Source organism: Adiantum capillus-veneris, chromosome 23 (genome assembly GCF_014529385.1).
Source record: "Adiantum capillus-veneris isolate H3 chromosome 23, ASM1452938v2, whole genome shotgun sequence".
In the NCBI taxonomy this organism is placed as follows: Eukaryota; Viridiplantae; Streptophyta; class Polypodiopsida; order Polypodiales; family Pteridaceae; genus Adiantum; species Adiantum capillus-veneris.
In genome coordinates, this window is record NC_140953.1 from 13090148 (window position 1) to 13234326 (window position 144179).

General features: G+C 45.1%; 1 protein-coding gene across 2 annotated transcripts; it reads right to left on the reverse strand.

Moving 5' to 3' along the window:
- Nucleotides 1-37938: 37938 nt before the first annotated feature.
- On the reverse strand, nucleotides 37939-116665 carry LOC147427435 (uncharacterized). 2 transcript variants are annotated; one of them, XM_086496971.1, is made up of 3 exons: nucleotides 116322-116665; nucleotides 115698-115834; nucleotides 37939-38993 (listed from the first exon to the last, which is right to left on the reverse strand). In XM_086496971.1, exons 1-3 carry the CDS (start codon nucleotides 116457-116459, stop codon nucleotides 38207-38209), a joined length of 1062 nt encoding a protein of 353 aa, XP_086353097.1. In that variant the 5' UTR covers nucleotides 116460-116665; the 3' UTR covers nucleotides 37939-38206. The 2 variants fall into 2 exon arrangements, with proteins under 2 accessions (XP_086353097.1, XP_086353098.1); XM_086496972.1 differs by having other exon boundaries at nucleotides 115698-115827; nucleotides 116322-116461.
- Nucleotides 116666-144179: the final 27514 nt, after the last annotated feature.

Below are 144179 nucleotides of genomic sequence, written 5' to 3' on the forward strand. Positions count from 1 at the left end.
TAATGGCTCCCAACCCAAGCCGCCAAAATTGGAAAAAAGCATCTGGAACTTTACTTTGAGTCAGTGCCCCGAAATTCGACCTGCCATAACTCGCCGTTTAGAGCCCCAAATGGCGATTTGAGAAGACCGGCATGCTTCACAACTTGAGCTACACATGTCTATACGCTGACATGAACTCTGACCATCTGTCCCCATCTACCCTGCCCGTCGGGGATCTTTGAGGCTTCTAAATTAAAACTTTAATATCTTTCACATGGGGGCTCCGTTTGACGAGCCGTCAGGACGGGCTCCTAGAGAATCTTGGAGACCACATTCTAGAGCATCCACGCGGCATCTTGGGAACTTTGACTACCATCCTAATGAGCCCACTTTTGGGGACTTGATGGCTTAAAAAACCACTTTAAGAGTACATTTCTGCCGCCACTTGTCTGCCCAGGGCCTTCATATCCCAACTTGCACTTGCCTGCAACTTTAGCACTATATAGCACACTTCCCAGCATGGACCAAATTTGGTTGCACCATCATTGCCCACCCCTCAGTTGAGCATTCATGTTCAACCAGAAGCATATTTACAAAACTTGAAATTTGCAACACTTTGCTAGCACTTGAGCATATTGAGAAAGGCACGACTATATGTACAGTATGTGCAATATGTACAACACTGCATATCCATCATTCCCAAGTCTCCCTAGGTGGGTTGCCCAACCCCGTGGTTACAATCTACTTTACATCATGCACCAAACCTCTGTCGAAGTACATCTTAAGCCGCACCTCGTTCATAGTGTCTTAAAGCATCTTTCCATTTTCCCTTATTAATTGATAGGCCGTTTGGAAAAGCTTTTTGTACCTTGTACGAAACCATCCACTTCTTGTTGAACTTCTTCCGGAAAGTAAAATCCAAATAGCTCTCGTACTTCATCCCAAATCACCTTCTTCAATCCTTTTATCTGGCAAACTCTTATTAAACTTAGCAATTCGCTTCTCGCGCTGCTTTACATAATAATCTATGGTTGCCTCCCTGTTCATTTGCAAAGTTTGGAGACTAACAATTTGATTCTGTAGCATCCCCTGTTGTGTGGTATTGACTCGTCACATTCCCTTCAAAGCACTCAATTGCATATGCACCGGCAACACCGCCTCTTTACCGTAGACCAATTTAAATGGGGTAAAATTGGTCGCCACTTTGTAAGATGTCTTGTATGGCCACAAACATTTTTCGAGATTCTCTTCCCACTCCGCCTCTTGCTTGTAAACATACTTTGTGAGCATCTTAATGATTCGGCCATTTGCACCTTCTACCAAACCATTACATTGAGGATGATAAGGTGAATAAAACCGGTGTTGAATAGCAAGATTCTCTACCAAATCTTTCATAAGTTTACTTCTAAATCCCTATCCTCTATCTGACACGAGCACCCATGGCACTCCAAAATGACAACAGATGTTGTTAAAAACAAACTGAGCTACCACATGAGTATTTACCTCCTTCACAGCTTTGGCTTCGACCCACTTGGTAAGGTAGTCAATCACCACTACAATGTATTTTTTCCCGCTTGCCGACTTCGGGAGTGGACCAATGGCGTCCAAGCCCCACTTCTCAAAATCATCTTGGACAATGATAGTTCCTTGCGATTTGGCTATCAGCCTCCTCTCACCCATAGTCTGACATTCATGGAAGGTTTTGCACCAATAGTGTACATAACGTACTATCGAACGGCCACCACAAATCTGCTCTCAAGATTTGAAACAAAACATGGTCTTTACCTTGATTCCCACTCTCCTCATGACATTGCTACAACACCACACCAATTTCTTCCTTGTATTCTGCGCGGCACTTCATCATGTTGGTGCAAGCAAAGTTGCTCTCTGTTGTGAACTGTGTTATGCAATGCAAAGGGTGCTAGCAAGCGCATGGCAAAGGGCTAAAGCAGGTATAAAGGCCCTGGGCAGGCAAGTGGCAATCAAAATGTATGCTTAAGATGGTTTTTTAGGCCGGGGGGGGCTACAAAGTGAGATAATTGGGATGGAAGGTCAAGGTGTCCAAAATGCGGCAAATGTGCCTAGGAATGTGGTATTCAAGATGCACTAGAAGCCCATCCAGACGGCTCATCAAACGGAGCCACGATGTGCGAGATATGTCAGTTTAATAGAAGGTTTTGTAGGTCCCCGACAGACAGGGCAGGTGATGGCAGGTGGTCAGAGCTGGGGTAAGCAAAAAGATGTGTGGAGCTTGAGTTGTGGAGCATGCCGATCTTCTTGGATTGTTAATCAAAGCTCTAGAAAGAAAGATATGGGCAGTTGAATGTTTGCGAGGGGTCCGTTATGAGCCGACTCGCCCGCATTGGTAAGCGTGCCTGTCAGGAGATTTTGGGGCCTCGACTGGGTTCTAAAATTTGGATGCAGTGCATGGGGTTAGCTGAAATTTTTGGCTCGTCGATCGGAATCACGTGTCCACTTCAAGTTGACAGACAATCGTGACATGGGGGTGAACTCGTTTTTTTTTTTCCACTTTTGTGACTTGCCGTTGAGAGGTGTGGAGGAGTCAAAATGCGACAAAGCTCTCCAAGTTTGAAGTTGGCAAGAGGTAGCTTGGTGAGATAAGTGTTTTGCGAACCCGAGTGCACAGAGCATCAATCACATGGGAAACAGGCACTAAAAGCCTCCTTACTTGTAAATGCAAAAGTAAATGGTGGCTGGACTCAAGGGAAAAAGGGCAAAACGAAGTTCAAAGCTAAGTTGAAAGAGGAGAAGTTTAAGTAGGAACATAGAATACTCAAAATTTGACCAATGGCGCAGGGCGCTACTGCACAAAAACAGGCTTTATTTAGAACTAGTATATGACCCGCGCGTTGCTGCGGCTAGAAGGAGAATGGCCTTTATTTTTGAATTGTATCTCCCCTTGAAGGCACAAAAATATCAATGCTTTTGTTCAGGATGCTCATAGTACATCATCACCTAGTCTAGAGTAGTCACTCAAGAGGATGTCCCCCCCTTGATCTACCTAGTGTTGTTGGGAAATTGTCTACCAAGTCTAGTGGTACAAATTGGATAAGTGGGCAAGGTGTTAAAACATGAGAACCTATAATTGCTAGCGAGACTCGAGTTGGTTCCAATGTAATTGCATTGTTTTCAAGGCCGAAGAATGGAGCTGATTGTGACATGGCTTCCACATTGGGAATGCAATTGGCCCCAATACCTCTACATATGGCTCTACCTTGTTTGCTCCCATCTTTGCCACCCAATTAGATACAATGCAGTGGATATGAAGTAAAAGAGGTCATTATCCCCTTGGTCTACCTTTGGCTCATTGTGATACGAATCTTGGAGATACAACTGAACTATGTCAGCACGTCATAGAGAAAACATGAGGACTCACTGTTGTTGCCGATGTAACAATATAGCTTCATGCTCCCAAGGGTTCAGTTGACTTTAATGCAATTGGCCTCACCATGTAGGGTGATGTCCAGATTCCCCACTTCCTAGGTATGGGTTGGCCTCACCATGTAGGGTATTGTCTAGATTCCCCACTTCCTAGGTGTGGTAACATGGGGACACCAAACATCTAGTCACAACAATGCAAATGCAGATTAGTTTAAAAGGGGGCATGTAGTTTATTGGTGTATATATATTGCTCATATATTGCAAGCCCAAAACCTGACAGAAGTTTTCTTAGTTATTTAACTTTAAGAGTGTTTGGGTATCATGCTAAATTGAAGGGTGCATTACAAAATGGATTATGTCGCCCCTAAGCATTCTCTCTCTCTCTCTCTCTCTCTCTCTCTCTCTCTCTCTCTCTCCAAAATTGCAAAAGAAGGGACCGTCCTCAACCGTACACATCCTTGTTTAGTTCCCACTCATCATGTTGTTAGATGGGTCATTAAAACACATGGGAAGAGTCTCTTTGTGTATGAACACAGCCCTTGCAAGTTTTAGAGTCTAAGCACCATAACCTACCTATGTGCTTAGCTTCTGATCGCATTTAAGCTTACTTCCCTCCCCCCTGTCCCCTGTCGCCCTCTTTATAGCATAAACCATTCCCTACATACATGTCTTTCCTATCACTTCCTAGAGTCTGTAAGCATCGTGAGTCGTTGATCAGTTTAACATCCAGCATGAAACGTCTTCCATTTGGTTGCATAGGTCATATTTGGCATAGAGCATATGACACATTCTATTTGGTCTTGTAAGTCATATTTGATCTTCAAGGAGGATAATACACGCACACTCTCTTTCTCTCTCTCTGCCACCTCCCCCCATCCCAAAAGCAATTGATCTCAAGTAGAGGTCTCTTGTACTACTATTCCTTCTCTCTCTCTCTCTCTCTCTCTCTCTCTCTCTCTCTCTCTCTCTCTCTCTCTCTCTCTCTCTCTCTCTCTCTCTCTCTCTCTCTCTCTCTCTCTCTCTCACACACACACACACACACACACACACATTTGCAGTAACAAAACAACTTAATCAAAGAAATAAATGGACAATGCAAGTCTGCAAAATACGATAAAAAATGATGTGCATGCTGAGCTTGATTTTTTTGTCGTTTAGGTGCACATAGACAAAATTGAGATTCGTTGGTATACACAATCTTTCCATCTAGGTTGATGCAGCATGAGTGTGAGCTAAAGCATCTGCTTATTCCAGGTAATGATCAAATAATAACAGTTGGCAATAACATTATGGACACCTGAGTTGCATACCAAGTTGTCCTTTTCGTTGCTTCATCAAGATTCAACATCGACATGCCGAATACCATTGCATGAGTTTAAAACGCCAAAGTCAATAGCCTATACCTTGACCAAATGATTGATGGTAATGGCTCAAAGGTATAGCCAGAGCTCTTACCTAATTGTACCACGATGCTACACAAACCAAGCAAAGCATCTACCAATTCTATCAAGTTAGCTGTACACAAAATCGTCACCACATACATACTCGGTCTACTCTCCTCCTATTAGAGAGAATCTTTGTAAATTCTTCCACATCGATCATACTTTGGGATGCTCATATTAAAATCCCATCATAGGACTCGAACACGTACGCATCAACCACAAACTCTCTACTCATTGAGCTACCAGCATGCCCAGGAGTTGCAATTGCGTTAGGTGTGAGCTTTGCTACTTTTACAAAAACAACACTCGACCTCAGCTCTCATGACACTCCTGTGCCCCTGCATGGCCGCCACGTCCCTTGAGCACGCAACATCATCCCCAACGTATGCTTTCTCCGTTCTTTCATCCCGACACTTGCTTGTACACTGCCCGCCACCTGTGTCTCGTGACCTTGTTCTGTCCTCTTGCCATTCACAATAGGTGGCAGGTCCCTCTTCACCTCCTATTTCTTTACATTCCAAAGCATGGGGATCTCCCTATGATTACCCATAAAGAAATGCAAGAAGGAGAGAAGATCTTTGCTTGGCTGGAAGCGGACAAGATTGGTGTGATCGATATCTAGCAACTTTGCAAGTCGTGTGTGCGTTGGGCGAAGTGCAGGCAAAGCCCTGCTAGTGTGAGTTGCTTGTTTTGAAGGTGTTTTCAAGAGAACAGGGGTATTGTGAATACCCTGAGCTATATAGGGGCCATTGCATGTGTGTCGGGTGTGTTCCCCATTCCCTCTCTCCATCTTCTGGTGCCCCCACTAAGGAGCAGTCTGATGCTCCTATTTGAAGTCGAAGTGGTGATTTCGGTGATGCCAAAGGTGCGGCCTTTGAAGAGCAGGTACTGCTAGAGATGGCGTGGACAGGCTTTCTGATTTTTACAGGTGTTGAAGATGTAGGAACCTAGCTCCAAGACTACGGTTTGTTTCTGCTGGAGAATAGTGTATCAAGGAAAGAGAGTGTAGTGCAGGTGTTCCCGCTCCTGGTTCGTGGAAAAGCGAGGAGGTGGTACGATGGTCTATGTGAAGAAGAAAAAACCAATTGCGAAGCCGTGGAAGCGGCTTTTTGAATCAAGTTTCTAGCGGACGCGCAACTGGACGAGGTGAAGAGAAAGCTGGATGGGTTAGAAGAGAGCTTGGAAGGGAGTTTTCAAGCAATTTTTATGGGAATTTGAGGTCGTTTGGCAAAAGCTGATAAAGATAACTGCTGTTGAGAATGTTGAGTTTTTAAAATTGAGCAAGTTTTTGCGTTGCCTGCATGAAGAAGTAAGAGACCACATGGAGATTGATGGCCCGGTGTCATATGAAGAGGCGGTGGCTCTGGCAAAAGGGCGGACCAAGAAGATATTGAAGAAGTGCGAAGCTAGGCGGTGTTTTCCAAGTGTGGTGATGACAAGGCAATGTAATGATGTGATAGCCGAGCCAAGGATGGTGCGAAGAGAAGTGCATGTGCAAGAAGAATCAAGGGTTCTATGGTTACAGAGAGGCAGGGTGGTTGCTATGCCAAATATGCCCATTAGGGTGGCTTCAATTGTGGAGGATGTACTGGATTCTAGACCGGGCAAAGGATATGTTGCCACGTCAAGGTATGGTTGTTCAAGCTCCATTGAAGTATGGTAGAGGTCGAAGAGTGTGGTTTGCAGATGAGATTGAAGCAATGAAGCTAGAGGAGATCCCCAAGCTCAAGACAAAGGAAGAGGTTGAGCCAAGTGATGGTAGCTCTATGGGTGTTGACACGAGCTGGGATACCAAGTCGTCTCAATCGAGGTATGATGAGTTTGATCTCTTGCATGTGAGTAGAGATGCAGTGAGTATGTGTGAAGAGCAGGGAGAAATGCAAACCGATATGTTTGATGGAGACCAAGTGAAGAAATCCGAGCCTATAGGTGATGATATGTAGGTGAAGGTGATGTACAGTGCCATGTTAATGGCCATGCTGATGAAAGTGGCAGTGGAGTATGTCACTGTGGTGCAACAGCTACAGGGTTTTTCCAAAAGGGATGGTGACCTTGCTTATGGACAAAGTTCAGGTTAGCATGGTAGAGGATGAGTTTCTCTCCTCCTTGGCAAAGCATGATGCAGCGGTAGAGAAGGTGCTTGAAGGGCAGGTAATTGAAGCCGACAGGCAAGTGGTGTTGGTAGACCTTGAAGGGCCGATTGATGAGGGAGATCTCGATGATGCTGGAATTGAGTGCTTTGCAGGTGAGAAGGCAAGCATGGAGCTAAAGATAGAAGTGCTTCCAATGTTGCAAGTGAGCTCTGTGGTGGCAGAGGATGTGGATTCCCAGATTCTGTCTGAGCTTTCTAATGGGGTTTGTGAGTGGTGGTTGAACGGGATGCTGATAGAAGCAGTTGTGGAGTGGTTTTTTAGGCAGGTATATGACTTACTTGAGGAGGATCTCGCTTTACACGGTTGGGAGGATGGGGCAGGTATGCATGGTATGCTCGGTGTGAGTGATGGTGTGTCTGATGGCACTGGTGGTAGGTTTAGTGATTTTTTTGAAGTGGGCAGTTTGCCGATGGATGCTTGGCGCACTGAGGTTATGCTATTGGCATTTTGGGTATGTTGTTGGCTATATGCCTTGGTGCGGCACTATGTGAGCCTGATGCAGGTGGATGGGCGTGACCAATGCCAATGTGTTTGACCCATGTGGTGTCCATGTTGTAAAGCGAGGGGTTGGGAAACCCGCTTGAGCAAGTGCGGCGGGTGAAAGAAGATAGCTTTTGTACATATAGTTGTGGTTTTGGAGTGCTTTTGGTTGCTAGTTTGGCGTTGCAATTTTTAGGTGCAATAAACATGTGTGTCGTTGAACATAAATGTTCAACTAGGGGGTGGGCAATGATGGTGCAACCAAAGTTGGTCTTTGATGTGAAGTGTGCTATGCATTGCAAAGGGTGCTAGCAAGCGCATGGCAAAGGGCTAAAGCAGGTATCAAGGCCCTGGGTAGGCAAGTGGCAACCAAAATGTATGCTTCAGATGGTTTTTTAGGCCGGGGGGGGCCTACAAAGTGGGATAATTGGGATGGAAGTTCAAGGTGTCCGAAATGTGGGAAATGTGGTATTCGAGATGCTCTAGAAGCCCATCCAGACGGCTCATCAAACGGAGCCACGATGTGTGAGATATGTCGATTTAAAGTTCGAAGGTTTTGCAGCTCCCTGACGGACAGGGCAGGTGATGACAGGTGGTTAGAGCTGGGGGTAAGCAGAAAGACGTGTAGAGCTTGAGTTGTGTAGCATGCCGATCTTCTTGAATTGTTAATCGGAGCTCCAGAGAGAAAGATGTGGGCAGTTGAATATTTGCAAGGGATCCGTTATGGGCGACTCGCTCGCATTGGTAAGCGTGCCTGTCGAGAGATTTTGGGGCCTCAACTGGGTTCTCGAATTTTGTATGCACTGTATGGGGTTAGCTGAAATTTTTGGCTCGTCAATCGGAGTCAGGGGCATCGAGATGCACCCACTTCAAGTTGACAGACAATCGCGACCGGGGGGGGGGGGTGAACTCGATTTTTTTTCCACTTTTGCGACTTGCCGTGGAGAGGTGTGGAGGGGTCGAAATGCGACAAAGCTCACCAAGTTTGAAGTTCACAAGAGGTAGCTTGGTGAGATGGGTGTTTGGCGAACCCGAGTACACGGAGCATCGATCACATGGGAAACATGCACTAAAAGCCTCCTTAGTTGTAAATGCAAAAGTAAAGGGTGGCTGGACTCAAGGGGAAAAGGGCAAATGAAGTTCAAAGCTAAGTTGAAAGAGGAGAAGTTTAAATACGAACATAAAAGACTCAAAACTTGACAAATGGCGCAGGGCGCTACTGCAAAAAAGAGGCTTTATTTAGAACTAGTATGTGACCCGCGCGTTGTCGCGACGAAGAGAAAGATACATGTCAATCGTGGCAACCTCACTCTCCTTCATTCCACGATGACTTGTAAATATATGTGATTCTCTTGTGAGATTTTCGAGCTCTTTGATACATGCATCGTGCATCAATTACTACTCTAGCTACTTACTCCATGGATGAGACAAACAACTCATACAATGTAGGTGCTCTTCACATTCTAATCAAATCGAGTATAAATCTACCTTTTGGATTAGCACTCTATCCACTTTTTCCAAGGCAAGATTTGGCAACTCGCGATATGTAGATACTCTCCTTCTACTCTCGACTTGCGACCAGGATATAAACATCCTTTCTGGTTTCCATGCTAGGTACCTACTTTTTCATGCCAAGCTACAACACGCTCTTTCCAATTAGGGCATGGCCATTTCTCTCTCTCTCTCTCTCTCTCTCTCTCTCTCTCTCTCTCTCTCTCTCTCTCTCTCTCTCTCTCTCTCTCGGGTGATCGACATGCCGTTAAGAGCCATAGTTATTCATTTAGGCCTCCTCTTGCCCCATCCTCACATCTCAACTTCTTGCATGGTCCTCCACCTGGGCTGTGGCCCTCCTCTTCTTATTTTTTGTCTTCCCCTCTAATATGAGCCTGATGCATCCCATGCTACACACAACTATTGAGGTTGCAAGTGTGGCCTGCCTCACATTGTACATGCTCACTCTCTCCTTTTGTCTCCAACCAGTCCTCTGTGTGTGTGTGTGTGTGTGTGTGTGTGTGTGTGTGTGTGTGTGTGTGTGTGTGTGTGTGTGTGTGGAATAGATTAACTAAATGGAAGGCCTTTCAGCAGATGCAATCACATTTGCTTTCACCTTGTAGGCATGTGGCCTTACGCACATGTGGATGACATGAGCAAGCAAGAGAGCAAGTGTGTGTGACTAGAAGGTCAGCTCTTGAAACGCGTTGATCGCAAGATATGCCCTCGATATTCCCAACATGGTTGTTGTAAGAAAGTCGGAAGGAGGGAGGATCTTAGACGTAATGTATTTTTTTAAAAGCAACGTCAAATAGGTAGGATGAAAAGGGGACTTTCTTTAAGGCCTTACCTTTCAAAAAAAGATTGTGATTGGAGATGTTATATTAACTTAGCAAATGATGTACAATGAGCCTCAAGCACTACATGTGCCCTGAGGAGACAACATTTCCAAAACAAGGTTGTACAATTCCCAAGTAAGAGGCCTTGATCGTTCCTTGTGTAGCAATTCCAACCAGAGATTAGTGTTCTGCTTCCCCTTAGCCAGTGCCACCTCGAGCAGCCAAGTGCATGTTCCATTCTTTTCCTCGTGTAGTTGACCTACTCTTGACTTTATCAAACATATAAGCTCAATGTTTTCATGCATGATGTCATTGAATTGAGCTACCACAATAGTTCTCTTAAAGATGTGAGGGTTTTTGGGTTTTTGAAATCTGCTTCAGATAGATACTCGCCCTTCAAATTTAAGGGTTGTTTTCCATCCCATGGTAGGATGAAAAGGCCTTCAGAATGAAAGTTAGTGTCACTCTTCAAATTTGAGGGTAGTTGGCACAACCCATGCTATGATGAAAACGGGAGTTTCTTTAAGGCCCTCAAAATGAAAAGTAGATGTCCAAACAGGGCCACTGTCCTACTACGCTGCATGAAGCGATGGTTTGTAGATAGAGAGAAATGGAGTGAAGAGCAATTTTCTTTTTGTTATCTCTTATTCCTCTCTCTCTCTCTCTCTCTCTCTCTCTCTCTCTACTTTTCTCTTTCCAATATGGGTAGCTATGATAGCTCCTCTCCTTTGTAGACTTGTGCTCATTTGCCAACTTGGTACTATTGCATGCCTCTTGTTACTTACATGTATATTATACAAACTTGAATGAGAGGTTGGAGGAAGAGCAAGTGTATGAAAGAGCACACATAGTTCTTGTATTGTTTATACTCATGCACAACACTTACTTTTGTGCGCGCTTGTGTGTATGTTTTTGTGCCTATGAGTGAGAATATAGGGAGAAAAAAAAGGAAAATTGGACTTGTATAGAGTAGAGTAGGATTTGTACAAAAGATTTGAATGAGCAGTTGCCAAAGTGACTCTAATATTGATTAATTTCTTGGGTAATTAACATAGTCCAAGTGCAAGATGTCTTATAGTGCAGCATTAGCTAGAGAACAAAGAAAGGGCTCAGGGTGTAGATAAAACCCAGATGTAGTGTGGTACATAGAGTAGTGATAGTGCAACATTAGTTAGAGCAGGATCCCCATCCCAAATATTGAGAGTTGTGTCCATGTGACATAGACATAGGGGTAGGGTGAATAGAGTAGTGATAGTGTAGCATTAGTCAGAGGATAAAGAAAGGACTCAAGGGTGTAGATTAGACCCGGTGGATGTAGTGTGGTGACCCTTATTATTCATTGTACTAACCACATAACTGTGTTGGCTATGAGCAGGGCTTGCCAATAACATTTTTCCCAGTCGAATAAATTAAGGACACCTCTAGGAATCTTTTGATACTTAGGTCAAAATTTGACGCATTTGCCGACATTTGTACTAAAATTTTCAAAACTTTGCTAGTTTTCTTATGGGCAAGCTCAAAATTTGGCAGAGATTTTACACTTTTAGCCTGTTAAAAAATTACTAAATCCCAGTTTTTGTGAGCACTACCTATGAGCCCTCTCGATTGGCTTGAATCCGATATCATTGTGACAATCAAAATTCACGATCTTGGCACTCTTATTGTTGTAGTTGATATTGTACAACCATGTGATTGCCCTCTTTGTGTAGTATATGTGTGATTTATGCTCTCTTTTGCATATGTACATAAGGTATGCATTCGCCTTGGATTTCATTGAATCTCCCATCCCTAGTTTGACTTAACACTCGTCGTGCAATTCGTGACATCTCCTTTCTTACCACCAAGGTGGCTTCCAAGTAATCAACTTGTGTGGCGAAGTTCAAAGCCTTGCTTCATGTATCTTCTCCTAAATATAAAAAAGGCCCTAATTGGAAGGATAGCTTCATAAAAAAAATTCCACATCAAAGAACACCTACCTCAATAACATCTTGGCTAGCTTTGCATCTACGCTCCAAGCGAGTGGCTAAAAACCACATACTATTCCTAGAGCCCCTTCACTTGCGGTTGCTTGGACACTTCTTTCCAATCCTTCAATGCTAGCAAAACCCCTTGCAAAGTGTTAAGGTGCTATAATCTAGGCTATATATCCTCTTTTCTTATATTGATATCCTCATATGTGACTTTTGCATTTGCCAACCCTCGACTAACTCAGCTTTGGACTATAAAAGCATGCAACCATGCTAATCCATTAGTAGTCGTCACATTTGCATTCAACCCTGTGTAGAGATTAGGAAGTACTTGCAAGTTGAACCGCAGAGAAGGCAAGGTGCCATGCAAAGAGAGAGTGATGGGTTGCATCACACGCACACACGCACACATAGAGAAGGGCCAAGATCCCTTTAAGAACAATAAAAATTTCAAAAAATGCATTGGTGCACATTATCCTACAACATAGGAAAACAAACTTCTTAAGCATGATGCATCAATGCAATTTCAACTTCACAATAAAGTCGAGGCTTTCAATTATCTTGGCCTTAAGTTGCTTGCAAATCTCTTATATTGTTGTCATTATTCACAAATTAGACAAAGCCAAAAATTCATGGCTGTGACGTCGCATAGGGATTACTGGCATTTGAAGTTCCCTCGTATGGATTTAGCGGCGTGCACCTGTCAAAGTCAAATGACAGAAACACCATGTAGTAGCTTGGAATTCTCTGCACTTAGGCTAAGTACTAAACAATGACATATCTACACCACCCTAAAGAGTTTACAATGTGCTCACTAATGTGGATATACTGCAGGCACATGCCTTTCATAGCGATTGATATAAGTTATCTTTGATTGACTACTCAATCGAGTCTTTTGTTGTGTATGCAGGTGTGGTGCATAAGAGTGAGATGCTCATTTGTATGTGTTCATTGATTGACGCCACTATCTTTTCTTGTTTCATGTGTAAAAACTTGCTACACGAGCAAAACAAGTCAGCATCATTTATGTGCCAATGAGCTCTGCCCAAAAATATTTCATGACCATATTCAATAAGCAATTACGTGCATTCCCTCAACCTTCCTACGCTGCATATTCCGTGTTGACTTCCATATATGCATGAAGAAAATTTAAGGGGAAAATTACCAAAATACCCCTCAAATTTCAAAAATTGCCAAAATACTATTGTATCTATTTTTTTTGTATTGTTCAAAATTTCCTAATCTCTATTCCTTTTTGACAATTGAGGTCCATTTTTACTGCTTAACATGTCATTTGTCACAAATTACCTAGCAAAAAAGGAAATTATGTCTAAAAATAATGAAGAAATTCATCACCAAAATCAACTCGAAATTCTACTTTTAGCATCTTGTATAGCTAGACTTTTTAATTTTTGGAAATATTTAATCTCACAAGCAGGGGTACTTTGGGAGTTTTGGAAAATTTGAAGGGCATTTTTGAAATTTATAACTAAGTATTGGGGGTACTTTGGGAATTTTTGAAATTTGAGGGGTGTTTTTGGAATTTCCACAAATTAGACCGAGCGGCAAAATGGATTGTCTTGAACTTCCAGGGACAAAGAGCGTCCTATTGTCGAAGACGACGTCATGGGAGAGATTTCAGTTTGCAGACCTGTGCAGTAAGAAAGAAAGAGACTCAGTTGGACATTCAAAACCACAGCGCCAAACTCAAGGACCTCAAAGTTGTGGCTAGCTATTTACCTAGGACCATTTTCGTCTCCACGATAAAGAAAACATTGTGTTTCATTCCGTTTCAGTTGTGCAGAGCTCCATGCCCGGTGGTTGTGAGTGCTAAGTTCAGGTGGTGTGAGGTTCGATTTTGGTGCAGATTACGTGCAGGCTGCCAAAAATGGCGAGGAAGGTGGTGCTGAGTAGATATTACATGTATTGGGAGGCTATTGCAACAACTCGTGTAGCCTAATCACACGCGTGCACAACGTATGGGGCACCCCCCTCAGCCCCTGCGACCATGTCGCATTCTGTTTTTCACCCTGCGTCCCCACCTTTGGGCCTTGATAGACGCCCTTCCCCTCCCTCGCTTCCCATAGCTCATGCCCCTTTTGCTCACTCTCGATTCGGTGTACACGCTGGATAGCAACAGTGTTCGCTTGCAAAAAATCAGTACTTTTCTATCATACGCATCAAGCAAGGCAACCTGCACAACTGGCGGCCTGCAGCAGCAAGGTAGTAGCCCAAAAGGGCAGATGTAGTCATAGCCTACACATTGACCATGCCGCGCCATAGCGACCTGGAAGGATTGGCGCATCCAAGGCTACAGCTGGTGCAGAGAGAGAGAGAGAGAGAGAGAGAGAGAGAGAGAGAGAGAGAGAGAGAGAGAGAGAGAGAGAGAGAGAGAGAGAGAGGGATGGAGGGAGTGAGGGAGGAGATTCACTTACAAATCTGTTGAATGCCTAGCAATATTGAGGAGGTGCAATACTACTCGAAAAGAATAGGCACAGCGAGCGTGTTGTAGGCTGAGTAGGCCATGAGGGGCCTTGGGATGGTTTGCAACCAACGAAGAGAGAGAGAGAGAGAGAGAGAGAGAGAGAGAGAGAGAGAGAGAGAGAGAATCACCTTTCCTCCTAAAGCAGATGTCTCACCAATCCTTTCTCTCAGTGCAAAAATGGTGAGAGAGCTCGAGCTATAGTGCACGCAGGCCCTTAAGTTTGCAAAAATTTCAAGAGGGTACTACAATATTTAATGGGCTCTTGGAAATATGTTTCAAACACGTCCGTACTTCTGCTTGTTGGCAGCTCCAATGGATTTCAAGCCACCTTGCTTTTTTCAAACATAGTCGTACTTTTGCTTGTTGGTAGCTGCAATGTATTTCAAGCCCCCTTGCTTTTTGGGGCATGAGTTTTCAGTGCCGCTTTTCTTTCCTTTCTTGATGCCTCGCCTCAGTCCCTTGCCACTTGATGAGTCATTGGGTCCAATGAGTTTCCTTGCTTTATTTCCTACAGCTTCTTAAAGTGAACCAATGAACGACACGTGGATGCCCTCTTCTTCCTCAAAAAATTTAAGCTATATTATAAAGAGTATAGAGGTTGGAAATGGAGGAAGGAAATAAAAACAAGGAAGAGAGGGACGTTTTTCGGGCGAGCAGGTTTTTTCTTAAGAAACTTCTTGAGAAAGAGGAGAGAGTTGAGGAAAAAAGTAAGAAGAAGGCTTTTCGTAGGCTGGTCGAGCAAAGGCACGCGATGGTGAAGCATCGTACGTGAAGCATCTGGAAAGGGCAAGTGCTCTGCAAGCGAAGTAGGCTGGTCGAGCAAAGGCACGCGATGGTGAAGCATCGTACGTGAAGCAGCTCGAAAGGGCAAGTGCTCTGCAAGCGAAGTAGCCAGCAAGGGCTGTCAAGAGGAAAAGCTTCTTCCAAAGTGTAATGGAAATGGCCTATGAACTTTGACAGTAGTGGAATTAGAAAATTAGATGAAGCACTTTTGTGAGGTTACTTTGTGAGCATAGTGGGTGAACTTAATTGATGGTAGCAACATAAACATCGTACTTAGTTAACTTGGTATGAACAATACTTTTGCAAGACAGAGAGATTTTAGAGAACATGACAATAGTTGAGGACCGGATTCATTCAGAGCTGGTCCCCCTCCAATAGGCATTTGTATGATAGTTTCTCCCATCAAGAGAGATTTGGTACAATACAATCTTTGTGTTCCTTGTGACCTAGGTGATGCAATGAAGATGGAAAGCTTCATGCATCACAAGCATAACATAAAATTTGTAGAAAACATCAACTATCCCAAGCCTCAGTCCCAAGGCCTCAAAACACCTTTGAAGGTGGAGAGAGCTAGCGGGGAATGAGGATAGGGAAGAGGAAGAAGAAAATTCCATAGGAGAAAGAAATAGTTCCTCACTTATCATCACTCTTCTTGCTAGCATACGTAATAGCATAATAATGAAGAGGGAGAAGATGGAAAGCTTAATCATTGAAGCATGGCTCTTAGCCAAGAGTGTTGGTGTAGTCTCTCACTTCTCACAATCTTGGAGAAGGAGATGGAGTTCCTCAACTTTCACCAAGTGAGAATGAATCCACCAAAATGAGTGTGTGTGTGTGGGGTGTATATCCCCCCAGCACCCCCCTTGCTTGCTTGGGATGAGTTGTAGCTTTTACACATGTTTCAAGCTCATTGGACCCCTCTCCCCCCTAGCCAATCACATGCAACATGCATTCAAGTACATGGGTAGTCTTTGGACAAGTGTCCTCCTTACCCCTTAGAGAGAGAGAGCTTGAAAATATCTAGATATTGGTTGGATGGAACTAGAAGCTCATTTGACCCCTCTTTAGCCCAGCCAATAGCATTCAAGCACACCATGTGGTTAAGCATAGGGAGAGTCTGACATGTGTCCCATGTGTCCTCTGAGAAAAGGGGTGCCCTTTGGGTGAGTGGAAGGTTAAGTCAAAAACTTTGGAACTTTCATGCATAGGAAGCTTTTCAAGCACCTTCCTCATTAAGTTTGTAGGGTCTCTTTTTGACTCAAGCACCTTACCCCCCCCCCCCCCCATGCATGGGAAGCTTCTCATGCACCTTCCTCATTAAGTTTGTAGGGTCTCTTTTTGACTCAATCACCTTACCCCCCATGCATGGGAAGCTTCTCAAGCACGTTCCTCATTAAGTATGACAAGCACCTCAAGTACCTTAGTCATCAAGTATAACAAGCACCTCAAGCACCTTGGTCATCAAGCATGACAAGCACCTCAAGCACCTTAGTCATCAAGCACGACAAGCACCTCAAGCACCTTAGTCATCAAGCACGACGAGCACCTCAAGCTTAGGTCGGGTTCCCACTTCAAGCTCAGCCCTAGCTTGCCTAAGGTCAAAGGACTTTTAACACTAACCATTGGAGGTCTTTAATGAAGCTAACCCTAGATGCACGTTTCTCTTTGATAGACTACCTCCTTTTGGACCCCTATTGAGATTAACCATCTCTCCTCTTGGTCCCCTTTTGAGGTAAGTTTAGAAGCACTTATTGCACATTGCTCTTTGATAGACCGTCTCCTTTTGGATCCTATTGAGATGCAGCCATGTTTTCTTTGGTCCCCTGTTGAGATAGGTCTAGAAGCACATGTCTCTATTATAACTCTTGTTCCCGTTTATTCTTCCACATTAAATGATCAGTTTAATATGAGAAAATCATTTGGTAAAGTTAAATACTAGTTTTTATGACACAAAGTGAAGCCATAGGTGAATGTTCCCGTTGATGTGAGTGCCAACGGAGTAGAGCTTCGAGGGATGTGTATGCCCCTCTATACGGATTGGTGATGACCATGGTGCAACCAAGAGCAGGCTATTTGGATCCTGTACATGAGTTGTCTTTTTTGAAGGAGAAGCTATCATTGCCGATTTTTTGGCATCGTCTTTTTCCCCTTTCTTCTTTGCTCATCTCCAGGGTGTGTGGTGCCGGTGTGTTTGAGAGTGTGCGCCCCCGGGCCCTCTATGTGTGCGAGAGAGAAAGAGAGAGAGGTGTTGAGTTGTGGAAGACCTGGAAGCGGGCAAGATCGGTGTGATCGCTATCTAGCAACTATGCAGGTCGTGTGTGCATTGGGCGAAGTGCAGGCGAGGCCTTGCTAATGTGAGTTTCTTGTTTTGAAGGTGTTTTTGAGAGGACAGGGGTGTTGTGAATGCTCTGAGGTATATAGGGGCCATTGCATGTGTGTCGGGTGTGTTCCCCATTCCCCCTCTCCAACGTCCATAGGTCATAAGATCCTCCCCTACTAGACTTTTGCACTATCCTCCGCTTCTGTAACTTGGATATTTTTTTAGAGCAGTGAGACCAGTATTCAAAAAGTCTTCAAGATCTTTCAAGGTCTCACGACCAGCATAGGTGCAACCTACACTTGTACTTTGCTGCTTGCAAGATGATCCGCTTCTTGGTTCTGCTCTCTTCTAACATGCTTGAACTGAACCTCCTCCAAAAACTTCAACAGCTTCTTGATGGCATAGAACCAATGCTTCAATGAATCTCTTTTTATTTTCCATTGGCCCAACAACTGCTTTGCCTAACAGTGCATCACCTTTCACCACCAACCTCGAGATACCAAACTCGACACACTGTTTCAAACCTAATTGGAGGGTGAGATACTCCACCTCATTATTGGTACGAACATCCTCCAAGTCGTAGGCTTTTGAAAAGATCACCTTGTCATGTGGATCTCGTATCACCACACCTCTACCTACCTTCTGTATTACCCTCCTGTATGCTCCATCAAACCACATGGTAAAAGCTTCTGCTAAATCAGGCTCCTCCTTGGTTCATCCGGCACCACCCTGGGATAGATTGGCAAATCAACCGCCTTGTTGACCTAAATATCTGCCAGGTGAGATCGACTTGTATGGTCAGCTTTGAATTCAAACTCAACTCTTGTAGCTCTATCATACATTTCATGATCCACTTCCCTAGCTTTAAGTGTAACACCACTTGAGGCAACAGATTATTAGCCATCAACACATAAACTTACGCACAATGAGGGGCACTTTGAACTTCTTGCAAACAAAATCTAGGGCCATGACCCACTGTTCGGCTTTGGTGTAGGTTGCCTCCCTAGAACGTATCACCCTGATTTCAAAATAAATAGATTTATAGCTTCTTCCCACCTTTTGCAAAAGTACTACCCCAATGGCTACAGTGCCTACCGTCATGGCAACATAAAAATCATCTTCATGATCGGGAGGACACACAGTAGGTAGTTGACACAAGATTTCCTTCACCCTATCAAAAGCTACTTGAGCCTCTTCATCCCATTCAAATCCATGCACCTGTTGAGGCCTCTTTTGGAGAGGATACACATACTATGACAACATCCAAAAAAAACACGACAAGTACTTTAGCTTATGTACAAAGGAGGCCAAGCCTTGCGCACTAGAGGGAGGCTCCATCAAAACTAGAGCCTTGACCTTTTTTGGATCCGCTTCAATCCCATTTTGTGATACCACATGGCCCAATAATGATGTTGGGGGTTGTGCTAATCTGCACTTCCTGGGGTTCAACTAACCTCCCTCTTTATCTATCCTCTGAAAACACAGTCACAGCTTTGACAAATGATCCTCCCTTGAGCTATAACATCCAATGTCATCCATGAAAACCCTAATGAATCTACCCAGATAGGGACCAAAAACCTTGTTCATCCAGTCTTGAAAGGTAGCATAGGCATTTACCAGCCCAAAAGGCATCTGCCGATGGTATGAAAAGCAACCCCATAAGGATATGAATGTCGTCATCAACTGGTCTTCAAGAGCAATCCCTATTTGAAAGTAACCTGAAAACCCATCCATAATGGAATATCTTTCATGGCCGGCCACTTGATTCAAAATCTCGTCCTGAAACGGAAATGGGTAGTGATTTCTCTTGGTCGCAGTATTCAATGGCTTATAATCAACACATACCGCCATCTCCCATTATTTTTAGGAGTGATAACCACTGGTGAAACCCACTTTGACTCTTTCACGGGGTATATAATACCTCCATCCAACAATTGATTGATCTCCTGCCAAAAGGCTTCCTTTTGAATTCTACCCAATCTCCTTAGCTTCTGCGCCTTAGGCTTGTATCCTTCTGTGAGGATTATTTTGTGCTCAACACCCTCGGCTCCTTGCAAATCCTTATACTCCTTTGAAAATAAGTTTGGAAAAGATGCACACAACTGGACATAGCTTTCTTTCTCCTGCTTGGTCAAGTCTCCACTTAGCATATTGATCACCTCTTCCAGTACCTATGGCATGCACCTATGCTTGCACCTCCTCTTTTGCACAAGGTTCTTCCACAATGACCCCAAACAAGTCAACATCAATTTTGAGCATATCATCCTCAATTTCTTCTTCCTCTGTATCTGTATAACCTTCATCATAGGCCGTTTCAATCTCATACTCATAGTTGGTGGTGTCATCCTTGTCCCTCACTGCCATAGGATGGAAATGGCTTTCCTTTTTCTTTAGATCTAGCACCACCTGTCTTCCTTTCTCTTTACCAGGCAAGGTGAATGCTCTGCTTTCCCAATCCTGTTTGGCACCTATTGCCAATAGCCACGGCCTACCCAAGATAATAGGATATGCATTATCCCTAGCTTTCATCACAAAGAAGTCGATCAGGCACTCTATGACCATCACTTTCACTCTTACATCCTGGGCCACTCTCAAACACCTAGCTTTAGCATGGTTAGCCATCCTCATGTGTACATTCGACTTCGCTACCGCTTTAACACATGTTTCCCTCATCGCAGCTTCCGTCATGACGCAAACCTGTACTCCACCATCTATATAGGCTTGAACCTGGATCCTTTTCTCGATGACAACATCCACCAAAGGAAGAACATACGTCAGGCTACCTACTCTGAGTGCCATATTTTGCATCGCCTGCACATTGCCCTTACCCCTAGGTAGCCTGATGCTAATGCTAGTCGACCACTGTCGCCTCAACGTTGGATTCAATGCCAACAACTGTCCAAAAGTAATATTAGCTCTTTGACTTTGGACATCACTCACCAAATCATACTCTGGACGGCCGCGCCCAAGCTGGAAATCCGTTTGTTTAATCCTGCGACGCCTTCTTTTCTTGCTAGTTTCAGGCTTCTCTTTCCCCTCGTATACTTTCTCATTGCCTTTACAAGCACTAGTCTCCCACTCAGTCTCTGTCTCCCTTTCAGCTCTAGCTCTTTTTTTGGCCAACACTTTGACATCCTGCTTATCCACCCCAATGATGTTCACCCTAGGGACATCACCGCCATCCGTTTGGGCCTACTACACTGGATTCTCAATTGCCTGTTCCCTCTCGGGCCATTAAACTGTGCTTGGCCTCTCCCACTTCCAAACAATGGGTAGATACCACCTCTTTTCCTCACCGGATGGGGACAGTCTGGTGCATAATGCCCTTCTTCACAGTAATTATAGCACCTTCCAGGTAGAGGCCTTGCCTTGCCCCTTGCTCCTCTCAGCTCTCCCCTGTCCATTACACTCAATTGAAGCTCTTGCATCTGCTCCGATAGATCCTGAACCATATGTATCCACTGTTGTGGAATAGTAGCCGTAGCCCAATTCCCTTGATTTTCCTCCTGAGTTGACTCTCGAGGGCTTTGTGGTTGAACAGGTGCCATTGCTTCATAACTTGCTACGCCTTGCTCTATCTTCTTTTTAATTTTTCTACTTTTTGACCTTGCAATCGCTGCTGCCCCATTGTAGTTTTCTAGGCTTTCAAAGTCCACTTTCTCTTGCATCTTTGGATGTAAGCATGCCATAAACTTATCCAATTTTAAGTACTCATCATTGACTAGCTGCGTAGCTGCTGCTAGCTCTGCCCAACATGCTTCAAAAGGATCCAAAAACAAGCTGAATTCCTCACCTACATCCTGCTTTAGAGCCTTTAGCCTCGCATCCATCTCAATTGGAGATGCTTCTTTATGAAAATCATGCAAAATCCTTTCCCGTAGAGCCGGCCATGCCTGTCTCGGCTCAATCTCCAAAGCCTTCGAACCATAGTTTGGCCTTTTCACGCATCACCAACGACAAGGTTTTCATCTTGTTTTCCTCATTAGGCATTCGCAAAGACAACATGTACAATTTCTCTCTCTCTCTCTCTCTCTCTCTCTCTCTCTCTCTCTCTCTCTCTCATTTGGCATCCCACGAGCTCTCTCAATCTCATTCTTCCCTTCACACACTCTTATGAAGCAAGAACTCCATCTCCTTCTCCAAGCTTGAGAAGTTGAGTGCCTACTACCACAAGCTCTTGGCTATGGATGCAAATCCACACAAGAGAATGCTTATGCTTGCTTATCAATCTCTCTAATCTCCATTGACACTATCCTAAGCTATGCTACAAGAGCTGTGAGTGATTATGTGCAAGGGGTTATTGCTTTCTTGTAGACATACTTCTACTTATCTCTTCTTCCTCACTCCCTGCCAGCTCTCCTCACCTTTCATGGTGTTTGAGGTCTTGGGATTGAGGGTGGGCATTTTTCAAGTTCAAGCTAATCATGTTTATTTTTGTTATGTCAATACTTGGTGAGTGAAGCTTACCATCTTCATCTCATCAAGAAGGTCTCAAGGAACACAAACAATTGTATTGTAAACAAGTCTTCCTTGATGGAAGAATCTATAATACAAATGGCTATTGGAGGGGGGACCGGCTCCAACTAATCCGGTCCTCTCTTGGTGTCAATTTCTCTAAACTCTCACTCTCTTTTACAAATATTGATCATGCCATGTTAATGAAGTAATGTGTTAGTGTTGCTCTCTCCATCCAAGCACTTTCTTTCTCAAGCCACATCTACACACAAAGGAATGCTCAATATGTTATTCACTTTCCACTCCAAGTCAAGTTAAGAGGCTAATTCCATTACATTGGTATCAGAGCATTTAGTTTCTCTTTTCTTGCTTAAGAAGAGAGGTCCTTAAGTAGCCTATAAATGGTTGATGTTGTTAATTATACTAGGGTAAGTGGAACTGGGATCTATTATCGGTTTTGTTGAGCCCACTATGTGGGGTATGGTGCACAGCTCGAGAGCTTTGGACTTACTAATGGAGTCTTTTTAGACTTGCCTATGGTTTTACCATTATTGAGCCATAAGAAGTCCAAAAGGAGCTAGCCCTCGACAACTCTGCTATGTTAGACCTACTCCTCTACTCTCTATAATTAACCACTTCAAGCCGTGGGTGTAGATACTTAAGAGCCAATTTTCAAAGGCTAAGAGGAGTGGCAACTAAGGTTTTGAATTGCCAAAGCATACACTAAGTATATACATAAATTTTGTTAACATGGCTGACAATAATCAAGAGAGTAGAATGAACATTGATAGCTTTGATTTTGCACATGAAGGTGCTAATGATGATGCTCCAATGTTTGTGAATTATCTCGTCACTAGGTTGCAGCAGACTATGGGCAACCCTACTTTGCAAGCCGAAGTTAACAACTTCGTGCTTATGGAATTTCCCTTCCTCTCCAAGAGGAGAGAGAGCTTATGAGGTCTCTTGAAGAGACCCCCAAAAGAAGACTCTCTCCCATACGAGAGGAGGAATCCAAAGAGCAAAAAAGCAATGAAAATTTAAGTTCCTTTGAAGATGTGGCTCCACGAAGACAACGGTCTCGACGATCGCCTACTCCTCCCAAGAGGAAAAGATCAACACATAGTCCTTCTCCTTGTCATTCCGGAAGAGAAGAAAGGAAACAAAGGAAGAAAAGGGCTAGGAAGAGGTCACCCACTTCTCCTTCATCTTCACCTTCCTCCTCTTCCGATCAAAGCTATGGATATTCTCCTAGAGAATACAAGAGGGGAGGACATCGCAAATCATTCCCTGCATGGAGAAGGTCCCAAAAGTTAAAGAAGTTCAAGGAGGGAGGAAAGAGTATCTCTTTTCTCACTTATGATGGCACCTTGGCGCTACCGACAAAGTGTTGGCCTTCATCCAGAAATTTGATGCGGCCTTTGGAGACGAGGGCTTTACAGAGTCCTCCAAGCTACACCATGTAGCTATGCAATTTCAAAAATCAACTTGTCAATGGTGGGCTAGCCTTCGCGGCAACGGAGAAGCCCCAAAGACATGTAAAACTCTATGAATTTCCATCATGAAGCAATTCCTTGCAAGCGATGCAAAGGACAAAGTGGTTACCGAATTTCACAGCTTGAAGCTTCTCTCTCATGAGTCTATCCATCTCAAGGCTACTGTTTTTCAAAAGATATACTTTTCCGAGCAAAGACAACAATTCTATGCGGGATTACCTGAAGAGATGACCGAATACATCAACTCTCAACGGCCAGGTACTATTAGCGAAGTAATCCATCACACCATGGTTGCTTCACATATCAATTTCCATCAAGGGGCTAGACGTAATATCAAACCCATGGACAACAAGGCAAAAATGATGCAAAGGGGAAGACCAATGCTCAAAATTCTTCCCAAGGCACTTCCAACAACAACAACAATAATTGTTCAAGGAGAAGGGAGTTTACAAAGGTAAAAACAAACTCTCTCCTGAAGAGCTTGAATCTTTTCGCAAGGACCATAAGTGTTTCAAGTGTGAGGAGCAGGGACACGGCTATCGTTCTTGCCCCAAGAAGAATGAGACTCCTAGGGCTTCCACCATCGAAGCTCCAAAAGAGGATGCTCATTGCAAAGGCTCATCACTCTCCTATGCTTGGTGAAAGGTAAGAGAGCATGATGCATTCATCTTGTTTGACCCTGGCTCTACTCACAACTTCATATCAACGGAGTTGGCCACCAAGTTGGGCATTCAAACTTTCGAGATGGGAGATATGGTAATGGCTGATGCAGTTTTCAAGGGACAGCAAGCCTCTGTTACTCCCTTGATTGGGAAGTTGAGGCTTCATGTCCAAAGCTATGTCGACAAAGAAGACTTCTTCATCTCTCCTCTCCAACAAAAGGATGTTATCCTAGGGGCACCATGGTTTGATCGCATGCCTGCCAATATGAAGTTCCCTGAAAGGAGAATTTACTTCACTTACAGGGGAAAGAATATGTATATAGATGCTAGTGAGCATGGTCGCACTATTCCGCTTGTAAATTCTCCTACTTTTGATAAATCAATGAAGAGCTCAGTTTCTGCGTGTATGATTTTTGTCAAAGAGTCTCCAAAAGATCCTAATGTTTCATCAAATGTAAATGATAGGAATCAAGAAGAGTTAGACTTGTCTAATTTTCTAAAAGGATTCCAATATGTATTCATCGATGATATCCCTATGGACTTACCTCCAAAATGAGGGGATGATGACCATCACATTGAGCTCCTTCCTGGAAGCTCACCACCTAACAAGCCTCCTTATCGAGTCTCACAAGCTCAACAAGAGGAGATCATGAGGCAAATATAGGAATTGGTAGACAAAGGGATGGTGAGACCTAGTTCCTCTCCCTTTTGTTCTCCAGCCCTTTTAGTGCAAAAGAAAGATGGTACATACCGCATGTACGTGTGTGGACTATCAAGCATTAAACCATATCACTATCAAAAACAGATTTCCCGTGCCTCGGGGAGAAGATCTGTTTGATAAGCTACAAGGTTCTATCTACTTCAGTAGGATTGACCTTAAGAATGGCTATCATCAAATAAGGATAGTGGATGCAGATATCTTAAAGATCACGTTTCGCACAACCTTTGGTCTTTATGAATATCTTAGTCATGCCTTTTGGTTTAACTAATGCACCAGCTACATTCAATCGTCTTATGGAGAAAATTTTTAGACCATACCACAAATTCACTAGAGTGTTCTTTGATGATATCATCATCTATTCCAAGTCTTTGCAGGAACATAAGCAACATCTCCAAGTGACTTTTCAAGCATTGAGTAAGAATAATCTTTTTCTCAACCAAAAGAAAAGTGAATTTTTCCTTCAAGAGATTCAATACTTAGGTCATATTATCTCTCAAGATGGTATCCGTATGGATCCATCAAAGTTAGAGGTAATCAAAGCATGGCCTAACCCAAGGAATCTACATGAGCTAAGAAGCTTTATTGGTATGTGTGCATACTATAAATGCTTCATAGCAAAATTCTCTCAAGTAGCAGGACCACTACATGACTTAACTAAGAAGAACATTAAGTATGTATGGACTACTAAGGAGCAAAATTATTTTGACAAGCTCAAGGAGAAGCTTACCTCTCAACCAGTCCTCATGCTTCCTGATATCTCAAAGCTATTTGAGGTCCAATGTGATGCTTGTGGTGATCGCAGTTTTGCTTCAAGAAGGACATACCATAACGTATAAGAGCTGTCGACTCAATACTGATGAGTGAGTCTTGGGCATTTATGAGAAAGAGCTTTTAGCTTTTCTACATGTCCTAGACACATGGAAGCACTACCTATTGGGGACTCGATTCATTCTGTGAACAGACCACATAAGTCTCAAGTATTTCATGACGCAAACCAAGCTCTCTGACAAACAAATGAGGTGGAAAAATTTTCTTCGCAATTTAATTTTCATATTGCTCAAATTGCTGGTAAGCACAATCAAGTGGCTGATGCACTTTCACGACGACCAAAAATTAATACAGTGTCTAGCTACTCACAGTGACCTATCTTCTATGATAGACGAGTATGCTATTGACCTGATTTTAGAGATATAATAGCAGCCCTTGCTTTGGGGAAGAAAGAGGAACCATTCACCTTGCAGGATGGTAATCTTCTCCATGGAAATAGGCTATGTGTTACCCATTCCCTTCGTGATAAAGTTATGTATGAATCCCATGCTCCTCCATATGCGGGGCATAGAGGTATCCAACCTACTCTCCGAGGAGTAGAGACATACTTCTATTGGCCTACTATGAAAGTGGACATACAAGAGTATGTTTCAAAATGTGTAGTATGCCAAAAGACCAAATATGATATAGAGAAGCAACCTGAATTACTCCAGCCATTGCCTATCCCAAATTCACCATGGGAGAGTATATCCATGTATTTCATCTTTGGATTACCCAAGTCTATCCATGGGAATACGGGAATATGGATAATAGTCAACAGGTTTAGCAAGCAAGCACATTTTATTCCTGTCAAAAAGACTATTAAGGCACACCAAATGGCAACTCTCTTCATATCACAGATTTTCAAACACCATGGATTACCAGGGAATATGGATAATAGTCAACAGGTTTAGCAAGCAAGCACATTTTATTCTTGTCAAAAAGACTATTAAGGCACACCAAATGGCAACTCTCTTCATATCACAGATTTTCAAACACCATGGATTACCCACATCCATTGTGTCAGATAGAGATCCTAGAATGACCAATAACTTCTGGAAAGGTCTCTTTGAAAATCTAGGAACAAGATTGAGCTTCTCTTCGGCCTATCACCCACAAACGGATGGCCAAAGTGAGATAGACAATCTTACGATACTCGATCTACTAAAGACTTATGTTACAGAAGTAGATCAACGCTCATAATGAAAAAAGTACTTACCACTTGTAGAGTATGCTTACAATAATACTATACATACTTCTACAGGAAAGGCACCTTTTGAGATCATTGAGGGAAGACCTAAAATTCCCTTGCTACTCAAAGTACATGGGAAGATCTTCGCCGCCAATGAGTATATCCGTGATTTACAAGACCTTTTCAAAAGATTAAGGAGGCTATATCCATCTCTCAACAAAGGTAAAAATATGATGCTGATAAGCACAAAAGAGCCTTAATGTTCAAAGAAAATGATTGGGTCTTACTCAAGTTTCCTAAGGCTCGATTAAGAGAAACGACGGGGCAAAATCCAACGGGCCATCAAAAGTATTATGCTAAACTAGCAAAAAGATACTCATTAGGAAGAGGATGGGGTCTAGGAGGGCCTCTTTATTTGCCATGAGATTATGGAGGTGATTAGCATTTTGACAAATAGGTTCATGCCATGTGTGCAAGAATGGTGGGTGTGTAAGAGAGGTGTAAGAGTGGTCAAAGCATGCATTTTTTTCCCCCAAAAAAGGGGGGGAACAACTTTTTTATTTTTGTCCTTCCATAACTTCTACATACTATCTCGGATTTGAGCGGAGATTATAGATCTGTAATCTACACGTCAAGCTCTTTCTATAGATATGTTACACGATATGATTTTGCCCGTTAGATTTTGAATTTCATTTTGGGGAGGAAATTTGAATTCAAATAAACTAGCCGTTTTGCCTACTTGAATTCAAAAACTGTCCGTTGATTGCTTTCTTAATACTAGAGGTTTGACTCCTTTAAACTGCCAAATAAAGAGGCCCTCCTAGACTCCATTCTCTTCCTAATGATGGTCCTTTCCAAATCTCGAAGCCCATCAATGAGATGTCTTATCAACTCAAGTTGCCCAACCATTGGCTCATACACAATGCCTTTCATTTAAGCCCACTTAAGTCCTACAAAGGAGAGCCACCAAGTGAACCAATTATTGAAGACCCTCCCGAAGTTGAAGACCAAGAAGAGGTACTACAACCTGAAGCTATCCTTTGGCATGAAGACAAGGTACTAACACATGGTAAGATTATCCGACGGTATCTTATTAAGTTCAAAAATTATCCTTTTGAAGATGCTAGATGGATGCAAGGAATATAGCTTAAGGATAGTATGAACCTTGTCAATGCTTACAATGCTACATTAGAGTAAGAAAATGTACAAATTTCTTTTAAATGCCTCATGTTTTTGTCTTATAAGACTAATTCTCTTTTTATTGTGCACAAATTTAAATAGTATGCATAATTAGAATCATGTTTGTGACGATCACGTCTCTCAAACAGCAAGTAGAAATTGTCACTCGACTTTGGGAGAATGAAATGGACTAAAGAATAGACATGCTTGCGGTAGCTATGTCTCCCAAGAAACAAATGGATTAGTCATCCATCTTGGAAAGATGTTGTAAGGTAAAAAGGGATCCTCTACCTACTAAGTAAAATTGACTAATGACTACGACTTTATCTCTTCTACCTCATAGTCGAGGACGACTATGATTTCAAGAGAGAGGTAATGTCATAAAATCTACTATCTGACCAACCCAAATGATTTTCTCAAATTAAATTGATCACTTAATGTGGGAGAATAAACGGTAACAAGGGTTAAGATATAGATGTGCTTATAGATCTATTTCAGCACGGGGCCAATGGTAAAGGGTCCCAAATGAGAAAAGGTCTATCAAAGAGCAGGTTTAACCAATGGAGCAAAAGACCTTAGGGTTGTCTTCATTAGAGCCTCCAAAGGTAAGTGTTAAACCCCTTAAGAAATAGTCTTTAAATTTTTACTTTTTAGTCACTAAGGTCCAAGCAGGCAAGGGGACAGCTTGCTTAAGCTAGGGTTGTGCTTAAGCAGAGGGCCTGCCTGCTTACCAACTTCAAAGTACTTGCTACTAATGAGGGGGAGAGCCCTACAAAGGAGGGAGGTGGATAGTATGTGAGCACCTCACCAATGACCCATAATCTCATGGGAGGAAAGGGGCTACATGTCAAGTGTGTAGACACATTGCTCAAGCAAGTAGGGGCTGTGCTTAAGCAAGGGGGGTGCTAGCTTAGCCTCACAAGGAGAAAGAAGGACACTTGTCAAGAGGCTACACACCTTGCCCCAAAGGGAGCCAAGTTCTCATTGGCTAGAGGGATACATGGCCCAATGAGCTTCAAAGGAATCCTACAAAACGGGGTCAACCTCGCTCTCTCTCTCTCTCTCTCTCTCTCTCTCTCTCTCATTTGAGCATCCCACAAGCTCTCTCACTCTCATTCTTCCCTTCACACACTCTTGTGAAGCAAGAACTCCATCTCCTTCTCCAAGCTTGAGAAGTTGAGTGCCTACTACCACAAGCTCTTGGCTATGGATGCAAATCCACACAAGAGAATGCTTATGCTTGCTTATCAATTTCTCTAACCTCCATTAACACTATGCTAAGCTATGCTACAAGAGATATGAGTGATTATGTGCAAGGGTTATTGCTTTCTCGTAGAGCTACTTCTACTTCTCTCTTATTTCTCACTCCTTGCCGGCTCTCCTCACCTTTCATGGTGTTTGAGGTCTTGGGATTGAGGCTAGGCATTTTCCAAGTTCAAGCTAATTGTGTTTATTATTGTTATGCTAATACTTGGTGAGTGAAGCTTACCATCTTCATCTCATCAAGAAGGTCTCAAGGAACACAAACAATTGTATTGTAAACAAGTCTTCTTTCATGGAAGAATCTATAATACAAATGGCTATTGGAGGGGGGGATCAGCTCCAACTAATCCGGTCCTCTATTGGTGTCAATTTCTCTAAAATCTCACTCTCTTTTACATGTATTTCTCATGCCATATTGAGAATATGAAATTCAAGAATTTGATTGTTTTTATCAATATTCTTTAATTTTGCAAGTGATTGTTGTTGTCAATTTCATGGCATCAATTAAGTGCATTTGAGTGGTGTAAATGTCACTTCAATAATAGTGATTCTTTATACGTAATTAAATCAATGATGTGTAATTTTGAAAGCAATATTTTGTTTAATGTGAAAATTATTCATAATGCGATACATAATATTATGCCTCATCCAAAAGTGATGGTGCAAATGGCTTTAAATAATAAAGTAACTTTGGTTTTCTTTAAAGAGTAAATTCAATTGGGTGTATGCAAGATAGAACGTACCCACTTCCCGCAGCTTGCACCCAAGCGTGATATCCGTAATGGGGCTAACCCGTTGAGTTACCCTCACTCCTAAAGAAGGATCTTGCGACATGTGGCATACTCCTAGAATTAGGAAAGTTACTGGTGGTAAGGGGATCCACGTAACTCGTTGAGTGATGTGGTCTCTCTACAAAGGTGAGAGATCATTTCCATGTACATGCACACACGGCATGCCACGTGACTTGTTAAGATGGGTGGCATTGTCAACGTAGGCAGGCCACGTAACTTGGCAAGTTACGTGGACACATCTCTGACTATTTGGATGGCACATAACTTGGTGAATTACGTTACGTGGCCTGCCATGCAACTCGATGAGTTACGTGGACACTGACTTGACGTGTTTCGTGGCATGCCACATAACTCGTCAAGTTAAGTAAATGAAAATAAAAAATTTATATTTGTGTTTAAATGTAGGGCAAAACTGGATCTCGAAAGATCGAGTTCATCTTTAAATCATGTTCTAGTTGAAGGTTACCATCATCGCAATTCGTAGAGGGGCCCCCAATAGAGCGACATTAGATACTCTGACACACAATGACGTGCCGCATATGCACATTCTCTCCCAGGAGGTTGGCTTCGAACACTCACTCTACATACACACGCACAAAATGTGTCTCTTACACACACATGCGCGTACAGAATCTGACTTCTCTCTCTCTCTCTCTCTCTCTCTCTCTCTCACACACACACACACACATTGTCTGTGTGTGTGTGTGTGTGTGGGGGGGGGGGGGGGGGGGGGGGGGGGGGGGGGGGGGGGGGGGGGATTATTCTAATGCAGACAATGTGTATGTGTGTGTGTGTGTGTGTGTGTGTGTGTGTGTGTGTGTGTGTGTGTGTGTGTGTGTGTGAGAGAGAGAGAGAGAGAGAGAGCATGACAAAGTGGCCGTACTTTTAAGCGCACTTCCACCCTCTTATGACCACTTAGTCACCATTCTTGAAGAAAAAGAACCGGCTTCACCTTTCCAAGTTGTCTCATCAACTCAAAAGAAAGAAAGCAAAAAGATTCATTAACATCATCAGGAGGGGATTTTGTCACGTCATCCTCAAGGGGAAGATATTCACCATCGACAACTCTAGGAGAAAGTGTTATGAATGGGACACGTAGCGAAAGATTGCTACACAAACAAATGCAAGAAATGTGGAAAGAAGGGACATCCTCCTTCTCAATGCTACTCAAATGGAGGCAGTAGCAGTGGAGAAATCAGTAATAATAAAAGCAACAACAGAAGCTACGAAGGGAAGAGACCCATCAAAGGATCAGCTCACATGATAGAGGATGAAGAAGAAGACGAGGGCGAGGACAACCTTGTCTTCTATGATGACATACTTTTAAGATTGCCGCCGCTCTACTTATAGAGGAGAACTTTTAGTTTCCTTTGTGGATATCCTATGTGAATTTTGTCAACCTGTGTGGATTTTACCATCCTGTGTGGATACCAACTTATCATCTTGTGTGGATATTGCATCTTCAGTATTTTGTCTTAGTCCAAATCCCAAGGGGAGGATTGTAAAGTGTGGGTTTTTTCCTAGAGTCTAAGTGAAGGAGGAAAGAGGGGGAATTATCCCACATGTAATGGTTTCAAGTTGTAGAGCTACTTAAAGCTCACATTCATGAATAAACAACACAGTCCAAGTTTGCGCTACATGCTTGTCTATGGTGAGCATGTGCTAAGCTTAGTCAATACTCAAGATTGTGTTTATGAATCCAAGCTAATCTATCTTAGAACCTAATTCACTTGAGTGATAATCTTGCTTACACACACTCACACACTTGCATTATATTTCTCTTTCATCCACCCTAGCTAGCACGATCCCATTTCCACCAAAAACTTCGTGAGGGTAGGGAAAGCACACTAATCCCTACCCCTACAAAGTTTCATGGACATCTCGATCCATGTCAATGGTCTAGAGCTGCACAATCACCAACTTTTTGCCGTTGGGCCCTTGGCAAGCCCAAAGCCAAAAAATTGGAGATTGTGTCAGTCTCAACCAACGAAACGGCAATAGATGTCCATGAAACTTTGTGTGAGCAAGGGAGACACACTAATCATCACTTTTGCAAAGTCTCATTGGCATCACAATCCGTCTCAATGGACTAGGGTGGCATAATCGCCAACTTCTATCCATTGTGCCCTTGGCAAGCCCAAAGCTAAAAAAATTGACGATTGCGCCACCCTTGACGAGACGGGATTGGATGGCTATGAAACTTTGTGGGGGTAAGGGAAGAATTCAAATCCCTCCCCCCTGCAAAGTTTCATGGGCATCACAATCCAGCTTGACGGTATATGGTTACACAATCGCCAACTTTTGGTCATCTGGCATTTGGCAAGCTTAAAGCCAAAAAATGGCGATTGAACCACCTTGGACTGACGAGACGACAATGGATGGCCATGAAACTTTGTGGGGGAAGGGAAATCTCACTTATTCCCACCCTTGTAAAGTTTCATTGGCATCACAATCGATCTTGACGGTGTAGGGCTGCACAATCGTCAACTTGTGTCCATTTGGCCTTTGGTGAGCCCAAAGCCAAAAAATTGGTGATTGTGCTAGCCTAGACCGACGAGACGGAAATGGATGGCCATGAAACTTTATGGGGGTGGAGGAAGTACACTAATCCCCATCCTTGCAAAGTTTCATTGGCATCACAATCCGTCTCGATAGGCTAGACCAGCATAATCACCTACTTTTGGCCATTGGGTCCTTCGCGAACCCAAAGCCAAAAAATTGGTGATTGTGCCACCTTGGATCAATGATATGGGCGTGGATGGCCATGAAACTTTGCATGAGTAGGAGAAGCACATTAATACCTACCCTTGCAAATTTTTATGGGCATCGCAATCCGTCTCGACAGTCTAGGGTAGTATAATCGCCACCTTTTGGTCATTCGACCTTGGCGAGTCCAAAACCAAAAAAATTAGTGATTGTGCCACCATGGACCAATGAGACAGGAATGGATGGCCATGAAACTTTGTGGAGGTGGGGGAAGCACTTTAATCCCTACCCCTCTAAAGTTTCATGGGCATCGCAATCCGTCTCGACGGTCTAGGACAGTATAATCACAAACTTTTGGCCATTGGGCCTTGGCAAGCCCAAAGCCAAAAAGTTGGCAATTGTATCACCCTGGATCAATGAGACCACAATGGATAGCCATGAAGCTTTACAAGGGTGGATAATCATAGTAATCCCCACCCCTGCAACGTTTCATGGGCATCACAATCCGTCTTGGCCGCCTAGGGCGGCACAATCACTAACTTTTGGTCATTGGGACCTTGGCTAGCCCAAAGGCAAAAAAATGAAGATTCTTTCACCCTAGACCGACAAGACGGCAATGGATGGCCATGAAACTTTGCAGTCTCAAAAGTGTAGAGCAGCTCAACAACAACAAATTGACGTTCGTCCCGCTAATGACGGTCAAGACGGCAACGGAAGACCATGAACCGTTAACGAAAGTAGATTAATGCTAAACCTAAAATAACAACGTATGAATGATAAATTTGGGAATGAACCACACATGAACAAGGGAAAGTACAACACTATACTATAGAACATCCATGAACTAAAGTATACAAGAATAGAAATGACCGAAAGAAACAAAAGGTGGAATGATAAATAGGACGAATGAAGGGGTCATCGCTAGCACTCATCATCACAGCTATCATCTCCAGAAACAATTCCAGTATCATCCGCAAGATTTGTAGCTCTTGCACTACTACGGACTATCTCCATGATGCTCTCATGCTCATCTAGACCCAAATGCCAGCAAGGGGCGTTCCCTTTCTTCCTGCTGAAAATCCTCTCTAGCCTTAGCTTCACGGCAAGGACAAGATGGTAGTAGTGTATGGCCACCTTCGGCCACTCATACTCTACAAAATGGATGTAACACCCACGTCCATAGACCTGCTAGAAATAGTGCCTTGAAACAACTATATTGTGAGCATCATATGCCTCACCATAATCATCCACTATGGATTCCTGAAGCACAGACTTTGCCTTGGTACACCTAAGAATATAGTGGTCAACTCACTCTGCATTCCCTTCCTTAGCAAAAACTGCAAAATCATCTCGCTCTGCGAAGGAATCTGTGAGAGTATCAACATCATCCTGAGAACTGGGTGCCTAGCTATCAATGGATCTACTTGATGTGATCATACCCTGTGATGGTGAAAGAGGATATAGTGTCCACCTGTCATCCCACTCTATCATGGTGCAATATGTCCACTCACCATGTACATAGGCATCGCAGAAGCATGAGTAGCACCTAGTAAAGATGGAGGGATCCCTAGTTGTGGTGCTCCAAATGCTATGCAACTGGTGTGTACCTGCTACTACAGCGTCACACTCCCAGTTGGTGAGATCAATATCCTGACTATCCACACACCAAAAGAACCTCCTCATTGAGTGTCCACTGCCTGAAGATGAGTCACATGCCATGTGCTGTGAGCACCACTCCACAACTTTTCTAGCATCTCTAAATCAGCCATTGTCATGTCGAAGCTGATATTGATGAAGAGCATGCATTACACAAGCGCCTGCACCATCGTGCTCTCCCTTCCCATGCCCCGACTCAAAGAAGCTCCAAATACAAGGTATACTATGGTGCCATCTGTACAATTAAGAGAACTGACGTGCACTTTTGAATTTTACACCACAACTATCCGACCAAATATAGCGACAAGAGAATGAGATGTGGCACTCACAAAGGAAAAGATCATGCTACTGGAAACAATGTGTCGCAAATTGTGCACTGTGGGAGCGATCGTCCCTGATGTAGAAATGTTACTTGCACCTAATTACTCGCGAGTCCTCAGAGCTCTCCGCTCCATCAACTTCCGCCTTTGCATGATGATTAGATATATGGACGAGGATCACCACCTTCAACAACATTTAAAAAGCTTAGAGTAAACGAAAACAATGCAATTACATCATGTGGCTAAAAATGCAAAGCGAATGTTAATTTATCTAGCTATTATCAGTTGTACCTTCTTAAAGAAGTAATATCTGGACTGGATCTCCTACTGTGGGGCAAAGATGTAGTTCTCTGCAAAATCCACAAAAGAGACCGCAGTGCCAATAGGAAAGGCATCAAGGAAAGCACAAAACCGATGATCCTGCCACTTTGTGCGATGCACATGTTGCACATATGGATACACAAGAGACCTAAAAGCTTGGATGAAGAAGGGACGTGCTGCGCTATGAGATGTAAGCTGCAAGCTACGATATGTGTCAACTCGAAGCCTTGTGTATGTCTGGTAGTCATACTATTGCCATGTAACTATCGCACCCGCATCACCATCACTTTCCCTCCACACACAACATCTGATGGTAGGAGGTCCCATCTACACGCTCACACAATAAAGAGTAAATGAAGTCACGTGTTCCCGTTGAGACCTCTTCAACACGCCCTGGAAGAGAGCAGAACACATCATACATCATCTAAAACTGTACATGGTATCTGAAACAAAATGTCTCTCTCTCACGCATGAATTGCATGTACCAAGGCTTGCAAGCCTTGAAGGAGTGTTGACCAATGCTAATCTCGGGGTGGGCATCCTGGAATGCATGAAAGAGTTGACTATGTGTACTCTCTAGAATCATAGCACTATGCTCTATGTATTGCTTGCGGCCAATCCTATGTTGAATCACCTTTTTGAAGTCTAGCAAGGTGCGGCAATTCTCCTCTTAAAATTGTCCTATGAGCTCTCTCATGCGTGAATCTAGAATGTGTGAGCATCGTGGAGCAAGCAATGACCAAAGCTCCTCTGCCCCAAATCAAGTCGTTGTCTCTTGAGACGTCCGGCATGCAAGGTGGGCCGATGAATACACAACACACGAGAAGTGGCCCAAGAAATACATGTGATGGATTTAGTTTCCATCACTGCGGTAAGTGTGCGCAACGAGCTACAAGTGCATCCCTCGATCCCCGCCGAGATAGTGCAATGTAAGAGCATCTGACACTATCTACAATTGTCGTCGTAGCTTAACGGGTCCTTGGGCTACGGATCTCAATAGCTGTTTGGGCCTCAATGACACAAGGGTGTCGCAATAAATGCTCAAGCAATTGAGTACGTGAGAGAAGATCGATGTCGTTGAAGCAGGTCTTTGCAATGATGCCTCCACGATATCTAGTTCCAGACACGCTAAGGAAGCATCCTTTCCACGAGATCCCATCACGAAAGGACCAAGCTCTGAAGCTAGCGTAGGGTCCACACATGCCTCCATGCCAACTTTAGAGGATGCTCCAAGAGCAAGCAAGGGAGATCCACTCGAAGAAATGAGGCGACTACGTTGCGTCGATGGATTGCTAAAATGCTCCAAAGCTAGTAATACCATGTGAAACTCACCAAAGGCACCCACTGTGGGGACCATATACATGTGGTAGTGATGTGTGTGAACACATCACTACAATGCACGGGGGAAAAAACCTCCTAGTGAGGGAAAAAATTCGTTCACACTGAGGACCGCCGGGGAATTTTTTCCCTCACTAGGAGGTTTTTTCCCCGTGCATTGTATATACGCCCATCACGCTAGGGCTAACCTATCTTCCCATTGCAGAGAAATTTCTGGCTATGGTTGAAAATGTCATGAAATGTACTATGGGCACCCTCCGTTCTGATCGAGGGAGGGAGTATATGTCTCATGAATTTAATGCATTTTTGGCTAGTCGTGGGATAAAACACCAATGTATAGTGCGTTATACGCCTCAACAATATGGTGTTGCTAAGAGGAAAAACATGTTACTTACGAAAATGGCACGATGTATGGTCAAAACTCAAGCTTTGCCGCAATTGTTTTGGCTTGAGTCCATCATGTGTCCTCTCTCTGGCTTATTTAAGAATTTCTATCAAAATTATCAAGGCAAAAAAGGTTGTGGACGGAGAATAGGAGGCAGAGATAGGCACCAATGCACCATGTGGGAAAGTGGAATTCAATGGCTCCAATCCAACCAAAAAGAAAGGCATGCATCAAATCAAAAGTTGATTAGTCAAATGAAATCAAAAGTTGATTAGTCACCCATCAATAAGACATGATAAGCAGGGAGCATAACCTTAAGAAGCAGCACTAGTGTCCACACATCTCACTGGGTAGTACAATTTTTTCAATTGAAAATGCAAAATTCAGTTCTAAATGCAGTGGACCTGGGGTTGGGTTAGTGCTGTGGGGTCCGTGGATAGGGGGTTTCTTGTATGGTTTCACGCAATCGACGGCCGAGGCCTCATATGGGTTCCTTTTTATTTTTTTGGATTTACAACGCCAATGTGACCATGCATCTTGTTGAAATAGTTACACACCAACATGCCAATCTTCAAATACCTGCTTGCTTTTCATGTTGATGGTGGACATACCCTCCAACAAGTGCAGTCCAACAGACAACATACCCGCAAACGGTTCTTTCGCTTTGAGTAGTGCACTGCACTAGACATGATGTACTGACCTGGATCTTATGTCTATTTTTCTCCAGTAAATCACCTTTCCGAATATCAACATGCATCCCACTGCCTTGCAAAAAAAAGTCTTTAGTATCGGCTCTATTTGTGACAAAAAACAGCACTCTTTACTTTGGAGTCCTTGTTATTCTCTTCCTCTCCATGTTTCCCTTGTCTGGCTGATATTTTTGCTTTGGGAGCATGAATACAATGATGCTTAGTGATGTTTATTGCACAGAGAGAGAGAGAGAGAGAGAGAGAGAGAGAGAGAGAGAGAGAGAGAGAGTTACATGTGGTAGGTCATGAGGGAGCAACGAGAGCCAAAGTCTACTGAAATCACTCTTAGGTTACCATGTCATTAGAGTAATAAGCAGGAGTTGTTGGATTTGAATTACGAGGTAATATATTTATATTCAATTTATCTTCCAATTGAGAGAGAGAGAGAGAGAGAGAGAGAGAGCTTATTTGTACTTGCATTCAAAATTTCAATCATTGTTTGAGGACACAAGCATGGAGCAGCACAACCCAAACCCGTCATCATAAATAATCAGCAGCACACATACACCCACACACAGAAATGCATAAGCTGAAGGCGTTTTTCTTTGAAGAAAAAATCTGTATAACCACCGACTTTCATTAATCACACAATATACATCAATACAAAGCATCTCTGTGACAACGAAGAGCAGGTTTGTACGGCCCTTCACATAAACGAATGGATGTCGCTTGGAACACCATTGCTGGGATCTATGTCAATCTGCCTTCTAAACATTGGGCGTGGGCGTCAGGCCTTGAGCTTGCCATGAAAGCAAGCAACCTAAAGGCTTCTTGCTATTGATGAGCAACAAGCATAAACATTGATTGCACATCAACCAAAGAATACCTCAATCCAAAGCTTCTTTGTAACGAGGAAGAGCAGGTTTAGAAAGCCCTTCAAACAAAGATCTGGATATGCCTTGAACATGATTCCCAGCCTTCATGTCAATCTTATTTCCATACTTGGTGCTTGATAAGTTCGCCTGCATGCTTGCTTGATCTTGCAAGTTGGAAGTGCTCATCGATTTTATCACTCGAGAGACAGACTCGTCCTTACTCTTTACCGTGGCCAAAGCTCCGTCCAAAGACTTGAGAAATCCAGTAGCTTTAGCACCAAGACTGTCAGGCCCATGTGGAAGACCATAAGAGCTTTGTATTTGTTCCTCAACAGGAGCTGTGTCTTGCCTTAAGTCAATCTCAGAGGCACCAATCAGAGGGCTATTTCCTTCCATCTTCGATCTCCTACGTACTGATGGCTCGCTACTCCTGTCAACAGCACCTAAACCAACCTTGGGAACCGATGCTGATTCAGGGGTAAACTCGTGACTTAGCCTTGACATTGCTCTTTCAGCACTGACATTTGCAGCTGTCTTGCCATTGTCCACGAGCCTCCTGTCACTCCATGAAGTTGAAGGTGGTGTCATGGGGGACAATGGTTCATCCTCAGAACAGTCCTCACCTTCTGCACGATAGGATGTCAATTCCATCCCGTCCACTGTGCAAGAAGCGTGTTGTGTCGGTGATGAGAGCCCATAATAACCCCTTAAAAGGCTCATAGCTGATGAGAATGGCCTTTTCTCCCTCTGAGAAAGCTGCAGCGGGCCGGCCAAAAACTTTGCATTGCTTTTTGGCAACCTGGAGACACGAAAAAACTATGGGTAAAATCACTCTCTCTCTCTCTCTCTCTCTCTCTCTCTCTCTCTCTCTCTCTCTCTCTCTCAGCCCCCTCGCGCCCCTCTCAGCCCAGCCCCCTCAGCACACACCCCTCATGCCACCCTCAGCTCACCCTTCCCCCTGCCCCGCCACCCTCACCCGCGCCCCTCTCAGCCCTGCTCCCTCCCGCCACCCTCAGCTCCCCCCCCCCCTCTCAAAAGAATGTAAGTGGATGTGACCCCTCCCCCCCTCTTGCTTTCGGTGGCTATCAGGCATGAAGAAACAGAGTGACAAAGCTGACCCCTTAGAGGATGCCATTCAGAAGTGCAAAGAAGAGATGACAGAGACCATTAACAAGATCAACCGCAACCTCTTGAGCACAAAAAGATTGCTTCTTGCGAAACCTTTTTGCTTTGACTGCTAAATCCCATGTCATTGCATTAATCAAATACTTTTTTGAAGAATCTGGCTTAATCAGGTTGACTGCAACAAGGGATTAATCTTCAAAATCCTTCACGTGATATAAGACGTCTGGTTCAAAAATCTTCCAATAATTGTGAAATATTTGGTGAAGAGGAAATATTCTCAAGGCATTCTTCGAAGGGGTTAACTTCATCTTTGCTAATCACTGGAGAGGATTTTGGATTGAGACTCCAATCATCTTTCAATAACGAATCCCAAAGTTCTTCCGAATCATCTTCAAAAACTATTGCTTCACGACTTGCAATTGGCATATCATCATCTAGCAAAGAATCAAAGAAAGCATAATCATCTTTTGACTCAAAATCTGCAACTATGTCATTATCTTTGTCTTCCTCAATTGATTCAGGAGAAGTTAATGAATTTCCATCAACAATAATTTTTGCATCCACATGGGAGATCATATTCGCTTCATAATCCATTGTATCATGCTGTTTGACTTGTACAAGTGAGGCTTGAATCACTCGTTCCGCATGATAAACCCCATGTAAAACCAGTTGATGTCCATCTTTGAACAAATTGATAGTATGTCTTCGAAAGCTAATAGTTGGATCATATTGGAATAACCAATGTTGACCAAGGATCATGTCGTAATAAGATAGAGCCATGACTTTGAAATCCAGTTGATCTCCATAATTCTGAATATTGAATTGCAACTGTCGAACTGTCTCATCACAAGTTAATATTGATCCATCTGCTAATTCCACATCATATAAGTGAGATGTCTTCTTCGTTGGTAAGCCAAGCTATCGAACTATCTTAATGCTGACGAAATTATTACAGCATCCACTATCCACCAAAACGTTAATGGAGCAACCATTGAGAGTTCCAAGAAGGCTCAAAACTTGCTTTGAAAGAGGCTCCAAAACTGAAGAATCACATTGAGCATGCTTCATAAGAATAGTCGTATCCGTTGAGACACGAATTGTATTGACTGCGTATTTTCCTTTATCTTTAGCAGAATCTGATTGCTCCGAACTTGATGATGTTTCTGCAAAGGAATTTCTTTTCAAATTAGACGGATTTGGTCTCTTTGGACATTGATACCATCCATGGTCACCACCACAAATTGTACATAATCCATCCTTCTTTGAAGTCGAAGAAGCATTTGAGGAAGAGCCTTGCTAAGTATTGGAACGCCGATCACGCTATGAAAAGCGAGCGCTATTTGAAGATCGATCACCAGGGAGAAAATTCCATGTAAGGCGCCGATTATCGCCAAGACGCTCCACATAGGCAATTGCGGCATCAAAGGTGGTAGGTTGTATTTGTGCACATTGTCCTTCAGGGTTGGTTCACGCCCAACACAAGGGCTGAGATTCTCTATCTCTAGAGTTAATCTCTCGAACTCTCTGATAGCGTAGGCCAAGGAACCTGTCTAGCTCAAACAGTGAAGAGAGAACCAGACATGAAAATCCGCATTGGCAGGTTCGAATGCTTTGCGAATAGCTTCTTCTTCTGAGCAGCATTAAAAATTTTGTAAAGTAATTGAAGTTCGCGATTGTCTACCTCATCAGTTGGATCAGGTTCGTTTTGTTCGTCCACTGAAGCTTCGGAAGAAGATGGTGGAGAAGTAGTATGATCAATCCGTGATGAGTTTTGCATTTGCATCTGCTCTAGGTGAGCGTTGATTGAGGTGAGGCTTGTGGAAAGTGCTGCCATTTGCTCCTTGATAAGAGCAAGGGCATCCTCAGATTGACCTTCTCCATCGTGTGATGTCGGCATGGTTACGTCTCAAAAGGAACTCGAGGTGCACGTTCTAGTTCGAGAACAAGATCTGGGATGGGTGCTCTGAGAGAGAAAAGTGCCTCTGGAATAAGTTCGCGCTCTAGAGTCGGGGAATTTGGAATAATTATCACTTCCAACTTTGAGCAGGAGAATCTGGAATCATGAACACTTCCATGTGAAGAGGAATTCTCTTGTAAGATTTCATCGAGAATCCAGTCTATGTGCGGGAGATTCGGAATCTTACGAAGCTCCGTGCCAAAACGCACTCCAAGAAGGCAAGCATTATGTCCCATAGCTAGCAATCGTATGGGGGGAGAGAAAGTCCTACGCTGCCTAGTGTTCTCTTTTTTTCCCCTAAAAGCGTTGCTTGTTATTGGCCCCAATGTCAAAGTACAAGAAAGCAGTTAGGGTTTCACTCCCAGACTCTACGTCCGGATGCTCTGCAAAGTGAGAACCCTCTCCGCTTATTTAAAGTTTACAAGGGATGCCAAAAGCAGAGCCCCAAAAGCTTCAGAATCCAAAAGCAAAATTTCTCTCTCTCTCTCACAAGAGGGTTTTTATTAAAATAAAGCAAATCATCTTCTCTCTCTCTCTCCTTGGCAATTTGCGTGGAGGAAAGCAACAAAATTGCGTCGCTTGGAAGGCTGAAAATCAGCGCCGTAAAATCCGGAAATCCGTACTGCTGTCACGTGGCATATCTGTTGCCAAATTAGGGTTCAGCCAACAGTTAGGATTAGGGTTTCCAAAAATTAGGGTTTGCAGGTTTTAGGGTTTTTGACAGAAGTTAGGGTTTTTGCTCTCGATAGCCACGTCATCACTTTGTGACACAAGACACCTGTGAAAGCACTCAAGTGTTCAGATGCAGGCTTGGACTCATCCAACTCCATGTTTACAAGCTTTCGCATAAGATGCACTTGATTCGCAGGAGTTGTGTTCTCATACGTATCTGTCAGTTTCTTCCAGATAGCATATTCAGTGTCAAGACACTTAATGTCTGTGAGCACATCATCAGACACCGCCATCTTGATGTAAGCAATTGCTTTCTTGTTAAGTCTAGCCCAATCTTCATCTCACAAAGCTACAGGTTTCACTTCCAAACGTGCATCGTCGCAATCTTTCAGGAATAGGATTCCCTGCATTCTATCTTTCCACAAGTCAAAGCCAAAACCATCAAACCTTTTGATTTCAAGAAAAGACTTCGACTCACTACTTGTAGACGCATTAGAGGCCATTTTGGTGCAAAAAGACTCGAAAATTCACTACTGTATTTTTTTGACAACATGCTAAAAACTGAGATTTTAGCCTCTTACAGGCTCAATACTGTCACCAGCTAGTGGCAATTCCATTTTTGTTCATTTTCTCTTTCTTTGGGGAATTTCGTTTGTTTTACCTTTTGGAAACACCCCTCTGGAAATCTAACTGCCCTACATTGCATAGCCAGTGTGGAACTATTCAGAGAGAGTCCAGGCCTGAGGGCTAAAGAGCACTAAGGTTGGACAAGGACTATGGTTAGCCAAAGTGGGGTCATTGGCCAGCCAAAGCGGAATCCTTTGCTACATAGGCTACATTTCAGTTCTGGGTGTGGCTACAATGTACAAAGAGGGTCACATGACCTAGAAGAATGTAATGGCAAAAACTCCTAAATTTTAGGGAATGCTATTTTTGGACGGCAAAATGTCTTCGCGTCATTATGTGCAGTTTGACATGGGGATCATTTTGTTACTCTGTGGCCAAGTCAACAGAGGCTGCAGGTGAGATATTTTTAGACCCGAGGGTCTAAAGCGGGAAAATGCACAAATGAGTGACACTTGGCACTCTGAGGCTAGTTTACTACTTAAAGAGAAGGCAAAAACGTGATTTTCAGCTGGGAGCTCGTTTTTGAGTGCTGTCACAGGTGGGAGAGCTTCAATGGAGTGTTGGCTTACCCTCTATGTACAGTGAGGTGCGGGATGTCATGACCTGCACACCTCTCACTGCTCTCTCTCTCCCCTATTCTTTATGGTTATGCCCCTCTAGTGGGCTCATCAGATTGACCATGTACAGTCTTGTGGTTTGATGCTCTATTGCTGAGGCAAGAGCCTCCCTGAACAGGAACATGAGTAGCTAACTGCTACTCCAAAGCAGGGAAACGAGAGGGTGATAACCTCTCAAGTAAACACACAAAAATCAGCACTGTTTTATTCCTGATTTTGGGCTGTTTTGGGACTGTTTTGTGCTCGGAATCATACCACAATCAAGGGACACATAGTCCAAGGCATTGGGAACACTGCAGGGACAGTTGACAGCTGAAATTAGGTCAAAAACAGGTCCTAACCAAAAAATACAGCGGTCTGAAATTTACTGTTTTGCAGCCGTATGGATGCTAGATGCATTGGGAACAGTGCCCAATTGTCAGAGAACACTTGGGAAGTGTTGGGGCTCAAAACAAGTGAAAAACCAGAAATTCCAGCGAGCTGTAATTGCTCTTTTTGAGTTGGAATCAAAGGGTTGATGCCAGTGGAAGTGAGTTCCAACAGGGGAATTGGTTTCGCGCAAGTTTTGGGGCTGTTATGCTGCCGAAATTTGGCCAAATCAAGTGGTATCTAGTTGGATATAGACAAAGGATTCCCAGGACTCTACTTTGTAAATTTACCCTCTCAAAGAATAAAGAAATACCGAAAGGGGCGCCTATTTAGGGGCCAATCTAGTGTCTGACTCGCATACAGATGCATTCTAGCATCTGTATCCCATTCCCCTCTTTTGTGTCATTATAGCACAGGTAGAATAAACGACTAATAATGGGTGAAAGCTAAATCAAGGTTTGAAGTAAAGCCTACAGCCCCACCACGCGCCGGTTTCACAATACTCAGTGTACAAGAGCAAGGGTTAGTAATATTGTGTTACTGGCACTTTACTATGAGTGTGTAGCAGTAAAGAAGGATAAATTTCAGTAGTAGAAGCTGAAATTTCAGCACACAAATAGGAAATACAATCCTTGCATGAATACTACCACTTCAGCAGTATAACCAAAATGCATATGCATCAACCTCAAATCTGGAAATGGATTAAAAGTTGCTGCAAAATGTATTTTCAGCAATACATCAACTCGATGGCGAGCATCCCGCATGTGAAATACATAAATGTGCGCCACATAAGCTTTTCGATGCGTATAAACTTGCGTTTTCACGTAATTTCTTGAAAAACTCAAGAATAAACCTCAAATTCTCTGCTCAAATTGTCCACAAATTGCAATACATACACAAATGTCTGCAAAGTAATGAAATTTCAGCAAAAGCCTCAAATTCTGACGCTGAAATTTCTGCAATTTTTTGCAATTTCAGCAAAAGCCCCAATTTTCCTCAACCTCTAAATGCAATTTACACCTGTAAAGCATCAAAAATGCTGTGAAATTACTCAAATTTCAGCCACCTGTAGAATCCCCCTTTCTTCTGTGATTAATTTTGCCTGCTACTCCCTGCTGTATCGCGAAACGAGACCCCCACAGTTTCAAAGCTTCATCAAGAAGCTGTAGGCTGTGCTGAAAATCGTACAGAGAGAGAGAGGGAGGGCTGAAATGGAAGAGAGAGAAAATAACTGTTGCTGCTTCCCGGCGGAGATGTGCACGAAGCAAGGCTTTGATACCAGTTTGTAGGAGGCGCTTGCAAGAGTTTTGCTGCAAACAATGATGGGAGAGAGAGAGAGAGAGAGAGAGAGAGAGAGAGAGAGAGAGAGAGAGAGAGAGTGTTAGCGTGTGCTATTCGTCACACTTACTAATGCCATATTTTATTGTTATGAGGGTATTGGTTCACACCCAAAGCATAAGATAATGTATACAAGTATACAAGGGTGGCCAAAGGGCCTTTAGACCCAACAAACCTAAATAAATTCACAAGGCCTATACCTCACCTATAAAGGGAGCAAGAGATCCCTCATTTGGCATAAGTGCAAAAGGAAGTTGCAGAGAGGAGCCTAGCGCTAGCACAAGCTGCAGATCAAACTAGCGTTTTTGCATCTCAAGATCAAGCCTGCCGTTTTTGGCAAGCGTCCCCAGCATTTGCAGATTTCAGCCCTTGCGCCAGCTTGAGCCTTGCAAATCAGCCAGCGTTTTCAATTTTCAGCCCTTTCCTCGCCTGATTGGGTTGCATTTGGTCTCGTTGCACTCCGGTTCTTCGGCAGCCCATCGAGTCTCCCCTGGGCCATTCGCCATTTCCTCGCCGGCATCGAGTGCTCCATTGGTGCCCATCATCGTCGTCATCAAGATCTATGTTTTTCAGCCTTGCTTTACGAGACAAATCTGCTACGTTTTTCGTTGAAGATCTGCGTTGTTGCAGCCAGCTTTCAGCCCTTCATTCCTCTCACATCAGGAGCGCAATTCAGCCCCAGATCTATCCTTGGTGGCCATCCGCAATCCCACATCAAAAAGGATCCAAAGGTGCATCAAATCAGCCCTGGAGGTGCCTCGTCTTGAGGAGTTACCGTGGTGATTGTTGTCATGCGAGTCTGTAGAGTTTGCACTTGAGGTATTGTATTGGGTGTACATTTCATTTACTCAATCTAAAGCAAATACCACATTCGCAACGGTGTGGGGGCCCTTGAGAGGCTTGGTTGGGACCCCATCAGGTGTCTTTCACGTGCACATCTACCCTATGTGCATGTAAACAAGCTATCTGAGTTCAAGGGTTCAGGTTAGCCTAGGAAGTGTTATAACTTATGGTACCCTTGTGAGCCTGTGTGCAAGCCGTGCATGTCCAGGCACTAAAGAGTAGTTGCATACCTCTTATTGCACAACCCAATAGCACCCAACATTTGCATTTTTCAAGCCAGTACACCCAAATTTCCATGGCATTTTTGGGACAGTTCAATTACAAGCATTTAATTATTTTATTTATTTATTTACGCCAATTTCCAAGGTCGTGGGGCTGTAGGGGAGCATGCTCGACCCATTTTTTGGCAACTGGGACGCTATTCACAAGCAGAAGAGGCAGCAAAAGAAGTTATCCAACTTGCAATGCTTCTCCTCAACAGACTGGCAAAGAGCCCAGCTATTTCAGCCCTCAAGAACCTCTGGTGTTTTCAGCTCCAGATCCACCTAGCGTTTTCAATTCCAGATCCATCTAGCGTTTTCAGTTTTCAGCATTCTAGATCAGCAAGGCAGCCGGTGTTTTGGTTTTCAGCCATCAACACTTGCAGATCAGCCCATAGCCTCGCAGATCCTCATCATCCCTTCAATTCAGCCAGTGTTTTCCATTTCAGCCCGCAGATTTCAGCATCAGCGTTTTCAGCGCATCGTCGTCGAGTCGTCGTCATCGCCGTTCTCTCCAACACAGCGTCAGTATCCAACAGCAGATCAACGTTTTTCATATTTCAATAGATTAGCCCTAGCGTTTTCAGTTTTCAGCCCGTCCTCATCGTTGACATCGCTGGCAAGTCCATTGCATCTAGACTATTGTACCAGATTTGTGCAATCTAAAGCATAGACCTCTCTCGCCATAGAGAGGGGGGCCCTTGGAGGGGGGTTTGAGAACCATCTGGTGTCGTATTCTTCTCTCTCTCTCTCTCTCTCTCTCTCTCTCTCTCTCTCTCTCTCTCAGAGCACTTCCATTCACGGTAGCATTCACTTTCTTTGTTGTCATTGCACTTGCACTCCCTCTCTAAGAAGAACGAAAGGCTCTCCCTTCCGTAAGTAAAAGGAACCCTTGAGCAAAGTTCGGAGCACTCATCTTGAGCACTATGAACATTCACTTCCGCTGCACCTTACATTGGTATCAGAGCTCTTTGGCAGTGTTTTGTATCGCTCAAGGAAAGAACCACAGAAAATTGCTTGTTGCGGTCGCACGTAAGTCCACTTGGACATGTCAATTCCTAATCATGTTTTTTAAGAGTGGCAGGTAACCCAAGAAAGAAGGGCTTGTCCAGCCTCCCTATGTTCTTCTTTTCACTTATTGAGAGCGGACCGTGCACTTAGCGGCCGGCCAATCGATGTGAGGTGGGCAAAAGCAACTTTAGTGTGAGCGCAAGGCCGCCAAGGGATGCGCCCGCAGGGAAGAGTCAAGCTCGGGTAAGAGAAAAGCCTTCTCAAACACCGATTGTAAGTATCTCAAGAACCGAAGTATCCAAGATCTCAGTGTATGGTCATCACCCTTGCGTGAAGGTGATGAGAGTGGAGTTGGAGGAGAAGAAGTTTCTACACCAGGAGGATTGTTGCCCGATCCTCCCCCATCCCCATCTACGCCACGGATTGCACCAAATCCTATGGAGGCTTTGGTCAAGTCGATAATGGACATGATGCTATAACAAGAGGCACAACGCGCCGCCATGGATCGCGGCCGAAGAAAGAAAGGCGACTATGGAGCTTGAGCGCGAGCAAGCGCGAAGCTCTACACATAGCGGCCGAAGAAAAACGAGCGGCTATGGAATTAGAGAGTGAGGTGCAGAGAGACCAATGCATGCAAGAGTTGGTCCTACAGGTACTCGCCTCCAAATCCGAGCCACTCAAGGAGGTTGGTGATTCATCGTAGCACAGGTAGAGATGCAGATTCCAACAACCCAATCACTGAGAAGTTGACGTTCAATAAGTATGACGATAAGATGGATGCTACTGTTATTCATTCTTGGTTGCACCAATTAAATGCTTACTTTGCGACAGCTAAGAAAACAAGGAATAGCAAAGTTTTGACGGCAGCCATGTATATTGTCGGTGATGCCATTAATTGGTATCACGCATGGCAAGAGGCACAGTTGGCCGCGCACCTAGAGGAAGCCAAGGAAGGCGTGTCCCTTTCTTTCAATTGGGCCAACTTCCAAGACAAGCTCAAGGTGCGGTTCATGCCACCTCAATACCTAGCTCGATTAAAAGAAGATTGGCGTAACCTCAAGCAAAATGGTACTCCAGTTATGTCTTTTTCTAACCGTGTTTTGCAGCTCGGCACCCAATTACGCAAATCGGATGCGGAACGCAAAGAAAAATATCTTTTTGGGTTGAACGAGTATATCAAGTTCGATATCGAAGTCCTCGACCCGATGGATCTCAACAAGGCAGTAGCAATTGCTCTTCCGCAGGAAATGAAGCACAGCAAAGGAAAGCCTAAGGAGAACAAGTCTTCTCACAATACCTCTCAAAATCCTAAGACCCCACAAAATGGTAAGAACGGTAAGCATGGTAAGAATGGTAATTCTTCTAGCCCATGATCCATAGTTTTTCTGTCACAAACTGGTGACGTGGCGTGCCACAACACACACACACATACATTCCCTGCTGATAATGACATGGCTGGCTACATCCGCAATCTGTGGAAAGGATGCCACGTGGTAGCATGTATGGAACTCCGCGTTTTACGGCGTGAATTGCGGCAGCTTGCGCCAATTTTTGGTCATTGCTTTTTCTACACAATGTAGCCACAGAGAGGGAGAAGTTCTTGCTTTGTTTTAATAAAGCATAGGAGAAAGAGAGAGAAAGAGCCTTTGCTTTATGAGGGCTTTTAAAACAAGCTTTTAATTTTCCGCTTTTGACAGCTTTTGAAAGCTTTTGGGCTCTGCTTTTGGCATCCCATGTAACCTTTAAATACGTGAGCAAGCCTCTCACAACTCAGAGCATCTGGACGCAGAGTCTGAGTGTGAGCACTTGCCCGCACTCTTGTACTTTGAACTCAGATTAATACAAAAAGAAATACCGAAAGGGGCGCCAGTCTTTCGGGCCAATATCTATAGGCACGGAACTCCGCCGGGCTAGTGTCAAATAAATTGTGAACTGTGAACCGTTTTGAAGAGATTATTTGGTGCTGTCGCAGTAGATTCTTGACTTGACAAGCTCAAGGCGCGGTTCATGCCACCTCCATACCTAGCTCGGTTAAAAGAAGATTGGCGTAACCTCAAGCAAAATGGTACTCCAGTTATGTCTTTTTCTAACCGTGTTTTGCAGCTCGGCACCCAATTACGCAAATCACATGCGGAACGCAAAGAAAAATATCTTTTTGGGTTGGACGAGTATATCAAGTTCGATGTCGAAGTCCTCCACCCGATAGATCTCAACAAGGCGGTAGCGATTGCTCTTGCGCAGGAAATGAAGCACAAGAAAGGAAAGCCTAAGGAGAACAAGTTTTCTCACAATACCTCTCAGAATCCTAAGACCCCACAGAATGGTAAGAACGGTAAGAATGGTAATTCTTCTAGCCCATGATCCATAGTTTTTCTGTCACAAACTGGTGACGTGGTGTGCCACAACACACACACACATACATTCCGTGCTGATAATGACGTGGCTGCCCATTACACAAATGGTGACGTGGCTGGCTGCACCAGGAATCTGTGGAAAGGATGCCACGTGGCAGCATGTATGGATCTCCGCGTTTTACGGCGTGAATTGCGACAGCTTGCGCCAGTTTTTGGTCATTGCTTTTTCTACGCAATGCAGCCACAAAGAGGGAGAAGTTCTTGCTTTATTTTAATAAAACATAGGAGAAAGAGAGAGAAAGAGCCTTTGCTTTATGAGGGCTTTTAAAACAAGCTTTTAATTTTAAGCTTTTGACAGCTTTTGAAAGCTTTTGGGCTTTGCTTTTGGCATCCCATGTAACCTTTAAATACGTGAGCAGGCCGCTCACAACTCAGTGCATCTGGACGCAGAGTTTGAGTGTGAGCGCCTGCCCGCACTCTTGTACTTTGAACTCAAATTAATACAAAAAGAAATACAAAAAGGGACGCCAGTCTCTGGGGCCAATATCTCTAGGCACGGAACTCCACCGGACCAGTGTCGAATAAATTGTGAACTGTATTTTGAAGTGCTTATTTGGTGCTGTCGCGGTAGATTCTTGACTTGGAGTGTCCAAGTCTGTTACAGTGGTATCAGAGCACGGCCGATTTCTCTTCTACAAGAAATCCGATCCCAATTTTGTTTTCGCGGCACCTATGGCTTCAGACAAAGATCAGTCGACTCCCTCTGCATCAGGAGATGCGGGAAGGGATCACAATGAAGATTCAGGCAAGGAGTATGGCCTGCCTCGGCCTACTCAGGCGGAGCGTCGAGAGATGGAGCGTCAACGATCGATCGGCGACGCTACAAATATGATGCTTAATTTTGCCAAGGACCCGAAAATGGCAAAATATATGAGCAAGACCTCTTTGGAGGAGGTGCGCACGCAGTGGCAGAAAACTACAAAACCACCCCGAAAACCCGCTCTCAAGAAACCTCCTACTCCCAAGAAGTATACAAACAAAGAATTAGAAGAGGTGCTTGATGCGCGAATTGCACAGCTTTTTGACGCGCGAAACAAAGCTAAAAAGCACGGCAAAAAGTAGAAGAAAGGCGTTGACTTCCCAGGTTATTTGGGTCATCAGTCTACTTTTGAAAAAGCAAGAAAGCAGAAGAAGCATGTTCGATCTGAAGGAGTACCCAGGTCTTCTTCTTCTTCTGACAGTTCTTCTAGCTCATCTGACTCGAGCGAAGAAGACCGAAAAGGCAAAAAGCAACGCTTCAGAAAGGGCAAGAAAAAAAGGCAAAGAAGTCTAAATCTCGCCCCGTGAGTGACTATTCTACAGAGGACTCATCTACAGACAGTTCCGACAGCAACTTTTATGCAAAGAAGACGAATTTTTATAAAGCCAACCAATATGACTTTCTGAAAGACAAAAGCAAGAAAGTCCGAGAGTTTAAGGAAGGTGGACAGTCAATTAAAGTTGAAAGGTTTTCTGGATATAGAGATGCTTCGAAGGCTTTGTCTTTTGTACAGCAGTCTGACATTGCTTTCGCGGGAGGGCGTTACTCAGAGCACTATAAGATTCGGAGAGCTGCCTCTTACTTTAAGGGGAATGCTCGAACTTGGTGGTCCACGCTTCTATTGAACAAGACAGCGCCAGCTAAATGGCTGAAATTTAAAAAGCTTTTTATTTGTTCTTGGCCGACTCGAGAGTATGAACGTGATATACGAACTACTTGGAACCATCTTCGGATGACTAAGAAGGATACAATGGATGCTTATTGCAAGAGATTCTGGAGCTCTTTTCTACCCGCCTCTTCAATTAAGAAGACCTCGTTCAAGGAGCAGATTGAGCGGTTTACCTTGGGTCTACCTACAGAGATCCGAGACCACTGCTTAGAACAAAAGTCAGCTTCCATTCAGGAGTTGATGAGTCATGCGAAACGGGGTTTTGCCATTCACTCTGGCTGTTTACCCTACCCCACAGATGAGATCATGACGCAAAGAGCCGAACAAACTTCGAAAAATGAAAGTAGAAAGAGAAAGAGCAACCCAGAACAGAAAGAAAAGGATGCACGACCCAAGCTTACTCCTCAAGAGAGGGCTCTCTACATAAACGAGGGGAAGTGCTTTGAATGTGGGGAAACTGGGCATATCTCCGCGAAGTGCCCTAACAAGGCACCGAATGAACACAATGACGAAAGGCCGGAAAGTTCTAAAGCAACTGAGAGACGTGGCAAAAAAGGCAGATAAAAAAAAAAACCAGAACTGGTACCACATTGCGTGGGGCCTGAACCGAATTAATAAATGAAGATACAAACTTTGCCGCTTTTGGGGCAAAGTGAAAGATCAGGAAGCTCTTTTGAAGGAGCCAAGGCCAACTTCTTTTCACTTGGAATTGGCGGCTCGATTTGGAATTATGCCCGATAGGCTGAGGCCACAGGCGGAGGTAGTTCGAGTGGCACCCGGACAGGATGTTGCCATTACACCGAGCATTGGCAAACTTCGTTTGCAATGATAGGGGTGTTTAGGGCACGAGGAGTTTTACGTATTTTCCTTGGAAGGTTGTGACATTCTACTCGAAATCCTTTGGTACCACAACAACAACGCCATGGTTGACTACCGGGTCGAAAAAGCGACTTTGACAAATGAAGGGCTCAGAGATTGTACTTGGTGAACTTCAGTTTCTTTACTCACTTTTTTTTGGGAGAGAATTGAACGATGGATGAAGGTCGAATATGTTTTGACCTGAACAAAAGATTTTCTCCACTCTCATGCCGATTGCTTCTCAGAGGGCCTGCCAGGCGAGATACCACCTGCTCATCCTGAAGATCATATTATTGATCTGATACCTGGAAGCACACCATTGAACCGGCCACTTTACCGTGTGAGCCGAGCACAAAACGAAGAGATTATGAACCAAGTGAAAGACCTCTTGGAAAAGGGTCTTGTCCAGCCTAGTACTTCACCGTATTGCTCTCCAGTGTTGTTGGTTTTGAAGAAAGACGGATCTTGGAGAATGTGCATCGATTATAGAGCTCTCAACAAGAACAGATTTCCGATTTCAAGGATCGATGATATACTCGACAGATTATAGGGATCCTCGTGCTTTAGCAGAATTGATTTGAAGAGTGGATATCATCAGATCCGAATCGCACTGGGAGACGTCTACAAGACAGCCTTTCAGACAACTTTTGGGTTATTTGAGTTTTTGGTGATGCCTTTTGGCTTAACCAATGCTCCTGCGACATTTAACCGGATGATGGATAGGATTTTTCGAGAATACAGGCTATTTGTTGGCACTTTCTTTAACAATATCATTTTTTTCTCCAAGGATGAGGCAGAACATAGAGATCATCTGCTTCAGCTCTTTCACGTATTACGAGATCACGAGTTAGTGATTAATGTGACGAAAAGTGAATTTTTCCTACTAGAGATACACTTTTTGGGGGACATTGTGTCAGCAGCATCAGGAGTGCAAATTGATACGGCCAAGATAGAGACTATCCGTGATTGGTCCGCTTTGAAGAATGTCCATGAAGTTAGAAGCTTCTTGGGATTGTGTTCGTACTACAGGCGGTTCATTCGAAAGTTTGCAGAGGTCGCTTCCCCTTTGCATATCTTGACACTGAAAGGAGTCCCTTTCTTGTGGGGACCCACAGAAGTGACTGCCTTTCAGGAATTGAAACAGAATTTGACTCCTTTCCGAGACGGGGACGGATGGGGACGGGTGGGGACGGACGGAAAAAGGGCTGCCAAGTGGGAACGCAGGCAAAACGTCCCGGGGACGACAGGGGACGGCAGGGGATGGAAGGGGACTTTTTTTTAAATTTGAAAACTTGATCATTTCTAGAGGCTAGTTTCTCTCCAATAGCCATATGTTTGAACTTTGAAGCACCCCAATGGCTATAAAAGCCACCCTTTGGGTCCTCATTTCTCGATGTTTTATTAGCACATTTGCGTCTATATGACTCATGTTCTTTGGTCTATTTAGTGTAAATTTGTGGTCAAAGTGAAGCTCTATGTGTGGCATGTGTATAGGTCAAAAAATGCCAAAAAAAACTCTCTTTTTTTTTGCCGTCCCGACCCCCGTCCCTGTCCCTGTCCCCGTTCCCGACCCCGACCCCGACCCATCGTCCCATGTAACTATGGAAAAATGGCCCAAGGGGTATTAGGGACCGTTTAGGGCCGAAACCCTAAACCCGCAAAAATACACAGCAGGCTGTAATTCCCTGTTTCGGGCTCCGTTTCGCGTGCCGGTCGCATCCATAGCAAGCCCTCGAGCTCCCGTACCTGTAGGGCTACTTGCCCTTTGAATCGGACGAGATTTCACACGTGAAACCTCTCCGAATTCACCTATACCTGCGGGGGATTAGCCGCTAGCTAATCCAGTACCTGTGCAAGAGGCTCTTGCCTCGGCAATCACGCATGAACCCACACAACTGTACATTGGTCAAATGAGAAGCCCACTAGAGGGGCATAAGATAACTGCTCGTAGGGGAGAGAGAAAGCAGTGCGTAGCGTGCAGGTCATCACTCCTCGCACCGTACTGTACATAAGAGGGAAAGGAAGCACTCCATAGCTCTTAACCTGTGAGTGACAGAGACTTGCAAATAAGCCTCCCAGCTATAAATTCAGCGCCACTTCTTCTTGCATGAGGAAAGTGCACAGAAATGTGCCACTTGGCGCGTTTACAGGCCATTTCCCGTTTCGGGGTTGCCGCCTAAAAATCTCCCGACCGGTTGCCCAGTTGACTTCGTGGCAGAGTAATAAAATGTTCCCCTTGTCATACCGGAGGTAATGACGCGAACACATTTTCAGGTCCAAAATAGCAGTTCCCTAAATTTTAGGAGGCGCTTCCATGGCACTCACACTGGTTATCTGACCATCAATCACCACGGGAACCACATCGAAAAGTGCAATGTCGGCCAGCTATCAGGTGATTTACACTCGTAGCCCCACAGTGGTTAACCTTAGTCCATTTGCCCAACTTCAGTGCTCACTGGCCGTCCGGTCTAGACTCTCACTATCCGCCTCGCACCATGCAACTCGGGCATTGGCATTTCCAGAGGGGTGCTTTAAAACAAGTCAAATAAAATTTCCCCCAAAAAGAAATCAACAAGTAAAGTTGCCACAGACTCGTGACAGCAAGCCTCTCTCTGTGCTGCTAGTATGTGACGTCCCAGTCGAACAATGTACTGAAAGAAAGGGACACCTGGGTGGTCTGCAGAAGAGACGGGGTCCCTCCAAAACCACTCTCCAAGCTCCCACTGTACTCGTGCCAGTGGACAGCACTCCCAAGCCCACGGTCTCCAATATCTAGTCTCAAGAGCAGCTAGGTCAGGATCGATGACACAAGTCCTCCCACAGATGCCCACCACTCGGATCCTCCGAAAACAGCACTCTGCGACCTGCGGGGCCTCTACTGCAACTCGCTGTAAACGTCCCTCACCCTGTAGCTTGAAACCTCACCCTGTAGCTCGAAAAACAGGGAAGGAACAGTCTCTGAGCAAGCCCGAACAGAGATGAGAACCTCCAGGCGCGTGAAGGCTCCCATCCATCTAGGCGCTGTTGACTCGAGAGGCGTGAGCCACTTAGCTGGTACTGTCTCTGAGATGTCCTGGCACATGCTCTGCACCCCTCTCATGCCCTGTAGAGCTGAAAGCCCTGTAGCTCCTCTAACAGGCCTGAAAACTGTAAGCAATTACCTAAAGAGCGTGTTGGACCTGCTGCCATGGAACCCCAGGAAACATGAGGCCCACTACCAACCAAGTGACCTCTCTGAGTGCAAACCATGGGGTTCCGAACTAGGGGTTGTCGCAGGCGCTCCTCCGTGCAAGTAGGCTGACGCTGCTCCAGGCCTTGCCGCAGGTGCTCCCAAGATCCAAGCAACCCCACAGTGAAGCGATCCTCCGGTCTCCTGCTCAAACCAACTCTGCGCATCTCTGTGAAAATCCATCTGGTCGAAGGTTGCCAGGGGCCTCCTGCCTGAGGCACCCTAGCACGAAGCCGCTGTAACAAGAACTCCTTCCAAGGCTCCTCACCTGGAAGACGACCTCGGACGATGAACTTCCCCAGAAGGGATCTGCTCTGCTGTGCTGGGTCTATGATCCCTGGCCCACCCTATGACCAAGGAAGAGTGATGACCTGCCAAGCCACTTTGGCCCGGGCTGTCAGTGTGTCTCGCCCTGACCAAAGGAAATTCCTCATCAGCCGCTCTACCTGGCTGATACAAGAACTCGAGAAGATCCAGCGAGAAGTGATGTACCACATAGTAGCCAACAACACCTGGTTGGCCACTACAACTTTGCCAGCCAAAGAAAGTCGTGCAGAGCTCCAATGTAACAACTTCCTTCTGATAAACAAGAGGAGGGAAGCAATCTATTGCTCGGGAGACAAGTCCAAACCAACCTGACAGCCCAAGTACCCAATTGCAGTCCCTGGGGGAATCCACCTGAAACACTCACGTGGCATCCAATCGAGCACAGGAGCACTACCAACCAAGAAAGCCACTATCTTTCTCCAGTTGATCAGTGCACCAGATGCACAACAGAAGGTCTCAAGAGCCTGCTCACACCTATGAAGGTTGGTCTCTTGGCCATCCAAGTACAAGGCTGAGTCGTCGGCAAACTCAGCGTCCAGTAACTCATCCCCCCGAATAGAGAGTGCTAAGCCCCGCAAACCAACCTGCTGCGACACCAAAAACCTGCTCATCGCCTCAGCATAGAACACAAACAGGAAGGGGGCAAGAGGGCAGCCCTGTCTGACCGAACATGTGAGCATGAAACGATCACCTCTACCTCCTGACAAAAGTACCTGACTGTGTGCCCGTCTGTACAAAGCTGACACCCCTCTGATCCAAGCATCTGAGAAGCCCATCCTGCGTAGAGTGCCCTCCAGAAAGTCCCAATCAACTCTATCATAGGCCTTCTCAAAATCGAGAAGAAGAATCACCAGATCCTCACCACGGAGCCGCGCTAAGGCAGAAGCCTCCCAAAAAGTAAAGATGTTGTCAAGGATACTGCGCTCCTTGACACCACAGAGCCGCGCTAAGGCAGAAGCCTCCCAAAAAGTAAAGATGTTGTCAAGGATACTGCGCTCCTTGACAAGACCTGTCTAAGTCCCATGTATAAGGCTCTCTTAGTGGCTGGATCCTCAAACTCAGAGCCTTGGCAAGAATTTTGTAGGCTGAGTTGAGGATGGTGATGAGGTGCCACTGTCGAATCTCATCCAAGGAGCCACCCTCCTTAGGAATGAGGTAGATCAGACCCTCGCTCAAGCTGTTAGGCATCTCTTCTGTGTGCAAGATGTACTGAAAAGCAATACAGAGATCTGGGCCAAGCAAGTCCTAGTACTCCAAGAAAAAATTGGGAGTCAAGCCATCCTCAATTGTACAGCTACCACGGGGGAGTGCACTAAGAGCCGTGTGCAACCCCTCAAGCTGAGGTGGCATCTTAAGCCTCTGACGCATCTCCTCAGTCACAAGGCAAGGCATCTTTGCCCACACCTGCTCCCTGCATGCATCCTGACACTCTGACTGAGGCTCTGCTGACAATAACTCACAGTAAAAAGCAGTAGCAACTGCACGTATGTCCTCTGGCTCAGAAGCAACTGACCCGTCGGGCCTCCTCAACTGACTGACCTTGGCATGTGCATGTCGAGGTCCCACTGCCTCGAAGAAAGCACCAGTCACTATGTCACCCACTTGTGTCCACTGAGATGCCTGTCGATGGAAAGAAAACTTATGGCACCGCTGCTTGTGCTAACAAGCTCCTGGCGAGCCTGTTGTAATTGCTCCTCCAACCAAGGACTGTCTGGATGCTGCTCCTGCATCCTCTGCAAGGAAGCAACGCCCCGTATGAGATGCTGCACCTCCTCTCTCGCTGCAGCTAGGCGAGCCAAAGACTCCTGGAGAAAGAAACGACTAATCTGAGCTAGTCCTGAGGCCACTCTGTCAGCAGGAGAATCCTGCATGTCCAAGCTCTCTGTTCAGAGAGCCTCTACTCGCTCTCTGAGTGCAGAGTCCAACAAGACCCTCTCAAGGATGCGTAGCATCGTGCTTTCCCTCCTCTGTCTGTCTGCCACTGTGAGGATCACTGGTTCATGGTCCGAGAAGGAAGTCCCTGCCAGGATGCCGACTATCCCACCCAAGTCACTGAAATGGTCACTAGTGTAGAAGCGATCTATCCGCGATAGATTCACTCCTCCCACTCTGCGGTTTGAACGAGAGAAGGCCAGGCTGTCTGGTGGCCTCACAAAACTAGTGTGCTGCCACACATCCGAGACCCTCAGAGTCATACAAAACCTCTCCCGAGCTGCCAACTCAACTCCGTACACAGTAGCATGGCTACCACCAATCCTCTAAGAAGGATCCTCCAACATGTTGAAGTCACCCCCTATGCACCACTGTTCTGCCAGCGGCAAAGACTCAACCATCTGTGACCAAAACTCTGCTCGTGCACTCGCCACATTGAGCGCATATATGTTCAGGAAGCCCACAAGGCAACCCTGAACCTGCATAGTGATCCACTGAGCCCTGCCTGGCACAATAATCCCTCTGCCCACAATGGCCTGCTGCAAGGAATCCGCAATAGTCATACATACCCCACCCTGAATGCCTCCAAGTCCAAAAGCAGCTGACCAAAAAGTATCATATCGTCCACGCAAGAGCTGACCACAACGTCTACTGCGGCTCTCACACGGATGATGCTCCTGTAGCATAAGGATATCAATCTCTCCTCCCACAAGGAAACGTTGAAGCTCCTGAAGCAGTCGGCCTCTCTGACACTGAAACTGGGGCCCACCAAGTCCCTGCACCTTCCATGAGACGATCCTCATGGGGAGCGAAAGAGAACAGATGCTGCCACAGCAACTAAACGTGCTATCTTCGAGGTTGTCTTGGATGGGGAGTAATCCGCATCCGAGCGTCCTCTAGATAGGCGTGATTGCAACGAGTGTCTGGCCCAAGCCCAAGTAGATCGAGCCGTACGTAAAGCAACCTCCTCTGTCCATGAGTCCTCATGAATGTGTACATAGCATTGCAAGCATTGCGTATCAACAAAGAAGTGAACCACAATGTGTCTACATCCTGCTGTATCTGGAGAGGTCACCACAAACTTGGCCAATGGTCACAAAGTCTGAAGCATGTCTGTGACTCCCAGGTCTCCCATGTGGTGAGAGAACTCTAGGACCTGTGTATGCAACCACTCCAACATTGAGTCAAGAGTCCACTCAGTCTGGTCCCTGCCGAAAGGGGAAAAGAGAAGCCAACCGCTGAGTCCAGGGCCTCTATCCCTGAAATGAACGAAGAGATAGGACCTCCCGGCCACACGGACCGCCTACAGATGCTCGTCGGACGAACCACCCAACCATAGCCACCATCCGGCAGCTCCCCCCGTGCTGGGGTAGCATCCGAGGACGTAGGCGTGCACCTGTAAGACCGAGCGTCCCATACCACCCAGCCTCACCTCCTCGAGGTGACCTCAAGCACTCCTAGCCTCGCGGGCTAACCATTGGCACTCTGCCAGTGAGGTCGATAAATGTAAATGAGGCCTTGGCCTCCCTTTTATAATAATGGCCGGCCACACTGGCCGGGTTCACACTACGTCCGCCCGGACACTGGACGCCCATCCCCACGGCATCTGGGCTAGATCCCCTCTCCTGTGAGCGAGACATAACATACTTCCCCCCTTAAGAACCATTGATGTCCTCATCAATGAAGTGGGGATACTGAGCCTTCAAAGCTCTAACAGGTTCCCAAGTAGCAAACCTTTCAGATTGGCCCTTCCATTTAATTAAGTACTCGTCATAAGCCTTTTGGCGCGAATGACGGGTACGATGATCTAAAACTGCTTCTGGTTCTCGAGGAATATACTCAGTTTGCATATCTTGCCATACATTTTCCTCGATAGGCACCACAACGTCGGCTTCGCCCAATTTCTCTTTAAGGCGGCTGACATGAAATACTGGATGTAGAGTAACATCCGAAGGAAGAGCCAGTTTGTAGGCAACTTGGCCAATTTTCTTTGTGATCAAGAACGGACCACAATATCTAGCTGAAAGCTTATAATGCTTTCTTGTTTGCATAGTCTTGGAATCCTTGGGTATCTTCAGATAGACCCATTGTCCCACATCTAGAGTCCTTGGAGATCTCTTTTGATTAGCATAAGTAGTGACTCCATCACGAGTCGTTCTTATACTATCCTTAGCCAATTCGAGCATTTCCTGCATGTCATACAAGAAATCACGAGCTTGGCGTTCCTTGACTTTCTCTAAGCCAATAGCAATCGGGGATTTAGGCTCAAATCCATACATCAGCATGAACGGGCTAAATCCAGTAGCAGAATGCTTGCTACTATTATAGGCAAACTCTAACTGTGGAAGATACCTTTCCCAATCAGATTGCCTGTGAGAGACATAGGCTCTCAACATGTCTTCTAATGTCTGATTCATCCTCTCAGTTTGTCCGTCAGACTCACGATGGTCAGAAGACGACATACTCAACTTCGTCTGAAGATGAGCAAACACATCTCGCCAAAATCGACGAGTGAACTTAGTATCTCGATCACTGACGATGTCCTCTGGGAGACCATACAGCTTATAAAGCTGATCGACAAATAAAACCGCCAACTCATGGCTTTTTACTGTCGACTTCGTTGGTATAAACTTCGCCATTTTTGTGAGTCTATCGACCACAACCCAAATAGCGTCATTGCCCCGACTAGTATTAGGCAACCAACGATGAAATCCATGGAAATACTCTGCCACTTGGCATCTGGGATTTCCAATGGGTGTAACAGGCCAGCTTTCCTAAGGCGCTCTGCCTTATTGACCTGACACTAAGCGCATCTCTTCACATAGCTCTCTATGTAAGAGCGCATTCTTGGCCAATAGAAATATCGCTTGACCAAAGCCAAAGTTCTTTGGATGCCTGGGTGCCCAGCGCTAGGAACATCGTGGCATTCACACAAAATCCTTTGTCGAATCTCATCGATTTCCGGTACGCAGACTTTACCATTTCTAAACAATAGTCCACCTCTAACGGAATATTGTCGCTGTCTCGTCTCTCCAGCACGACTCACTTGGGTCTCCGGACCACCCAAGCCTGTATGCGAGTCATGCCCCGCTTCGACCTCGTTCCATATCTTGCCAAAATGGCCATCGGAACGACATAGCCCTCGGAGAGAGAGATAGAAATCCGTCGAGATTTCAGTCATAGACAAGGCATTAACCTCAGGAATCCTGCTAAGTGCATCGGCAACTCAATTGCTGGATCCTTTTCTATAGCGGATCTCAAAGTCAAACTCTTGCATAAGCTCAAAGTCAGGAATCCTGCTAAGTGCATCGGCAACTCGATTGCTGGATCCTTTTCTATAGCGGATCTCAAAGTCAAACTCTTGCATAAGCTCAACCCATCTGGCCTTCCGGCCTCTGAGATCACCCTAATCACAGATATAGCGCAAGGAATGATGATCTGTCTCTGTCCATGCAACAAACTTAGAGCCATACAAGTAGTGCCGCCATTTCCTCAAGGCGTGGACTACGGCGTAAAGCTCTTTCTCATACGTTGGATAACGCATCTCGACGTCAGAAAATTTCTTACTTTCAAACGCAACAGGACGTCCATCCTGGTAATGCCGCACCAATAGCATAATCACTAGCATCCGTTTCAATCACAAACGGTTTGCTAGGATCCACAATGTGTAATATTGGCGCACTAGTCACCAAGTGCTTTAGTGTCCGAAAGCTCTCGTCGAGACTCTCATTCCAGACAACAGGAAGATTACCTTTACGACGAGGACTCAAGGTCTTCGGCCCTTTCACCCCTCCTATTAAAAGTTGCGTAAGCGGAGCAGCAACTTTAGAGTAATCCTTGATAAACTTGCGAAAGAATCCAGTAAAGCCTAAAAAAGACTTTACTTGGCGCATTCTTCAAAATGGGCCAATTTCGCACTTTATCTAACTTTTCAGGGTCGACGCGAATTCCATCGCGAGTAATGATGTGACCCAAGTACAGAAGCTCTTTCTTAAAGAATTCACACTTCGAAGCCTTAGCGTAAAGCTTCTCAGTTCTCAGTACTTCGAGAACAGTGCATATATGCACTAGGTGCTCAGACAAACTTCGGCTGTAGATCAAGATATCATCGAGAAATACAACAACGAAGTTGCCCAAAAATGGTCTCAGCAGATCATTCATCATCTGCTGGAACGTAGCTGGAGCATTGGTCAAACCGAAAGGCAAGACCAAAAACTCGTAGTGACCATAACGCGTATGGAAGCTTGTCTTAGGAACATCTTCCAGTTTGATCCGTATCTGATGATAGCCTGATCGCAAGTCTATCTTCGTAAAATACAACGCTCCATGGAGCAGATCTATCAGATCGTCCATGCGCGGGAGCGGATACTTGTTCTTGACAGTGAGTTTATTTAACCCCTTGTAATCCACGCAGAAGCGCATAGTGTTATCCTTCTTTCGAGGAAGTAGCACTGGCGCTCCCCACGGGGATTTGCTAGGCCGAACAAAACCCATGTCGAGATAATCCTTCAGCTGTCGCTGAATCTCGTCCTCCTTGGTTTTACTGAACCGATAGGGTTGCTTTGAGAAGGGCTGACTACCAACCACCAACTCAATGCCATGATCTACTCCTCTCGAAGGCGGCAAGCCAGGAGGTAGATCATCAGGAAAAACATCCTTGAAATCAGTCATGATTTCTCGCATAAGGTTGGATTCGTCAGAATCCCCAAGTTCAACAGAAGAACATGAAACATTTTTACGAAATTCAGTGACAGAAGTACCAAGCACTAATGAATCAAACCAAGCAGACGGGACACATTGATAAAAGTTAACATCAGAAGACTTTATGTCTTTATACATTTCTAAAGCAGTAACAACTGGTATTGCAAAACCATTATTTACAGACTTCTGATTACAAAGCGACACAGATACATGAGGCATGTTCTGCTTAACAAAAACAAGAGAGTGATGTACATAGTCTATATACAATGAGTCTTGTTTATCATAAAACCATGGAATTCCTAAAATAACATCTGCTCTGTCCAGGCGCATGATGTGGAAGTCCAGGTTCTCTTTGTAGTCAGCCAGCTCGAGCGACAAATCTGGAACCATCCGATTCCATACATCCGTATCCACGCCACGAGCCATCTTCACGCGATACTCATGGTCACTGTCCTGCGTCCGCACGTTCAGTTTCTGCACCAATTTTGCATCCACAAAATTGTGTGAGCTTCCATTATCAAGGAGTACGGTCACGTCGTGACCGTTGATCTTCCTGGGGAAACGGAGAAGATCATGCTTACCAAACACTTTGGTGCTAAAAGTACAATTTGTGCATGAACAGTGCGCTAAATGATGGATTTCAACTTGAACAACATCAGAGTTACCTGAGATCTCGTGAATCTGAACCGAAGGACGGCCTTGCGGTTTCTGCGTCTTTTTCCTTTTAGGGCAATCCTTGATTTGGTGACCCGTCTGGCCACATCCGAAGCAAGCCCCCTTCTTCACTGCATCAGCAATTGAAGCGTTTCTCGCTTTCTTCTTTTCCTGAGAAGATCTCGACGGTGATTTGGACTTATGCTAGAATCGAGGTCGCTTCCTCGAAGCGCCCTCACCGGATTGATGGTCTGCAGTTCTTTTCTTCTCATAATTCGCTCCATTTATCAAATGGAACGTCCTGGCCTTTGCCACTTCATCCTCGACGTCGGTCGGGACTTTATCCTTAATCAAGGCCCAACGGTAGTCCTCATGCAATCTCAGCAGATACATGTGCACGGCGTACGTAGAATCCACCTTGCAGAAGGTCAGTGCCTCTTTGAAAGCTGTCGTATATTTATCAAAAGACAGAGTTTTCATCGAAAGACTCTACAGTTTGGCGTAAGCTTTCAAAGGGTCCATTTTAGCGAAATCCTTCTTGAATTTCACGCAAAAATCAGCCCACGTCGTAGGCTTTTCTGTCATATCACGCCACCAAGTAAGTGCCTTACTGCGCAGATAAAGAGGAATCGTTTGAATCCTCCGTTCATCATGCTCCCCATGGAGATCAAAGTAGGGTAGTCCACTGGTGCAGCCAGTTATTTATAGTCAATTCCGTACACTCCTTCTCTTCACCTGAGAAATTTGTAGTTTTATACAGAATTGTGGCAGTCGGACCACCCTGTGAACGCCCAAAAGCAGCAATCTGTGTCCGCAAATGTTGGAGATGGGTTTCGCCCTCGGAAATACGCGCAGTCGTCGACTGAGCCATATTTTCGAGCGTAGAAAGTCGAGAACTGAGCCCCTGTACGACCCCTTCGAGAGAGGCCAAGCGAAGGTTCGTCTGAACATTCGCGTTTTCCAGAGCGGTAACACGCTGGTCGAAACTCTGGAAAGTGCTTGTAATCCATGTGTAGAGAGCATGCGTAAATGGAATTTGAATGTTACCTGGCGCGTCATCACGCTGCGCATCCGAGCTGGAGGAATCCATGGCGAAGTGCGTGAAAAAACTGGAAAATTCACGCGAAACCGAGCCTTTTTGCACTTTCGATCACGAAAAGTTGAAGTTGTGAAGAGCTCCACGCGTCGGCGTGAGCGCCTGAAGGTGAGCAGGTGATGGCGGGAGCGTGGGAGCGCGAACGGGTGAGAGGGAGGAGCAGTAAAAAGAAGTGGAGAGCTTAAAAATGATTCCCTGCAAAGTTTGCAATCTCTGTAAGTGAGTTTTTTAATAACTCAAGTTTCAGACCGTAGCTTAAAAAACTCAAAAGGTCCTGGCCATATTTTAAAATATAAGGCCACTTAAATAAACCTCTTAAGTGCCAGCGTTTTTAACTCCTAAGTGGCAACGTAAAAAAAAGAAAGCCACCAACGTGGATTTTTTTCGAAGGCAACGCTGGCCAGAGCACTGACGCGTGGAGAAGAGGGGGCGCCTTGGGACCTGTGCCTGCTTGTGGTTAACACACGAAAGAAGCGAGCCTACTGGTGCAACCCACGCGAGAGAGGCCACGCTGGCCCTCTCTCTCTCCTTGCGCAAATTCTCTCTCTCTCTCTCTCTCTCTCTCTCTCTCTCTCTCTCTCTCTCTCTCTCTCTCTCAAAAGGAAAGAAGACAGGCATATGAAGAACGAATGAAAAAGAACACCACCCCCACAAGGGCAACACCACTAGAAGCATGACAGGGGGAAACCCATGGGACCACGAACATACATGTCACAAGTTGGAATTGCCGAGGTTTCCCTTGGCACAAAGGGGAAGGATTGACAGAGGTTCTACCACAAGCAGACATACTTTTTCTACTTGAAACGTGGGAACAGGACACATGTAGACTGCCAAGTATTCCAGGATATATTACACACGGTTTGGTGGCCTGGTACTAAGATGCGCGGGCAAGGGGGTGTTGCTATAATGTACAAGGAGGAAATGCAAAATCAAGTTAAGATATGCAAGATAGATGAACACAAACGATACATATGGGCTGACATTTGTACATCTGGGAGATCGATGTTCATTGCGGGATGCTACATCCCACATCGGGAATCCCCGTTCTATGATTTGCATAATCTCTCCAAGAATGACCCTTTTGTCGACCTATATACAGATATTGCAACCTACACACCACAGGGGGCAGTGATGATACTCGGGGATCTTAATGCTCGCATAGCCAACATACAGGTTCAATTGGTTGACTACTCAACCCATCCCGCCGACAAAGATGGCGATCTTGTATTAGATGCAATATGGGATAGATGCTCATTCGATCACCTCATGAATGAACAAGGTTCAGCTTTGATATCCATGATGAATTCTATGCAACTTGTAGTCATGAATGGCACCAGGAAATTTGCAAGCTCCGGAACATACACATGCTATACATCAAACCATGGAAGAAGCACTAATGACTATGCGTTAGTTAGCCACAATGCATTGGATTTAATTGGACACTTTAAAATTGGGGCTCGGTCACCGCACTCAGACCATACTCCAATTCATGTATGTCTAGACCTCCCACGCATGCCTACACAACGCATCCAAAAGGCGACAAGTTGGGCATATCGAATGCAAGCCACAAAGAAATTCGATTATGCCACTTTTCTGGACAGCCTATTGAGTAGCCAATGCATGTCCCAAAACATTTCAAAAAATTGGGCTACCTTTCGTCAAGCAATAGAAGAGGCTGCAGAGGTCACTATGGGGCGATCTAAAAGAAATCACCAACAAGTGAAAGGTCTCCCTCATAACCCATGGTTTGATGCAGAATGTAAAGCAGCCAAACGCAAGTTAAAGTGCTTCAATAAGTCCACGAAGGAGTGGGAAAGTGTAGCCAAGGAATACAGGATGCTGAAAAGGAAAAAGAGAAGGATGCATGAACTTTTGAAGGAGGAGCAAGAGGTGATCAGATTTAAGAAAGAGCCCAAGAAACCATGGCGCAACATGAAAGGAAAAAAGGAGGATATAATGGGAAATTTCAGCATGGACGAAATGTATGTATATGCACAAACACTCTATACTCCCACCGATGCTCAAATAATGATGAATGTTGAAATTCAGGTTGACACTAAGGAACCTATAACTTTTGCAACGGCTTTGAGAGGTTTGAAAAAACTAGCCACTGGGAAAGCCTCTGACATTTTGCACTTCAACTCCGAAATGCTGAAATGATCCGGCAATGAAGCCAAGAAATGGATACATTGCATGATGAATCAAGCTATCCACCAAGGCATGCCTGAAGATTGGCAAGAGAATTGGATCAAAGCTTTGTTTAAAGGCGGAGACCGTAACCTACTCACGAATTACCGCACCATCATGGTGGGCTCTTGCATGGCAAAACTTTTTGGGAGCCTGATAGAAAAGGATATTAGCACAAGGGCTGAAAATAGTGGAAAGAGGGCTCTCGGTCAAGCAGGTTTTAGAGCAAAACATAGTACCATAGATCACTTGATTACAATCCGGATTATGATGGAAGAGGCGCGACTCAAAGGGGAAACTATGTACTGCTGTTTTGTGGACTTTAAGAAAGCGTTTGATACGGTACCTCGTCATGGGTTATGGTCCCGCATGGAGACCATTGGGGTTTCCATACACTTGAGGGTTGCGGTAGCACGCCTATACCATGCGGTTCGATGTAAACTGAAAATGCAAATAGGCTTCTCCAAAGAGTTCTTTAGCACAATAGGGGTCAAACAAGGATGTCCTCTGTCCCCAACATTATTTGGGCTATGCATAGATGAGCTTGAGGACTTTATCTGCCAAACGACGCAAGATAATGGAGATGCACCAAACATAGGTCTCATTACTTTGCTGCTACTCATTTATGCTTATGATGTGGTTCTTTTAGCGCATAGCATGTCTCTCTTGCAAAAACTTTTGGATGCGGTACATACTTTCTGCGAAGCCACAGGACTTTCAGTGAATGTCACGAAAACAAAATGTATAGCGATTTGTACACACAAATCAAAGGATCAGCACGCCCTTATGTATGATGGGCAAGAGATTCAAGTAGTGGACAGCTTTAAATACTTGGGCATCATTATACCCTCGAATCATAGATGGGGGCAATGTGCAAAAACAAGAATTGAAGCATGACAAGCAAGGTATTACGAGTTTGAAAACATGTGCAAACAAAGAGTCACTAGAAGGTGGGAAATAAAGTCCATGGCTTTCAATGCGTGCGTGGTCCAAACGCTATTGTATGGGGTAGAGGTATGGGGACCAAGTATTCCGGCCAGCCGCCAGCACATGGAATGACATTGAGAAAATTCAGAAAAAGTTCTTATGTAGACATATGGGGATAAAAACCACAACACCATACTCAGTGATGCTATTGGAGACTAGACAAAGACCATTGGAAATGCTTGCCTTGCAAAGAATGCATAGATATCTCTTGAAGGTGAAGCTGATGCCTCATAACCGTTTGCCTCACATAGCATGGGAGGTAGGATGTAAGCCGCAAAAGAACCACAAAAGCAAGTTTCTCACCTCTAGCCTTGTTGAGGACATCAGAAAATGGTTCTCTAAATGGAATGTGGGAGCACATGTGGACATGCATGTAGAGGCAGGTACCGAGCATGAGCACGAGCTGAATTTTGAACTACAATTACTTGAGGCCCTCCACAGCAAATGGAAGAATGCAATGCACAGGTCCAAGTTTGAATACTATTGCAAGCACATAAACATGAGATACTGGGAAGAGTACAAGACCGGGGAAACCCAAATACATATCAGGACACCCATGTCTTACCGTGCGAGACGGGCCATCACCTTGATGCGGACAAGATCACACATGCTCAAAAGTGAAACGGGAGGATGGCTGAATATTGATGCAAGCATGAGGAGATGCACTCAATGCAACTTGAACTCATTGGAAAATGAGGCACATGTCACCCTTGAATGTCCAGCATATACACACATTCGGGTCTACTTTCCCCAATTTATTCAAGGATGTACTACATTTGAGGAGCTTCTCTCAAGAACACATCCCTCTCCAGCACTAGGCATCTATCTTGCCAAAGTGCTAGAACATCACACCACACTCACAAACAAAATCACACAGAATCATGACACGTCGCTTCCTTCACATGGGAAGGGGAGAGTCTCATATATGAGATTTTGGGTCCCATGGGTCATTTTGGCCCCCTGAGGACGTAAATACATCATCATCATCTCTCTCCCTCTCTCTCTCTCTCTCTCTCTCTCTCTCTCTCTCTCTCTCTCTCTCTCTCTCTCTCTGTGCTTCGCACAGTGAGAGTTACAGAGAGAGGGATTAACAGAGAGATGCAAAAGTATACCATACGCTGAAATTTAATGCAAAACAGCAAATTAAAGGTAAATACACTGCTTTTCGTCGAAAACCAGTAAATTCATCGGAAATCTTTCAATTTCCTGCACTCCCATCTGTCAATTTGCTGATTTTTATCAAAAATCAGCAGTCAAACTGTATCATTTACCTGCAAACATGCTTCCGAGAAGAAAAGTAAACAATTTCAGCAACTTAATCACTAAAAACTACGCAAACGCGAGGTTTTCCGACCCAAACCGGTCCGTAGGTGTGCACACGGTCCTTCATGCAGCCAAGCCGGCTCTGATAGGACCTCCCGGCCACACGGACCACCTACAGATGCTCGTTGGACAAACCACCCGACCATAGCCACCATCCGGTGACTCCCCCCGTGCTGGGGCCAGCGTCCGAGGACGTAGGCGTGCACCTGTAAGACCGAGCGTCCCATACCACCCAGCCTCACCTCCTCGAGGTGACCTCACGCACTCCTAGCCTCGCGGGCTAACCACTGGCACTCTGCCAGTGAGGTCGATAACTGTAAAAGTGGCCTTGGCCTCCCTTTTATAATAATGGCCGGCCACACTGGCCGGGTTCACACTACGTCCGCCCGGACACTAGACGCCCATCCCGACGGCATCTGGGCTAGATCCCCTCTCTTGTGAGCGGGACATAACAATCCCCCTAGCCGAGAAAACGAGTAGAGTCGTAGTCAAAGAAGTCCCATCGGCGCCGAATGTCGAAGCTCGTCGGACCACGAGGGACTGCTGCAAAGGGAGACGTCTGTACCTGTAGAGGGGGTCACAAGAAAGGTTGTCCCTCTCTCACCAAGCGACTCGTGGTAAAGGCGCTGCCAAGAGATCTCCTAGCAACCAGAGATGGCCCTGCCCCCTGGGTCGATTGTGGAACTGGAGCGGGAGGGGGGGTGTAGAGCAAGGAGAAGAGGGGGAGAAGAGGGGCCGGGGGGAACGGCAGAGGTAGAGGGGCGGGGAGGAGAGGCGGCAGGAGCAAGAGGCGCGGGGAGGCATGATAAGGAGGAGGGGAACTCTGGGGGAGGAGGGGCTGGAGGAGGGACCTCATGCTGCTCAAGAGGACCGAAACGGTTCCCCGTGGGAACCCACTGCTGCTGGGCATGCACCTAAGGACCACTCTGAGTGCCAGGCTGTCGCTGTGGCCCCTGCCGTCGTCGACCACGAACCTGCTACTATCCCTTCTCCGCTGGAGCCCCAGGCTCGAAAGGTGGCTCTGCATGTGTGCTCTGTGTCTCTATTTGTGGCTGTTGGCCAGCCCTTGCAGGCTGGGGCTAAGTCTGTGGTGTGGGTCCAGGACTCCTCCGTGGACAGGCCTTCGCAAGATGGCCCATCTATCGACAAATGAGGAGGCCCGAATACTCCACGCTCTGTCGAAACCAACCCCCACTCACCCCAAGCAGAAGAATGACCTTCGGGAGAGTGTGAGTGTCCCTGACCAGAACGCGAACTGAGGGAATGCCGGCCGTCTTGGCAGCTACTGAGGCTGTCGTGCGAGGTGTCTCCAGGACAGTCCCAATCGTTGAGCCTATCCTGGACAAAAGTGGTAGGTACTCCCTCCATAAACCACGAAAGCAGACGGAGATAGGGATGTCTGCCTCCTCTACCAGAACATCCAAAGCAAGGTCAAAACCATGTCTCCACTGTGGGAAGTGGGATCGAGCTGCTCGGATGGTCAATGGACTCATGGCGATGACCTTGGACGCCATCTCGAGGGTCTCGAACTCGATCTGATAATAGCCTCGTCCGAGGATCTGAACGTCCAAGATCTTGCCCACCTCTACGAGAAGGCGGATCTCGAGAAGATCACGCAGCTCTCCTCTGCTAGGTCTGGTACCGAGGATCTTGCAGATGACAGAAGTCGCCTGCAGGCGCTCTACCTCTGCGGCTAGGCTCGCTTGCTCTGTCAGTGATAGAGCAAGTCGAATGGTGAGCTCAGCGGGGTCGGGCGAAGGGGCTTCAGTGGAGTTCTTCTGTGGCGGAGCTTGAGCCTCCATCTGTGCCTACTGCTGTGGCGGAGAAAGAGTGGGTAAAGCAAATCTTCTGCAAAGGGACCCCGGCAGGCACTGTCAAAGAACTAGCACTACCAGAGCCAATCGATAGGAGAAATCCCGGCGTGCGAAAAAGAAAAACGAAAAGAGCCGGGGGGGGGGGGGGGGGGTAAATGCATAGAGGCGGGGGAGGGCGGGATAGGCAGCGCAGCAAGCGGGGGTGAGGGCAGCGGATTGAGGGGCAGCGGGGACTGAGGGCGGGCGGGTAGGGGCAAGAGCAGCGGGGGCTCAGGGCGGGCGGTCAGGGAGGCAACAACGGGAGGGGCAGTGCGGAGGGGAGAGGGCGAGGGAGCAGCACAGGGCGGGGCTGGAGCGCGGGGGCGGGGGGGGAGGGTGGGGGGGGGAGGCAACGCAGGGGGTGGGGGTGGGACAGCAGCAGCGAACGAGCTTCGGATGTTGCACATCCATGCTCTTATTCAGTGGCAACATTACCTACTCGGAGCCGATTTTACGGTTTTCACAGATGATGGGAGTTTACGCTACTTCTTGTCACGGAAGCAACTATCGGGAAAAGTAGATGCGGTGGGCAAACATCTTGTCACGGTTTACTTCCGAAAGAACTATGTGCACGGACAAAAGAAATTGGTGGCAAATACTTTGTCCTGAAAGCCGTTAATTCTGGCTATTTCCGTGATACATCATAGGAACTTCGAGGACATGGTCGGACAGTACGCCACAGAACAGATTTTGCAAATGTATTCAGTTGAATACAGAAAGGGGAGATAGTAGCGGACTATTCCATTCGGGATGGCTACTTGATGAAGAAAACCATGTTGTGCGTTACACAACCGTTGAGGGAAAAGGTTATGACCGAATGCCATTGTCCGCCTTTTATGGGTCATCGAGGCATTGCTACCACCATGAAAGAGACAGAGAGATACTTCTTTTGGCCGAGACTCAAGAAGGATGTGGACGAGATTGTGCGCAGTTGCTTGGTATGCCAGAAGGTCAAGTTTGACACGCATAAAGCACAGGGATTGTTACAGGCTTTTTTCCCACCGCCCCGAGGAAAGTATTGCAATGGATTTCATCTCCCAAGAACACAGCGTGGGCACGACTGTTTATTGCCCAGGTCTTTAAATTACATGGCATGCCTGAGACGATTGTCTCCGACAAGGAACCCAGGTTTATGAGTTTGTTTCGGACGGCTGTTTGGGAGAACATAGGCATGCGGTTGCAGTTCTCATCATCGTACCACCCGCAGACTTATGGGCAATCAGAGGTTGCTAATTCAGTGGTACTGGATTTGTTGAAGTCTTCTTGGTTGGATCAGAAGACTACTTGGGAAAGATTTTTACCTTTGGTGGAATATGCCTACAGAAACACGTTTTGACTCTTTGATGGGGAAGATGCCATTTGAGATTTTTGAATTTGCTACGAAGTTCTACCCTTCCTTAGCGCAAGATTATTCTTCGAAGCCAACCAGTTCACGAGGGACTTGATCCGGAAGGCTTAACAGAAATTTCAAGAAAGACAGAAGAAGGCAGCAGATCACCATTGTAGCGATTTGAAATTGAAGGAGAATGATTGGGTGCTCTTACATTATGGGAAGGCACTCCCGAGAAAGAAAAAAAAAGGGGAAAGGAGCGGCTTCTTTGAAAGCTTAGCATGAGATAGTGTAGACCTTTCCAGATTTTCCGAAAAGATAAATGATATCTCCTTTGGACTGAAGCTGCCAGAATACTTGCAGGATTCACAATGTTTTTCATGTGAGTCTCTTAAAGCCTTTTGAAGGCGATGTGCCTGATGATGGGAAGCTAGATGTGCAACCCGAATTGACGAAAACGAGTAGATACTCGTTCCAAAACAGAAATTGGCACAGAAAGAAAGAAAGAAGGTAAAGCGAACTGACTGGATGCGAAGCAAATGGAGGAGGAAGACCTAGCAGATATTCCTCGGAATGTGAATCTTTACCTTGAAGCTTTTGGTTTAGCATAGTCTATTCCAAATGGAACCCAGAATTCAGCTTGGCCGGAGACCTGGTGCAGTGGGTTTGCACAAGAGGGGAGTTACTCCGCTCCTTTGTCAACAGATATCTCGATTTTTGAATACTAGAGTCACTGATGTCTCTTTGAGCTTTAGGGATACTGAGAGCTGACAGTATTCTGTTGGATGACACTATGAAATGGAATTCCGAAAAATATGAAACTAACTTGTTCTTGACTTGTTTAAGTGCAGGAACTGATAGACCAAAATGACTGCAGCATTTCGGTCTAAATGATCTCGAATAGACATGGTTTCAATAGAGGTTGGTCAATCGGGCATCGATGAGGTCCTGAGTGGATCTAGATGTGATTGCTAGCTACATTGCCGATAAATCATGGTCTACGATCCGAATGAATGTTGAATGTGATTTGTCATGTGATGTCCTATGATGTCAAGTGATGTCGTGTGATGTGACTGTCAATTGGTACATGTGCTAGATGTGTGTTCCAAGTACGTAGGTACTAACAATCAGTGTCTGCTAAGACAGTTTATGGCCTCTGTCTGTTTTGCAGGCGTAATCCAGGGCGATTACAATGCTTTCAAGAGGGGGGTATGTCACAAACTCTAAGACCCCACAGAATGGTAAGAACGGTAAGAATGTTAAGAATGGTAATTCTTCTAGCCCATGGTCCATAGTTTTTTTGTCACAAACTGGTGACATGGCGTGCCACAACACACGCACATACATTCCCTGTTGATAATGACGTGGCTGCCCATTACACAAATGGTGACGTGGCTGGCTGCACCTGGAATCTGTGGAAGGATGCCACGTGGCAGCATGTACGGAACTCCGCGTTTTATGGCGTGAATTGCGACAACTTGCGCCAATTTTTGGTCATTGCTTTTCCTACGCAATGCAACCACAAAGAGGGAGAAGTTCTTGCTTTGTTTTAATAAAGCATAGGAGAAAGAGAGAGAAAGAGCCTTTGCTTTATGAGGGCTTTTAAAACAAGCTTTTAATTTTCATCTTTTGACAGATTTTGAAAGCTTTTGGGCTCTGCCTTTGGCATCCCATGTAACCTTTAAATACGTGAGCAGGCCTCTCACAACTCACAGCATCTGGACGCAGAGTCTGAGTGTGAGCGCCTGCCGCACTCTTGTACTTTGAACTCGGATTAATACAAAAAGAAATACTGAAAGGGGCGCCAGTCGTTGGGGCCAATATCTATAGGCACGGAACTCCACCGGGCCAGTGTCAAATAAATTGTGAACTGTGAACTGTTTTGAAGTGGTTATTTGGTGCTGTCGTGGTAGATTCTTGACTTGGAGTGTCCAAGTCTATTACATTTTCCATACGTCAACCACACATCATACACACACGGGTACGAAAGTACGGAATAAGTACGGATGAGACTACCCGGAAATTCCACACGTCAGATAGTCTACTACATAGGATGCTTAAAAGCCTACATACTAGACCACCATGTTTTAAACTTTATACACAAACACAAAACCATAGAAAGTTTAGAAATTAAAATTTAGAGACTAGCTTGTGAGCATGGGAGAAGCTAAAGGTGAGCAAGAGAGGGCGAGAGGATAGCTTGCCGCTGATTCGCAGCTCGCAGCTCACTGATGTGCTGCAATGCTTGCATAAGAAAGTTTGCAACCCAACTCGCACTGCCAAAAAACTGTAGGCGAAAATTTTTTGCCCCAAATTTTTTGTCGGGTACTTAATCACTTTCCGTACTCGGACAAGTACGGAAGTACGGCTTGGCAACCGCATGGATACGAAAAAAACTAGGAGCCCATCTTCTTCTAATCCTTCGGAAAAGAACTCTCAAAATGAAATTAAGGGTAAAGCAAAAAACACCGGCTAAACCTAAGCTAACCCCATATGAAAAACCTGCACAAGGAATTATAGGAGGATACATAACTCCAAAAGAACAAATCATTTATGCGAAGGAAGGTCGATGTTATCAGTGTCACTTTAAGGGTCATATAAAGAAGGCATGTCCTAAGACAGCACCACCTAGAGAACCCAAAGCACCAACAGCTACCACAAGCACTTTAGTGAACTACATTGATTCTCCACATGTCTTTGACACACACATTGATGAGTCTCTTTAAATATTATGGTCATGTGAAGGGTCATCGTCTTGTCATATTATTTGGTTCAGGCCGTATGCATGATGTGATTAGTGACTCTCTTGTAGAAAGAGCCCGCTTAGAGGTTAGCCCGACAACTCCTCTCAAGGTGTCTGGCTTCGCTCCCGGTATGGACTCTCTCATTACACAAGAGTGCCGTGATGTGTTATTCACTGATCAGCAACCTTCCTTCCGTAGGCGATTTGTTGTGTCTGCTCTCTCGTGATGTGATATGATTTTTGGCATTCGATGGTTTCGTGAAATAACCCTCTCATTGATTGGGCAGACAATACACTCACTCTAAATGCCAAAAGTGACTCTCCCACGATCATTCGTGGTGAGGAGGGTCTTCATTCTTTACTCTCATTTCTCATGTGCAAGTGAAGCGTGAATTACGAAAAGGAGCACAAGTGGCCTTCATTTATGCCTCTCCAATCACTCAGAACCTTAAGGCTCCAGAAAGGTACTCATGTTTGTTTACCAAGTATGAGCACCTCTTTTTGCACGATAATCTTCCACCCCATCTCCCTCCCGAGCGGTTGGAGGACCATCGCATAGAACTCACGAAGGGGGCACAGCCAGTCAACAAGGCTCCCTAACGTTTGAACAAGACTCAAGAAGAAGAGTTAGAGCGGCAACTCACGGAGTTGGTGGCCAGAGGATTCATATGCCCTAGTGTAAGTCCTTTTGTTGCTCCTATTTTATTTGTCCACAAGAAAGATAGTTCGTCTCGTTTATGTGTTGATTACAGGGCTTTGAACAAGATGACCGTCAAGAACAAGTTTCCGATGCCTCGCATTTAGTCTATCCTTGATAAGCTCAACGGGGCAAAGGTTTTCAGCAAAGTCGATCTCAAAAGTAGATACCATCAAGTAAGGGTATTTAAAGGCGATATCTACAAGACCGCCTTTCGCACAGAGCAAGGGCAATGGGAGTATGTGGTTATGCCTTTTGGATTGACAGGTGTTGTGGGTACATTCAACCGTCTCATGGTATATCGTTTTGGTGATATCATCGGCGTGTGTGTGTTTATCTTTCTTAATGACATTCTCATATTCTCTGCATCATGGAAACAACATGAAAAGGATATAGAAAAGGTTTTAGCCGGGTTGGATGAGAGTCAGATGTATATTGCAACTAAGAAGTCTGAATTTTTTCTAACTGCAGTTACCTACTCTCACGTGACACATCCAACCCTATGTGTCCGTGGACAAGCTACAGCATGACCAGGGTTCAGTCAAGTCAGTCTAGAATAGGAAGTGATCTGGCACTTTTGTGAGTCTGTTCGCAGACCGTGCATATCCAGACACTTAGATTATATGCATATCCTCTGGTTGCACACAGCATGACCATCAGATTCCAGTTAGACCCCATCAGTAGCATTTTTACAGTGCATAGACCTATTTTTCCTATTTTTGACATTTTTCACTTATTATTTTTACGTGACTTTTGTTGGAAAGTAGGTAGGGCAATTTTGCTAAGTTTGTATAAATAAAAACCTAGCGCTAGCACTTTCTGGCAGAAGAGGCAGCAGGAGCATTCGCTCAACAGGCAACTTCTCAGCAGAACCCGCAAGATCCCTAGCGTTTTTGCCTCGCAGCAGCTACCCTAGCGTTTTTGCATCAGTAGACCAGCCTTGGCGATTTTGTTCAACAAATTAGCCCGGCGTCATCAGGACACAGCAGATCAACCTACCGTTTTGCATTTGCAGAACAACCGGCAGCAACAGAACAATTTCAGCCCTAGCGTTTTTGGGACAGCAGAGCACCTAGCGTTTTGCAGTTCCTCCGCGACGGAATCAGCGGAAGCATCAGCGTTTTCAGTTTTCAGCCTTTAGCACTCGCAGAAGAACCCCCGAACCCCGCAGATCTCGCCTTCCCGCAGCAGATCCTCGCCGCACGGTCAGATTCTGCAAGGTTTACAGATTCAGCCCGGAAAACGCAGATTTCAGCATCTGCGTTTTCAGCGCGTCATCGTCGCATCGTCGCCATCGACATCGACATCGTCATCGACATAGAGTCAAAATTCAGCAGATAAAGATTTGCAAATTTCAGCCCTAAGCGTTTTCAGTTTTCAGCCTGTCTCGTCGTCATCCTCATCGTCGTCGACATCGTCGGCAAGTCCAAGCATTGTAGAGATTTGTGCAATCAATAGTAGATCACTCTCGCCATCGAGAGTGGGGCCCTTGGAGGAGGGTTTGACAACATCTCTGGTGTCGTATTCTCTTCTCTCTCTATCTCTCAGTCTCAGCACCTTCACTCACAGTGTCCATTCACTTTGTTTGTGTCCATTGCACTCTCTCATTAAAGAACGGAAGGCTCTCCCTTCCATAAGAAAAAAGGAACCTTGAGCACAGTTCGGAGCACTCATCTTGAGCAAAGTTCAACATTCATTCCGTTGCACCTTACATTGGTATCATTGGCAGTGTTCTGTCTCACTCAAGGAAAGAACCACAAAATTTTTTTTGCTTGTTGCGGTCGCACGTAACCCAAGATTCCTTGGGCGTGTCGATTACTAATCGTGTTTTTGAAGTCACAGGAATCCCAAGAAAAAAGGGCTTGTCCAGCCTCCCCTTGTGCCTCTTTCCACTCATTGAGTGAGGACCGTGCACTTAGCGGCCGGCCAATCTACGTGAGGTGGGAAAAAGCAACCTTGGTGTGAGCGCAAGGCCGCCAAGGGGTTGCGCCCGCGGAAAAGTGTAGAACTCCGGTGAAGAGAAGATCCTTCTCTAACACAGATTACAAGCGAAAGAAGAACCTCAAGAACATCAAGAACCTCAAGAACTCAAGAGCCCCAAGAACCCAAGACCCACAAGAACCCAAGTTCCTCGTGAACTTAAGAACCCAAGATCATAGTGTATAGTAATCACTCGAAGCGGAATGGATACTTCGCTTGGAGGTGATGAGCATGAGACAGGCGACGAAGAATTTTCCCCACCAGGAGGTTTTTCCGACCCTCCCCCTTCCCCATCTACGCCACGAGTTGTACCAAATCCTATGGAGGTGATGGTCAAGTCGATGTTGGAGATGATGGCACAACAACAAGAAACGAATTGCGTTGCGATGGCACAACTAGAAAGAAAAACAGAACAACAAGAAGCGACTCGCATTGCTTTGGAACGCGAGCGCGATGCACGTAAGGAAAGAAAAGCACAAAGAAAGGAGGAAGCTGAAGCAAGAAGAGCGGCCTTGGAGGCCGATCGTGAGGTTCAAAGGGACCTCCACACTCAAGAATTGGTTCGACAGGTTCTTGCCTCGAAGTCCGAACCAACCAAAGATGTTGGTAATTCCTCAAGTGGCGCAAGCCATGACTCGGACTCCAACAACTCAGTCAGAGAGAAGATCCAGTTCAGTAAGTATGATGGTAAGATGGATGCTACGGTTATTCATTCTTAGTTGCATCAATTTAATGCTTATTTTGCGACAACTAAGAAGACAGGAAATAGCAAGGTTTTGACGACAGCTATGTACCTTGCCGGTGATGCCATCAATTGGTACCACGCATGGCAAGAGGCACAGTTAGCCGCGCACCTAGAGGAAGCTGACAAATTCATGCCCCTTTCCTTCAATTGGGCTGATTTCCAAGACAAGCTCAAGGCACAGTTTATGCCACCTCAGTACCTCGCACGATTGAAAGACGATTGGCGCGCTCTCAAGCAAAATAATATGCCAGTGATGTCTTTCTCTAATCGTGTTTTGCAACTAGGTACCCAATTACGCAAGTCGGATAATGAGCGCAAGGAGGCATTCCTTTATGGATTGGACCAGTATATCAAGGACGTTGTCGAGGTGCTCGATCCAACCGATCTCAACAAGGCGGTAGCGATTGCTCTCGCACAGGAGATGAAGCACAACAAGGGAAAGCCTAAGGAGAACAAGACTTCGACAAGTACCTCCCAAACTTCTCAAAACCCTCGGAATGGTAAGAACGGTAACTCTTCTAACCAATCTTCTAATAGTCTCTCAAAAAAGAACTCTCAAAGTGAACCTAAGGGTAAGGCTAACACAATTGCTAAACCTAAGCTTACTCCAGATGAAAAGGTAGCATAAGGAATTTTAGGAGGATACATCACGTGTTGGATGACACACAGGTTTTGCATGATGATAAGCATGATGATTTGAATGATAATGATAAGCATGATGATTTGCATGATGATAAGCATGATGATTTGAATGATAATGATGAGCATGATGATTTGGATGACACTGACAAGCATGATGATTTGCATGATGACCATGATGTGATTTCTCACAAGCATGATGAAGGCGTGATTGTTCACAAGGATGATGTGTTAGTTGATCCTTTCTCTAGTGAAGCTAACCTCATTTCAGATTCGATCAATCACGAAGAACCGATCTTGGCTCTCGAGTTGAGGTCCAAAGAACCCCCTCAGGAAGAACCGATCTTGGCTCTCGAGCCTAGGTCCAGAGAACTCCCATAGGAAGTACTATGTGTTCGCATGATTAGTCAGCACGCATTGTTCAAGTGTTTCATTTGTGATCGTTTCCAATATTTTAGTCAGAGTCTTTGTGATTCCTTTTCCTAGGCATGACATATTGTACGCTGAGCACGTTTTACTCATGAATGAGCACGGATGTATACGGATTTTTCATGAAAAGTTGAAAAGTATGCATTCAAGGAAGTTACATCCCATGTCTCTTCCTTGGCACGACACAGTTGTAGAAAGAGCACATGACAGCATGAGCACAAAGCATGGGCATTTCCGTTGTGAATTGCCACAGTTGATTGCTTTAGACCAAAAGAGAGATTCGATCTCATTGTTTGCGTGTGTGTGGTGAACGGTTTGGCACTCCGTTTCTTTGTTCATCTACATTGCATGCACAGTCTTTTAGGAAGATGAGATTTTTTCCAGTCACTTTACATGGAATAGGTATGTTCATGTTTTTGTGTTGGAAGTGGTTTCAGGAATTTTCAGCCATGGAGATTCTTGAAGCATGACTCTAGACAAAGTTGAAGCATTGAAGGAGCTACAGAAGACTTTGTGTCGCTTTCGGCGCAGCCCAAAGAAGCAAGCGTTGCAGACCTTTATGAAGTTTAAGTATCGCACGACCCACGCACCAGAGTGGGCCGGCGAAGAGTCCTTCCCAGGATTCTGGATGTTATTGGCAATCTCCCTCGACGCCATACAGTTCGGTACCAGTACCTCACTTTGGAAAGGAGGCGATGTCACATGACACATCCAACCCTATGTGTCCGTGGACAAGCTACAGCATGATCAGGGTTCAATTCAGTCAAGTCAGTCTAGAATAGGAAGTGATATGGCACTTTTGTGAGTCTGTTCGCAGACCGTGCATGTCCAGACACTTAGATTAGATGCATATCCTCTGGTTGCACACAGCATGACCATCAGATTCCAATCACATCCCATCAGTAGCATTTTTACAGTGCATAGGCCTATTTTCTCTATTTTTGACATTTTTCACTTATTATTTTTAAGTGAGTTTTCTTGGAAAGTAGGTAGGGCAATTTTGCTAAGTTTGTATAAATAAAAACCTAGCGCTAGCACTTCCTGGCAGATAAGGCAGCATGAGCACACGCTCAACAGGCAACTTCTCAGCAGAACCCGCAAGATCCCTAGCGTTTTTGCCTCACAGCAGCTACCCTAGCGTTTTTGCATCAGTAGACCAGCCTTGGCGGTTTTGTTCAGCAAATCAGCCCAGCGTCATCACAACACAGCAGATCAGCCTAGCGTTTTGCATTTGCAGAACAACTGGCAGTAGCAGGACCAATTTCAGCCCTAGCGTTTTTGGGACAGCAGAGCACCTAGCGTTTTGCAGTTCCTCCGTGACGGAATCAGCAAAAGCATCAGCGTTTTCAGTTTTCAGCCTTTAGCACTCGTAGAAGAACCCCCGAACCCCACAAATCTCACCTTCCCGCAGCAGATCCTCGCCGCACGGTCAGATTCCGCAAGGTTTACAGATTCAGCCCGGAAAACGCAGATTTCAGCATCTGCGTTTTCAGCACGTTGTCCTCGCATCGTCGCCATTGACATCGTCATCGACATAGAGTCAAAATTCAGCAGATAAAGATTTGCAAATTTCAGCCCTTAGCGTTTTCAGTTTTCAGCCCGTCTCGTCATCGACATCGTCGGCAAGTCTAAGCATTGTAGAGATTTGTGCAATCAATAGTAGACCACTCTCGCCATCGAGAGTGGGGCCCTTGGAGGAGGGTTTGACAACATCTCTGGTGTCTTATTCTCTTCTCTCTATCTCTCAGTCTCAGCACCTTCACTCACAATGTCCATTCACTATGTTTGTGTCCATTGCACTCTCTCATTAAAGAACGGAAGGCTCTCCCTTCCATAAGAAAAAGGGAACCTTGAGCACAGTTCGGAGCACTCATCTTGAGCAAAGTTCAACATTCATTCCGCTACACCTTACACCTACCTAAGCTAGCACAAAACTACATATGATGTGCGTTCTTTTCTTGGTTTATGTCAAGCATATCGTTCGCACATAGAGAATTTTGCACGCATTGCCGCACCCAAGGGTGAAAACTCGCCGACAGCGCGTTGTTTTGCCCAAAGCAATCGTTGAGGCTTTTTCGGCTCTCAAGGTTGCGGTGACAGAAGCGCCATGTCTCATCCTTGCCTACTGGGACGACCGCTTTGAGGTATGGACGGATGCGAGCAATGTCGCCATAGGTGTTGTGCTTCAACAGCATGGCCGTCCACTTGCATTTCTCAATCGGAAGTTAAATAGTGTCAAAAAGAATTATTCAATTTATGACAAAGAACTTCTGTCTGTTATTCACTCTCTCAAGCATTGGAAGCATTTTCTGTATGGTAGAGAGTTCACAGTTCCCAAATCATCAAGCCCTCGAGTGGCTCCAGTCTATGCCTAGTGCACACTGGAATGATCCCTGTTGCAGATGCGTTAAGTCACAAAGGACAGATCTTGGCTCTTGAGTCAAGATCCACAGTTTCTATTCAGGGTGTCTCTCTGTACAGCATGAAGAATCAATATGCAGATTCCGAGTTTGGTAAGCAATGATTACAGGCTCTTGCTTCCCAAGGGCCTAGCAACTATCTCATGCGTGAAGGTTTGTTGTATTTTCGTCATCGTGTATGTGTGTTGCCCTCTCTCAGGACAGCCATATTGCACGATGCTCATGACTCTCACGCACGGGGGAGCACGAGGGAATGAACACCACTTCGGAAAAAATAGAAAGATTCTTTTATTGGCCTAAAATGCGAAAAGATGTGTTCCCTTATGTCACAAAGTGCACCATTTGTCAAAAAGTAAAAGCCCCTAGCGGTAGGCAGCAAGGTCTCTTGATGCCGTTGCCTATTCCCAAACAAGCTTTTCAAGATATCTCTATGGATTTTGTGACTAATCTTCCACCTAGTTTGTATGCAAGGAACACAAAATGCTTGACCATCGTTGATTGTTTCAGCAAATTTTGCATGTTAATTCCTTGTAAGGCCACAGTCACTGCACAAGATGTAGCACGGTTGTTCATTTAGCATTGGTACCCCCGCTGTGGTTTGCCAAAGTCAATCGTTTCAAATAGGGATGTTAAGTTCACGTCAAATTTTTGGCAAGCTCTCTTTGAAAATTTTGGCACAAAGTTAAATTTTTCATCCACAGTCAGATGGTCAAACAGAAATTTACAATCAGTTGGCTTTTGATGTTTTGAAGTCTTATGTGCATGATCAACAGTCTCATTGGGAGCTCTATCTCCCATTAGTCCAAGCAATTTTGAATGACTTATCCTCTGCCATTGGTATAACTCCGTATGAGGTAGCATTTGGACGTCCGTTCCAGTCTCTTTTGACTCGTTCGGTCAATTGATTGCCTTATGCCAATGCTGAAAGTCAGTCATTGGATGAGATTAATAAGAGTGTGAAGCTTCAGCTAAGCAAGGCTCAGGAGTCTTATTCACGGCAGGCTAACAAGCATCTTTAGGATGTTACTATCAAGGTAGGGGATTGGGTCTATTTGAGAATCATGAAGCAACGTCTTAAGCAAGTCGGGAAGAAGTGCCCTAAGTTGTCTTTCAGAATGTATGGTCTATTTCGTGTCATTAAAAAGATCAATGAGGTTTCTATCGAATTGCAGTTGCCTAACTCATGGTCAATGCACAACGTTTTCTATGTTCCTTGGTTGAAAGTGTTTCAAGGTACACCTCCAAAGGACATTTTTGAAGAAGAAGAACCAGCGATAATCGATGAAGCCGAAGTTATGGAGCCGGAGCAAGTCTTGTTGCATCAATTTCGCCATGGCTCATAGAAACAAGTGCGAGTACTTTTTGAAGTTCAAAGATCGAGGAACCTACGAAGCCGTGTGGGTTGATGAAGACTTTTTCAAAGACTACCCAGAGTTGTTGGCAGACTACAAGGAAGCCATGCAGCTCAATACCAGTACCTCACTTTGTCACGTGCACATCTAACCCTATGTGCATGTGGACAAGCTACTTCATGACAAGGGTTCAGTTAGCTTAGAAAGTGTTATGGCACCTTTGTGAGTCTGTTTGTAGGCCGTGCATGTCCACGCACTTAGAGTAGATGCATATCCTCTGGTTGCACACAGCATGATCATCAGCATTACCATCAGAATCCATCAGGAGCATTTTACAATGCACAGAACCTATTTTCCCTATTTTAGCCATTTTTCACTTACTATTAGTAAGTGACTTTGGTGAGAAACTGGGTAGGGCAATTTGGCCAAGCTACTATATAAGAAAACTAGTGCTAGCATTTTTTGGCAGAAGGGGCAACAGGTACCAAGTGTCTGGTAGTGCACCTTCTCAACAAGACCTCCAGCGGAACAACCTAGCGTTTTCAGCCATCAAGAACAGCCTAGCATTTTCAGCATTTGCAGATCAGCCCCAGTGTTTTGCAAGTTACAGATCAGCCTGGCGACAATAGTTTCCCTAGCGTTTTTGGAACAACAAATCAGCCTAGCGTTTTGCAGTTTCTTGGCGACAGTTCAGCCCACAGCATCAGCGTTTTGCATTTTCAGCGATTAGACTCCGTACCGTAGCCCCCAAACCTCGCAGATCTCAGTCCCACAGCAAATCCTGGCCGTACGGTCAAATCAGCCAGCGTTTGCAGATTCAGCCCGCTATTCACAGATTTCAACATCTACGTTTTCAGCGCGTCCTCGTCGCATCGTCATCGTCGCCGTCATCACCGACATAGAGTTAGAATTCAGCAGATAGCAGATTTGCAGAATTCAGCCCCTAGCTTTTTCAGTTGTCAGCCCGTCTCATCATCGTCATCATCGTCGTCGACATCGTCGGCAAGACCATTGCATTTAGGCCATTGTAGAGATTTATGCAATCAAAAGCAAAGACTTCTCTCGCCATCAAGAAAGGGGCCCTTGGAGGAGGGTTTGACAACTTTTTTTGGTGTCGTATTCTTCTCTCTCTATCTCTCAGTCTCAGCACCTTCATTCACAGTGTTTTCCACTTGTTTGTGATCATTTGCACTCTCTCACTAAAGGAACAGAAGGCTCTCCCTTCCGTAAATAAAAGGAACCCTTGAGCACAGTTCGGAGCACTCATCTTGAGCAAAATTCAACATTCACCTCCACTGCACCTTACATTGGTATCAGAGCTCTGGCAGTGTTCTGTATCACTCAAGGAAAGAACCACAAGATTTATTTTTTTTGCTTTGCAGTCGCACGTAACCCAAGTCCACTTGGGCGTGTCGATTCCTAATCGTGTTTTTGAAGAGTGACAAGAAACCCAAGAAAGAAGGGCTTGTCCAGCCTCCCCTTGTTTCTCTTTTCACTCATTGAGAGCAGACGGTGCACTTGGCGGCCGGCCAATCGACGTGAGGTATGAAAAAGCAACCTTGGTGTGAGCGCAAGGCTGCCAAGGGTGCGCCCGCGGGAAAGAGAAGACCTCGGGTAAGAGAAGATCCTTCTCTAACACAGATTGCAAGCTAAAGAAGAACCTCGAGAACCTTAAGAACTCAAGACCCTCAAGAACTCAAGACACTCAAGACTCCAAGAACCCAAGTTCCTCGTGAACTCGAGAACTCAAGGCTTCAATGTATGGTCATCAAGCGGAATGGATACTTCGGATGGGGGTGATGAGCATGGAGGTGGCGAAGAAGAATTTTCCCCACCAAGAGGTTTTTCGGAACCTCCCCCTTCCCCATCTACGCCAAGGATTGCACCAAATCCTATGAAGGCTTTGGTCAAGACGATGGATATGATGTTACAACAAGAAGCACAACGTGCTGCTTTGGAGCGCGAGCGCAAAGAAAGAAAGGCAGAATTGGATCGTGAACGCGAAGAAAGAACTTGACGGCCGAAGAAAGAAAGGCAATCTTGGATCGCGAGCGCGAAGAAAGAAAGGCAGAATTGGATCGCGAGTGCAAAGAAAGAAAGGCAAAATTGGATCGCGCGCGCGAAGAAAGACGGGTAGCCTTGGAGCGTGAGCGCGAACAAGCGCGCTTGGCGGCTGAAGACAGAAGGGTAGCCTTGGAGCGTGAGTGCAAGCAAGCGCGCTCAGCGGCCGAAGATAGACGAGCGGCCTTGGAGTTAGAGCGTGAGGCGCAGAGAGACCAATGCATGCAAGAGCTGATCCTACAGATACTCACCTCGAAACCTGAGCCGGCTAAAGATGTTGGTGGTTCATCAAGTGGCGCAAGCCGAGATTCGGACTCCAACAACCCCGTCACCAAGAAGTTGACATTCAAAAAGTATGACAATAAGATGGATGCTAGCGTTATTCATTCTTGGTTGCATCAATTTAATGCTTATTTTGCGACAACTAAGAAGACAGGGAATAGCAAGGTTTTAACGGCAGCCATACCACGCATGGGAAGAGACATAGTTAGTTTCTCATGATCCTCCCATTTATAAGTCTCTCATTAAGTGTTATGGTCCTGTGAAGGGTCAACGTTTTGTCATATTGTTCGATCCAGGCAGTATGCATGATGTGATAAGTGACTCTTGTCGAAAGAGCCCGCTTGGAGGTTAGCAAGGCATCTCCTTTCGAGGTGTCGGGCTTCGCTCCCGGTATGGACTCTCTCATTACACAAGAGTGCCTTGATGTGTTATTCACGGTTCAACAAGTGTCCTTCCGCTAAAAATTTGTAGTATCTCCTCTTTCACGATGTGATATGCTTTTAGGCGTTCGATGGTTTCCTGAGTATAACCCTCTCATTGATTAATGTAAGGTTCAGCGGAAGTGAATGTTGAACTTTGCTCAAGATGAGTGCTCCGAACCGTGCTCAAGGATTCCTTTTACTTATGGAAGGGAGAGCCTTCCATTCCTTTAGTGAGAGAGTGCAAATGATCACAAACAAGTGGAAAACACTGTGAATGAAGGTGCTAAGACTGAGAGATAGAGAGAGAATAATAAGTAAGGTGCAGCGGAATGAATGTTTGAACTTTGCTCAAGATGAGTGCTCCGAACTGCGCTCAAGGTTTCTTTTACTTACAGAAGGGAGAGCCTTCCGTTCCTTTAGTGAGAGAGTGCAATGGACACAAACAAAGTGAATGGACACTGTAAATGAAGGTGCATGAGACTGAGAGATAGAGAGAGAAGAATACGACACCAGAATGTTGTCAAACCCTCCTCCAAAGGCCCCACTCTCTATGGCGAGAGCGGTCTACTATTGATTGCACAAATCTCTACAATGCTTGGACTTGCCGACGATGTCAACGACGATGAGGACGACGACCAGACGGGCTGAAATCTGAAAATGCTAAGGCTGAAATCTGCAAATCTTGTATCTGCTGAATTCTGGCTCTATGTCGGTGACGATGTCAATGACCACGATGCGACGACGACGCGCTAAAAACGCAGATGCTGAAATCTGCGTTTTCCGGGCTGAATCTTTAAACTTCACGGGATCTGACCGTGTGGCGAGGATTTGCTACGGGAAGGTGAGATCTGCGAGGTTCGGGACTTCTTCTACGAGTGCTAAAGGCTGAAAACTGAAAACGCTGATGCTTCCGCTGATTCCGACGCGGAGGAACTGCAAAACGCTAGGTGCTCTGCTATCCCAAAAACGCTAGGGCTGAAATTGGTCATGCTGCTTCAGGTTGTCCTACAAATGCAAAATGCTAGGCTTCTTGGTTGGTCTTGCTACTGCCGGGGCTGATCTGTTGTGCACACAACGCCCGGCTGCCTGTGGATGAAAACGCTAGGTCCTTGCAAATGCAAAACCACTAGCCTTGCTGATGTGGGGTGTCTTGCTGAGAAGTTGCATGTTGAGCAAGGTGCTCCTGCTGTCTCTTCTGCCAGAAAGTGCTAGCGCTAGGTTTGCTTATATACAAACTAAGCAAAATTGCCCTACCTACTTTCCAACAAAAGTCACTTAATAAATAAGTGGAAAATGTCAAAACTAGGGAAAATAGGTTTAATGCATTGGAAAATTCCCCTGATGGATTCTGATGATCATGATGTGTGCAACCGGAGGATATGCATCTACTCTAAGTGTCTGGGCATGCACGGTTTGCAAACACACTCACAAAAGTGCCAGATCACTTCCTATTCTAAACTGACTTGATTGAATTGAACCCTGTTCATGTTGTAGCTTGTCCACGGACACATAGAGTTGGATGTGTCACGTGACATTCCCTCCTTTTCAAAGTGAGGTACTGGTACCGAGCTGTATGGCGTCGAGAGAGATCGCCAATAGCATCCGGAATCCTGTGAAGGACTCTTCACCGGCCCGCTCTAATGCGTGGGTCATGCGGTACTTGAACTTCATAAAGGTCTGCAATGCTTGCTTCTTTGGACCACGCCGAAAGCTTTTGTGGATCCTTCGTTGCTTCAACTTCGTCTAGAGTCCTGCTTCTTCCATCTTCAAGAATCTCCACGGCTGAAAATTCTTGAAACCACTTCCAACACAAAAACATGAACATACCCATTCCATGTAAAGTGACTGGAAAAAATCTTGTCTTTTCTAAAGACTGTGCATGCAATGTAGATGAACAAATAGACAGAGTGCCAAACCGTTCACCACACACACGCAAACAATGAGATGGACTCTTGTCTTGCTGATCTAAATCAATCAACTTTGGCAATTCACAAAGGAAATGCCCATGCTTGGTGCTCACACTCTCTATGCTCTTTCTACAACTATGTCATGCCAAGGAAGAGACATGGAATGTGACTTCCTTGAATGCATACTTTTCAGCTTTTCATGAGAAATCCGCATACATCCGGGCTCATTCATGAATGAAACGTGCTCAACGTACAATATGTCATGCCTAGGAAAAGGGATCACATAAAGACGCCGACTAAAATACAGGAAACGATTACGAATGAAACACTCGAACAATGCATGTTGACTAATCATGCGAACACATAGTACTTCCTGTAAGGGTTCTTTGGACCTAAGCTCGAGAGCCAAGATCGGTTCTTCGTGATTGATCGAATCTGCAATGAGGTTAGCTTCACTAGAGAAAGTATCAACTAACACATCATCCTTGTGAACAATCACATCATCTTCATGCAAATCATCATGCTTGTGAGAAATCACATCTTGATCATGCAAATCATCATGCTTGTCCTTATCATGCAAATCATCATGCTCATCATTGTCATTCAAATCATCATGCTTATCATTGTCATTCAAATCATCATGCTTATCATAATCATGCAAATCATGTGTGTTATGCTTTGGAGAAGTAGAGACTGACAAAGTCTCCTTTTCCTGATTCTGTTGCATCTGTGTCTGCGCTTGAGAAAAGAGTCGCAACTCTTGCATTCTTGCTTTCTTCTCGCGATCAAATCTTGCTAGTCTTTCTTTGTGCTCACGCTCTATGGCTTCCATTTTTGCGTCGTATTCACGATCTATGGTTGCCATACTTTCTTCGTAGGCCTTTCTTTCTGCTTCTCTTGCTTCGCATTCGAACTTTTGTCTATAAACAACTGTGTCAACTCCTTCATAGGAGTTAGTGCAATCCTTGGCGTAAATGGGTAAGGGGGAGGGTCGAAAAACCTCCTGGTGGGGAAAATTCTTCTTCGCCTCTCTCATGCTCATCACTTCCAAGCGAAGTATCCATTCCGCTTCGAGTGATAACCATCCACTGAAGTCTTGGGTTCTTGTGGGTTCTTGTGGTCTTGGGTCCTTCAATTCACGAGGAACTTGGGTTCTTGGGCGTCTTCAGTTTAAGAGGAACTTGGGTTCTTGGGGGTCTTGAGTTCTTGAGGTTCTTGCGGGTCTTGAGGTTCATGAGGTTCTTTTTCGCTTGCAATCTGTGTTAGAGAAGGATCTTCTCTTCACCTGAGTTCTGCTCTTTTCCGCAGGCGCACCCCTTGGCGGCCTTGCGCTCACACCAAGGTTGCTTTTTCCCACTTCATGTCGATTGGTCAGCCGCTAAGTGCACGGGTCCGCTCTCAATGAGTGAAAAGAGGCACAAGGGGAGGCTGGACAAGCCCTTCTTTCTTGGGATTCCTGTCACTCTTCAAAAACACGATTAGGAATCGACACGCCCAAGTGAACTTGGATTCGTGCGACCTCAACAAGCAAAAAAAAAAATTGTGGATTGCAAGAGTACTAAATCACAAAGCTCGCGCGCTCGCTACTGCTAACACCCCCCCCCCCCCCTTGCACCATCCCTGCCCCCGCCCCCCCCCCCCCCCCCCCTCGGCCCCCACCTGCCCTTGCGCGCGATAGCGCAGCCCGCCCCCCCCCCTGCTGCGCGTTGCACTACCCGCCCGCTACCCTCGTGCGCCGCCACCCCCCCGCCTGCTGCCCTCTCGCGCCGCCACCCCCCCACCCGCTGCCTCTTGAGCTGCCGCCCCCTTGCCCGCCTTATCCACCCCCCCCCCCGCCTTCCTCTTTCTCAAAGTTGCTCTACAATTGGCTCTGGCAGCATTGTTCTTGGACAGTGCTCGGCGCGCTCGGTTGCAGAGTTTTTTCTCCCTCCGCTTCTTCGCCACAACAGTAGACACAGATGGAGGCTCCAGCTCCACCACAGAGGAACTCATCCGAAGCCCCCTCGCCCGACCTCGCTGAGCCCACCATTCGACTTGCTCTTTCACCGACGACAGAGCAAGCGAGCCTAGCTGCAGAGGTAGAGGGCTTGCAGGCTACTTCTGTCATCTGCAAGATTCTCGGCACCAGACCTAGCAGAGGAGAGCTGTGTGACCTTCTCCAGGCCCGCCTTCTCGCAGAGGTATGCAAGATCTTGGACGTACAGATCCTCGGACGAGGTTACTATCAAATTGAGTTTGAGACCTCCAAGATGGCGTCCAAGGTCATCGCCATGAGTCCATTGACCATCCGAGCAGTACGAGCCCACTTTCGACAGTGGAGACATGGTTTCGACCCTACTTCGGATGTTCTGGTAGAGGAGGTAGACATCCCCATCTCCGTCTACTTTCCAGGTTTGCGGAGTAAGTAATTACCACTTTTGTCCAGGATAGGCTCAGCCATTGGGACTGTCCTGGAGACACCTCGCAGGGCAGTCTCAGTAGCTGCCAAGGCGGCTGGCATTCCCTCAATTCGCGTTTTGGTTAGGGACACTCAAGTCATTCTTCTACCTCGGGTGAGTAGGGGTTGGTTTAGATAGAGTGTGGAGTATTCGGGCCTCCCGAACCAGTGCTTCATTTGTCGACAGATGGGCCATCTTGCTAAGGCTTGTCCACGGAGGAGGCCTTGATCTACACCACAAACTCAGCCCCAGCCTGCAAGGGCTGGCCAGCAGCCACAGACAGAGACACAGCGCACACATGCAGAGCCACCCTCTGAGCCTGGGGCTCCAACGGAGGAGGGATGGCAGCAGGTCCGTGGTCGACGACGACAGGGGCCACAGTGACAGCCTAGCACTCAGAGTGGTCCTCAGGCGCCTACCCAGCAGCAGTGGGTTCCCACGGGGAACCGGTTCGGTCCTCTTGAGCAAGATCAGGTCCCTGCTCCAGCCCCTGTCCCAGCTTCACCCTCGACAACCCCTCCCTCCCCAGAGTTCCCCCCCTCCTCATCATCCTCCCCCCCGCCTCTTGCTCCCGCCACCTCTTCCCCCCACCCCTCTACCTCTACCGCTCCCCCCCGCCCCTCTTCTCCACCTCTCCCCCAACGTAACCGCGAAACGTTTCAGACCCGAAACGTTTCACTCTAGGCTAAGGCCTCACTGAAACGTTTGACCGAAACGCCAGTTTTGTGTATATATAGAGTTATGTACTGACAAAATAGGTGTTCATAGTGCAGTGAGTAGAAACACATGCTATGTTAACATTGAAATAGCATATACATAATAAATAAATAACTATTTAATGGCCAAATTCTCTAAAGGAAATTTTTTATCTCAGGCGTTTCACTCCAAGCGTTTCACCTTGCAGGTGAAACGTTTCGACTGTTTCACCCGTTTCACGTTTCAGGCCTGCTGAAACGCGTTTCGCGGTTACGCTGCTCTCCCCCTTGCTCCTACTCCCCCCCCTCCCGCTTCAATTCCATAGTTGACCCAGGGAGCAAGGCCTTCTCCGGCTGCTAGGAGATCTCTTGGCAACGCCTTTGCCACGAGTCGCTTGGCGAGAGAGGGACAGCCTTTCTTGCGACCCCCTCTACAGGTACAGACGTCTCCCCTTAAAGCTATCCCTTGTGGTCTGACGAGCATCGAAATCCGGCGCCGATGGGACTTCTTCGACTACGACTTTACTCGTTTTCTCGAGGACCCCTCAGCAGACCATGAGGTAGCCTGCTTCAAGGTCCATGTTATGTTCCTTGCAGCTAGGGGGACAAAGGCCTTGGACTCAGCAATTGGCTTCTCCTTTCCCCTTTGCGGCAGGGACCAGACTGAGTGGACTCTCGACTCAGTGTTGGGATGGTTGCACACACAGGTCCTAGAGTTCTCTCACCACATGGGAGAACTAGGAATTACAGACATGCTCCAGACTTTGTGTCGAAGATAGCCTGTTTAGCTGCTGCAGCAGCATCTGTTCTCTCTCGCTCCCCATGAGGATCGTCTCATGAAACGTGCAGGGACTTGGTGGACCCCACTTTCAACGTCAACGGGGCCGACTGCGTCAGGAGCTTCAGCGCTGCCTTGTGGGAGGAGAGATTGATCTCCTTATGCTTCAGGACCACCATCTGTGTGAGAGCCGCATTAGACGTTGTGGTCAGCTCTTGCGTGGACGATATGATACTTTTTGGTCAGCTGCTTTTGGACCTGGAGGCATCTAGGGTGGGGTATGTATGACTATTGCGGACTCTTTGCAGCAGGCCATTGTGGATAGAGTAATTATTGTGCCAGGCAGGGCTCAGTGGATTACTATGCCGGTTTAGGTTGCCTTGTGGGCTTCTTGAACATCTATGCGCCCAATGTGGCGAGCGCTCGAGCTGAGTTTTGGTCACAGATAGTTGAGTCTCTGCCGCAGGCAGAACACTGGTGCATAGGAGGGGACTTCAACATGTTGGAGGACCCTTCTGACAGGATTGGTGGTAGCCATGCTATTGTGCATGGAGTTGAGCTAGCAGCTTGGGAGAGGTTTTGTATGACTATGAGGGTCTCGGATGTTTGGCAGCACTCTAGTTTTGTGAGGTCCCCCAGACAGCCTTGCCTTCTCTCGTTTGGACCGCAGAGTGGGAGGAGTGAATCTATCGCGAATAGATCGCTTCTACACTAGTGACCATTTTAGTGACTTGGGAGGGACAGTTGGCATTCTGACAGGGACTTCCTTCTCGGACCATGCACCAGTGATCCTCACAATGGCAGACAGGCAGAGGAGAGGGAGCATGATGCTTCGCATCCCAGAGAGGGTCTTGCTGGACTCTGCACTCAGAGAGCGAGTAGAGGCTCTCTGGACAGAGAGCTTGGACAGGCACGACTCCTTCTGCTGACAGAGTGGCCTCAGGACTAGCTCAGATTACTCGTTTCTTTCTCCAGGAGTCTTTGGCTCGCGGGCTGCAGCGAGAGAGGAGGAGCAACGTCTCAAACGGGGCATTGCTTCGTTACAAAGGAAGGAGCAGCAGCATCCAGACAGTCCCTGGTTGGAGGAGCAGCTACAGCAGGCTCGCCAGGAGCTTGTTAGCACAGAGCAGAGGGGCCATGAGTTTGCTTTCCACCGACAGGCATCTCAGTGGACACAGGTGGGCGAAAGAGTGACTGGTGCTTTCTTTGAGGCAATGGGACCTCGACATTCGCATGACAAGGTCAGTCAGTTGCGGAGGCCCAACGAGTTAGTTGCTTCTGAGCCCGAGGATATGCGTGCAGTTGCTACTGACCTTTACCGTGAGTTACTGTCTGCAGAGCGTCGGGATGCATGCAGGAAGCAGGTTTGGGCACAGATGCCTTGTCTTGTGACTGAGGAGATGCGTGAGAAGCTTCAGCTACCACTTCAGCTTGAGGAGCTGCACATGGCTCTTAGGGCCCTCCCCCGTGGTAGCTATCTAGCTGAGGATGGGTTGACTCCCAGTTTTTTCTTGAAGTACTTAGACCTGCTTGGCCCAGATCTCTGTAGTGCTTTTCAGTACATTTTGCACACAGGAGTGATGCCTGACAGCATGAGTGAGGGCTTCATCTACCTCATTCCCAAGGAGGGTGGCTCCTTGTATGAGATTCGACAATGGCGCCCCATCACCATCCTCAACTCAACCTACAAAATTCTTGCCAAGGCTCTGAGTTTGAGGATTCAACCACTTCTAGAGAGCCTTATACATGGGACTCAGACAGGTTTTGTCAAGGAACGCAGTATCCTTGACAACATCTTTACTTTTTGAGAGGCTTCTGCCCTAGCACGGCTCCATGGTGAGGACCTAGTGATTCTTCTTCTTGATTTTGAGAAGGCATACGACAGAGTTGACTAGGACTTTCTAGAGGGCTCTCTACCCAGGATGGGCTTCTCAAATGCTTGGATCAGAGGGGTGTCAGCTTTGTACAGACAGGCTCACAGTCAGGTACTTTTGGCAGGAGGTAGAGGTGATCGCTTCATGCTCACATGTTCGATCAAACAGGGCTTTCCTCTTGCCCCCTTCCTCTTTCTGTTCTATGCGGAGGCGATGAGCAGGTTCTTGGTGTCGCAACAGGTTGGTCTACGGGGCTTAGCACTCCCTATTCGGGGAGATGAGCTACTGGACGTTGAGTTTGCCGACGACTCAGCCTTGTACTTAGATGGCCAGGAGGCCAACCTTCACAGATGTGAGCAGGCTCTAGAGACCTTCTGTTGTGCATCGGGCGCATTGATCAACTGGAGAAAGACAGTGGCTTTCTCGGTTGGTAGTGCTCCTGTGCCTGATTGGATGCCAGGAGAGGGTTTTAGGTGGATTCCCCTAGGGACTGCAGTTCGGTACTTGGGCTGTCAGGTTGGTTTGGTCTTGTCTCCCGAGCAACAGATTGCCCCCCTCCTCCTGTCTATCAGGAGGAAGTTGTTACATTGGAGCTCAGCACGACTTTCTTTGGCTGGCAGAGTAGTAGTGGCCAACCAGGTGTTGTTGGCGACTATGTGGTACATCACTTCTTGCTGGATCTTCTCAAGTTCTTGTATCAGCCAGGTAGAGAGGCTGATCAAGAACTTCCTTTGGTCAGGACGTGACACTCAGATAGCCCGAGCCAAAGTGGCTTGGCAGCATAGTTACCAGGGAACGGACATTTCGGGCCTTGGAACGCCGGAACGGCGTTCCGGCCGGCTGGGATTTTCTGGAACGCGTCGGAACGGAACGGCGTTCCGGCTGGAAACTGTCACCGGAACGGGACGACCGGAACGGGCTGGAACGGGACGAAACGGACCGGAACGGCCGGAACGGCCGGAACGGCTCCAACGGCCGTTTTTGAAATTGAAAAAAATGACTGTTAGGCAACCAACGGCCATTTTCAGCAGTCAAAAAAGTATATAATGCCCCCCTCCTCCCCCATTCTTCACACACTCATCAAGCCTCAAGGCCCATTCTCCCTTGCTTGAGCCTTACTCTCAACTCTCAAGCCAAGCTCATTCTCCCTAGCTTGCTCTCAACTCTCAAGCCATAGTGTGGCGCCGCGGCATGCCTCAAGGCTCAAGCTCTCAACCTCTCTCTCTCTTGGGCTAACTTCTAAGTTCTAACCCTCAACTTTCAAGGCTCAAGGCTCAAGCTCTCACGGAATCAAGCGGCAAGCCTCTCTCTCTCAATCCCTCTCTCTCTCTCTCAAAGTTCAAGATCAAGCTCTCTCTTTCACGGATAATCCATCATCCATGGCCTCTTCTTCTCGTTCAACCCCCACCGTTCATGCGGGCAACACTCAAAAGGCGAAGGAATGGTCGTGGTGGGATGAAGTGACCTCGGAGGGCACCTTGTCGGCGGCAGGAGGTTCTCGTGCATGGGGATGCAAGCTATGCTCTTACACGCGGAAAGGGGGGCATGACAAAGTGAGGGCACACTTTCTTCGAGTGCCGGGACATGAGGTGAAATTTTGTGCCAACGTAACCATCGAGAAGAGGAAGGAGCTCGAGGAAAAGGATCGGCAATTCAACCATAAAGCCAAGCCGGCACGCAAAGGTATTGATCCAAAGACCCTCATTTTCCCTTCTTCCTCTCTACCCGGTGTAGGTGTTGGTGCATCTTCAAAAGGTCCAATTCGTCGCCAAAAGACCCTTACCACCTCTTGGGACCCAAAGAAGAAAGAAGAGGTGGATGCGGCCGTGGCCCGATTCTTCTATCACGACCATATCCCATTTGTCGCAGCGAGGTATGTACATTGTTTTATGATTCATCAATCTTCTCTCTCATTTCTTCCGTTATCGTCGTTTTCACTTTTTTGATACTAACCTCTTCTATGTTTGATCGAAATAGGTCGGAGTATTGGAAAGTCATGGTGCAACAGATAGGAGAGTATGGCACCGGCTATGTGCCGCCATCTTCAGAGGCTCTCCGAACCACCTTGCTCGATCGAGAGAAGGCTATCGTGGAGCAAGCAACCCTCAACATTCAGCGTCTTTGGGCAAAACATGGCGTTTCCCTCATTGCTGACAGGTGGAGCGATACAAGGAAGAGATCTATCCATGGTCTCGTCGCATACTCCAGTGGAGAGATGTACTTTGTGCACTCTCATGATGCCACTGAGAGTGGCAAGTCCGCCGATGTCCTCTCTGCAGAGTGGACAGCGGCCATAGAAACCATCGGTGAGCAACACGTGGTGGCCTTTGTCACAGATGGGGAGGCATCAAACAGGGCAGCAGCAGCTATCATAGAGGGCCACTATCCGCATGTGACAGTGTGCTTTTGCATGGCACACTGCTTGAACAACCTTCTGAAAGACATCGGCAAGCTAGACTGGATTGCTCCAGTCATTGCTGATGCAGTGAAGATGGTTACTTTCATCAACAATCACAACTTGGTTCGGAGTGAGTACCTCAAGAGGTCGGGCGGCAAAGTGCTTCTAAAGTATTCAGATACCCGCTTCGCATTCAACTTTCTTCTTGTACGCAGGCTGTCTGAATGTCAAAATGCGGTCCGACAGGTCTTCATCAGTGATGAGTTCACCACCTCCCCCTATGCAAAGACAGTTGCAGGGATTTTGTGCAAGGATAAGGCAGAGGATCTTGAGTTCTGGAAGGAGCTCAAGAGTCTAGATGCACAGGTAAAACCGGTGGTTCATTTGCTTCGAGTTCTGGATGGCATGGATCCTTGCATTGGCAAGATTTATGAGGCAATGGACCGCATGATTGAGCAGCTTGCACAGCTTGAGCCGAACGCAGAGCGATATGAGGAGATCGATGCGCTTTGCAGCTCGAGGTGGAATTCATATGCCTCTCCTTTACACGGGGCAGCGTACATGGTGGATCCAGAGTTCCAAGGTGCAGGGCAAGAGACAGATAGGGAAGTCATGAACCAATTTACAGAGATCTTAAACAAGATGGTTCTAGACAGAGATGGGCGACGCATTGTCAGAGATCAGCTGAGACAGTACAGAGAGATGCGAGGGTCATTTGGCAGTCCAGATGCTCAGATTGATCGCAGGAAAATAGGTTCAGTGCTTTGGTGGGAGGACTATGGCTATGATGGCCCTGAGCTTCAGAGATTGGCGATCCGTATTCTCAGCCAGTCAGTTAGTACCTCATGCTTGGAGCAATTGTGAAGTACCTTTAGCCACATTGCTTCCAAGAAGAGGAATCGGCTTGGAGTGGAGAAGGCTAATGATCTTGTCTTCGTCAGCGCAAATTTGAAAATGCTTTGCAAGAGTACAGACAAACAGACAGATCCTTTTACACAGTGGGAGATGGAGCAAGAGGCTTCTCAGGCGGGTGGAGATGCACATCCACCAACACCAGGTACTTCATCTGTGGCTAAGATCGAGCCGGACCTAGACCTCGATGATGAAGAATGGGAGGATGTGCATGATTTACAGCCGGCTACTACGGATTGGGAGGCCTCTCAGGCTAGTGGCTCTTGAGTCTTGAGTCTTTGCCATTTATCCACCTTTTTGTATGGCTGCTTGAGCCTTGCCCTCTTTGCCATTTGTAGCTACTAGCATCTTTATGGTATTTGTCACCTTCAGTCTTTTGGTATTGTGGTCACTGAAGTCTGGTTTGAACTTTGCCCCCCTTTGGTTTTTTTGTAGCACCTTGGCCGCTGGCGGCCCTTGAGGCTTGTTACTATGTTAGCCATAATTAATTCCAAAGTGTTATCTCTGACTACTACTCTTGCAATTATTTGAGAGCATTGTGTATGTACTATGGGCATTGTGTTTGCTCATTGTTGTTCATCTGGCTATGTTGTTCATCTGGCTATGTAATAAGGTTAAATGGTCTTCGAATCGTGTTTTTTGTGGGTATTAGAGTCAAAGGACTCTAATACTACTTGTATTCAAACACATAACGCTAAAAAAAATAATATTTGGGTGTTTTTTTAGCCTGCTGTTCCGCGCCGTTCCCGTTCCCCCGTTCCGCAGGGAGGCCAGTCGCCGTTCCCGTTCCGCGTTCCGGGTAACTCTGCTTGGCAGGTCATCACTCTTCCTCGTTCACAAGGAGGGCTTGGGATCATTGACCCAGCACAGCAGAGCAGAGCCCTTCTTGGGAAGTTCATAGTCAGAGGACTTCTTCCAAGTGAGGAGCCCTGGAAGGAGTTCTTGCTACAGTAGCTTCGTGCTAGGGTGCCTCAGGCTGGAGGCCCTGGCGACCTTCGACCAAATGGATCTTCACAGAGATGCGCAAAGTTGGTTTGAGCAGGAGACTGGAGGACCACTTCGCTGTGAGTTTGCTTCGATCTTGGGAGCTCTTGCGGCGAGGCCTGGAGCAGAGACAACCTACTTGCACGGAGGAGCGCCTATGCCAGCCCCTTGTCTGGAACCCCATGTTTAGCACTCAGAGAGGCCACTTGGTTGGTAATCGGCCTCAGGTTTCCTGGGGTCCCATGGCAGCGGGTCCAACGCGCTCTTTAGGTGACTGGTTAGAATTCTTAGGCTTGTCAGAGGAGGTGCAAGGTTTCCAACTACAAGGCATGAGAGGGTGCAGAGCATGTGTCAGGATATCTCAGAGGCAGTTCCAGCTGAGTGGCTCACGCCTCTCGAGCCAGTAGCACCCAGGTGGATGGGAGCCTTCACACGACTGGAGGTTCTCATCTCAGTCAGGGCCTGCTCAGAGACTGTTCCATCCCTTTTCTTCGAGCTTCAGGGTGGGGGACGCTTACAACGAGTTGCAGTAGAGGCCCCGCAGGTGGCAGAGTGCTGTTTTCATAGGATCCGAGTAGTGGGCATCTGTGGGAGGACTTGTGTCATCGATCCTGACCCAGCAGCTCTTAGAGACTGGACACTGGAGGCTGTGGGCTTGGGAGTGCTGTCCACTGGCACAAGTACAGTGGGATCCTGGTGAGTGGCTCTGGAGGGACCCTTCTCTTCTGCAGACCACCCAGGTGTCCCGTTCTTTCAGTACACTATTCGACAGGGACGTCATATACTAGCAGCACAGAGAGAGGCCCACCCCGCTGCAGCACCTCATTGGCAGGAGGAGGGTCTCACAGTTGAGTTCTTGGCAGCCTTCTGGGAGAGGTTGTGGGACTCCAAACAACCGAGGCGAGTCACCTTGTTTCAGTGGTTGATCGCACACTGAGCTACAACAGTTGGGAGCTGGCTAGTGCATAGTGGTCTCTCGGCCGCATGTGCAGCTTGTGACCATCTTGTGGAGAGTCAGCATCACTGTCTTTGGGACTGTCCTTCGGCACAGCAGGTGTGGCTTCGAGTTCTTTGGCTGATGCCTGCTCTCTCCACGGCTCGACAGTACACTTGGGGAGCAGCGGCTTGGTCCACCCTTACGGGCCCGACACTTCAGTTTGAGCTATCTTCCACCAGCAGGATGATAGTGATGCAGGAGGGGCGACCTACACTCCAGCCTGCCATAGAGCTTACTCCACAAGAGTGGTGCAATAAGAGAGAGGAGTGTTGGGAGCTAATCAGTGGCCTGACACTCTGGTTCATCTAGCGGGCCCGTTGCTTCCGCGTCTTTGAGGCTCGCCATGTGCCACCAGCAGAGACTGTTCGCGATTTTTGGCTAGAGCTGATCCACACTCTCAGAGGACAACTCGAGAGACTGCAGGGCAGCTCCGACCGCATGCGGCAGCGCAGAGAGGCTTTCCTTCGACTATGGCGTCCTAGGCCTTTCTATGCCATGGTCCAAGGTGTACTCCGACGGCACTACCGACCATCTGTGTGGCTTTTCCCTCCCCCCATTTCTTGATTTAGCCCCATTGTACATATGCTGGTTTTTTCATTGGGAGAGTCTCCCCACCATGGTGGTTGTAGCCCTCTCTTGAAGAGGTGGTTGTAGCCCTATGGGCAGTTTCAATAACTAATAGAAAGATCTTTTTCTCGGGGGAAAAAAAAAATGTGGTTCTTTGGTTCTTGTGGTTCTTTCCTTGAGTGATACAGAACACTGCCAAAGCTCTGATACCAATGTAAGGTACAGCGGATGAATGTTTGAACTTTGCTCAAGATGAGTGCTCCGAACTGTGCTCAAGGTTCCTTTTACTTACGGAGGGAGAGCCTTCCGTTCCTTTAGTGAGAGAGTGCAATGGACACAAACAAAGTGAATGGACACTGTAAATGAAGGTGCATGAGACTGAGAGATAGAGAGAGAAGAATACGACACCAGAATGTTGTCAAACCCTCTTCAAAAGGCCCCACTCTCTATGGCGAGAGCGGTCTACTATTGATTGCACAAATCTCTACAATGCTTGGACTTGCCGACGATGTCGACGACGATGAGGACGACGATGAGACGGGCTGAAATCTGAAAACGCTAAGGGCTGAAATCTGCAAATCTTGAATCTGCTGAATTTTGACTCTATGTCGGTGACGATGTCGATGACCACGATGCAACGAGACGCGCTGAAAATGAAGATGCTGAAATCTGCGTTTTTCGGGCTGAATCTGTAAACTTCGCGGGATCTGATCGTGTGGCGAGGATATGGTGCGGGAAGGTGAGATCTGCAAGGTTCGGGACTTCTTCTGCGAGTGCTAAAGGCTGAAAACTGAAAACGCTGATGCTTCAGCTGATTCCGTCGTGGAGGAACTGCAAAACGCTAGGTGCTCTGCTATCCCAAAAACGCTAGGGCTGAAATTGGTCATGCTGCTTCAGGTTGTCCTACAAATGCAAAATGCTAGGCTTCTTGGTTGGTCTTGCTACTGCCGGGGCTGATCTGCTGTGCACACAACACCCGGCTGCCTGTGGATGAAAACGCTAGGTCCTTGCAAATGCAAAACCACTAGCCTTGCTGATGTGGGGTGTCTTGCTGAGAAGTTGCATGTTGAGCAAGGTGCTCCTGCTGCCTCTTCTGCCACAAAGTGCTAGCACTAGGTTTGCTTATATACAAACTTAGCAAAATTGCCCTACATACTTTCCAACAAAAGTCGCTTGATAAATAAGTGTAAAATGTCAAAAATAGGGAAAATAGGTTTAATGCATTGGAAAATTCCCCTGATGGATTCTGATAGATTCTGATGATCATGCTATGTGCAACCATAGGATATGCATCTACTCTAAGTGTCTAGGCATGCACGGTCTGCGAACAGACTCACAAAAGTGCCAAATCACTTCCTATTCTAGACTGACTTGACTGAACTGAACCCTGTTCATGCTATAGCTTCTCCACGGACACATAGGGTTGGATGTGTCACGTGACAGAATACGACACCAAAAAAATTGTCAAACCCTCCTCCAAGGGCCCCTCTCTGGATGGCGAGAGAAGTCTTTGCTATTGATTGCACAAATCTCTACAATGGCCTAAATGCAATGGTCTTGCCGACGATGTCGACGACGACGAGACGGGATGAAAACTGAAAACGCTAGGGGTTGAATTCTGCAAATCTGCTATCTGTTGAATTCTAACTCTAGGTCGCTAACAACGGCGATGACGACGATGCGACGACGACGTGCTGAAAACGCACATGCTGAAATCTGCGAATAGCGGGCTGTATCTGTAAACGCTGGCTGATCTGACCGTGCGACGAAAATCTGTTGCGAGGAGGTGAGATCTGCGAGGTTTGGGGGCTATTGTATGGAGTCTAATCGCTGAAAATGTAAAACGCTGATACTGTGGACTGAACTGTCGCCAAGAAACTGCAAAACGCTAGGCTGATTTGCTGTTTCAAAAACGCTAGGGAAACTGCTGCGCCAGGCTGATCTGCAACTTGCAAAACGTTGGGGCTGATCTGCAAATGCTGAAAACGCTAGGCTGTTCTTGATGGCTGAAAACGCTAGGTTGTTCCGCCGGGGGTCTTGCTAAAAAGGTGCACTGCCAAACACTTGGTACCTATAGTAGCTTGGCCAAATTGCCCTACCCAATTTCCCAACAAAGTAATAATAAGTGAAAAATGGCTAAAATAGGGAAAATAGGTTCTGTGCACTGTAGAATGCTCTTGATGGATTCTGATGGTAATGTTGATGATCTTGCTGTGTGCAACCAGAGGATATGCATCTACTCTAAGTGCCTGGATATGCACGGCCTGTGAACAGACTCACAAAGGTGCCAGAACACTTCCTAAGCTAATTGAACCCTTGTCATGAAGTAGCTTGTCCACATGCACATAGGGTAGATGTGCACGTGACACCTTAAAAAAGGAGGGGATGTCACGTGCACATCTAATCTTATGTGCATGTGGACAAGCTATCCCAATTCTAGGGTTCATATTAGCCTAGGAAGTGTTCTGGCACCCTTGTGAGCCCGTGCGCAGGCCGTCCATGTCCAGGCACTTAGAGTAGTTGCATACCTCTTATTGCACAACCCAATAGCACCCAGCATTTGCATTTTCCAAGCAAGTATACCCAAATTTCCATGGCATTTTTGGGGCAGCTCAGTTGCAAGCATTTAATTATTTTATTTATTTATTTATGTCAATCCAAGGTCGTGAGGCTGTAGGGGAGCATGCTCGATCCAATTTCTAGCAGCTCGGGCGCGCGCACCATTCACAAGCAAAAGAGGCAACAGAAGAAGTTATCCAACTTGCAGTGCTTCTCCTCAGCAAACCGGCAGAGAGCCCAACCTTTTCAACCCTCAAGAACCTCTGGCATTTTCAGCTCCAAATCTATGTCACAAAGTGATGACGTGGCTACGGACAGCAGAAACCCTAATTTCTACCAGAAACCCTAAAATTCCTACAAACCCTAATTTTTGCCAAAAACCCTAATTTCCAAAAATCACAGAGGCTATTAAATATATAAATAAATAAATAAATAAAATTGAAAATGATGAGCGACGCAAATTTTGCTTTTTCTCTACAATATGAGAAAGAGAGAGAATGCTTTTGCTTTCAAGTTTTGACTCTCTGTGGGAGAGAGAGAGCAATTGCTTTTGATTTGAAGCTTTTGGGGCTCTGCTTTTGGGCATCCCTTGTAACCTTTAAATTAGTGGTGAGGGCCTCACTTCTCAGAGCATCTGGACGCAAAGTCTGAGAGTGAAACCCTAGCCACTCTCTTGTACTTTGATTTGATTAATATAAAAAGAAATACCGAAAGGGACGCCAGTCTTTGGGGCCAATATCTCTAGGCACGGAACTCCGCTGAGCCAATGTACATCTATTGTGATCTGTGACTTGTTTTGAAGTGGTTATTTGGTGCTATCGCGGTTCATTCTTGACTTGGAGTGTCTAAGTCTGTTAAACAGTGGTATCAGAGCACGGCCGATTTCCCTTCTACGGGAAATCCGATCCCCGAAAATTTTTTTCCGCGGCACCTATGGCTTCAGGCAATGATCAGTCGACTCCCTCTGCATCTGGAGATACGGGCTGGGATCACAACGAAGATTCAGACAGAGAGTATGGCCCGCCTCGGCCTACTCAGGCGAAGCAAAGAGAGATGGAGCGTCGTCAATTGATTGGCGATGCAACAAAGATGATGCTCAATTTTGCCAAGGACCTGAAGATGGCAAAATATATGAACCAGACCTCTTTGGATGAGGTACAGATGGAGTGGCAAAGAACCACAACACCACTCCCGAAACCCGCTCTCAAGAAACCTTCTACCTCCAAGAAATATACAGAGAAGGAACTAGAGAACGTGGTTGATGCACGGATTGCTCAACTTTTCGACGTGTAAAAGAAAGGCAAAAAGCACGGCAAAAAGCAGAAGAAAGGCACTGACTTCCCGGGATATTTGGGTCGTCGGTCTACATTTGACAAGGCAAAGAAACAGAAGAAGCGTGTTCGATTTGAAGGAGTACCCAGTTCTTCTTCTTCTGACAGTTCTTCTAGCTCTTCAGATTCGAGCGAAGAAGACAGAAAAGGTAAAAAGCGAAGCAAGAAACAAAGCTTCGGAAAGGGCAAGAAGAAGGCTACATCTCGCCCAGAGACTGACAGTTCTACTAAGGACTCGTCTACAGACAGCTCAGATTCCGATGACGGGAAGTTTTATGCAAACAAGAAGAATTTTTACAAAGCTAACCAGTATGACCTTCTCGAAGATAAAAGCAAGAAAGTCTGAGAGTTTAAGGAAGGTGGCCACTCGATCAAGTTTGATACTTTTCAGGATACTCAGATGCTTCGAAGGCTTTGTCTTTTATACAGCAGTTTGACATCGCTTTCGCGGGAGGATGCTATTCAGAGCACTCCAAGATTCGGAGAGCTACCTCTTACCTTAAGGGGAATGCTCGTACTTGGTGGTCCACGCTTCTTTTAACAAGAGTGTGCCAGTTAAATGGCTGAAATTTAAGAAGCTTTTTATTTCTTCTTGGTTGACGCAAGAATATGAACGAGATGTACGAGCTGCTTGGAACCATCTTCGGATGACCAAGAAAGATACAATCAATGCTTATTGTGAAAGATTCTGGAGTTCTTTTCTACCCGCCTCTTCATTCAAGAAGATCTCGTTCAGAGAACAGATTGAGCGGTTTACCTTGGGTCTACCTAAAGAGATCCGAGATCACTGCTTGGAACAGAAGTCAGCTTCTATTCAGGAGTTGATGAGTCATGCGAAGCGGGGCTTTGCCATTCACTCTGGCAGTCCGACCTACCCCACAGATGAGGCCATGACACAACGAGCCGAACAGACTTCTCGGAATGAAAGTAGAAAGAAAAAGAGCAACCCAGAGAAAAACGATGCACGACCCAAGCTTACTCCTGAGGAGAGAGCTCGCTACATCAGAGAGGGGAAGTGCTTTGGATGTGGGGAACAGGGACATATCTCCGCGAAGTGCCCTAATAAGGCACAGAAAGAACAGAATGATAAAGACGACGACAGGTCTGAGAGTTCGAGAGCAGCTGAGGAATGTGGCAGAAAAGGCAGATAGAAAAGCAGAACTGGTACCACATGGCGTGGGACCTGCACCGAATCTAATGAATGAAAGTACAAACTTTGCCACTTTTGGGGCAAAGTGAAGGATCAGGAAGCTCTTTTGAAGGAGCCAAGGCAAACTTCTTTTCACTTGGAATTGGCGGCTCGATTTGGAATTACGCCCGACAGACTAACGCCACAGGCAAAGGTAGTTCGACTGGCACCCGGATGGGATGTTGCCATTACACCGAGCATTGGCAAACTTTGTTTGCAATGACAGGGGTGTTCAGGGTACGCGAGTGACGTTCTACTCAGGATCCCTTGGTACCACAAGAACTACGCCGTGGTTGACTACCGGGCCGAGAAAGCGACTTTGATAAATGAAGGGCTTAGAGATTGTACTTGATGAACTTCAGTTTCTTACTCATTCTTTTGGGAGAGAACTCACGATGGATAAAGGTTGAATATGTTTTGACCTTATCAAAAGAACGTCAGGATTTTTCTCCACACTCATGCCGATTGCCTTTCAGAGGGCCTGAAGATCAAACCATTGATCTAATACCTGGAAGCATGCCACCGAATCAGCCACCTTATCGTGTGAGCCGAGTACAGAATGAAAAGATTATGAACCCAGTGAAAGACCTCTTGGAAAAGGGTCTTGTCCAGCCTAGTACTTCACCGTATTGCTCTCCAGTGTTGTTGGTTTTGAAGAAAGACGGCTCTTGGAGAATGTGCATCGATTATAGCGCTCTCAACAAAATCACCATCAAGAACAGATTTCCGATTCCTAGGATCGATGATATACTTGACAGGTTACAGAGATCCTCGTGCTTTAGCAGGATTGACTTGAAGAGTGGATATCATCAGATCAGGATAGCGCCAGGAGATGTCTACAAGACAGCTTTTCGGACGACTTTTGGGTTATTTGAGTTTTTGGTGATACCTTTTGGCTTAACCAATGCTCCTGCGACATTTAACCGGATGATGGACAGGACTTTTCGAGAGTACAAGCTATTTGTTGGCACTTTCTTTGACGACATCATTGTTTTCTCCAAGAATGAGGCAGAACACAGAGATCATCTGCTTCAAGTCTTTCAAGCATTACGAGATCACACGTTAGTGATTAATGCAAAGAAAAGTGAATTTTTCCTACCAGAGAGACACTTTTTGGGACACATTGTGTCAGCAGCAGGAGTGCAAATGGACGCGGCCAAGATAGAGACTATCCGTGATTGGCCCGATTTGAGGAATATCCATGAAGTTAGAAGCTTCTTGGGACTGTGTTTGTACTATAGGCGGTTCATACGAAAGTTTGCAATGGTTGCTTCCCCTTTGCATACCTTGACACAGAAAGGAGTACCTTTTTCGTGGGGACCCACAGAGGTGACTGCCTTTCGGACATTGAAAGAGAAATCGACTACGGGACCTATTTTGAGTTTGCCAGACTTGCAGAAGTCATTTGAAGTATATTGTGATGCTTGTGGTCGTAGTCTGGGTCTTGATGCAAGAAGGCCATGTCATAGCTTACGAGAGCCGTTTGTTCTCTAGGCCGGAGATGACAACACAGATTTATAAGAAAGAGCTTTTGGCGGTTATCCATGCTCTTACTCAGTGGCGGTATTACCTACTCAGAGCGGATTTTATTGTCTTTACAAACCATTAGAGTTTGCGCTACTTCTTGTCACAGAAGCAGCTTTCTGAAAAGCAGATGCGGTGGGCGAACATCTTGTCACAGTTCCACTTCCAGATTGTCCATGTGCAAGGACAGAAGAATGTGGTGGCAAATGCTTTGTCTCGGAAACCGTTGGTTCTGGCTGTTTCCGCGATACATCATAGTAGCTTCAAGGATATGGTCGATCAGTATGCCACAGATACAAATTTTGCAGATATTTTCACACGGATACGGGATGGGGAGACAGTAGCTGGATACTCCCTTCAGGAAGGCTACTTGATGAAAAAGACTATGTTGTGCGTTACACAGCCGTTGAGGGATAAGGTTATGACTGAATGCCACTGTCCACCTTTTACGGGTCACTGCGGCATTGCTACCACCATGAAGGGGGTAGAGAGAGACTTCTTTGGGCCGAGACTCAAAAAGGATGTGGAAGAGTTTGTGCGCAGTTGCTTGGTATGCCAGAAGGTCAAGTTTGACAAACATAAGGCACAGGGATTGTTACAGCCTTTACCCATACCCACCCACCCCTGGGAAAGTATTGCAATGGATTTCATTTTTGGTCTCCAAAGAACACAGAATGATCACGATGATTTTCCGATTACATGGCACGTCTGAGACGATTGTCTCCGACAGAGACCCCAGATTTATGAGTTTGTTTTGGAAGGCAATTTGGGAGAACATTGGCACGCAGTTGCAGTTCTCGTCATCGTTCCACTTGTAGACTGACGGGCAATTTGAGATTGCCAATTCAATGATTTTAGATTTTTGAAGTCTTGTATCTCGGATCAGAAGACTCAATGGGAAAAGAACTTACCTTTGGTGGAATTTACCTACAATAACACGATACACTCTTCGACGGGGAAGACGACATGTGAGATTGTTGAAAGTGCTGCGAAGGTTCCATCCTTCCTGAGCACGAAAGATTAGATATTTGAAGCGGATGAATATTCGCGAGATTTGGATACGGCTTTTGCCAAGGTTCGCTAGACTTTGCAGGAGTCTCAAGAATGACAAAAAAAGGCAGCGGATCGCCATCGTCGCGACTTGAAATTGAAGGAGGATGATTGGGTGCTCTTACGTTTTGAGAAGGCACGCCTACGAAAGAAAAAGGGAAAGGAGAGGCTTTTCCCAAAAGCTTAGTATGCGATACTACGGACCTTCCCAGATCACTGACAAGATAAATGATGTCTCCTTCCGATTGAAACTGCCATATACTTGCAGGATTCACAATGCATTGCATCTGAGTCTCTTGAAACCTGTTAAGGGTGATGTGCCTGATGATGGGGAACCTGATGAGCAACCCGAAGTGGAAGAAAACGAGGAGATCCTTGTTCATGAACAGATTTTGGCACATAACGATACGAAGAAAGGTAAAGTCCGAAGGCGGTTCTTGGTTAAGTTCAAGAACTTTCCTGCATTTGATGCGAAGTGGATGGAGGAGGAGGAACTAGCAGATACTCCTCGGATTGTGAAACTTTACCTCGATGTTTTGGTTTAGCATAGTCTACTCCAAACGGAACCCAGAATTCAGCTTGGCCGGAGATCTGGTGCAGTGGGATGCACAAGAGGGGAGTCACTCCGCTCCCTTGTCAACAGATGCCTCGATTTGATACTAAAGTCACTCGATGTCTCTTTGAGCTTCAGGGATACTGAGAGCTGACAGTATTCTGCTGGATGACTTTATGAAATGGAATTCCTGATAATGATACTGATTTGTTCTTGACTTCTTTTGAGTGCAGGAACTGATAGCCGAAATGACTGCAACGTTTTGGTCTGATTGATCTCGAATAGACATGGTTGCAATAGGGGTTAGTCAATCGGACATCGATGAGGTCCCGATTGGACCTAGATGTGATTGCTAGCTACATTGCCGATAAATCATGGTCTAAGATCCGAATGAATGTTGAATGTCATGTGATGTCCTGTGATGTCATGTGATGTGACTGTCGATTTTGTACATGTGCTAGATGTGTGTTCCTAGTACGTAAGTACTAACAATCAGTGTCTGCTAAGACGGTTTATGACTTTTGTCGGTTTTGTAGGCGTAATCACGGTCGATTACAATGCTTTCAAGAGGGGGGTATTCACAAAGTGATGACGTGGCTACGGACAGCAGAAACCCTAATTTCTGCCAGAAACCCTAAAATTCCTGCAAACCCTAATTCTTGCCAAAAACCCTAATTTCCGGAAATCGCGGAGGCTATTATTAAAATATATATATATATATATAAATTGAAAATGATGAGCGACGCAAATTTTGCTTTTTCTCTACAATATGAGAAAGAGAGAGAGAGAATGCTTTTGCTTTCAAGTTTTGACTCTCTGTGGGAGAGAGAGAGAGCAATTGCTTTTGATTTGAAGCTTTTGGGGCTTTGCTTTTGGGCATCCCTTGTAACCTTTAAATTAGTGGTGAGGGCCTCACTTCTGAGAGCATCTCGACGCAAAGTCTGAGAGTGAAACCCTAGCCACTCTCTTGTACTTTGATTTGATTAATATAAAAAGAAATACCGAAAGGGGCGCCAGTCTTTGGGGCCAATATCTCTAGGCACGGAACTCCGCCGGGCCAGTGTACATCTATTGTGATCTGTGACTTGTTTCCAAATCCATCTAGCGTTTTCAACTTTCGGCATTCCGGATCAGAAAGGCAGGCCAGCGTTTTGGTTTTCAGCCATCAACACTTGCAGATGAGCCCATAGCCTCGCAGATCCTCATCATCCCTTCAGTTCAGCCATCCTTTTCCATTTCAGCCCGCAGATTTCAGATTTCAGCATCAGCGTTTTCAGTGCATCGTCATCGAGTCATCGTCATTGTCGTCCTCTCCGACACAACGTCAGTATTCAGTAGCAGATCAGCATTTTTCAGATTTCAGCAGACCAGCCCTAGCATTTTCAGTCTTCAGCACGTCCTTGTCGTCGCCATCATCATCGTCGACATCGTCGGCAAGTCCATTGCATCTAGACCTTTGTACCAGATTTGTGCAATCTAAAGCATAGACCTATCTCGCCATAGAGGGGGGCCCTTGAAGGGGGGTTTGAGAACCATCTGGTGTCGTATTCTCTCTCTCTCTCTCTCTCTCTCTCTCTCTCTCAGCACTTTCATTCACAGTAGCATTCACTTTGTTGTCATTGCACTTGCACTCTCTCTCTCTAAGAAGAACGGAAGGCTCTCCCTCCAGTAAGTAAAAACGAACCCTTGAGCAAAGTTCGGAGCACTCATCCCGAGCACTATCAACATTCACTTCCGCTGCACCTTACAGTGTCGCTCTCCTTTCTCTCTCCCTGTGCACATCTCTATTGCATTCTCTCATTCCCTCTCTCCAGGGAAAAGTAACAGGAACCATCATTCAAGCATAAACAAATCACTAACGCAAGAAAAGAATTGAAGGATTGTGGAAGTGTAAAACTAGATCTTCACCATTTCAATACCGATGCAACTGACATTGATATCACAGCTTTGAAGATTTAGCACTAATCCGCTAATCCCCAAAAAGTGTTTTTTTCTCTTGCATTTTTGGTCATGTTGGCAACCCTTCAAGGTATACTTCTGTAACAAACTTGGGCACCCCAAGTCAAGACTCTATCGCGACACAGCAGAGATTCGCTTCAAATTATTCACAATTCACAATAAAGTCGACACGGCCCTGCGTAGTTCCGTGCCAAGAGGTATTGGCCCCAAAGATTGGCGCCCCTTTCGGTATTTCTTTTTATATTAATCTGTGTGCAAAGTACAAGCGAGTCCCTAGGAACTCACACTCAGACTCTGCATCCACATACTCTGAGTAATGAGGCCCAAAAAGACCTATTTCTTGTTACAAGGGTTGCCCAAAAGCGGAACCCCAAAAACTCAAACTCAAAAGCTTCAACTCAAAAGCATTATACCCAAAAGCTGCCAAAAGTCAGCCAACGTAATTTACGAGCGTCCGTACACTACCATGTCAACAGGTCAACGAAAATTGCCGCGATCCATACGGCCTGCCACGTCAACATGTCAACGCGTTTTTCGACAATTTTCCCGCTGGCCTGCTGCCATGTCAACCTGTCAACACATTTCAGGGGTTGTGTGTGTGTCCAGGGGTCAGCCATGTCACCAATTTGTGGCATACCCCCCTCTTGAAAGAATTGTAATCGCCCTCGATTACGCATGCAAAACAGACAGAGGCCATAAACTGTCTTAATAGACACTGACTGTTAGTACCGACGCACTAAACACAACACATCTAGTACTTGTACAAATCGACAATCACATCATCGGACATCGTAGGACATCACTTGACATCACAGGACATCACATACAAATTCATTCCCAATCTCAGACCATGATTGCAATCATTTCGTCTTTCAATTCCTAGACGCAAACAAGTCAAGCACAAATCAATCATATTCAATTTCAGGAATTTTAGTTCATAAAGTCATTCAACAGAATACTAGCAGCCCATCAATATCCCTAAAACCCACAAAATCGGGGTAATCCATTGACAAAGAGCGGAGTGACTCCCCTCTTGTGCAAACCTACTGCACTAGATTCACCCATGCTGAAATCGGAGTTCTATCGGAGTAGACTATGCTAAACCGAATGCTTCAAGGTAAAGTTCCAAAATCTGAGGAGTATCTACTAGGTCCTCCTCCTCCATCCACTTCGCATCCAATGCAGGATAGTTCTTGAACTTAACCAAGAACCGCCTAATCACTTCACCTTTAATCTTTCTGTCTTTGTGTGCCAATATCTGTTCTGGAACGAGTATCTCCTCACTTTCCTCCACTTCGAGTTGCTTATCTGGCTCCCCATCATCGGGCACATTGCATTTAAAAGGCTTAAAATAGACTCACGTGAAATGCATTGTGAATCTTCCAAGTATCGGGCAACTTCAGTCTAAAGGAGACAAATTTATCTTTTCATTTATCTAGAAAGGGCCCTTTGGAAAAAGCCACTCCTTTCCCTTTTTCTTTCTTAGGCGTGCCGTCTCAAAAGGTAAGAGCACCCAATGGTCTTCCTTTAATTGCGACGATGTCGATCTGCTGCCTTCCTATGTCGTTCATGAGATTTCTCTAAAGCCTCCCAAACCTTGGCAAAATCAGTGTCCAAGTCCCTCGTGTATTGGTCCGCTTCAAAAATCTTATCCTAGGTCTGGGGAATGTTCTAATCTACCAGCTTATTCCCTTTTTACTTTCTTTCCTTGTGTCCTGGGACCTGCGAGTAGCATCTTTCACTTCCCTGTCCATTGGCAGTCAGAGTCAATCATCGAAACCCTAAGACGCACTATTATCTGATTCCTCTTTCTCTGGAATCCTTTGATGAACTTACATCTGGTTTCCTTAGTTCGTCAGAACCCTCTGATTCGCCAGAATCCTGTGATGAGCTATCATCTGGTTCCGTTCACTGGCAAACTCTTGCCTTTTTGAGATGAATACTATTATGCCCGTTGCATAAGTCAATGAGCAAGAATGCATTCCAAATCGTTACTTAGTCATGTCCCATAAGTCTCTGAATGGAGTCAAACTTCTGGTTTAAAGCACAGTCTTGAATCTCTTTAGCAAATCATAGCAAAACCGCTCAATCTGGTCTTTCAAAAGAATCTTCGACAAGTATCCCAAAACCTCTGGGCAATAGTCATCCAATGTATCTTTCTGAGTCATTTTCAAGTGATGCCAAGGCATAATGACATCTCTTGCATATCCATCGTTCTTTTCAAGTAAGATGCCGACTTTCGCTTCCTGGAATGTTTTGAGAACCACACTCTAGAGAAGGCGATGTCAAACTCTTGTTCAACTCAAGGGCTCGATGGGTGTCCTGGCCTGACTTCCTTCCTTGAACTCCTTGGTTTTCTTGTTGATCTGGTCATTGTCAAAAGAGGATGACCTCTCCTCCTCTAAACGGCTAGATGGCCTTCCATGCCTTCTAGACTTTGTTTCAAAAATATTCTTCAAAAGAATCTTGTCTTAGGTGCTTAGAAATTGAAGAAGCTTCTTAGCACCCTCGAACACTTCAAATGGCGTGTTTTCCGTGTATCTTTGTAGGCAAACTCCACCAAGGGCAAATACTTTTCCCATGTAGTCTAGTGATCTAAAGAAGAAGACTTCAAAAAATTCAAAACCATTAAATTGGCTATTTCCAAATTGCCCATCTGTCTGTGGGTGGAACGAGGACAAGAACTGCAACCACGTGCCAATGTTCTCCAAGATTGTCGTCCAAAACAACTAATAGATCGGGGATCTTTGTCCGAAACAATGGACTCAAACATGCCATATATTCGAACAATTTTGCCAAAGAATCGGGCTTAACTGTCTTCTTTACTGCAAAGCAGTGAGCCTGCTTACTGAATCTGTTGATGACCGTCGAAAGGCCATCATGCCCACTTTGTGTCTTCAGGAGATAAATGATGAAATCCATTGCAATACTTTCAGAGGGGCGGGTGAGAATGGGTAAAGGCTGTAGTAATCCCTACGCCTTATGCCTGTCAAACTTGACCTTCTGGCATACTAAACAATTGCGAACAAAGTCCTTCTCGCCCTTCTTGAGGCTCGGCCAAAAGAAGTAATGCTCCACACCTTTCAAGGTGGTGTTGATGTCGCGGTGACCCGTAAAAGGTGGACAATGGCACTCAATCAGAACCTGCTGTGTAACGCACAACATCGTTTTCTTCATCAAGTAGCCATCCCGTATGGAATATCCCGCTACTACCTCCCCTTTTTGTAGTCGAGTGAATACATCCAAAAAATCCAGATCTGTGGCGTACTGATCAACCATGTCCTCGAAGCTTCTATGATGAATCGCAAAAATAGCCAAGACTAGGGGCTTCCGAGACAAAGCATCTGCCACCAAGTTTTTTTTCCCTGAACATGGACAATCTAGAAGTAAAACTCTGACAAGATGTTAGCCCACCGCATCTGCTTTTCCGAAAGCTGCTTCTGTGACAAGAAGTAGGCTGTAGCGTAAACTCTTATGATCAGTGAAGATCGTGAAATCGGCTCCGAGTAGGTAATGTCGCCACTGAGTAAGAGCATGGATCACTGCCAATAGCTCTTTCTCATAAATCTGTGTTGTCAATTCAGGCCTTGAAAACAATCGGCTTTCATAGGCAGTCACATGGCCTTCTTGAATTAAGACCGCTCCCAGACTACGACCACAAGCATCACAATATACTTCGAATGGCTTTTGCAAGTCTAGCAAAGCCAACACTGGTCCAGTAGTCAGTTTTTTTCTTTTAAGTGTCTGAAAGGCAATCACCTCTCTGGGTCCCCACGAGAAAGCGACTCCTTTCTATGTCAAAATATGCAAAGGGGAAGCTACCCCTACAAGCTTTCGAATGAAACACCAGTAGTAAGAACAGAAGCCCAAGAAGCTTCTAATTTCATGAACATTCTTCAAGTCAAGCCAATTGGGGATAGTGTCACTTTTGACCGAATCCATCTGTACCCTTTCTATTGAGACGATGTGTCCCAAGAAATGTATCTCGGGCAAGAAAAACCCGCTCTTTTTCACATTTATAAGCAATTTATGCTTCCTCAGTGTCTGGAAAACCCACAAATGATCGGTATTCTCTGAAAATCCAAAAAGGAGTCCTGAAAGCTATCTTGTAGACGTCTCTAGGAGCAATACAGATCTGATGATAATCACTCTTCATATCAATTCGGCAAGTAGAATTCTGAAGTCTGTCGAGTATAGCATTGATCCTCGTAATGTCAAAATCTGTTCTGGTTCATTGTTTCTTTACCTTGGCTTCGGCTAACACTGTGAGGTGGCCGGTTCGGAGGTGTACTACCACGAATCAATCATGTAATCTTCACGACGTAAAGGAGGTAACTCGCTTTGTACGCCTTCAGAGAAACAGTCAACCCCTAATCCAGAAATCTTGTCGTTCTTTTTCGAGGTCAAAACATATTCGACCTTCAATCATCATTCAGTTCTCTCAAGAGAATCGAGTAAAGAAACTGAATTTCATCAAGTACAATCTCTTTGCCCTTCATTTGTCAAAGTCTCTTTCTCAGCCTGATAGTCAACCACGGCGTTGTTCTTGTCATACCAAGTGATTCCTCGAAGGACATCACACCCTTCCAAAGGCATGATATAACATTCCTTGTGTCCTAAACACCCCTGACATTGCAAACGAAGTTTGCCAATGATCGGTGTAATGGCAGCATCCCATCCGAGTGCCGCTAGAACTGCCTTTGCCTATGGCCTCAGCCTGTAGGGCGGAATTCCAAATCGAGCCGCCAATTCAAGTGAAAAAAAGTTGGCCTTGGCTCCTCCATCAAAGAAAATAAGGGCTTCGTGATCTTTAACTTCGCCCCAAGTGCGGCAAAGTTTTGTACTTTTGTTCATCTGATTCGGGTCGGGCCCCACGCAATGTGGTACCAGTTCTGCTTTCATCTTTCCTTTCTTCCGCATTCGACTACTGCTCTGTAACTCTCAAATTCCTCTTCCGGTGGTCCTTTGGTTCATCTTCTTTTCAAGAGTTCTTGTCTATCTCTCTCAACGAATACAAGTTCTGCTTTTCTGCACCCGTCTGTCCTTTCGGCTTTCCTCCTAACCTGAGAGGAGAAGCAATGGCCACACGCCATCTCGAGTAAATCGTATCAATCGAGTAATTCTTCAGGTGTTTTGCCAATCTCAGATCCCTGGAGTACTTAATCAATTTGTACACACATATGCCAATCTGCAATTGACGTTTATACTCTGTTCTGGCAAACTTGTCCGTCGAAAAAAAAATTGCCCAAATCTTCATTCTTTTCTTCAATTCCCGTGCTGGATCTTCAACTTTACTTTGCCTTCCCACTGAGAGGTGTCATCTCTTACAAATTCTTCACGAGAACCCATGTGTAATCTGGGATTCTTTATGGTTTTATGCCCTATAAGACAAAGCGATGAAGACGGGAGCGCGCACGATGCGCGACGTATGAAGGGTGGGAGTGGCTAATAAGTCAGGGGTTGGGACACGAATTTCCAAAAGTCTGCGTGTGCTGCAAAAAGGATCGGATCCTCCGCCTCTGGAATGCAGATCACGGACTCAAATGTTAAAAATACATTGTCAGCAGCCAGGGAGAAATGACGCTATGAACGTTTTCATTAAAAGCACACCAAGGTGGCAAATTTAATAGCGCTAGATTTAGAGGCTGCGATATAGAAAAGTTTAACACGAGAGTAATAAATAAACAAACGTTTCTAGCAAGTTAGCGATCAGACAGGAGAGGAAGCGCTAGATCCAGAGGGTGGCACCAGCAATAGAGAATCTCACGATGACAACCAGGTGCTCTGATACCATGTCGGAGTGTGTAGTGGAAGAGGGAGATGATGACACACAAGAGTAAAAGAAAGAGGGAAGAGAGAGACACGTGGATCAAAGAATGGCGAACTTTGTAAATGATACAAGATAAAGGACAGAGAGCCCCCCTAGGCCACATACATAGTGATCCGTGGCAAAGTCAGGCCAATATCTCTGTCTAATACCTCGACCAAAAATAAAACCCTCATCCTAATAACAATAATAAAAAAGGCCAAAATAGGCATGTACTCCAAATTAGATCAACTGTTGTAAGACTGTATATTGATGCAAGGTTGGGCAAATATCACCATGACCAAAAATAAAACCCTCATCCTAAAAATAATGAAAATGGCCAAAATAAGCCTGAGATAGGCAAAGTGCTGGTGCAAACCCTAAACGTGCCTGAGATCCCCTCCCAACAAGTGTATGAATGGCCAACCCACAACCAAGGGCCAATGCACATGTGGTGAGACGCCTATAAACCAGAGGAAAAGCAATTGAAAGGTGAACACAACACTCCAACATAGCTCAAGTCAGCTACATAGGAATGAGCCACACAAGGCCGGCAGGCAGCACAGCAACAAAGAAGCCCTCTCTCCCTAACCCTAGGTAGAAAGCCAGGGAAATGAACCTCCAAAACTCTAACCACAAGTACTCCAAATTAGATCAACCTCTATAAAACTGTTTATTGATATCATGAGTTAACAAACTATGCATTATAAGAATGCCCAATCAAAAGCTGCAAATATATCAACCTCTAAGAAATCTGCTTGTCACTCGTGAATTAAGAAACTATGTTTGTTATGCACAGTAGAACCATGCACAATGCACCATACCAGGCAACGTCATAAAACCAAAATCCTACCTTGAAGTTTCTTGCCGTTGTGATGTCCTTGAAGGAACATGCTTCACATGTCTCCCTTGCACAGGAATTTTCAAAGTTTGATGAGCAAACATGTGCAGATCTGTGGCCAACCCATTAGCTCGCTTAACATCTGCAACCTAGCAAGAAAATGGCTTTGTCTATTTAGGTCTGCCATGTATAGCTGAATGTTAAATCTTACCCTGATTACAAATTGGACAATGAGTCTATCAAAGTGACTGAGCAGGTCCTGATCCTAGAACTTAAGGAGATAAAAATACCTTTAGTATACTAGATTAAGACAAACATAAAAACACACAACCAAGATGCAAAGAAACTGGGGAAAATGATCAATTCTACGGTAAGTTGCATGAGACTTTCTCATGCATCAACTACTGATTCTGTTTTCCAAAATGCCAGCTGAGGTTGTCCAAGCTCAGTCGGACATTGATAAACACATGGTGAGAAGAACTAGACCACCTGGTGAAAGACCAATAGTGGTAGCGCTCCTGTTGTGCTCAACTAAATGATGCCTCTTACTGAGCTCAATCCTTGTGTTAGATGATTTACATGTGCAAAAACAAGGAAGTTGCCGACAAGCTAGAAAAGATGCTTTCAAACAATCACCTCAACTCCATATTTGATGGCAACACCAGCTAAGGTATCATGATTGGAGACACGATGTTCTAAGTAGTCCTTGCCATCACATGACTCATCTGCAGCAGCGTCTCTGCTAGATGAAGAAAACGGCCCATCCCGCCGCATCGTCACCCTTATTAACGATCGGATCGGGTGTGCATCACCATAGCCTGAGCTCCATGTCCCGCTAATGGAGAAATTTCTGATAGCGATCAGAGCTCTCGAACGTCGTTTGATCTCTTGGAGGGAATGTGCGTCTGTGCCACCGCGCGTTGGAGAGAGAGTTCTTTTCTGATCGTTCTATGCAACTGCATTGAGATTCTGGATACTAAATGCATAAAGCGCGTAGTAAACAATTAGGAAAATGGGGCCAAAAAAATAAGACGTGTCGTCATCCCCTAACTCACCACATTAGGCTTACTTCTTGGGTCATGGCAACTCGCAAGTCGGGGAGGGGGGGGGGGACAAATCTCTCTCTCTCTCTCTCTCTCTCTCTCTCTTTTTTCGTGCAGAAAAAGTGGTTGTATCGTGTGTACAAAAACAGTGCTCAATGACCTATCATTCGAGAGGATGTACAAGACGATGGGAAGTACAAGATGTCTGCTATGGATAAATCATGGTGGCAAGTAGGAGGAATGAAGAATAAACCACTAAGGAGGTGCATAATGCCATGTGATATGGTCGCTATCCAAATTGAAACGATTTGAAGATCTCGCCCATGTCCTAACAAAAGAATATCTACATCGCTCTACTATCGTGGGGGAGCCAGCGAAAGTATCCCCGAGCTATGAAAAGTATGCAACAACTGAATCGAAATGGCTATCAATGTATCAGTGTTGGTGAAGACTATGAGCACAATGGGTCGTCCATGGGGTCCTTAATATGATGCTGCAAATTGTAATAAAACTACATCTCTCACATGATAGTCAGATTGATCTGGAATCATGCATAGAATACCATGTCTAAACCCCAAAGATGTAAGTATGAAAACCGGACCTGTGGGAGAGCCCTGACAGAGAGTTTGTGGCCCTGGAAATCGCAAAATCCATACAAGTGTCCCCCACGTTCCATCATGAATCCCCACTATAATAAGCAAGCAAGCCCTCCACATTGGAAAAAATGGAATAAAGACTCTTGTTGTAAAGCGCATCACTGGCAAGTCAGCTCATGACCAAAATGCTCAGTTCAACTGTCCACAGGCAATCTTGTATGTACAATCATCAACATGAAATAGCATATTCGATGGCTCACCCTCATACTCCATTTGCATGACCAAAACTATAGTTCAAAAACACGAGAGATGGGCTGATCTATTCAAATCTCTGCATATCATAGACAAGGAGGAGGATTTTGTGCCCTCGGGAGAATCCACCTCCCAATGGAAACTCTCTCTCTCTCTCTCTCGCTCTCTCTCTCTCTCTCTCTCTCTCTCTCTCTCTCTCTCTCTCTCTCTCTCTCTCTCTCTCTCAAGAGGTCTTCAGTTAAGTGTCATCGAGTAAGTATAGGAGGTTTCTTTGGAATATTTATCCCGACAATGTAGCTCTTATTGGTTTATATTCCAAGTCATGGTAGAACTATGATGTAACTGCTATAGGTCGTTTTCACCTCTTGAATACATTGAATGTACATCTCTCTCTCTCTCTCTCTCTCTCTCTCTCTCTCTCTCTCTCTCTCTCTCTCTCTCTCTCTCTCTCTCTCTCTCTCTCTAGTGCAACCGTTTTTTGACCTAGTAGACATCAACTCACTCTTTTGATCATAACTTCTTCAATCAAACTCCAATTTGGGTGATCAATAGCCTCAATCAAAGAGAAAGGCACCCTCTACGCATTGGTATAAAGACCCAAAAAAATAGAGTTATGGAAGGCGTTTTTGTAGTAGCATTTTTAAAAGTGAGCAGGTTCAAAAAAGTTGACTCTCATCTCTTATTTTACATATAATGTCTTCCGGCACTCGCAAGGGTTTTTCTTCTTCAACAAGGTCCATAACCATTGTAGAAAATGATCCAAAATCTCCTAAGTTTGGAGATAGCAACACAACCACTCAACCAACGACATCGGAAACCATGATCATGGCATACTCAGTATTGTTGCAAGAGACCGTAAACAAACAAGGTGAAGACTTACTGGCACTTGCAATGGAGAATGGCATGCTAAGGGTTCTTGTGGTTGAGAATGAGAATCTCAAGAGGAGACTTGAGATACAAACAACACGTTTGATGCGACTTGAAGAGGAAGTCAAGGAATGTAAACTCTCTCTTGTGGACTTGAATGTTTTGAAGGAGCGCATGAGCAAAGTAGAGCATGACCATGTATTGAAAGAGGAGAAATTTGACACATTGAGTCGAGATGTATACGACATAAAAAATGTATGCACAAACAAGTCTTGGGCTGATGTATGTGGTAGCAATGTGGTTCCTAATTCCTCCCTCATGTAAGCTATGGCTGAAACAAAGAATGTTGAGAATGTGGATGTGGAGGAGTTGAAGGAACGGGAGCGACGTTCCAAGAACATTGTTATTCGTGGAATTCCCGAAGAGAAGTTAGAAACACCTCCTTCTCTTGCCATTATTATCGAAGATTTTTTCAAAACCCACTTTGGGATGTCCAAAGTTATGGTTTATGGAGCACATAGAGTGGGTAAGCAAGGAGCTCCTTGCTCGGGAGAACGGCCAATTGTATGCACCATGCCAGATGAGACCAAATGAAAGATTATCCCTGATAATAGTTGGATCTATTTGAGTGATACAAAATGTTTTGAATGTGAAGATTGTACTATTAAGAAACAAAATATGCGTCCCAAGGCATATGAGGAAAAGAATAAGAAAACCAAGGAGATCTCTCACGAAGAAAATGTGTCAAGGAGGAGGCAAGTCCCTCGAGCAAATAGGGATGCACGACCTATGACACCGAATTACAATTGAAAATATGCTTTTGGAATTGCAATGGTGGATACCCATGAAATGTGGTGGTTGGCATTGATGAACTAACAAGTAAAGTCGATGTTGTATTTCTTGTTGAAACTTTGGAGCATGATAGACAAAGGATTAATGGCTTTACAATGTACATTCGTTGATGAACTAACAAGTAAAGTCGATGTTGTATTTCTTGTTGAAACTTGGGAGCATGATAGACAAAGGATTAACAGCTTCGAGGATTACAATGTACATTCATTGATGTGGTCAAAGAATCTCAAGCAACGAAGAGGGTAAGGAGCAGTAGCATGTATGGTTAAGAAAGGATTGAAAGATTTTGTATCAATTGTGAAAGATGACAAGTACAAACGTTATGTATGGTTGAAAATTGTGACACCAAAAAGAGCACCCATTTTTGTAGCCGGTTGCTACATTCCTCATCACGATTCCCCCTTCTATGCTTGCATGGATAGAGATCAGCCATTTTTAATGGATGAGAAAGAGTCCGGATCACTATGGAAAGTTACTTTACACATATGTAATAGCATGGGATGCTCATTGCCAATGGGAAGAGAAGTTATCACTATGTATGGATTTCAAACGGGCACCAATGTACATTGAAATGGTTGAGCAAAAGTTATGGATGACAAAGCTTCAATATGATGCACCATTGGAAACTAAATGGGAAGCTTTCAAAAAAGTTATTTGTTCTTGTGCCGAAGAATGCTTTGCCATAAAGCATCTCCATGGTATCAACAAAGATAGATCACGCAAAAGGTGGTTTGATAAAGAATGTCAAGATGCTCGAAAATCCTTGATAAAGCTTGATGCAACTATGGACAAAGACAACTATCAAATTCATTTGCATACATACAAGGCATTGATTCAAAATAAGAGAAGAAGATTGAAAGTAAAACAACAAGTTTTTCAAGGCACGTGCATGTGGAAGATTTTGGAGAAACTTGAGGGGCAAGCTGGTTGAGAATTTTGGTAACTTGATTCTTGTGGATATGTACACACATTGTAGGCGATTATATGAGCAACCAAATGCTGAAAAAATGCTATTTTATCCTTCACTCCCATGTGTGCCCTCTTTTTTTACTATTGACGATGCATGCGGTGGGCTTGAAAAGTTGGCCACTCGCAAAGCGGGAGATTTTCAAAGTATCAAGCCAGAGATGATCAACTGGATGGGAGATTTTACCCATGAGTGGATGTGTGATATGTTCAACCTTGCACTTCAACATGGTATGTCTTATGATTGGAGTACTAATTGGGTCAAGCCTTTGCATAAAGGAGGGGATGTGAAGAATGTAAACAACTACCCGTGGACTATAATGATTGGGTCTCTTATGGAAAAGTTGTTTGGGTGAATAATGGAGATGAAATTGAGTGATTGGGCTGAAGAGAATGACAAGCGTGCAAAAGGACATTTCGTCGATGCCATAGCAACATGGATCATCTTGTCACTCTTCGTGTTCTCATGGAAGAAAGTCGGTTGAAAGGCAAGCAATTGTATTGTTGTTTTGTGGACTTTAAGAAAGCCTTTGACATGATTCCACGTAACAATTTGTAGAGAAGGATGGAAGAAGTCCAAGTGCCAAGTGAGTTTATGATTGCGGTTTCTCGAATCTATGAGAAGGTAATGTGTCAATTGTGCATGGGAAGAGGAATTTCAAAAAAATTTGTAAGCATTATTGGGATTAAACAAGGACGTCCGTTGTCACCAACTCTCTTTGGTCTATACATCGATCAATTGGAACAAATGGTATTCAACTTTATGCAAGAAGAAGGCATTGAAGAGGTCACTATTTGCAATGCGGTAATCATGCTTTTGTTGTATGCGGATGATGTAGTGCTTCTAGCACACACTTTAGAAGATGCACAAAAGCTTATGGTTGTCTTGAGAACTTTTGCTTGCATAATCCTCCTAATTCTTGAGTCGAGATCTCTTCCAATTGAGTTTATGGTCATGGAAAGGGTTGTGGAGTACATGATAAAGATGCGTCAAAACCCCTCACATCGACTTCCTACAATTGCATGGGAAGCAAGCAAAAAAGTTCAAAAGACACATAAAAGCAAGATCCTGAGCAAGGGATGGATGCAATAAAGAAGCGGTTTGGGAGATGGGATGCATTACACTTGCTACATGATGCTTCAATTGACTCCCAAGAGAATGAAGCTTTTCTACAACGCCAATGTATTACGGCTTGAAATTAGAAATCCAGTGGGTTATGCTTCATACATTACACCACCCATATTTCCCCCAAGTACAAAACCATGTTCTTCACTGAAAGAGGAAACCGTACTCACACATACATGCTTAACCCTATCCCCTTATCGATGATATGCACCATTGCAGCCATTCGATGTGAGACAGGGTGTTGGGGCAATGGAGAAGAGTCAAATTGATTGTGCACATTATGCTTACTGAAAGTTCGAGAGTCTGAGTACCACACACTACTAGAGTGCTCAGCTTTTGGTCACATCCGAACTTTATTTTCTCACATTTTAAGCCATGACTTAGACCTACACAATTTCCTCTCCCAGCCACAGTGTGGCCTCTCCATTCCGGGTCTCATTACCACAATTTTGAAGCATCGAGAGTCACTCATCAGCCATACACATAATACATCACATGTAACTTTGGTCCCATAGGTCATATTTGACCTTCGAGGACGATAATAAAATCTCTCTCTCTCTCTCTCTCTCTCTCTCTCTCTCTCTCTCTCTCTCTCTCTCTCTCTCTCTCTCTCTCTCTCTCTCTCTCTCTCTCTCTGTGTGTGTGTGTGTGTGTGTGTATCACATTTTTCTAGTAGTAGGTGTCACCACATTTAATTCTTGGTGAGTCTAAATTACTTTGAAAATAATATAAAGTTATTTTGATTATTAAAAAGTATGTTAGAGTGATCAAAGTGAAAATCTAGTGCGGGACAAGTAATTTTTTCTCTTTATCTTAGAGAGAGAAAATAAAACATTAAATAGCTTTAGCTTGCTTTATGCATAAATTCACTTTAGCTAGGTTACATTTTTAGGTGCATAACCAAGCACCATTTCCACATATATATTCAAACTAGCATGCTTATAACCAACATTAAGGAAAAGAGTATTAAAAAGAGAGGACACAAAACTGAGGGCTAGATTTCCTAAGGCCAAGTTCTCCCCCCCCCCCTCAAAGGGCTTTTCATTACCCGTGCTCTTGCAGCTCTTTACAACAAAGAGAAGCTTGAGTATAATATCTCCATGATCCTAGCAACTTAGTTGCTTCCTTAATTATCATTTGTCATTCTCCTCCTCTATAAAGCATCAATGAATGCTCAGTTTAGGTATATAGCAAAGAAAGAGATTGACCTTGACAAGAAGAAGCTCCATTGCATAGTAGTATAAGGAATCCTAGTAGAGGCTCCCAAAATTTAGGAAGAAGCTCCATTGCATAGTAGTATAAGGAATTCTAGTAGAGGCTTCTGAAATTTAGGAAGTCTTTGATTATCCCATTAGAGGACCTCTCTAATCTCAAAATTAGCTCTTGGTTTCTTTCTACAAAGTTTTAGAGCTTGAAAAGAGCTAAGTTTTAATTAACAAAGTTTTGTAATCCAATCTTATATAACGAAGTTATGTTCGATTTAGTGAAGATTACTTTCTCTTCTCCCTTTTTAGAAATTACAGCTTTGATTTTATCGGAGTAGGTGGAAGAGTCCATAGTATGGGAGTTTAAGTGTGATGGTTTAGCCACTTTGAGATCTTTTAAGAGGCATATGAACTTCCTAGGCCCTCATGTAAATCCACATGCCCTTTTACGCACTTTGCCTCCAGTTCTCACTCATTGTAAGCCGTATTTTGTCATTTTGAGTCTTGTAGAATTCTTGTGAGATCTTAGGAGATTTTTTCATGCACTTATAAAGTGGCATTCATGTTTTGGTGCTTCCTTAGCCGTGAGTGCACTTATAAAGTGGCATTCATCTTTTGGTGCTTCCTTAGTCATGAGAGCACTTCTAAAGTGGCATTCATCTTTTGGTGCTTCCTTAGTCATGAGAGCACTTCTAAAGTGGCATTCATCTTTTGGTGCTTCCTTAGCCATACGTGCACTTTCTTGCATATATCATTTTTCTTTGATGTATGCTTTCTTGTGCTTTTTCTCTATGATATAGTCATTTCTAGAGAAAAAGGCCATGGTAAGGCTTAAAATTCATCAAAATTGAATTTTGATGGCATGTCCCTCCCTTGAAATCATAGTAGTCCTTTACTATGCATGGATCAAGGAGAAGGTAGTTCACTTTTTTTTAATATCCACATTTAATACTTTCCTTAGGCTAGATTGCAAATCTAAAAATAGTTTTAGTGACGTTGTCGAGAAGTTTTCCATCTTGCCAGGAAGGCATCGAACCTCTTGCTGTGAGAATTTGTGAGTAAACTCCAAAGACTATATGAAGGAGTTATGCCATAGATGCCATGGAGCCTAGAGCTTGGTAGGGAGTGCAATCAAAGAAGTATCATTCTCTCTCTCTTGCATACACACACACATAGAAAGAACACAAAAGAGAGAATCAAAACAACGCAAAGATGAAAACACCAAGGCTTTGGTTGTATCTTATCATGGGTAGATGAAAGGGTTAATGCATGAGTTAATGGCATTCTAACTTTGCCGACCAAACAAGCTACCGATTGCTCTTTCAAATTGTAATTGCTTACTATGATATATATATGTTTCTTCTAGTGATTGGAGTTAATCACGTGTACTAATCCTCTTGGACCATAGCAAAATAACTATACTTATATCAAAAGAAAAGTTAGAGTCTAGAAGGGGTAGTACAATGGGATATTTCACTAAGCCTTTCTAAACCAAAGAGAAACACTACACGTTGTTGAAAGTGGATCTTACGACTAATTTGTATGTTAATTGTAAGAGATCATCCAGAAAGGAAATGAAAGAAACTCACATCATGTGGATTGTCATTATTCATCTAAGATATTTTTAGTATGTGCAAAATGTAGATATGAGAAAAGTAAAAAGGAGAGAATTTTCACTCCCAACCCCTATTCTTGCCCTCAAGGAATAAGAATACAGCGGGCAGAGATGTACATGTAGCAAGGAGAACCTAGAGCTCATAGAGAGACAAGCTTCTAAAGAGTGAGAAAGATTTGTGAGAGTGTTTGTATGTGAAGATATGGCTACTCATCTTGTGTATTAGCATAGCCTTCCAAGAAGGTTGCTCGTTGCTTTGGTGGAGTGTTGTTGCTTGAATGTCTTCAATAAAAACAATTAGGACACAAAAGAGATGGAGATAGGGATAGAGATATAAGTAGTAGAGATAGGGGTCTGGGTGTTTATAGAATTAGAAGTGGATAATCCGTAGGTTTGGGAATATATTTGGAGATAGAGATAGAGATATAGTTTGGACAAGAGATGAAAAACAAACCAACAAAATCACAAAGAAAATTGCACCTTATTTGACAAACCCTTTAGGTTATTTTTTATCAGTTTGATGGAGAGAGAAGGAGAGGGAAGACTTCAAGCCTTGATTAATGCACCAAACTGGGAGATTGTTAAGTATGGAGCCTGATTTAATCCTTGTAATTTTTACCCCTTGTAATTTTTAGTAGTTAAAATGCACATTTGTAAGGTCATATTATGAGAAGAAGCCATCGTGCATAAGAAAAATCACTCGTCAGAAATCACAAAATTCACGGCAGTCTCAATTAGAATATTCCTTTTCGTCGGAATATTACGGCCAAAAAGTGGTCAAAAAACGGCCAGTCGATTTTGGTGGTCGGTAGTCAAAAGTTAATGGCCGGTGGCTAGTGGCCGATTTCAAGATGGTCTTGTCTTCTCAAGGGCGACCACACATGGGCACATTAGAAAGTCCACGTTGTCGTGCCGCTCTACTTCCATGACAAGAAAATGAGCAAAGGAATGTCGATCAAGAGTATTTGAATCCTGCATGGTTAATCAACAATTATAAGGGCTTGCTGACAAGCCATTTTAAGCTGAAAGAGTGCCAAATGCGGCTCTAAGGGTCAGAAGATGCCTTGGCAATGATAAACAGTGAGTATTCTTGAAGTGGTCATAGCTGGGATTTTATTAATCCAAGTTGAAGTACTCAAAAAGCTCTACATGCTTATCTTTACGGCTCGTCAATCGGAGCTACGGGTAAGAAGTTATGACAATTTTAAGTTGAGTCGATAGCAGATCTCTACCGGATTGAGCACCTGCTGATAAAAGGTCAAAGGTGATAGGAATGCATGAGTCCGAAGTGCTCACTTTTAGGAGCATGTCGGTCTTTTCAGTTCGTCAATCGGGGTTTCAGTTGGCAAGATATGGCCAATTTAAGTATCACCGGGGGCCGGGTTCGAACCGCCTTGGTCAGCTCGATCGAAGTGCTATCTGGGAATTTTTGACATTGACCAAGTTTCGGGATGTCATGCAGCAATGGTTTGATTGATATGTTGAGCCTGACAAGAATTATGTACTAGAGTTTGCTTATAGTAGGAAATTTCCAACACAACTATGGCTTAAGTAAATACGAAGTCGAGGGTTTTTGCGTCTTAATGGTTTGCGGAAAGGTCTGCAACACTAAAATGAGAAATAAAATTCATGATGATACTGTCATTATAAAACCAGTTTTCGTGCTTGGCAATGCGGTGCCTGGAAATGATGCACCAATATGTATGCTTAATGGGTGTCAACCCAAAGCAAAGCCGCCCAATGAAGGAAGATATACTCCTTGGCAATGCCTTGGTTGGTATGTATGCTTAATGTGGGGCCTTAATGAAGCTTAGAGACCGAGGGAAGCTTAGCCGAGGACAAACCGATATCTATGTCAAATGTGGTGTCCTCCCTTATGGAGCCAAGGCCGCCCACTAAACCAAGGCCGGCCACTTGGACGTTGCCCGCCCACTTGCTAAAGGGAAAGGGGCAACCCTAAATTTTAAGGGGCTTAAGTGTGAAGGGAAGCAAGAAAAAGAGAGACATGGCATGCAGTCAGGGGCATAGGCAGCGAGACGGAGAAGAAGTGCTCGGCCCGGGCGCTATGAGGCTCTGATGGCGCCGAACAAGAAGCGAAAGATGACCAGTGGAGCGTTGCGATGCTTTTTGGTGCTACCCGCGCTGGATTCGGTGCTGGTCCAGATTCGGCCTTGCCACGTCATCAAGAGCCCCTTCCCATTAGCGATATCGCTAATGGGATGCCGGGAATAGAAAGGGGAATTTTTCACCATGCAAGCTATAAAAAGAACATCTTATAGCTCTCTCAACAGGGTGAGTTCTCCTCCTCCTCATACCTTCAAGCCGATGCTAATCCTCCTCATACCTTCAAGCCGAGGCTAATCCTCCTCATACCTTCAAGCCGATGCTAATCCTCCTCATGGCTTCAAGCTCCTTAAGCTCAAAACCTTCTTAATAAACGAGAGCTCTCAAGCTCCTGAAGCGGGGAAAGCCTTCTCCTCATTTCATTCTGAGCACTCTCTATCCGAGAAAGAATAAGAAGTTCTTAAGCTTTCATTAGCCTAATCGAAACCTCATAAGCCATCTTTAATCCGCTCTTAACCTCGTACACCATAAAAACCCTATCAAATCCTCAAGCTTAAGCTCATAATCTTCCAATAACCTACTCTCTAAGCTCTCTTAAGCCGGATTAAGCCTATTAACTCGAAGCCATACGCCAAGATCTGATATCAAGCCTAATCTCAATTCATTAGCCAAGCCTAATCTCTCGAGCTAGTTTTCGACAAGGCATGCAAGCAAGGAAGTTGGAGGTCGAAGCTTGAGCAAAATCTTGTTTAGGATTAAAGCAAGTAAGGATTAAAGCTTTAATCGAATCTTGATTAGCACCTGGTTTAAGCGAGGATTCATCTTGTAAGGAGCATTAAGCCTCCATTAACGATTGATTAATGATGACTACTGTGGATTAACTGGAATTAAGAGTACTGTTTGTTTTGAGCTATGTCTTGTTAATTGTCCCTGTTGCATCTCTTTTCCCCACACCTCTCACAGCCAGGGGCCCGGTGCCTTCCCGGCTCACCTTTCGCACAATTATCCCCCGATAACGTCGGGACTTGTCAACACAAGGGCGGCTACACACAACTGTCTCGCATGAGAGGCAACCCTTTTGGCCTATAAAAGGTGGCCTCTTCTACAAAAAAAATTTGGATTTGTGAAGCATTGTGGTGCATTGTGAAGGTGATGTGAGGTGGTCAGAGTGAAGCAAGGTGGGAGATCCAAAAGGGTATAATCCCTTTGTAACCTACTTCTTATTTGAATTACTAAAGCCATCGAGTGACTGCTTTCCCGTGGATGTAGCCCACATTGGGTGAACCACGTATATCGTGTGCTCTCTCTCTCTCTCTCTACTCTATAATCTCTCATGTGAAAAATTATCTCTCTCCATTAAGTAAACTACTCTAATATCTACTTAGCTACACCCTATTTCCTAACAATTGGTATTAGAGCAAGGTTTCTCATAGCTAAAGTATCTCAAATTAAGGATTCCTTGAGTTGAGTGGGAGTAATAGCAGAGGAAGGGAAGCTCAAGATCGATAAGTTCAATGGCAAGAACTACCAACATTGGAAGGTGCAGATTGAAGACTATCTCTACCAGAAGGACCTTTATTTGTCACTAGGCGGTCTTGCAAAGTAACCCGCAACAATGGCAGATGAAGCATGGATTGTCCTTGACCGAAAGGAATTAGGAACAATTCGGCTAAGCTTGGCGTTGTGAGCGGGATGAAAACACACACAACGCCTCTATAACGACCCGACACACACTCTTGGGAAGATACACACACACACACACACACACACACACACACTATGGGGCACCACTCGCTTACACAACACACCTGGCCGAGACAGGGAACACACCTATGGAGTGAGAGGAGAGAGACGATCCGTTTACCCACTCCACCCAGAGAGATACACACACACACACACCCAAAAAAATTAGCTCAAAACGGGAGAATTTCTGATGTTATACAAATGAGCTTGGGCCAACACCAATGGGGCAAATAGCTCACACAATATGGGTAAAATAAGCCAGATACAATCACAAACTGGAGCAGAAGCTTCGATCATAGGAGAAACTTACACAGCAAAAAAAAAAGAAAAAGAGTGAGAAATTTGGCAAAATGGACAGCGCCATCGCGTCCGGAACGGCCCAAAACCCCAGTCTACTATGTCAAAGTGCTCAAATCCAACCTCGGATAAGCAGTTTACGGCCAAAACAGGCTCCAAAAACCCAAAAAACACACTTGCGGCTGTTCCTCCTCTCTTCTCCACGTTTTTTCTGGTCTTCTCTCAGTTTTTTTGAGTTCCCACACTTAGCTTTATTAGTTGGGCACCCTTGGCCTTTTAGATGACCTCAAACGGACCTCGAACAGGCCAAAAACTGACCTCGCAGTGCATAGTTGTCACCCTGTTGCATCCATACGCACACCTGGCACTCATTTCTTTTCAATAATGCGTCTCGCAACCACGTGAAGTGGCCCCAAAAAGTGGTCCTAATGATGATCTTTCTGCATAACTCTCACAAGAAAACACCACTTTGTGTCCGTATTCATCCACGTGCAAATATTGACCCCGTTCGCCCTCCTGACACCACTAGATGCCATCTGACGCACCTGCTTACCTCGTGTCGTCGGCCCGCGGATAGCTTCCTTGAGAAGTTTTACGCGCTATAAACTCCTCATTATTGTAGAAGAAACATACTGGTACTGGTAATAGTGAAAATCGATGCACTATGTACATGTTGTCCTACCTGTACACATGTGGGTCCCACGTAACCACCTGGCTATGGAAATTGGGCAATCCTTTATTCGATGCACCATGCATGTGTATGTACATATGCGCAATCCCTTGCTCCAAAAAACTCCTGACATAATTTGCCCATCCCCTAGTAGCGGCAAAGAGAGATATGAGACTCGATGCACCATGCATGTGTATGTACATATGCGCAATCCCTTGCTCCAAAAAACTCCTGACATAATTTGCCCATCCCCTAGCCTGCTAGATCATTCATGATCAGCAGCGGCAAAGAGAGATATGAGACTCGCCGCATCATAGGTCTCCTCATCCCTCACCAACACTGCTTGATCCACAGACAGCTCATCTTGCTCCACCATCATCAATCTAGCATGATACAATTTAAGACGCAATCCATTTACCCTTGACTTATGTAGAACACCATCCAGGTTAGCCAGCTGATATGTGCCATTTGGAAAACACTCCACTACCTTGAAAGGGCCTTCCCACTTAATTTGAAACTTCTTTTGGAAGGTGTTGTCCAGCTCACTGTTGTAGCGCAAAACCAAGTCATGCTTCTTGATACCCTTACTTTTGACCTTTTCATTTATCTTTGCCAAAGCCTTATCCTGCATCTGCCCATAATGCTCCAATGCACTCATCCTATCCAATTGGACCTCTTGTAACTGCAAGAGCCTCTCTTTGAATGCATCACTAGGCGGCCCAAGCAACTTCGCTAACATCTTGACCGCAGGCAACTCTACCGCCACAGGCAATAGTGCTTCCTTTCCATACACCAAATGAAATGGAGTAAACCCTGTACCTGTCTTCACTGAAGTACGGTAAGCCCATAATGCACTAGGAAATTCCAAATCCCAATTCTTTCCTTGGTGCTCTGTCACTTTAGAAAGAATTTGTACCAACTCACCATTGAATCTTTCATTTAAGCCATTACACTACGGGTAATAAGGAGTGGTATGCTGGTGCCTAATCTTCATCTTTGTGCATAAGAAGTCTAGCAGTTTAGCTCTAAATCCTGGCCCCTTATCTGAAAGTAGCTCTAATGGCACCCCAAACTTGCAACATATTTCATCATACACAAATTTTGCCACATCCTTTGCAGTGATCTGTTTTACTTCTATAGCCTGTGCCCATCTAGAAAGATAGTCCACTGCCGTCAAAATATAGCTTTTGCCCCTGCTTGTGATAGGTAACGGGCCTATTGCATCAATCCCCCACTTTTCAAACACATCAAACGCCATAATGGTTTTTCGTAGCTCTGGCTTCAACACTCTCTTCCCAAATGCTTGACACCTATTGCAAGACCTACACCAATGGTGAACATCCTTGTGCAAACTAGGCCATACATACCCCTCTTGCAAAATCTTATGCAAGGTGATCTTTAGAGCAAAATGGCCACCACATGCGCCTTCATGATTCTCTTCCAACACTCTGTAAAGCTCCTCCCGCCAAGGTACATGTCTCAACATGAGATCAGCCCCTTTCATGTATAAGAAATCACCAATCAATTTGTACCTGTATGCTCTACGCACAAAGCCATACTTCTTAGACTTCTGAATCTCCTTTGGAATGATTCCTGTTAGAAAAAACTCCTCTTCTTGAGCCAAACTTTCCCGGCCATGATAAAGAGGTAAAGTGGTCCTCAACACAAATAGCTCCCCAATCATGCTTTGAGCTGCTTCATGTGCCTCTCCATTTAGAGCACGTTCAATGTGTCTGATGCTCCATGCTTCGAACTTTTTTAACAGGCCTTTAATTCTAAAGCACGTTTCCTTAAATGAGGTGTTCTTACTCTTCCACACACCCAGCACTTGCTTCACCACTAACAAGGCATCACCTTTTATGCTCAACCTTCGAACCCCATGCTTCAAACAAATGTGTAATCCGGCTTCCAGAGTAGCATATTCAGCCTCATTGTTACTATGAGCATCCAATTTGAACCCTCTCTTGCATTCTAGCTTCCCCTCTGGATCATAAAGTGCTATACCCCCTGAAGCTACATCATGGCTCTTTATGTATGAACCATCAAAGAACAACACATGTGCATTGCTGATATGTGGCACTTCTTCAACTACCTTTCTCACCACCTCTTCCTTAACAATAAGGGGATTCTCCTTGTAGGTCAACAAATCAGCTAGGGTAGCCCTTGTACTATCTTCCACTAGAAAAAAGAACTCAAACTCCTGCAGCTCAATTACCCATTTCTTCACCACATTTGACATGTTAGTACCATTAATTAACTGTGGCAAAAAGGAATAACTCGTCAAGAAAACAAAAGGCTGTGGTAGCAAATAACTGTGGTAGCAAGTAATGACGAAATCGTCGACAAGCAAATATTACACTGGCCATCACTAGCTCTACTTCCGAGGACTTTCTCTCCGCTACAACCTTCACTCGGCTTGCACAATACACTGGCCTCATATAATGGCCGCCCTTCCCCTTTTGCAATAGCATGGATCCAATGGCATCATCCCCTACTGAGGGATTTACATAAAAAACTTTCTCCCAATCAGGAGCGTGCATGGCTGACAACCCCCCTAACACCTCTTTCACCTCTTGAAACACTTCTTCACACTTGTCATTCCATTGCAATGGATCATGCTTTGCCACTTGTTGTAATGGATAAAGAATCTGAGAAGACAATGGAATAAACCTTGCCATGTACTTCACTTTGTGTATAAAGGTTGCCAATTGCTTCGTACTCGTAGGTGATGGAAGAAGAATAATAGACTTAACCTTGTCTGGATCAGCCTCAATGCCATTTTCTGACACCATGTGGCCCAATAACTTCACCCTTGGCTGTGCTAGATGACATTTCTTTGGATTTAGTTGTCCTCCACATTCATCATATCGAGCCAATACCATCTGCAGCTTCTCATGGTGTTCAGCCCTACTGCTATAAACACAGAAGTCATCCATAAAAGCTTTAACACAACTACCAATGAATGGTTCCAATACCCAATTTGCTCTCTCTTGATAGAAAGATGGTCCATTTGACGACCCAAACGGCAATACTGTGTAACAATAACAGCCCCATGGCGTAATGAAAGTTATCTTTGTGCGGTCTTTAAGAGCAATCTTCAATTGAAAATAGCCTGAAAAACCATCACACACACTGTACCTCTCATAACCTGCCACTGAATCCAAGATCTGATCGATGAATGGAAGAGGATATGGGTTCTTCTTAGTGGCTGTGTTTAAGGGTTTAAAATCTACACAAATTCTCCACTTCCCATCCTTCTTTGGACTGACTACAACTGGACTCACCCATTCTGTGGTCTCCACAGGGACTATGAACCCTGCCTTCAATAACTTGTCCACCTCTTCTCTCAAGGCTTCCATTTGCTCTTGACCCATCCTTCTTAGCCTTTGCCGCACTGGCTTAGCACCTTCTTTCAACTCTTTATGCATCTCTTCGCCCTTGAACCCTCTGATCTCTTCATATGAAGTAATGAACAAATCAGGAAAACTAGCCAGCATGTGCAGATATATATCCTTCTCCATAGCTGAGAGGTCTCCACTGAACATTTGTGTCAACAATTCCTGCTTCTTTGACAACTCAACCTTGGTTTGCATCAGCCCTTTAATCACTTCATAAGGCCCTTCACTTTCATCTTCAACCTCATTCGCAAATGCAACTAAACCAAACTCCTGGATTTCTTTGTCCATGAAAAGAAATGCAACATCAACATCCTCATCGCTGCTGGTAGTGCTATCACTGTCCTCATCTGTCACCGTGGAAGAGTCTTCATCACTAGACTCATCCTCATCTTCATAAAGCTCCTGTAATCGTTTCCTTGTGTCCATATTATAAAGCTTCTTGGTACCTGTCTTTCCATAGAGGCTAATCGTACCATGTCGCCAATCTTGAACAACTCCCACTGCACGTAACCATGGTCTGCCCAGTATAATAGGATATGCTTCCAACCCTGCTGGCATCACATGAAAATCAACCACTGCCTTTGCATCATATGCCTCCACTTCTAAGCTCTTTACAACACCCAAACATTTTACTTTTTGATGGTTTGCCAATCTGATCCGAAAACCTGACACCCCAGCCACTGTGAGACCCATCTTCTCAACGCATGAGTGTGTTATGACGCATATTTGGGCTCCACCATCCACATAACCTTGTCCCAAATTTTTCCTTTTATGCCACACATCTACTATTGGACAAATGTCTGGTAGCTCATCCATTGCCAACACCTTTACTGAACCTCTCTCTGGCTCTTTCTCCATTGGGTTAACCATCCTCTTCCATTGTCACTTTAGCTTAGGCACCATCTCTATAAGCTGCCCAAAAGTAACATCTGCCTTCCTGCTCGTCAGATCCTCCTTCAAGTCATAGCTTAATTGCCCATCCCCTAGTGGAAAATCTGAAACATGAAACTTTTGACGAGCTCTCCTTTTCCTCTTGGCCTTGACATCCTCGCCTTCATGGCTCTTTCCTTTCTTCTTACTAGGACCGAGGGCACTTCTTCCTTCCTTATCCTCTGTGGTCCTCTTCCCAATAGGCATCACTAATGTATCCTCTAGCTTTGATGCCTTCTCCAAAGTGACTACACTTAGCACTTTTGTCTTTCCCTTTTCCTCCTGGGTCAGTCCACTGGTTCCTTCGTCTCCCTTAATTTCGATGCCATAATCATTTGACCTAGTTAGCACCTGTCTTGGCAATGGATACATGTCTCCCCCCATCCTTGGTGGCTTATCACATTACGGGCTGATGTGACCCAACTCTCCACAATTATAACATGTGGGCGTCTGCCTCCAGTACCTACCATTGCTTTGTCCAACACCATTCCTAGGTCTTTCTTCACCTCTTGGCTGATTTGCATACCTCCCTTGACCTCGATTATTTTCCACTTGACCTAGCATGTTTAGGCTAAGATTCTTCATCAAATCTACCACTTGCCTCATGTCTTGCCTTAGCCCATCATCTTGCACCGATGTAGTGACCACTGCTGGCATAACCTGAGTAGTAACAGGAACCACTGGTTCATGATGAACCCCTGACATGCGACCTTGTAAAGACTCTAGAGGCTGAAATTCAGACCTCATGGGCAAAGACTCCACCCCTAACTGGCTCATTTTCCTCAACTTCCACTCTTTGTTCCTTGCTACCTCTAGTGCATCTTCATATGTCCTAGGCTTCTTTAGCTCCACTCTCCAATGTATATTCTCCCAAAGACCAGCCAAGAACCTGTCCTTCTTCATCATGTCAGGCGGGGGTACCTGTGGTGCTAAGGCCTTGCACATCCGCTCCCATGCCAATGAGAACTTACGTATGTACGCATCTACTGGCTCACCTTCCTTTTGCACCAAACCTTGTACTTCTTGCCACACTTTGTCAGGATCTTCTATCTTCACAAACTCCACTTCCAACCCATGCCTTAGATTGTCCCAACTCAATCTTACAGGTGGATCCACTGCACGCAACTCCTCTTCAAATGTTTTGGACCAGACTTGTGCATCACTCTTCAAACAAATTCGGAGAAGACGTAACATCTGCGCAGGGTCATGAATCTGGTTGCTAATGCAGGCAACCTCCATCTTTTCCAAAAATTCTTCCACATCTTCATCACTTCTTCCATGAAACTCCGGATAAGAGAAAGCCATGGCTACCCAAGTTTCAATGCTTTGAGAACCCCTTTGAACACACGTGCAAGAACCCAAAACTTTTGACTACCCAATCCCCAAAAACTTCAATGGAGCTCAACTTTAGATAAGGACAAACACATGCACATCAAATGAGTTTTCATAGTTGATCATCGGAATTACAATAGGCAAAGGACATTCCAAGATCTCTCGTAATCTTCTTGGCCCAAACATAAAGACTATGCGCTGCTGGAAAAAGATCTTCCTGGACACATGAACATTAATCTGGATTCTTTGAGTTAAATGAAAAGGAGTGAACTGAGGGCCATTTTGATCATCCATTAAAGCCAACCATGAAGCTCCCAAGAAGGCACACCTGACTTAACCTCTGATTTTACCAAAATTTCAGCAGCATAACAACATAAATGGCTCAAAAGACCAAAAAACCAGCCATCATAACTTGGAAAAAATTTGGCAGAGTTTCCCCAGAAATAGAGCAGTAGGAATCCAAAATATAGACTGTATATGTATGCATAAACTGTCAACAATAGAACCCGAGCATCAATTAGGAATCACTAGTACATAGCCTATGGCGAGGTCACGAAAAGGGTTCTCCAGCTACCTGTATCACCGAAAGGATCTCCACATTTGAGAATCCCCCAGCTCAATAAAAACCTCACACTATCGACCCTCACACGAAGGATAATGCAAATCGCGTATAGTCAAGTCTCATAAATGACTATCTTCCAGACCAAGTCTCAGAAATGGCTGGGACTGCCAAATAAAACCAAGTATGGCTCCACAAATGCGTACAATGGTAGTTTCCACAAGTAACGTACAATCCAGCAGACAATGCCCTCAAATAGGCGCCAAGTGATGCATACCCACAACAACTGCAAGTGACATCACTGCTAGTATATCACTGTACTCCAGCTACCTGTACCTGTGTGAATCACCTGTACCTGTCCCTATAACCTGTAACCTGTAACCTGAATCTCGAAGCTTGAAGCTCTAAGCAAAAGGTACTTGAAGAAGATCCTCCGTGGGGGCGCCAAAAGAATGTGAGCGGGATGAAAACACACACAGCGCCTCTATAACGACCCGACACACACTCTTGGGAAGATACACACACACACTCACACACACACACACACACACACACACACACACACACACACACACACACACACACACACACACACACACACACACACACACACACTATGGGGCACCACTCGGCTTACACAACACACCTGGCCGAGACAAGGAACACACCTATGGAGTGAGAGGAGAGAGACGATCCGTTTACCCACTCCACACAGAGAGATACACACACACACACACACCCAAAAAACTCAGCTCAAAAGGGGAGAATTTCTGATGTTTAGATACAAATGAGCTTGGGCCAACACCAATGGGACAAATAGCTCACACAATATGGGTAAAATAAGCCAGATACAATCACAAACTGGAGCAGAAGCTTCGATCATAGAAGAAACTTACACAACAAAAACAGCAGAAAAAGAGTGAGGAATTTGGCAAAATGGACAGCGCCATCGCGTCCGGAATGGCCCAAAATCCCAATCTACAATGTCAAAGTGCTCAAATCTGACCTCGGATGAGCAGTTTACGGCCAAAACAGGCTCCAAAAACCCAAAAAACACACCTACGGCTGTTCCTCCTCTCTTCTCCATGTTTTTTCTGGACTTCTCTTGGTTTTTTCAGTTCCCACACTTAGCTTTATTAGTTGGGCACCCTTGGCCTCTTAGATGACCTCAAACGGACCCCGAACAGGCCAAAAACTGGCCTCGCAGTGCATAATTGTCACCCTGTTGCATCCATACGCACACCTGGCACTCATTTCTTTTCAATAATGCGTCTCGCAACCACGTGAAGTGGCCCCAAAAAGTGGTCCTAATGATGACCTTTCTGCATAACTCTCACAAGAAAACACCACTTTGTGTCCGTATTCATCCACGTGCAAATATTGACCCCGTTCGCCCTCCTGACGCCACTAGATGCCATCTGACGCACCTGCTTACCTCGTGTCGTTGGCCCGCGGATAGCTTCCTCGAGAAGTTTTACGCGCTATAAACTCCTCATTATTGTAGAAAAAACATACTGGTACTGGTAATAGTGAAAAGCGATGCACTATGTACATGTTGTCCTACCTGTACACATGTGGGCCCCACGTAACCACCTGGCTATGGAAATTGGGCAATCCTTTATTCGATGCACCATGCATGTGTATGTACATATGCGCAATCCCTTGCTCCAAAAAACTCCTGACAGCGTCAAGGGTGGCCTTCAATGTTTTGAAGATGAAGACCACGGAGGACTTGATGAAGCTACTTGACAGTCTCTACGAGAAACCATTGGCATCCAATAAGGTATTTCTCATGAAGCGCTTGTTCAATCTAAAGATGGCAAAGAATGGTTCAGTTGCAAAACAACTAAGTGACTTTAACACCAACATGAGTCAGATTCAATCTGTGAAGGTCAATTTCGATGACGAAGTGCGAGCTCTCCGCTCCAAAAGGGTATAATCCCTTTGTAACCTACTTCTTGCTTGAAGTACTATAGCCATTGAGTGGTTTCTTTCCCATGGATGTAGCCCACATTGGGTGAACCATGTATATTGCGCTCTCTCTCTCTCTCTCTCTCTCTCTACTCTACTCTATAATCTCTTTTGTGTGAAAATTTATCTCTCTCCATTAAGTAAACTACTCCAAAATCTACTTAACTACACCCTATTTCCTAACAAGGAGAGGGAAGGCTTCAAGGCTTGATAAATACACCAAAGTCAAGTCCTTCTTTGATTAGAGTTGATTTTATAAGATTGGATAGTCTTCCTCAAGGGGTTAGTGTGGGGCCCAAGTTTATGTCTATGGCTAAGTACAATTTGGCATTAATCCTTTTACTCCCTATTGAATGGTTTTCAAGGAAGAAGAGGCCCCTTTTTATAGTTCAAGGGAACCCCCAAGGGTTACACAAGAAAGAGAGGAGCCATTGTGAACTTGTGTTTGGCTATTCTTCTTTCTCAACATCTTTTGGATCATTGTCTTCTCTTCTCTTAAATACTTTGATCCTTTCCCCTGCAATGGGAACCTTTACTTCTGTCCCATCTAGTTCTGTAAGTAGTATTTTCATGCACATGTTTAAGTTTACAACATACGGTCCAAATTATCTTTTTTAGAACTTACGTATGACTATGTGTTGGTTATTAAGGCTACTATCATACACTAAAACCCAATCACCCTTTGTCAATTGCTTTGCTCTTGAGCCGATGTCTCTTATCAAAGTAGTCTTTGTTTTTCAATCATGCATTTTTCAATCACTCTTTTGCAGCCTCAATGTCTCCACATATTCTCTCTAGTTGCCTCTTATACACAATGCAAAGACCTCTTACCTGCTAAGTCCATCTTGCCAAGGTAGTACATTCCATGTGGAAATTGTATCTTCAATTAGCATCACTGGATTTTGATGATACATGAGCTCCGCATGCATATAGCCAATTACTAAGCGATGTGTTGTACAATCAGCCCATAAAGCATATGGCAACAATTTTGGCCACTCACCAACTCTTCCTTCACAAGCCTTGGCCAAATATTTGATGATAGGAGGATGCTCGCTTTCACTCTTTCCATTGCCTTCAGGGTTGTAAGTTATAGTAAGGGAAAACCTAATCTAGAAAAGAACTCCCTTACTTCCCAGGCATCTAGTCCATCTCTGTCTATGGTGAGCTTTCCCACACACCCATAATGGCAAATCACATCATCAAGAAGGAATTTTCATATAGTTTTTGTGGTTTTTTCTCTTAATGCTTGCCCTTCAACATGGTTAGTTAGGTCCTCTCGTATAAGAACTAAGTATCTCATCTGTCAGAGTCTTGAAGAAATTGTGACTAGATTCACATTTATAGTGGAAATAGTGGATGTAGGGTGCAACCCATCATGAGGCCGTACATTTGAATAAGATACAACATCACTTTACAAATTGAGATACTTCTTTATGCATACCCTTCCACCACTATCTTAATTTCAACTTAGAGAAGGTTGCCCACATACCCCTATGTCCAACCCATAGACACTTTTGAAACTCTTGCATGAGCTTTACTTGAGTCTCTTTATTACATATAACCCTTTATGGTGTAGCACCCTTTGTTTAGTATGCTTCCACAAGTAACCATCCCTCAAAAAGTACCCATATAGGAACTCTTGTTCTGAACAATCATCTTGTTTTGTTAGAGCACTAAAGTAGCTTCCAATAAGAATCCAATAACCTTCATAAAGCTCTTCCAATAATAATTCAAGTGGATTAGATATGCAGACATAGTTACCTTTGACATGAAAGATGGAATAGAACTTTGTGCCTACATCATCACCCTCATCAATAATCTATGACTCATCTACATACCTTGCCCTCGATAGAATATCCACCATTGTATTGTCTTTACCTGCAATGTGCTTAAACTCGGGACTTAAGGACTTAATGTAGGCAATCGACTGCAACATAGCAATGTCTGGTGTTCAACAACTTGTAATCATCCGAATGTTACCATATACATGTGGTAGTGATGTGTGTGAACACACTAGGACCGCCGGGGCATTTTTTCCCTCTTTAGGAGGTTTTTTCCCCCAAGCATTGTATATACGCCCATCACTTTAGGGCTATCTATCTTTCCATTGCACACTAAGTTATACACTTTCTATTGTGTGCCTTGAGCTTCCTTCGTCTTCTCCAAGCTGTGTGAGTTTCTCTGCAACCCTAATTCCAATAATTGGTATCAGAGTAGGTTGCGTTCTCTCGGGCTTAGTCGCCAGCTGCTCCAATATACGCCTGCTCACTTTCTTCGATTTCAGTGAGCTTTGGTGAGCGTTCGCAGGTCGACAAATACTTCGGGAAACCTGGAAGAGCTTGGTCTGCTCAGATTTTCGATTTGGGCTCATTTCGGCCTCCGTTTCCACTACAAGCAGGTCTGCACAGGCAATTTCGTCATTTTGTGCAGAATGTCTGTTAGTGCCGTTTTTTGCATAACATGTACCTTATAGTCTTCTACGGTTTGTGCTATATAGCACGTGTTGTTCTCGCTCCGTTTGTCCTATTTTCGGGTAGCTTTCACATCAGGTGTAGTATTTACCATGGCTGACAACAACACAGAGGTATTCAAGATGTTTGCTTCTGAGGACAGGTTGGATGGGGACAATTACCCTATGTGGGCTTATATGATGCAATACGTTCTTGTGTCAAAGGGCGTCTGGAATATTGTGCAGGGCATTGATGTACGTCCTGGTTCTGAGGATGTAGGCGATGTTGAGGATGTTCAGGTCTTGCTGCAAGGATTGCTGTTGTTAGAGTTGTTTTGCCTATGGCAGAACAAGCTCGTTGGGATGTAAAGGATGCGCAGGCTCATGCATTGATTGCGTTGTCTGTGAAGCGCACCATTGTTCCTCACATCCGTTCAACAAAATCTGCAAAACAAGCTTGGGATATTTTAGCTGGTCTTTATGCAAGCCGCAATGAGGCTAAAATTGCTTTGCTGCGTAAAGAGCCGGAGTCGAAGATTATGCATGAGGAAGATGATATGGACACTTTCCTTGCTAGTGTCAAGGATATCAATGAGCAGCTTATTTCTGCAGGTGAAGTCATTTCGGACAGTTCACTTGTGCAGACTGTTCTTGATGCCTTACCAGATTCTTACCAGACTTTTGCTAGTACTTGGAGACTTATGACCCAAGGAAATCCAGAAGTAGTCAAGTTTGATGCATTATGCACATTGCTGTTGCAAGAGTCACTTTCCAGAAAAAACAGGACTAGGCAGCGTGCAGTTGAACAGGCTTTTATTGCTTCTCAAAGAAAGGGTGGTAACAGCAATGCAGCCACTTCTTATGGTTCTGTTGCGAGTGGCAAAAATTCTGTTCCTAATGCTTCTGCTGGCAGCAATTTGTCTGGAAATTCTGGTGATAAGGGCAAAAAGAAGATGCGTTGCCATTATTGTAAAGCTAATGATCACTTGATCAAGCAGTGTCCTAAGTTGAAGGCAAAAGAGGCTGAGAAGAAAGAGGGTGGTTCCACTGCAAATGCTGGTTCCACTACGAATGCAGCCATTGTTGAGTCTTTTGTAAAAGGAGATTGTAATGCTGATGTTGATGCAAAATGGGCTTTTAGTGCAGAGTGCATTTACAATCCTGTTGTCGATGATGCATGCTTGTCAGTTGCTGCAGATTCACATGTGTGGTATTTTGACAGTGGTGCTACAAAGCACATTACCTCACATCATGAATTGTTTACCTCTCTCGAGTCTGTCCCTCATGGGAATTCAGTCACTTGTGCCAACAATGGCTCTTATCCGGTTCAGGGAGTTGGAAAGATTGTGCTTACTGCTGGTAATGGTAGTTCTTTCACACTTGTTGATGCACTTTATGTACCTGGGATCAAGAAGAATCTCGTGTCTGTATCCGCACTTGCTAGACTTGGACTTGTAGTCAAATTTGTGGATGATAGATGTACAGTTCATGATCTCAGTTTTGGTGATGAAATTGTTGCATCTGGCCTTTTGTGTCGTGGGCTATATAAGCTCACTTTGTATGACAAGTGTGGAATTTTTTTTGCAAATGCTGTTGCAGATTCAAGGGCTATTTCAGATGCAAAACTTTGGCATGCACGTTTTGGTCATTTGAATTTTGCCAGTTTGCTGCGTTTGCAGAAATCTGATATGGTTGCTTCTTTACCGCCTCTTGAAGCACCTGTCAAACATGTTTGGGAAGTCTGTATTTTGGGTAAGATGCAGCGTTCTAAGTTTCCAAAGGATGGTTTAGTTCGGGCCACATGCAGGTTGCAGCTTGTGCATAGTGATGTTTGTGGGTCCATGCAAATTCCGTCCTTGTGCAATTACCTGTACTTCGTGACTTTCATTGAAGATTACTCCAGGCATGCATGGGTATTTCCGCTTAAAGCGAAGTCTGAAGTTTTTATGTGCTTCAAACAATTTTTGGCTATGGCTGAAAATGTCTCGAAATGTACTATGGGCACCCTCCATTCCGATCGAGGGGGGGAGTATATGTCTCATGAATTTAATGCATTTCTGGCTAGTCGTGGGATAAAACACCAATGTACAGTGCCTTATACACCTCAGCAAAATGGTGTTGCTGAGAGGAAAAACAGGTCACTGAAGAAAATGGCACGATGTATGGTCAAAAGTCAAGCTTTGCCGCATTCTTTTTGGCTTGAGGCCATCATGTGTGCCACTTATGTACTTAACAGGTGTCCTACGAAAGCTTTGTAGTCTATTACTCCATATGAAGCATGGCATGATAGAAAACCTTCTATTGAGCACATGCGTATTTTTGGCTGTTTGGCATATGCTTTGGTGCCACAAGTGCAACGCAGAAAATTGGATGATACGGCTGTCAAATGTATTTTTTTTGGTTATAGTGCTGAAAGCAAAGGTTACAGGTTGTATCATCCGCAAACAAACGTATTCTGGTTTCTCGGGATGTAGTGTTTGTGGAAGATTCTGTTCAGCCCTTGCTGTCATGTACTAGAGACAATAATGTAAGCTCACATGACATTTATGACACTTTGTTGCCTCTTTTCAGTGGTGGAAATACGAATGTAAGTTCCAGTGAGGCAAACGTACAGCATATGGGGTTTTTGAAAATGTTCGAGATCAGCCTATTACTGATGCAGATGTACATGACGTACTTGATGAGGAAAGGGCTGAAAATGAGCAGGCTAGAGGTATGCCAAAATGGCTGGTGCTGTCATAATAATCAATATCTAATTCTCCTAAATGATTTTCTCATATTAAACTGATCATTTAATGTGGGGAAGTGCCAGGGGAGAAAAGGCTAGAATATTGGTTAAGCTAGCAGACCGGCCACAGTAGGGATCCAAAGGGGGGGCCATCTGCAAAAGAGCCATGTGCAACAATGGGCTAAAAAGACCCTAAGGTTCAGCCCATTAAGACTTCCAAAATGCTAAGGTTCCAAAATTCAAAGGTTGTGTCCAAAGGTCAACCCTAGGGGAAATTGGATGCTTTGTGTGTGACTAAAAAGTCTTTGCATATCCCTACATGGGAGGGGGCGAGCCCTTCTTCTAGGGGATGAGAGAGAAAGCCACACACACACACACACACACACACACACACACACACACACACACACACACACACACACACACACACAGGCTCCCTTTACACAAAGGGAATGAGGGACACATGTCAGCTCCCTAGGCCAGATGCCCACAAGGTGTGCCCAGTTTCTATTGGATGACCCTTGAAGTGGACCAATGAGAATTAAGCTAGAGTAAATCTAGTTTAATTAATTTAAAAACATTTAATAAAAGAAACCAATGAGAATTAAGTCTCCTAGAAGACTATTGGGCAGTCTCACAAGGGGTCCAATGAGCATTCAGGAGCCCAATGGCTTGCCTGATTCCTATTGGCCAGGAGGCAAAGGGGTCCAATGAGAGTTTAGTTTAATTATTTAATTACCTAAATCTCTCACAAAAGGGGAAAGGGGGACACATGTCAGAAGGTTATCACTTATGCTGCTTAATAGTCATTGGCTTGACTTGGGGAGAGCCAATGAGGGCTCAGCAAGAGCAAATAGCAAGAGGGCTCGCCCAAGAGAGAGAGGGGGCTGATTTTTGCAAGGCATTATCACGCACACACTCACACAATCTCATGTGTGAAGAAAGAGAAGACTATCTCTTTCCAAGCTTTAATGGAGAGCTCATCACCTACTCCAAGCTTGTGAGATAGAAGCCTACAACGACACACTCTTGGCTTGTGGATGCAAATCCAACCAAGAGCCAAGCTTCAATGCATGCTCATCTCCTCTACCAAGCTAATTACTAAGCTAAATCTATGCTAATATGAGTGATTATGTGAGGAGATGTACATCTTTCTCGTAAGATACTCCTTCTTCCTCTCAATCTACTCTCATACCCTGCTAGCTCTCACCATCTTCGAAGGTGTGTGAGGTCTTGGTTCTGAGAACGGGGATAATTAAAGTTGTGTTTACTAAGTGTTTTTCTTAGTGCATGAAGCTTTCATTTTCATTGCACTAGCTAGTCTTGAAGGAACACAAAGAATTGTATTGTACAATGTCTCTCTTGATGGGAGAAACCATAATACAAAGCCTTTTGGAGGGGGGACCGGCTCCATGCAAATCCGGTCCTCAACTGTTGTCAATAGCTTAATTTCTCTCTCTTTTGAAAGTATTGTTGATGCTATCTAACTAGGTGTTATGCTTTTTGTTGCTCTCTCCACCCAAGCACTCTTGTAATTCTCATTAAGAATCTATTCTAATGAAATGCCCACTATGTTCATGCTAATTTCTGCTACACATAAGTTTTTAGACCATTAAATGTTACATTGGTATCAGAGCTCAAGGTTTCTCTTTTCTTGCTCAAGAAGGGAGGTCCTCAAGCTAGCTACAAATGGTTGATATTATTAATTGCCTGTGAGTAAGTAGAATAGGGATTTTTCAGCCTTGCAGTGCGCCTGCCTTCGTGCAGTTAACGGGGCATCACCGTCGAGAGCTATGGTCTTAATAGTGGAGTCCTACGAGGCTTGCCTATG

What these genes read in the sequence shown, in the direction of transcription:
- LOC147427435 (XM_086496971.1), bottom strand. Translation starts at nt 116,459, where the DNA reads ATGCGGCGGGATGGGCCGTTTTCTTCATCTAGCAGAGACGCTGCTGCA. An exon ending in CCATCAAATATGGAGTTGAG is followed by an intron (nt 115,835 to 116,321) that starts GTGATTGTTTGA and finishes TTTTCTTGCTAG; the next exon opens with GTTGCAGATGTTAAGCGAGC. An exon ending in CAACGGCAAGAAACTTCAAG is followed by an intron (nt 38,994 to 115,697) that starts GTAGGATTTTGG and finishes TCGTGTCTCCAG; the next exon opens with GTTGCCAAAAAGCAATGCAA.